At 36.8% G+C, this 144,179-nt stretch overlaps 1 protein-coding gene across 4 annotated transcripts; it reads left to right on the top strand.

Moving 5' to 3' along the window:
- Window positions 1-46,614: 46,614 nt before the first annotated feature.
- On the top strand, window positions 46,615-138,561 carry UBE3A (ubiquitin protein ligase E3A). 4 transcript variants are annotated; one of them, XM_044231993.1, is made up of 13 exons: window positions 46,615-47,173; window positions 71,374-71,437; window positions 73,590-73,709; window positions 77,020-77,064; window positions 98,369-98,676; window positions 105,319-106,565; window positions 115,748-115,892; window positions 118,853-119,058; window positions 119,719-119,883; window positions 121,436-121,591; window positions 121,686-121,759; window positions 136,582-136,725; window positions 137,715-138,561. In XM_044231993.1, the coding sequence occupies exons 3-13, from the start codon at window positions 73,690-73,692 to the stop codon at window positions 137,833-137,835; spliced, it is 2,631 nt and encodes an 876-aa protein (XP_044087928.1). In that variant the 5' UTR covers window positions 46,615-47,173; window positions 71,374-71,437; window positions 73,590-73,689; the 3' UTR covers window positions 137,836-138,561. The 4 variants fall into 4 exon arrangements, with proteins under 4 accessions (XP_044087928.1, XP_044087929.1, XP_044087931.1 ...); XM_044231994.1 differs by lacking the exon at window positions 73,590-73,709; XM_044231996.1 differs by lacking the exons at window positions 71,374-71,437; window positions 73,590-73,709.
- The last annotated feature ends 5,618 nt before the right edge of the window (window positions 138,562-144,179 follow it).

The raw sequence follows: 144,179 nt of genomic DNA, 5'->3' as shown, positions 1-144,179 counted from the left end.
GGGTTGTTGGACGGTTAGGGGGTGGGAGGGATGGAGTGTCTGGGTGATGGACTTTGGGAAGGGTATGTCCTATGGTGAGAGCTGTGAACTGTGTAAGAGTGATGAATCACAGACCTGTATCCCTGAAACAATTAATACATTATATGTAAATAAAATAAATAAAGTTCTAAATTTGTGTTTTTCTGCCTATAATGCTCTGTGGTGATGCCCTTAAGCAGGCTCCTTCCTGGCAACAATATCCTCAGCTATATAATACTGGAATCAAATCTCTGTACCTCCTACCTCCCAAACAGTGATCACTATTCTACTTGTATACTTGAAGTATTTGTTTTCTCAGATGTCCACAATTGATTTCTCAGGTGTTCAGAATGGTTTGATAACTACCTAGTTATATTTGAGGGTAAGACAAACTTAGGGTTCCCCTACTCCTCTGGCATATTAACTGCTCTCCAAGAGTTCTTTTAAAGTTGACTTTTATTGTTTCTGCCAGTGTGTTCATCGTTTGTATGGAGAGGCGGATTTATGGAGCTCTTCACTCTACCATTCCAATTGTAAGCTTTTAATTACATTTAATTAATGAGAGAATGGACCCACAGAAAGAATGCATTATACTTAATAAGCATTTGTTCAGCAGCTCATATTTCCTGGGCACTGGGCTAGGTCATGGGGATCTAAATATGGGAAAGAAATAGGACTTACTCTCAAAACCTCAACACTCACAAAGGAAATTAACACATGGATAGTAATAAGTGAACTGAGAAAGAAATTAAGACTTTCCTTAAGGATTAAAGGAGGGAGTCTAATCAGGGATTTAAGTGAAGGGGCTGACACAGCCATTTCCATCTACATTTTTTCCCAGCCAGAGAATAGCTATAGGAACATTGTGAGATATATATATGTTACTACTTGCCAAGTTTTTGTATTTTTGTTTTATTCCTCTTTATTTATACCTCTGGTAAACAAAATTCTTAAAATAAAAAAGTCTACAATATGCCTGATCAGAGCAGCAGAAAAAGACCAGTAGATTCAGAAAAAGAAATGTATTCCGCTACTAGACTTAGGGGAAACAGAAACCTCAAGAATAAATAGTAGGTGTTAGCAGCTGTAAAGATAGAAAGAGGGGAAAACAATGAGCTGGATGTCCCAGGTGTCTTCAGTAGAAAATGGTGCTTAGGAATAACACCAGAGTTTGGCCCAGAGGCATAAGGGGAAAAGGGGTTTGTTTTGTTGTTTCATAATTGAGAAGCACATGTGTCATTTTAAATTGATTTCACTTTCACAATTCAATATTGTAAAAAGGTACAGATATCTTTCTAACAATTTGACTGAAATATTTCTTCATCATCTCAAAAAGACCAGGAAAATTTTTCTCTGTACAAATTACATTAGGAGCATTGGAAAAATGTGTCAAAGCCATTTTAATTTAATAAACATCATCTGACAATAATATAAGTTCTTGGAGTCTCTTAAGATTTCCCAGAAAAAAACTGATTTCTTTCTAAATGGAAACCAGTTCCCCCAACTATGATCTTGTTCATACCTGGAGGCTGTACTTGGTTTGGTACAGTATGAACTCATTCTGTTACCAACCTGTTGAGGTCTTAACAGAAGGCTATTAAATGGAGACAGAAATGTGCAGAAAACTGACAAAGAAATGTAAATGCTACAGATAGCAAAAACTGAGGGATAAGCATAAAGCCATGAACTCAATAATCCTTAAGGCTGGTGTCTATTCTGGGATGGTGGCTTAGTCTATTTAGGCTGCTATAATAAAATATCAGAGACTGGTGTCTTATAAGCCCCAGACATTAATTTCTCACAGTTTTGGAGGTTGGGAGGTCAAGATTAGGGTACTAGCATAGTCAGCTTCTGGTGAGAGTTCTCTTTGGGGTTGCAGATGCCACCTTGTATGTTCTCACATGGTAGAAGGTAAATGATCTCTTTGGGGCTTCTTTTTTAAGGACATTAATCTCATAAATAATATGCAGAGTCCTTGTAACCTAATCATCTCCCAAAGATCCCCACTTCTTAATACCATTACATTGGGCTTTAGAGCTCAACAAATAAATTTGGTGGGGTAGGGGGCATCTTCAGATCATAGCAAGTGGAGACAGAAATAAAGATTTCTCTGAAACAGTTCCCTGTTCTCCTACTGGAAAGCACATTGCAAATATTTTTATAGGCTACTTAGGTAGTCTAATATAGACAAATACTGCCAAACCAAACTTACTGATTTTCATTTCTGTAGAGTAAAACCCCATTTGTTATATTTAACTAAATAACACAAGCTGAATTAGCGAAGTCCTTAATTTATGTAATTTTTAAAATATATATGGTTTTGTGCATTTCTAGTACCCTCCAGGTTTATCAGGATTTGCCTCTTCACTCAATTTTTCCTTTAAGCAAAATTCACTGCAGAGTAGGCTAAGTGATGCCATGGTGACAAACAATACCCCAGATCTTCATGATTCACACAAAGGATCCTGCTCATTTATATCACTCACAACAATGTGCTTTCCTAGATCTGCAGGGGCTCTTCTCTGAGCTGTCATCATTCCCACCCTGGCATGTGGGCTGATCAAACAGCCACCATCTGAAACATCATCAGTAACTGTAACAGAGGAAGGAATAAGAAGCAAAAATCCTCCTGGCTCTCAATACTGCCACATGTAAGTGACACTCATTTCTGCTTGTGTTTTGTTAGCCAGGTGAGTCACATGGGTAAGCTGAATTTCAGACAGGCTCTGGGTGTTGGAGAACAATAGTAGAGCCAGCCCACCACACATGGCTTCTTACACAGTTTATCCTGTGCCTCTCACAGGACAGCTGCACAACTACTGCCTGCTAGTCTTGGTTTGCCCTACATAGGTTTACAGTTTAGGGAAAATACAAACAAAAGACCCCACTATATTGAGATTCCCTGACATACTTGGGTGGGCAGAACCACAGAAAAATGCCACCTTGACAGGTGGCCCAGTCCAGGAAGCTTCTTTGTCACCATGGGCCTCAGACTATCTTCCTTGCCTAAGACACTAAGTAGTTCAATCTGGGGAAACCTGTTCCACTCCCTGAGGAAGAACTAAAAGGGAGTGGAAACCCCAACACCAGTAGATAAGTCAAGAAGACCTAAATCAAGGCTCTGAAATAAAACCGATTTGAAACCACAGCCTGGAAAAATAAGCCAGGACCTATCTATTGAACCTAAACAGGGTAACTGCCTGTTAAAATTAAAGTTTAAATAAGACTTGGAATCTCCTAACGCAATAGAAAAAAAGTCAAGAATAGAACAAAAAAATTACCTGCCATGTCAAGAAAAAAGAACACAAATGGAATGAGAAAAAACAATCCAATGACATTAACACTGTGATGAATAATATCTGAAATTGAATAAGTTGAAATAATCTGATAAGGATTTTAAAATAGCTGCTATAAAAATGCTTCAAAAATCATAAACAAATTTTCTTAGAGAAAATAAAAACAATTACAAAATATCATGAAAGAAATATAAATTACAAAAATAAACTCAATTAGAAATTAAAGAACTGAAAAATACAATAGCAATTAAAAAAAAAACACCTCACTGGTTGGGCTCAATAATATAATGGTGATGACAGAATGACAGAGGACAGAATCACTAAATTTGAGGATATACTTTGCACAGTTTGGACAGGTGATCTAAACAACAGAGAGAAATGACTTTAAAAAATAAACAGAGTCTAAGAGACCTAAAAGACTGAAAAAATCCAACATTTCTGTCCTTGGAGCCCTAGAAAGAGAAGAGAATGGGGTTCAATGAGTACTTGAAGAAGAAATAACTAAACACTTCCCAAATTTGATGACATACACAAACCAAAAGAAATCTGTGCCAAAGACAAATTTAAAAATTCCTGAAAGGAGCTAGAGAGAAATTATACATTACCTGTAGGAGGAAAATGTTCAAATGTCAATAGATTTCTCATCTAAAACCATGGGAACCAGAAGAAACTGACACACCATTTTCAAGAATTGAAAGGAAAATAAATCAACCATGAATATTATGATTGGGAACACTGTTCTTAAGGAATAAAAAAGAAAAAAAAGAAAGACACTTTCAGATGAAAAACAATTAAAGAATTTTTTGTCAGCGAATGTGCTGTTAAGGACTGCCAAAAGTAATTTGTCAAGTGAAAAACAATTGATAAGAGATGATATCTTGGAGCATCAGAAAAGAAGGGACAATAGAAATAACAGGAATGTGGGTACATACAATGGACTATCCTTTTCATGGGTTTCGTAAATGATGATTTGAACAAAATTGTTAATACCATCTGATATTCAAGCCAATGAAATTTAAAAGAGGAGAAAGTAAAGAGATCTAGATAGAAGCGAAATTCTACACTTAACACAAAGTAGTAAAGTGTCAATATTGGTAGACTGTAATGTCACATATTTATATTGTAATACCAAGAAAGACCATGAAATAAATAAATAGATAGATAGATAGATGACTATGCAAAGAAATTTACTCAAGAATGCTATAAATAAATCAAAGTGGAATCCGAAAAGTAGTTCAAATAACCCAAGGAAGGCAAAAAAATAGAAACAAAAGGGGGTGCCTGGGTGGCTCAGTGGGTTAAAGCCCCTGCCTTCGACTCAGGTCATGATCCCAGGGTCCTGGAATCAAGCCCCACATTGGGCTCTCTGCTTGGCGGGAAGCCTGCTTCCTCCTCTCTCTGCCTGCCTCACTGCCTGCTTATGATCTCTGTCTGTGAAATAAATAAATAAAATATTAAAAAAAAATAGAAACAAAAGAACAAGAACCAGAGGAAATAAACAGAAAACTAATAAAAAGGCAGACTTAAGTGTCAACATATAATTTACCTTCAATATAAATGGTTTAAATATAGCAATAAAAAGACATATTGGTGCATTAGATGAAAAAACATAACACTTTTAATGTTGTCTACAAAAGACTCACTTCAGTTATATCAATATAGGTAAGTTAAATGTGTAAATTGTTCAAATGTTTCATGCATATCATGAAATACATACAGCACATAACATATATGTTTTTTTTTTTCACTTAGCATAACTCTTCTGAGATCCGTTGAAGTAATTGTGTATATCCATGAATTGTTCCTTTTAATTGTTGAGTAGTATTTCATGATATGCATGAAACATTTGAACAATTTACACATTTAACTTACCTATATTGATATAACTGAAGTGAGTCTTTTGTAGACAACATTAAAAGTGTTATGTTTTTTCATCTAATGCACCAATATGTCTTTTTATTGCTATATTTAAACCATTTATATGTATGATTTCTTTTATATAACAGTTTCAAAATGATAACATTTTAGAAATGGTAAACAAGATTGCCAGTGCTTAAGGGCAAGGGTATAAATAGGAGTCGGGGAAGGTGGATATGGTTATAAAAGAGCAACATTGTGGGGAGGGGTGCACTGGTTCAATGGATGATAAAACTTTCAGTATCCTGACTGTGGTGGATAACACACAAATCTAAAATAAGATCAAATTGTATACAACTAAATACACACACATTATTTCTTATAGTTACATGTGAATCTATAATTATATCAGTAAATTTTTCAATTAAAAATAACTTAAAAATTCAGACTTGTTTTAAAACATAAATGCATGAGGGCTCCTCATGACTCAGTTGGTTAAGCGATTGCCTTCAGCTTGGGTTATGATCCTGAAGTCCCAGGATAGAGTCTTACATTGGGCTCCCTGCTCAGCAAGAAGTCTACTTCTCCCTCTGACCCTCTTCCTCCTATTCTTCGTCTCCCAAATAAATAAATAAAATCCTGGAAAAAAAAGTACAGGTACACACACACACATATTAAAACTTGCAATCTTTCCTTACTAGTGAAATAGTATTTTCCTCTCAGAAGCTTATCTCCTCTTACATTGTCCCTGTCTTCTCCCCTCAGGCATCTACAAGATTTCGAACAAAGAGAAGCACTCCAGGAAACATTTCTGGCTCAAGCATCTTGGCCCCTGCTTTTGTCCTTGATTGTTGGTAGAGTGCTGATGAGGCTCTTTGGTTCTGAGTCAGCATGAGTTGGCTCATTATGAGCCTCAGTGTTAACACCACAGCACTGACTAAGCCCAAATTTGGAAAGCCAAGAAAAAAAGAAAGAACAGAAAAAGGAAAGCCACGACAGCAGGGAGGCAGGATTGAGTAACAGGGATTTAAAGTTAATGCTTCACATGGCAACAGAGATACTTTTACAGGTCTTTCAGGGGCTGTTGTTTTCTTTCCTGGCAGCAAGAAACAACAGAAGTAATGGCAGTGCATCCAGTCACATTTCTGTGATTAATTATAACCTTCTATATCGAAAGGTAGGCAATAAAGCATATATATGTCTTTTAGGACATGAAAAAGGCACAACTTTCATCTTGGGCTACTTAAATCCTCCAGGACTCTAATAGATTAAACCATTGACTTGGTATATGTAACTACAGTGTGAGATTGTATTACTTGCAGGAGAGTGTAAGGACCTATTTAGCAAGAGGCTTTCATTGAAGTTAAACTGTCCCTGCTTCCCTACCCCCAGGGGATTCACTTAAAAACAAGTCCCAGAAAAACAAACAAACAACAACAACAAAAAAAAACAGTCGCAGAAACCAGCTTCAGGTAACAAAAGCCCAGAAAGAAGGGTGGGTCAGGCCAGATGGAGACATCCGATCAGTAGGGGGTTGCATTACTGTCTCCCTAGCTACCAAGGAGTAGGGGGGGGGGCCCGCCCTTTGGGATCCTTTTGGGCGCCCATCCCAATCAAGGTGTAATAGGCTGGTTCAAATGTCTACTAGGGTAAATTGTAACTCAATTGGTCACCTAGCATCACTGTGGAGTTTCCTGTGTGTGTTACAATCTCATTGGCCACCTGTGTGCGGCCAGGCCCGACCGCATGACCTTTGCCCTTAAAAGCTAGTCTGTGAAACAGAGAAGGGTCGCCCTCTCTTGTAAGAGGTGCGTCCCTCTGTACCCCAATGTTTATAGCAGCAATGGCCACAGTCGCCAAACTATGGAAAGAACCAAGATGCCCTTCAACGGATGAATGGATAAGGAAGATGTGGTCCATATACACTATGGAGTATTATGCCTCCATCAGAAAGGATGAATACCCAACTTTTGTAGCAACATGGACGGGACTGGAAGAGATTATGCTGAGTGAAATAAGTCAAGCATAGAGAGTCAATTATCATATGGTTTCACTTATTTGTGGAGCATAACAAATAGCATGGAGGACAAGGGGCGTTAGAGAGGAGAAGGGAATTTGGGTAAATTGGAAGGGGAGGTGAACCATGAGAGACTATGGATTCTGAAAAACAATCTGAGGGGTTTGAAGTGGGGGGGGGTGGGAGGTTGGGGTACCAGGTGGTGGGTATTATAGAGGGCACGGCTTGCATGGAGCACTGGGTGTGGTGACAAAATAATGAATAATGTTTTTCTGAAAATAAATAAATTGAAAAAAAAAAAGAGGTGCGTCCCTGAACGTTCGGTTAGATTCTTGATGCTTGGCATGAAATAAAGCTTTGCTTGACCTTCGCTTTGTATCAGTCTCGCTCCTTTAGTCATGGACCTATTATTGGGGCATAACAGAGTATTGGTATTATTAATCACCTTTATGATTTGTGTAGTTTGTTAACATTAAGAGACATTATGGATATGGGTTATTCAATCCCAAGGCCTTAATTAGTGCAACATCTTCTCCTGCAGTGCAGATATTTGCACAAGGTAAGGGAGACCTGGGCATCCCAGGGAAGCTACTACTAGAAATACGAGTTTTTCTCAGGTAGCTCTGGTTAAAACTCTTCATTGATGTAGCAAAGAATGTTAGGGTTTGAAGGTGATAGTTAAGAAAGAATTCTTCAGACATCTTTGGCACAAAAAGGCGATTTTATTAAAACACAGGGACAAGACTGTGAGCAGAAAGAGCTGTACTGGGGTCATGAGGAGAGGCCCATTATATACTTCCAAGTTGGGAGGGGGTGGTTAGGGATAATGTAAGTCTCTAAGGAAGCAAGGTTTCTGGGACCTTGAGGGGGCTAGCTATTATTTGGAAATGTCACTTATTACCATCTAATAAAATCTTAGTCATGAGACCCTTCAGATGTATATCAGTGGGCCAGGCTTGGGGGATGATTGTCAACATGTATTTCAGGGGGAAAGATAAAGGAAATTTCTAAAGGAATTTGTATATGTTGAAGTATACTTACAGGGTCATAGGTGGGGGGGCGGTGGTCAGCTAGGATTGGCCTTTGCCCTTAGCAAAGTGTCAAGATGGAGGCAGTTGAGTCCCTAGAGGAATGTCACTCTGCCTGTTTCAAACTTGTCAGTGGGCTCTAGGGAGTAAGTGAATTTAACAATTTTTCTTCTGCCTTTGCTTCCTACATCAATCATCACCCATGAGGAAGGCAAAAGCAAGGAAGAGGAAAGGGGGAACATTACTGGCTCTTGAAATGGACTTTTTCCTGCCAAGGTTATGGAAGTATTCATCTCAATGCAGAGTGTCATGTCTTTAAAACCTTCTGTGTTCTTCTGGCTTTTCTTCCCCCTTTGGCCATCACTTTCACATCCACCCAGGCCGGACTCCATGGTTAGTCATTCGAAATCATTGATTTTTTTGGAACCTTAGAATTTCTGCTTTTCCAACCTATCATCCTTTTTTGTCCAAGAATTTCTGGAGGGAAACAAAAACTATGCTGTTTTGATTCTCAAATTGTATGCTAACTATAATTCAGCCTTCAGAGGGACTGCACAGTAAGCAGCCTTTTTCAGTTAATCTCTTCTTCACCTTATTATGCATTATCTAAAATGATGGCTCCAAGTATGTGTCACCTTCTTCAAGCCCCCAGTGACACCTCTGCCCCTCCTACATTTTTATAAAATTACCTCTTCTCCAAGGTTTTTTTTAATGTATATATATTTAATTTTATTTATTTATTTGACAGAGAAAGAGTGATCACAAGTAGGCAGAAGGTGGGGGGAGCAGTCTCTCTGAGCAGAGAGCCTGATGTGGGGCTCAATCCCAGGACCCCGAGATCATGACCTGACCCAAAGGCAGAGGCTTAATCCACTGAGCCACCCAGGCGACCCCTTCCCCCAGTTTTGTAAAACTTTCCCTACTTTCTTTTCTTTCCATCTCATTTCATGTCTTCTTAGTTTTCCTCTTCTCTTGTTGCTTTCCTTTGCAGTCAACTCCATTTGGAAAACCATCTGTTGATATCCAGCATTATCAGTCTCTCTCCTTCTTCTACATTTTCCCTTTTCAGTGACCACCCACATCCCCCAGTTCCGACTCCCTTGCAGCCTCCATCCCTCACATCCCTTGATTCCATAGCCCTTGCTGATAATTTTCATCTTCTTTGCTCTGGGGAACAACTGACCCTAGCATCCCTTGTCACATCAAAGCTGTTTTTTGGCCTCAATGTGTTACTCCTCTATTATTTTATTTCTTACTGCACACCCCAAATTCATGAGCCCTCTTTAAACTTCTGTTCTGAGGAACTTCCCCTTTTCTGTGTGAATTTTCTTGGCAGATACATTACCTAGTAGAACTTCAGTACTACTTCAGGCCTGCCTCTGGAGTCCATCTCAAACTCCGGACTCTACCTTTGTTCCAGTCTCTTGTTCCTGCTTGTTTATTGGATGTCACTGTCTAAACACACTTTGGAAATGCAAGCCCTTAGTGTCCAAGTCAGAACTCACCACCTTTCCCGCCAGCTCACTCTTCTCTGTGAATCTTTTTCTGTTACCATCACTAAATCTAGTTTTGAAACAACATTTTCTGCATGTCCTTGAGGTAGCACTGGGTCTTCATTACACTGGCTCAGGCACCTGGCACAAGGCCTAACACAGAATAAAAGATGCTCACTGTATTTATGAATAACACTTTGTCCTCATCTGATCATCTGTTGAGTCTTAGAATTGGGATCAATATATCCCCAATAATTCAGATAAACTATATAAAGGATCTGAATTGAGTTGACAGTGACACTGGAAATTGCAAGGAGTAGGAAAGAGATACTAACAATTGACTTGTGTAACCTCCTCCATCTGTTCAGCATTTTGTGCGTAAAGCACATACAAGTAAGCATATAGCAAGCTACATTTATTTTTAATATTTAATTTGTTTTTTTATGGGATGGGTATTTCATTTTAATCTCACTAGTAACCCAGTAGAATATGTATTTTTATTCCTCATAAGTAAACAAAAAAATTGACATTGGAATAGATTGTGTAAATTGTCCCACAGCAGAAAAGTAGCAAATTGAAATGAAAACTAATATCAATTTGCAAGGCAAGCACATATTCTTGCCATGATGTCACACCTTCTTTCTTTCTTTCTTTCTTTCTAATTATATTCACTTAGCCACTGCATAGTACATCATTAGTTTTTTTTTTTTTAAAGATTTTATTTATTTATTTGACAGAGAGAAATCACAAGTAGATGGGGAGGCAGGCAGAGAGAGAGAGAGAGAGGGAAGCAGGCTCCCTGCTGAGCAGAGAGCCCGATGTGGGACTCGATCCCAGGACCCTGAGATCATGACCTGAGCCGAAGGCAGCGGCTTAACCCACTGAGCCACCCAGGCGCCCCACATCATTAGTTTTTGATGAAGTATTCAATGATTCATTAGTTTATTTCATACCTGGCCATTCTCCTTAACTAATTCTAAGCAAGTGATTCTCATGGGTTTCCTACTCTTGTTGTTTTTTTTTTCTAAAAATTTTATTTATTTTACAGAGAGAGACACAGTGAGAGAGGGAATACAAGAAGGGGAAGTAGGAGAGGGGGAAGCAGGCTTCCCGCTGTGTGGGGAGTCCAGTGTGGGACTTGATCCCAGGACTCTGGGATCATGACCTGAGCTGAAGCAGATGCTTAACAACCGAGCCACCCAGGCGCCCTCTAGTCTTATTATTTAACAATGGTGACCACTTTCCTCTTTTGAATAATTATATTTTTTACCTTTATTTCTTTTGCATTGCATTTCAAAACATTCTTAAATAATAAAATAAACAATGAAGTGCCCAGATTCACAATCAGAATGTCAAGAGTGTCTCATCTGCTAAGAAAGCATCTTGAAAGGCACATATAATGATTTGTTGAAGTTTTCAGTGTGTGTGTGTGTGAGAGAGAGAGAGAGAGAGAGCATTTAAGGTATTTAGGCAGACACCAGCTTTTTTTTTTAATGACTTTTTAAGTTCTCCAATCAAAATAGTTAAGTCCTACCACCATCTAATAGTTTTTAGGAATGCTAACAATGTACATTGCATACATTATTACTCACTTGAATATTTTATTGTTAGCATATTTATACCCCCCCAGAAGGAAAGTGAAATGCAGAAAAAAAAAAAGAAAGAAAGAAAGAAAGAAAAAAAGAAACCTCTATTAGACACTGCACTCAGGAGCCAAGGTGGCATGTGGAGAGTACTGAAGGGCAAAACTTTCAAAATCTTAAAACCTTCATTTATAAAGGAAACCTGGAAATCACAGCACTACACAGGAAGATGGCATCTGGTATGTACTGTAATTTTCCCTTGAGTTCATTTATTCTTCAAAAACAGACAAAACAAAAAGTTCATTTTTTAAGATTATCTTATAATCACAGAGTAATCAGCAGTACCATCTTTCTGTACAGAGGAAGAAGTTGGACATAGGCTTTTCTTCTGAGTAAAATTGTTAAAAACAAAACTCCCCAAGACCTTTCTAGCATGGGGACACAGCAACAAAAATTGCCAGGTGTATGAATTTTTTCCTGACACAACTCAGAACATCTGGAGGTGGGGAAGGTGCAGAATGCTGAGTCAAAGATTTTCTGCTAGCTCACTTATGCATCCAGGCACAGAACCTGGAAGAACCTGGAAGAAAAGGGGTTATTAGTTACCTCTGACAAAACACCTTCATTCATTCACGTTTTCTACATACCAGGAACTGGTATTGGTATAGTGATAACCTACACTAATGCAGCTCCTATCCTTCAAAGTTCATAGAGAGGGACAAGATAGATAGATGATAGATAGATATAGATGATAGATAAATAGATAGATGATAGATATATAATAGATGGATAGAAGGATATAGATATATAGATAAGATAGATACAGTTTTTTCAATGTACACTCAAGAAAAAGAACGGGAATCATAAGACAGAGAATAATAGGAGCTTTACCTTAAATCAGGTAGGGAGAGAAGGGCTCTCTCTGATATCCACATGACAAGCTATGGGGGTGAAGCAAGGGGAGAGCATTAGGTTCCAGATGGGAACAGTGCAGGGGTCCTGAGGAAGGAAAGAGTTCTGCATATCAAGAAACTATAAGAAAGCCCAGGAGTGCAGGACAGCAAATGAGACTGTAAGGAGAGGTGGTGGAATAAGACATACAGGCTTATATAGGCTGTAATAGAGGGTTAGGGTTTGGGTTAGTTGCTGGATCTTGCTTGTTTTAAGGGTAATAAGAGTATATGTGGGATGGTGGGGACAAACACTGGATTGCAGAAAAATAAAAAATGAATGAAAATGAAGAAATAGTCACCCAATTTGAGCTTATTTCTTCAGGAGACCTTAGCTATAAAAGAATACAGAGTAAAGAGATTGAGTGAGAATTCCCTTTCTAGTGGCGATAATTTGAGCATACTTACAGACCATGGGAAAAGCCAGTAATTAAAAAAAAAAAAAAAAAAAAAAAGGAAACGATGCCAAAACAAGGTCCATAGCCAGATAGCTTCCCAGGGGAGTCCTACCCGACATTTAAAGAAGAGTTAATACCTATTCTACTCAAATTATTCCAAAAAATAGAAATAGAAGGAAAGCTTCCAAGCTCATTCCATAAAGCCAGCATTACCCTGATTCTAAAACCAAAGATTCCATTAAAAAAGAGAACTACAGACCAATACCCCTGAGGAACATGAATGCAAAAATTCTCAACAAAATACTAACAAATCAAATCCAACAGCTCATTATAAGAATCGTTCACCACAATCAAGTGGATTTCCTACCCCCGCCCCCGGATGCAGGGGTGGTTTAATATTCACAAATCAACCAAGGTAATACACCACATTAATAAAAGAAAAGATAAGAACCTCATTATCTTTTCAATAGATGCAGAAAAAGCATTTGACAAAGTACAACATCCATTCAGGATAAAAAGCATCAACAAAGTAGGTTTAGAGGGAACATATCTCAACATAATAAAGACCATATATGAAAAATACACCTCTAATATCATCCTCATTTGGGAAAAATTGAGAGCATTTCCTCTTTCGTCAGGAACAAGACAGAGATGTCCAGTCTCACCACTCTTATTTAGCATAGTATTGGAAGTCCCAGTCTTAGCAATAAGGCAATAAAAAGGGGAAAAAGGCATCCAAATCTACAAAGAAGAAGTAATATTTTCACTATTTTCAGATAACATGATACTCTATATAGAAAACACAAAAGACTCCATGAAAAGAAAAAAAAATTGTTATTACTGATGCATCAATTCAGTAAAGTCGCAGGATACATGAAGTACAGAAACCTGTTGCATTTCTATACACCAATGATGAAGAGACAGAAAGAGAATTCAAGGATTCAATTCCATTTATAAACCGTAAGATCCCTAGGAATAAACCTAACCAAAAAGGTAAATGATCTGTACTCAGAAACTATAAAACCCTGATGAAAGAAATTGAAGATGACACAAGGAAATGGAGAAATATTCTATTCTCATGGGCTGAAAAAACAAATATTGTTAAAATATCTATACTACTCAAAGCAATCTACACATTTAATGCAATCCTCATCAAAATACCAACAGCATTTTTTCACAGAGCTAGAATAAAAAACCCTAAAACTTGTATGGAACCATAAAAGACCCCAAATTGCCAAAGGAATCTTGAAAAAGAAAAGCAAAGCTGTAAGTATCACAATTCTAAACCTCAAATTTATATTACAAAGCTGTAGTGATTGAGACAGTATGTTATGGGCACAGAAACAGACACATAGATCAATGGAACAGAACAGAAATTCCAGCAACAAACAAGCAACTGTAAAACTAATCTTTGACAAAGCAGAAAAGAATATCCAATGGGAAAATGAGTTTTTTCAACAAATTATGTTGGGATAATTGGACAGCAATGTTCAAAAGAGTGGAACTGGACCACTTTCTTACACCATACACAAAAATAAATTAAAAATGGATAAAGGACCTAAATGTGAGATGGAAAACCATTAAAATCTTAAATGAGAACTTAGGCAGTAACCTCTTTGACACTTGTTGTAGCAATTTCTTACTAATATGTCTCCTGAGGCAAGGGAAACAAAACCAAAAATAAACTATTTGGATTTTATCAAAATAAGAAGCTCTTGCACAACAAGGGAAACAACAAGACTTCAAGACAGCCTACAGAACAGTAGAATATATTTGCAAATGACATATCTGATAAAGGGTTAGTGTCCAAAATGTATAAAGAACTTATCAAACTCAACAACCAAAAAACCAATAATCCAATTTAAAAATGGGAGGGAGACATGAATAGATATTGTTACAAAGAATACATACAGGTGGCCATCCATCATATGAAAAGCTGGTCAACGTCACTCAACATTAGAGAAATACAAATATAAACAACAATGAAGTATCACCTCACACCTGTACTATGTTGAATAAAAGTGGAGTGAGCTGGCATTCTAATCTTGTTCCTGACTTTAGGAAGACAACTCTTAGTTTTCCCCATTAAGTAAGATGTTCACTGTGAGGATTTTTTTTAAAGACTTTGTTTATTTATTTGATAGAGACACAGTGAGAAAGGGAATACAAGCAGAGGGAGTAGGAGAGGGAAAAGCAGGCTGCCCAATGAGCAGGGAGTCCGATACAGGGCTCAATCCCAGGACCATGGGATCATGACCAGAGTCAAAGGCAGACACTTAATGACTGAGCCACCCAGGCACCCACACTGTGAGGTTTTTATGTAATGCATTTGTTATATTAAAAATTTCCTCTAGACCTACCTTGTTGAGAGTTTTATCATAAATAGATATTTTACTTTATCAAATGTTTCTTCTGCATTTATTGAAATTATCATATGTTTTCTACCATTTCTATTATATCATGTTGGTGGATTTGTGAATATTATACCACACTTGAATCATAGGAATAAATGCCATTTAATCATGTATTATTTTTTGATGTATTATTGGATTTGCTTATAGCATTCTGTTGAGGATATTTGCATCAGAGACTTTGGCCTGTGATTCTTTTATTGTGATGTCTTTATCTGGTTTTGGTATTAGGGTGATATGAACCTCAAAGAATGAATTTGGAAGTTTTCCTTCCTTTTCTATTTTTTGGAATTTTGAGAAGAATAAGTATTAACTCTTCTGTAAATGTTTGGTAGACATGGTTGGAGCTAGAGAATATTATGCTAAGCAAAATAAGTCAGAGAAAGACAAAAAACATATGAGTCCCTTCACAAGTGGAATTTAAGAAACAAAACAAAAGAACACAGAGAGGGTGGTTGGGGAGGGTGGAGAGGAAAACCAAGAAACAGACTCTTAACTACAGAGAACAAATTGCTGGTTACTGGAGGGGACATAAGTGGTGGGGGATGGATTAAATTGGTGTTGGATATTAAGGAGGGCACTTGCTGTGATGAGCACCCAGTGTTGTATGTAAGTGATAGATTAATAAATTCTACACCTGAAACTAATATTTCAGTATACAGTTTAGACTGTATCTCATTCATGGCATTTTTCTATAAAGATTTTCTTTATTTATTTGAGAGAGAGAGAGTGAGAGAGAGTATGAGAGGGGAGAAGATCAGAGGGAGAAGCAGACTCCTCATGGAGCTGGGATCCCAATGCAGGACTTGATCCCAGCACTCCAGGATCATGACCTGAGCTGAAGGCAGTCACCCAACCAACTGAGCCACCAAGGTGCACCTCATTCATGGCATTTTTAAGTTCAGCCAGAATAGATCTCATTTCTGCCCTTAGAGATTCTATATTGTCACTAATGCTTTTTTTCAAGCCAAGCTATTGACTTTACGATTGCTATCCTGAATTCTTTCTCTGACATCTTGCTTATATTCATTTCCATTCATTCTGTGGCAGAGGACTCTTTGTTCAGAGTTCTTCTTCCTAGTCATTCTGTCGAGGGATGGTTGAGTGAATGAGCAGAGGCCAAAATATCAACCACGACCCAAGCAAAATGAACCCTAGTAAAATCCAGGATGGTCCAAAGCCACTACTGAAAAAACAAAGATAAAATGAAACATACCTTGCCTGGATCATGGTTGATATAGTCACCTATATCAACTTCAACCTCAACCACCTCTCACCAAAATGATGAGGAAGAGGAACACCCAACAGAGGAAAAAATCATAGACTGTGCCCTTTGCCATAGAACTATTGGGTATGGACATAAACAATATGCCAGAAAGGGAATTCAAGCTAACAATTATCCAGGCAATGACTAGGCTGGAGAAGACCATTAGTGACAACATAGAAACTCTAAGGGTGGAAGTGAGAGCTGATCTGACAGTACTAAAAAATGCTATTAGTGAGATTCAATCTAATCTAAATACTCTAACAGCTAGGGTAAGTGAGGCAGAAGATCGAATTAGTGATCTAGAAGACAATCTGATAGAGAAGAAGGATTGGGAGGAGGACTGGAACAAACAGCTTAGAAGCCATGAAAACAGAATTAGGGAAATAAATGATATCATGAAACGTTCCAATGTCAGAGTTATTGGGATCCCTGAGGGGTGGAGAAAGAAAGAAGACTAGAAGGTAGAGTTGAAAAATCCTGGATGAAAATCTCTCCAGTTTGGGGAATAGAACAAGTGTTCATGTCCTAGTGGCAGAGGTGATACCCCCAAGATCAACAAGGCTAGAAAGACATCTAGACACTTAATTGTGAAATTCATGAATCATAATTTTAGACAAGAGGTCTTAAGGGCAGTTAGGAGGAAGAGATTCCTCATGTACACAGGGAAGACCATCAGAATAATGTCATACCTGTCCACAGAAACCCGGCAAGCCAGAAAGGGCTGGCAAGACATATTCCAGGCACTAAATGAGAAAAACATGCAGCCAAGAATATTTTATCCAGCAAGGCTGACATTCAGAATGGATGGAGAGATAAAGAGCTTCCAAGACCGGCAAGGTTTAAAAGAGTGTGTGACCACCAAGCCAGCACTACAAAAAATATTAGGGGGGGGGTTCTACAAAAGAAGAAAGAACACAAGAGTGACAGAGCAGAAATCTACAGAGACAATTTATAGAAACAAGGACTTCACAGGCAACATGGTGTCAATAAAAACTTCTCTTTCAATAATCACTCTCAATGTGAATGGCCTAAATGCTTCCATAAAAAGGTACAGGGTTGCAGACTGGATAAAATGACAGGACCTGTCCATATGCTGTCTACAAGAGACCCATTTGGAACCTGAGATACATCCAGACTGAAGGCAAAGGGATGGAGAATGGTCTTTCATGCCAATGGACCTAAAAAGAAAGCTGGAGTAGTAATTCTCATATATGATAAATTACATTTTAGGCTAAATACTGTAGTCAGAGATACAGAAGGACAGACACTACATCATTCTTAAAGGGTTTATCCATCAAGAAGATCTAACAATTGTAAATATTTGTGCCCCCAACATGGCAGCAGCCAAGTACACAAGACAACTGTTAATCAAAATGAAGAGTCATATTGATGTGAATACATTAGTTGTAGTGGATCTTAACATGCCACTTTCAGTATTAGACAGATGATTAAAGGAGAAAATCAACAAAGAAACAAGAGCTTTGAATGACACATTGAACCAGATGGACCTCATAAATATATACAGAACATTCCACCCTAAAACAACAGAATACTCATTCTCCTCAAGAGCACATGGAACTCCTACCAGAACAGACCACATACTGGGTCACAAATCAGGGCTCAACTGATAAAAGATTAAGATTATTCCTCACATATTCTCAGACCATAATGCTTTGAAAATGGAACTCAACTACAAGAAAAGGTTTGGAAGGAATTCAAACACTTTGAAACTAAAGACTATCCTGCTCAAGAATGTTTGGGTCACTTCAAAGTATAGGGATAGAGGGAATATTCCTCAACTTCATAAAAATCTATCTGTGAAAGACCCACAGCAAATATCATCCTCAATGGGAAAAAGCTGACCGCCTTCCCGTTGAGATCAGGAACACAACAAGGATGCCCACTCTCACCACTCTTGTTCAACATAGTATTAGAAGTCCTAGAAACAGCAATCAAACAACAAAGAGAAATAAAAGGTATTCAAATCAGCAGTAAAGAAGTCAATCTCTCTCTCCTCACAGATGACATGATACTTCATATGGAAAACCCAAAAGACTCCACCCACAAACTGCTAAGACTCATACAGCAATTCAGTAATGTGGCAGGATACCAGTCAATGCACAAAAATCAGTTGCTTTCTTATACACTAACAATGAAAATACAGAGAGGGAAATTAGAGAATCGATTCCATTTACTATAACACCAAAAACCATAAGATACCTGGGAATAAACCTAACCAAAGAGGTAAAGGATCTGTACTCAAGGAGCAACAGAACACTCATGAAAGAAATTGAACAACACAAAAAAAGATGGAAGACCATTCCATGCTTATGGATCAGAAAAATAAACATTGTTATAATGTCTAAACTCACTAGAGCAGTCTATACTTTCAGTGTCATTCCGATCAAAATTCCACCGACATTTTTCAGAGAGCTGGAGCAAACAATCCAAAAATATATATATAATCAGAAGAGACCGTGACTTGCTAAGGAAATGTTGAAAAAAAAGAACAAAACTGGGGGCATCACGTTGTCTGATTTAAAGCTTTTTTTTTTTTTTTAATTTATTTGACAGAAAGACACAGTGAGAGAGGGAACACAAGGACGGGGAGTGGGAGAGGGAGAAGCAGGCTTCCCACTGAGCAGGGAGCCAGACATGGGGCTCAATCCCAGGACCCTGGAATCACGACCCAAGCTTAAGGTAGACGCTTAACAACTGAGCCACCCAGGCACCCCTGATTTCAAGCTCTATTACAAAGCTGTGATCACCAATACAGCATGGTACTGGCATAAAAACAGATACATAGACCAGTGGAACAGAGTAGAGAGCCCAGATATGGACCCTCAACTCTATGGGCAAATAATTTTCGACAAAGCAGGAAAAAAGATACAGTAGAAAAAAGACAGTCTCTTCAATAAATGGTGCTGGGAAAATTGGACAGTTCTATGTAGAAGAATGAAACTCAACCATTCTCTTACACCATACACAAAGATAAACTTGAAATGGATAAAAGACCTCAACGTGAGGCAGAAATCCACCGAAATCCTAGAGGAGAGCATAGGCAGTAACCTCTTCGATATCGACCACAGCCACTTCTTTCAAGATATGTCTCCAAAAGCAAAAATGAACTTTGGGACTTCATTAAAATCAAAAGCTTCTGCACAGAAAAGGAAAGAGTTAACAAAACAGAGAGGCAACCCACGGAATGGAGAAGTTATTTGCAAATGACAGTACAGACAAAAGGCTGATATCCAGGATCTATAAAGAACTTCTCAAACTCCACACCCACACAAAAACAGATAATCATGTCAAAAAATGGACAGAAGACATGAACAGACACTTCTCCAATGAAGACATACAAATGGCTAGCAGACACATGAAAAAATGTTCATCATCACTAGCCATCAGGGAGATTCAAATTAAAACCACATTATACCAGTTAGAATGGCTAAAATTAACAAGACAGAAAACAACGTGTGTTGGATGTGATGTGGAGAAAGGGTAACCCTCTAACAGTGTTGGTGGGAATGTAAGTTGGTCCCCCCACTTTGGAAAACATTATGGACATTCCTTAATTAATTAAAAATAGAACTTCCCTGAGGGCTAATGATGATGAGCATTTTTTCATGTGTCTGATAGCCATTTGTATGTCTTGATTGGAGAAGTGTCTGTTCATATCTTCTGCCCATTTTTTGATGTGTTTGCCTTTTTCGTGTGCGTTGAGTTTGAGGAGTTCATTATAGATCCTGGATATCAACCTTTTGTCTGTGCTGTCATTTGCAAATATCTTCTCCCATTCCGTGGGTTGCCTCTTTGTTTTTTTGACTGTTTCCTTGGCTGTGCAGAAGCTTTTGATTTTGATGAAGTCCCAGAAGTTTATTTTCGCTTTTGTTTCCTTTGCCTTTGGAGACGTATCTTGAAAGAAGTTGCTGTGGCTGATATCAAAGAGATTACTGCCTATGTTCTCCTCTAGGATTTTGATGGATTCCTGTCCCACGGAACAGACACTTCTCCAATCAAGACATACAAATGGCTATCAGACACATGAAAAAATGCTCATCATCATTAGCCCTCAGGGAGATTCAAATTAAAACCACATTGAGATATCACCTTACACCAGTTAGAATAGCCAAAATTAACAAAACAGGAAACAACATGTGTTGGAGAGGATGTGGAGAAAGGGGAACCCTCTTCCACTGTTGGTGGGAATGCAAGTTGGTGCAGCCTCTTTGGAGAACAGTGTGGAGATTCCTCAAGAAATTAAAAATAGAGCTTCCCTATGACCCTGCAATTGCACTCCTGGGTATTTACCCCAAAGACACAGATGTCATGAAAAGAAGGGCCCTCTGTACCCCAATGTTTATAGCAGCAATGGCCACAGTCGCCAAACTATGGAAAGAACCAAGATGCCCTTCAACGGATGAATGGATAAGGAAGATGTGGTCCATATACACTATGGAGTATTATGCCTCCATCAGAAAGGATGAATACCCAACTTTTGTAGCAACATGGACGGGACTGGAAGAGATTATGCTGAGTGAAATAAGTCAAGAAGAGAGTCAATTATCATATGGTTTCGCTTATTTGTGGAGCATAACAAATAGCATGGAGGACAAGGGGCGTTAGAGAGTAGTAGTGAATTTGGGTAAATTGGAAGGGGAGGTGAACCATGAGAGACTATGGACTCTGAAAAACAGTCTGAGGGGTTTGAAGTGGCGGGGGGGTGGGTGGTTGGGGTACCAGGTGGTGGGTATTATAGAGGGCACAGCTTGCATGGAGCACTGGGTGTGGTGAAAAAATAATGAATAATGTTTTTCTGAAAATAAATAAATTGAAAAAAAAATAGAACTTCCCTATGACCCTGCAATTGCATTACTGTGTATTTACACCAAAGATACAGATGTAGTGAAAAGAAGGACCATTTATACTCCAATGTTCATAGCAGCAATGGTCACAATTGCCAAACTGTGGGAAGAACCAAGATGCCCTTCAACGGATGAATGGATAAGGAAGATGTGGTCCATACACACTATTGAGTTTTATGTCTCCATCAGAAATGATGAATACCCAACTTTTGTATCAACATGGACAGGACTGGAAGAGATTATGCTGAGTGAAATAAGTCAAGTAGAGAGAGTCAATTATCATACGGTTTCAGTTATTTGTGGAGCATAAGAAATAACACGGAGGACATGGGGAGATGGAGAGAAGAAGGAAGTTGGGGGAAATTGGTGGGGGAGATGAACCATGAGAGACTATGGACTCTGAAAAACAATCTGAGGGTTTTGAATGGGCGGGGGGTGAGAGGTTGGGTGATCCTGGTGGTGGGGATTATCGAGGGCACGTATTGCATGGACCACTGGGTGTGGTACCTAAACAATGAATTCTGGTACACTGAAAAGGAATTTAAAAAATAAAAAAATGGGGGGGCAAGATGGCGGGGAAGTAGGAGGAGGCGCCTTTTCAACCTGTACCCTAAAGTGAGCTGATTACCTACCAAAGAACTCCAATTACCCATGAAATCAGCCTGAGATCAGAATTATACACGTCTGGATCTCTACAGGGGCAGAAGACGCCAGTGGGCAGGTAAGGCGGAGTGGGAATGGGGAACTGATATTGGAAGATAAATAAAAGGGGGAGGGAGCCACCAGAGGCGACCGGTTGGAAAGTAATAACCCCAATATGAGCGAGAGTGCCCTGCGTCTGGGGACCAGCATTAACTTGGAGACTGGTTGAAAGCACTCCAAAAGAGCAAAGGATCATGGCGGGGCGGGGGGGGGTGGGGAATTGTGGGAATCGGGGTGGCTAGGGATAGGGGCTTAAATCCCCGGTCCCAGGACAGCATCCCCTGGAGCTGAGCCAGAGAGAGTGCGGTGGAGAAACCAGGTCTTTGTCCCTAAGCTTCCAGCGCACCTGAGAACACGTGGTGTCCAGCTCCTGTGACAGGCTGGGAGACTCACCAAAGGTCAGAACATGCAAGCCCTGCTATACAGCCTGAGATGCACGCGCCCCTCATCCTCCCCTGAGAGAGGTACACCAAGGCCCAGCCTGCGCTCTTTGACCTGCACCATTGTTTCAGAGCCTAAGACATGCGCCCCAACTCTCTCCTGAAAGAAGTGCGTGAACCCAGCCTGGTGCTTTCGGCCATGCGCCCCGTTCTCAGAGCCTGAAACGCGTGCATGACCCACAGCCTCCCCTGAAAGGTCGCGCAAGCCGGGTGCTCTTAGACCCAGAAAGACCAGGTATTCCCAGCCCGGGCCAGCAAGAAAATCTCAGTGTGCGATCGCTGCTTGGAACCTCTCTGGTAGTCTGGAGCTGCCCAGACAGCCGCTGCCGCCGTGGGTTTGGGTACAAGCAAAAGATCCTGCATCCCCAGGGACCGTGACTTGGAACCTGCTCTGCCAGCGGCCAAGGGGGAACCTATTTGGGCTCTGCAGCCAGACTTCTCTCTGAGAGGGAGGTCAGGGTGCAGTATGCTTTCCTCTAAACCTACAAAAACCATCAAAAGCGGTCAAGGTGAGAGAAAAAGAAAAGTGAACAAACATAAAAACCGCCAGAGAACAAAAGCCTGAAAAAAAAACAGTTTCCTCAGAGCCCACCCCCTTGAGGGGGACAGGAGGACTTAACTCAGGGAACATCATTGACTGAAAACCCACGTGGCAGGAAACCAACCAAGAAAGAAAAAAAAAAAAAAAAGACTACAAGAGAACAACCACCACTACTTCATAGGACAACTTTTATTTTTAACTCGTTCCCATTATTCTGGTTCTTTTTTTTTTATAGATAATTTTTTAACCTATTTACCATCACAGTGAGCTGTCCAGTACATCAAATTCGATAATAACCTTCTAACCTGAACTTTTTGATACATACACCCATGTTTTTCTTTTGTATTTCTATTTTTTGAATTTTTTCTTAATTTTACTTTAGTTTAGTCTAGTTTATTCCTTTTTATTTTCTAATATTCATATAGAGTTAAGCTTCAAAGTAATCCCCTTTCCCCAATCAATACTACCCCTATAGATAAACCAATTTTTAATCCCCCTTTATCTTAGGAAAGATGAGTCCTTTAACAAAGATATCAAGATACATCCAGGAAGAATCAAAACAACCTTCCTCGCCCACACTGAGAATTTATAACCACTCTTCCATCTTTTTCTTCCACCACTGTTTCTGTGTTCTGATAGTATATAAATACTATCCCGGTAGCATATAAATCTTACACTTGAGGTTCTTTTTGATGAGGCTCTTTCTTTATTTGCATATATATTTTTTTTCTCTTGTCATATACTTTGATCAGTTTTGTCTTTGTCTGTTTTTGTTTGTATACTTCATAAATCTTACCTTGGGGCCCATTTGGGCTGAACCTTCTCTTTCATCTTCCCTTTCTTTCCTGTCTCTCTCTATATATCCTTTTTTCTTTTTTTCCCCTTCTTTTCTTTTATCTCTCATATGGGTGGGGAATCCTGATTGCTCAGAAGTGTTCCAGAGTGCACCTTGACTGCACCATGGTCGATACATCTAACTACACCAGTTCATCTATCTCTCACCAAAATGACTAGGAGGAGGAATGCCCAACAGAAGAAAAATACAGAGGATGGACCTTCTGCAACAGAGCTAATGGCTATCAACATAGACAATATGTTGGAAAGAGAATTCAGGTTAACAATTATCCAGGCAATAGCTAGGTTGGAGAAAGCCATGGATGACCAAACAGAATTGATTAGGGCTGAGCTGAAAGCGACCTGACAGGATGTTCACAATGTTAGGGCAGAGCAAAAGCTACCAGGGCTGAAGTTCACAATGCTCTCAATGAGTTCCAATCCAATCTAAATTCTCTCAAAGCTAAGGTAACTGAGACAGAAGATAGAATTAGTGATCTGGAGAACAAACAGATAGAGAGAAAGGATCAGGAGGAAGCCTGGAACAAACAGCATAGAAACCACAAAAACAGAATAAGGGAAATAAATGATGCCATGAAACATTCCAATATCAGAAGTATTGCAATCCCTGAAGGGGAGGAGAAAGAAAGAAGATTAGAATATAATAATGGAACAAGTTTTTCATGAAAATTTTCCCAATCTTGCAAATGGAACCAGCGTTCATGTACTAGAGGCCGAATGGTCTCCACCCAAGATTATAGATTCCAGAAAAACATCAAGACACCTGATAGTCAAATTGAGGAATCATAATTGTAGGTATAATCTCTTGAAAGTCACTAGGACAAAGAGGCTCCTTACTTACAGAGGCAAGTCCATCAGAATAGCGTCAGACCTGTCCACAGAGACCTGGCAAGCCAGAAAGGGCTGGCAAGATATATTCAGGGCATTAAATGAGAAGACAATGCAGCCAAGAATACTTGATCCAGCAAGACTGACATTCAAAATGGATGGAGAGATAAAGAGTTTCCAAGACTGGCAAGACTTAAAAGACTATGCAACCACCAAGCCGACACTGCAGGAAATATTAAGGGGGGTTCTCTAAAGGAGGAAAAATCCTAAGAATAGCATTGAACAGAAATAAAGAGACAATCTACAGAAAGACTTCAAAGGTAACACGATGTCAATAAAAACGTATCTATCAATAATCACTCTCAATGTGAATGGCCTAAATGCGCCCATAAAATGGCACAGGGTTACAGATTGGATAAAACGACAGGACCCATCCATATGTTGTCTACAAGAGACCCATTTTGAACCTAAAGATACATGCAGACTGAGAGTGAAGGGATGGAGAAGCATCTTTCATGCCAATGGGCCTCAAAAGAAGGATGGGGTAGTGATTCTCATATCAGATAAATTTGATTTTAAACTAAAGACTGTAGTCAGAGATACAGAAGGACACTACATAATTTTTTTAAAAAGATTTTATTTATTTATTTGACAGAGAGAGATCACAAGTAGGCAGAGGCAGGCAGAGAAAGAGAGGAGGAAGCAGGCTCCCCACAAAGCAGAAAGCCCAATGTGGGGGCTCTATCCCAGGACCCCAGGATCATGACCTGAGCTGAAGGCAGAGGCTTCAATCCACTGAGCCACCCAGGAGCCCCAACACTACATAATTCTTAAAGGGACTATCCACTAAGTTGATCTAACAATTGTAAATATCTATGCCCCCAATATGGGAGCAGCCAATTACATAAGAAAACTGTTAATCAAGATAAAGAGTCATATTGATATGAATACATTAATAGTAGGAGATCTTAACACGCCTCTCTCAGAAATAGATCATTGAAGCAGAAAATCAATAAAGAAACAAGAGCATTGAATGACACATTGGACCAGATGGACCTCAAAAATATATACAGAACATTCCACCCTAAAACAACAGAATACTCATTCTTCTCAAGTGCACACAGAACCTTCTCCAGAATAGACCACATACTGGGTCACAAATCAGGACTCAACCGATACCAAAAGATTTAGATTATTTCCTGCATATTCTCAGATCACAATGCTTTGAAACTGGAGCTCAATCCCAAGGAAAAGTTCTGAAGGAACTCAAACATCTGGAAGCTAAAGACCACATTGCTTATGAATGCTCGGATCAACCAGGAGATCAAAGAAGAACTGAAACAATACATGGAAACCAATGAGAATGAAGACACTTCAGTCCAAAACCTATGGGATACAGCAAAGGCGGTCCTAAGGGGGTAATACATAGCCATCCAAGCCTCTCTCAAAAAAATAGAAAAATCCAGAACACAGCAGCTGTTTCTACACCTTAAAGAACTGGAGAATCAACAACAAATCAAACCAACTCTACACATAAAAAGGGAAATAACCAAGATTAGAGCAAAGATCAATGAGGTAGAAACCAGAGATACAGTAGAATGTATCAATAAAACTAGAAGCTGGTTTTTTGAAAGAATCAATAAGATCGATAAACCATTGGCCACACTAATCCAAAAGAAAAGAGAGAAAACCCAAATTCATAAAATTGTAAATGAATAGGGAGAGATCACAACGAACACCAAGGAAGTAGAAACAAATCAGAAGTTATTATCAACAGTTATATACCAATAAGCTAAGCAACCTAGATGAAATGGATGCATTCCTGGAAAACTATAAACTCCCAAAATTGAACCAGGAAGAAATTGACAACCTGAATAGACCGATATCTAGTAACAAGATTGAAGCAGTGATCAAAAACCTCCCCAAAAAACAAGAGCCAGGACCTGACGGATTCCCTGGGGAATTCTACCAACCTTTCAAAGAAGAAATAATACCTATTTTCCTGATGCTGTTTCAAAAAATTGAAGCAGAAGGAAAACTTCCAGACTCTTTCTATGAAGCCAGCACTACCCTGATCCCCAAACCAGGCAAAGATCCTACCAGAAAGAATTTCAAACCAACATCACTGATGAATATGGATGCTAAGATTCTCAACAAGATCCTAGCAAACAGGATCCAAGAGCACATTAAAAAGATTATACACCATGACCAGGTAGGATTCATCCCTGGGCTACAAGGATGGTTCAACATTTGCAAATCAATCAATGTGATAGAACAAATTAATATGAGAAGAGAAAAGAACCACATAGTCCTCTCAATTGATGCAGAAAAAGCATTTGACAAAATCTAGCATCTGTTCCTGATTAAAACGCTTTGAAGTTTAGGGATAGAGGGAACATTCCTGAACTTCATCAAATCTATCTATGAGGGGGGACAAGATGGCGGGGTAGTAGGAAGAGGCGTCTTTTCAGCTGGTACCCCAAAGTGTGCTGATTACCTACCAAAGAACTCCAATCACCCATGAAATCAGCCTGAGATCAGAATTATACACGTCTGGATCTCTACAGGGGCAGAAGACGACAGTGGGCAGGTAAAGCGGAATGGGAACTGTGGACTGATATCGAAAGATAAACCAAAGGGGTGGGAGCCACCAGTGGCGGCCGGTGGGAAAGTAATACCCCAATCCGAGCGAGAGTGCCCTGCATCTGGGGACCAGCAGTAACTCGGAGACTGGTTGAAAGCACTCCAAAAGAGCAAAGGATCCTAGGGGGAAATTGTGGGAATCGGGGCGGCTAGGAAGAGGGGCTTAAGTCCCTGGTCCCAGACGGCCTCCCCGGCGCTGAGGCAGAGAGAGTGCGGCGGAGAAACCGCTCCTGGTCCCTAAGCCGCCGGCGCGCCCCAGAGCGCGTGGGTTCCGGCTCCTGCCGCGCCGGCCTGCAGAACGCGCGCTAGCCCTACCACAAAGCTCGAGATATGCGCGCACGTCCCTCGAGTCCCCTGAATTACTGAGGCCCGGCCGGCACTCCTTGACCCGCGCCGTTGTTTCAAAGCCTAAGCCGCACGGGCGCACGAAACTCGTCCCGGGACAGAGGCGCACAAAAGCCCAGCCTGGGGCTCACGGACCCGCGCCCCGCTCTCAGTGCCCCAGACGCGCGCCCGACCCACAGCCGCCTCTGAAAAGAGGTGCGCGCAAGCCGGGCACTCCCAGCCCGGGCCCGCGGCAAAATCTCAGTGTGCGATCACTGCTTGGAACCTCTCTGGCGGTCGGGAGCTCCCAGACAGCCGCCACTGCCTCGGCTTTGGGGACGAGCAAAAGATCCTGCACCCCCAGGGTCTGCAACTTGGAACCTGCGCTGCCAGCGGCCAAGGGGGAATTTATTCAGCTTCTGCACCCAGACTGAGGCTTCTCTCTGAGACGGAGATCAGGGTGCGGTTTGATTTCTTCTAATACTACAAAAACCATCAAAGGTGGTCAAGGTGAGAGGGAAAAAAGTGAACAAGCAAAAAAACCGCCAGAGAACAAAAGCCTGAAAAAAACCAGTTTCCCCAGAGCCCACCCCCTTGAGGGGGGCGTGGAGACTGAAATCAGGAAACATCATTGACTGACAACCCACGTGGCAGGCCCCTCCCCCAAAAACAAACCGAGAAAGAAAAAAAAAAGGACTACAAGAGAACCACCACTACTTCATAGGAAAACTTGTACTGTTCACTCGTTTCCACTATTCCGGTTCATATTTTATTTTTTTTTTACACATAGGTAATTTTTTTAACCTATTTACCATCACAGTGAGCTGTACAGTACATCAAATTCCATAATACGTTTCTAACCTGAACTTTTTGATACATACACCTATGTTTTTCTTTTGCATTTTTATTTTTTTAATTCCTTTTTTTAAAAAAAATTTAGTTTAGTTTAGTCTAGTATATTCCTTTTTATTTTTATCCTCTAATATTCATATAGAGTTGACTTCAAAGAAATCCCCTTTCCCCAATCAATACTACCCCTATAGGTAAACCAATTTTTAATCCCCTTTATCTTAGGAAAGTTGAGTCCTTTAACAAAGATATCAAGATACATCCAGGAAGAATCAAAACAACCTTCCTCGCACACACTGAGAATTTATAAGAACTCTCCCATCTTCTTCCACCAGTGTTTCTGTGTTTTTTGTGTTTGTCCTGATAGCATATAAATTTTACACTTGTGGTTCTTTTTGACGAGGTTCTTTCTTTATTTGCATATATATATATTTTCTTTCTCTTGCCATATAATTGTATCAGTCTTTTTATCTCTTTTTGTTTGTCTACTTCATAAATCTTACCTTGGGGACCATCTGGGCTGAACCTTCTCTTTCATCTTCCCTTTCTTTCCTGTCTCTCTCTCTCTCTCTCTCTTTTTTCTTTTTTGTTTTTCTTTTTCTTCTTTTCCTTTTTTTCTTTTTCTTTTTCTTTTCTTTTGTCTCTCGTTTGGGTGGGGAATCCTGATTGCTCAGAAGTGTTCCAGGGTGCACCTTGACTGCACCACAGTTGATACATCCAGCTACATCTGTTCAGTCTTCTCCCACCAAAATGACTAGGAGGAGGAATGCCCAACAGAAGAAAAATACAGAGGAAGGACCTTCTGCAACAGAGCTAACGGCTATCAACATAGACAATATGTCGGAAAGAGAATTCAGGCTAACAATTATCCAGGCAATAGTTAGGTTGGAGAAAGCCATGGATGACCAAACAGAATTGATTAGGGCCGAACTGAAAGCGACCTGACAGGATGTTCACAATGTTAGGGCGGAGCTTAAAGCTACCAGGGAGGAGGTCCACAATGCTCGCAATGAGTTCCAATCTAATCTAAACTCTCTCAAAGCTAGGGTAACTGAGACAGAAGATAGAATTAGTGATCTGGAAGACAAACAGATAGAGAGAACGGATCAGGAGGAAGCCTGGAACAAAAAGCTTAGTCCCACGAAAGCAGAATCAGGGAAATAAATGATGCCATGAAGCGTTCCAACGTCAGAATTATTGGAATCCCTGAAGGGGAGGAGAAAGAAAGAAGTCTAGGGTGCCTGGGTGGCTCAGTGGGTTAAGCCGCTGCCTTCAGCTCAGGTCATGATCTCAGGGTCCTGGGATCGAGTCCCACATCGGGCTCTCTGCTCAGCGGGGAGCCTGCTTCCTCCTCTCTCTGCCTGCCTGCCTCTCTGCCTGCTTGTGATCTCTGTCTGTCAAATAAATAAATAAAATCTTTAAAAAAAAAAAAAGAAAGAAGTCTAGAAGATATTGTGGAACAAGTCCTTCATGAAAATTTTCCAAATCTCGCGAATGAAACCAGCGTTAATGTACTAGAGGCTGAACGGTCTCCACCCAAGATTATACATTCCAAAAAAACATCACGACACCTGATAGTCAAATTGAGGAATTATAATTGTAGGTATAATCTCTTGAAAGCCGCCAGGGCAAAGAGGCTCCTTACCTACAGAGGGAAGCCCATCAGAATAATGTCAGACCTGTCCACAGAGACCTGACAAGCCAGAATAGGCTGGCAAGATATATTCAGGGCACTAAATGAGAAGAACATGCAGCCAAGAATACTTTATCCAGCAAGACTGACATTCAAAATGGATGGAGAGATAAAGAGTTTCCAAGACTGGCAAGGCTTAAAAGACTATGCAACCACCAAGCCGATACTGCAGGAAATATTAAGGGGGGTTCTATAAAAGAGGAAAAATCCCAAGAATAGCATTGAACAGAAATATAGAGACAGTCTACAAAAGAAAGACTTCAAAGGTAACTCGATGGCAATAAAAACGTATCTATCAATAATCACTCTCAATGTGAATGGCCTAAATGCACCCATAAAATGGCACAGGGTTGCAGATTGGATAAAACGACAGGACCCATCCATATGCTGTCTACAAGAGACCCATTTTGAACCTAAAGATGCACGCAAACTGAAAGTGAAGGGGTGGAGAAGCATCTTTCATGCCAATGGGACTCAAAAGAAGGCTGGGGTAGCGATTCTCATATCAGATAAATTAGACTTCAAACTAAAGACTGTAATCAGAGATACAGAAGGACACTACATGATCCTTAAAGGGACTGTCCACCGAGATGATCTAACAATTGTAAATATCTATGCTCCCAATATGGGAGCAGCCAATTACTTAAGAAAACTGTTAATCAAGATAAAGAGTCATATTGATATGAATACACTAAGCGTAGGAGATCTTAACACGCCTCTTTCAGAATTAGACAGATCATCGAAGCAGAAAATCAATAAAGAAACAAGAGCATTGAATGACACATTGGACCAGATGGACCTCATAGATATATACAGAACATTCCACCCTAAAACAACAGAATACTCATTCTTCTCAAGGGCACACGGAATCTTCTCCAGAATAGACCACATACTGGGTCACAAATCAGGACTCAACCGATACCAAAAGATTTAGATTATTCCCTGCATATTCTCAGATAACAATGCTTTGATACTGGAGCTCAATCACAAGGAAAAGTTCCGAAGGAACTCAAACATCTGGAAGCTAAAGACCACCTTGCTTAAGAATGCTTGGATCAACCAGGAGATCAAATAAGAACTGAAACAATTCATGGAAACCAATGAGAATGAAGACGCTTCGGTCCAAAACCTATGGGAAAGGCGATCCTAAGGAGAAAATATATAGTCATCCAAACCTCGCTCAAAAAGATAGAAAAATCCAGAACACACCAGCTGTCTCTACACCTTAAAGAACTGGAGGATCAACAACAAATCCAACCAACTCCACACATAAGAAGGGAAATCATGAAGATTAGAGCTGAGATCAATGAGGGAGAAACCAGAGATACAGTAGAATGTATCAATGAAACTAGAAGCTGGTTTTTTGAAAGAATCAATAAGATCGATAAGCCACTGGCTACACTAATCCAAAAGAAAAGATAGAAAGCCCAAATTCATAAAATTATGAATGAAAAGGGAGGGATCACAACTAATACCAAGCAAGTAGAAACAATCATCAGAAGTTATTACGAACAGTTATATGCCAATAAGCTTAGCAACCTAGATGAAATGGATGCATTCCTGGAAAAATATAAACTACCAACATTGAACCAGGAAGAAATCGACAACCTGAATAGACCGATATCTAATAACGAGATTGAATCAGGGATCAAAAACCTCCCAAAAAACAAGAGCCCAGTACCTGATGGATTCCCTGGGGAATTCTACCAAACCTTCCAAGAAGAAATAACACCTATTCTCCTGAAGCTGTTTCAAAAAATTGAAGCAGAAGGAAAACTTCCAGACTCTTTCTATGAAGCCAGCATTACTCTGATCCCCAAACCAGGCAAGGACCCTACCAAAAAGGAGAATTTCAGACCAATATCACTGATGAATATGGATGCTAAGATTCTCAACAAGATCCTAGCCAACAGGATCCAAGAGCACATTAAAAAGATTATCCACCATGATCAGGTGGGATTCATCCCTGGGCTACAAGGATGGTTCAACATTCGCAAATCAATCAATGTGATACAACAAATTAATATGAGAAGAGAGAAGAACCACATAGTCCTCTCAATGGATGCAGAAAAAGCATTTGACAAAATCCAGCATCCGTTCCTGATTAAAACGCTTCAAAGTATAGGGATAGAGGGAACATTCCTGAACCTCATCAAATCTATCTATGAAAGACCCACAGCAAATATCATCCTCAATGGGAAAAAGCTTGCAGCCTTCCTTTTGAGATCAGGAACATGACTAGGATGCCCACCCTCACCACTCTTGTTCAACATAGTATTAGAAGTCTTAGCAACAGCAATCAGACAACAAAGAGAAATAAAATGTATCCAAATTGGCAATGAAGAAGTCAAAATCTTCGCAGATGACATGATTCTTTATATGGAAAACCCAAAAGACTCCACCCACAAACTACTGGAACTCCTACAGTAATTCAACAATGTGGCAGGATACAAAGTCAATGTCCAAACATCAGTGGCTTTCTTATACGCTAACAATGAAAAGACAGAAAGGGAAATTAGAGAATTGATTCCATTTAATTTAGCACCAAGAACCATAAGATACCTGGGAATAAACCTAACCAAAGAGGTAAAGGATCTGTATTCGAGGAACTACACAACCTCATGAAAGAAATTGAAGAAGACACTAAAAGATGGAATGCCATTCCATGCTCTTGGATCGGTAGAATAAACATTGTTAAAATGTCTATACTGCCTAGAGCAATCTATACTTTTAATGCCATTCCGATCAAAATTCCACTGGCATTCTTCAAAGAGCTGGAGCAAATAATCCAAAAATTTGTATGGAATCAGAAGAGACCCCGAAATGCTAAGGAAATGTTGAAAAACAAAAATAAAACTGGGGGTATCATGCTACCTTATTTCAAGCTTTACTACGAAGCTGTGAGCACCAAAACAGCATGGTACTGGCATAAAAACAGACACATAGACCAGTGCAACAGAGTAGAGAGCCCAGATATGGACACTCAACTCTATGAGCAAATAATCTTTGACAAAACAGGAAAAAATACACAGTGGAAAAAAGACAGTCTCTTCAATAAATGGTGCTGGGAAAACTGGACAGCTATATGTAGAAGAATGAAACTCGACAATTCTCTTAAACCATACACAAAGATAAACGCAAAATGAATAAAAGACCTCAACGTGAGACAGGAATCCATCAGAATCCTAGAGGAGAACATAGGCAGTAATGTCTTCGATATCAGCCACAGCAACTTCTTTCAAGATATGTCTCCAAAGGCAAAGGAAACAAAAGTGAAAATAAACATTGGGGACTTCATCAAAATCAAAAGCTTCTGCACAGCAAAGGAAACAGTCAAGAAAACAAAGAGGCAACCCATGGAATGGGAGAAGATATTTGCAAATGACAGTGCAGACAAAAAGTTGATATCCAGGATCTATAAAGAACTCCTCAAACTCAACCCACACAAAACAGTCAATCATATCAAAAAATGGGCAGAATATATGAACAGACACTTCTCCAATGAAGACATATAAATGGCTATCAGACACATGAAAAAATGTTCATCATCACTAGCCATCAGGGAGATTCAAATTAAAACCACATTGAGATAATACCTTAGACCACCTAGAATGGCCAAAATTAGCAAGACAGGAAACAACATGTATTGGAGAGGATGTGGAGAAAGGGGAACCCTCTTATACTGTTGGTGGGAATGCAATTTGGTGCAGCCTTTTTGGAGAACAGTGTGGAGATTCCTTAAGAAATTAAAAATAGAGCTTCCCTATGACCCTGCAATTGCACTCCTGGGTATTTACCCCAAGGATACAGATGTAGTGAATAGAAGGGCAATCTGTACCCCAGTGTTTATAGCAGCAATGGCCACGGTTTCCAAACTCTGGAAAGAACCAAGAGATCCTTCAACGGACGAATGGATAAGGAAGATGTGGTCCATATACACTATGCCCCCATGAGAAAGGACGAACACCCAACTTTTGTAGCAACATGGACGGGACTGGAAGAGATTATGCTGAGTGAATAAAGTCAAGCAGAGAGAGTCAGTTATCATACGGTTTCACTTATTTGTGGAACATAACAAACAGCATGGAGGACATGGGGAGTTAGAGAGGAGAAGGGAGTTTTGGGAAATTGGAAGGGGAGGTGAACCATGAGAGACTATGGACTCTGTAAAACATTCTGAAGGTTTTGGAGGGGCAGGAAGTGGGTGGTTGGGGTGCCAGGTGGTGAGTATTATAGAGGGCATATATTGCATGGAGCACTGGGTGTGGTGCAAAAATAATGAATACTGTTATGCTGAAAATAAATAAAAAATAAATTAAAAAAAATAAATAAAAATAAAAAATAAAAGCAAAAAAAAAAAAAAAAAAAAGAAGAAGAATGTTTGTGTCATCCAGGAAATCAAGGAAGAACTTAAACAATTCATGGAAACCAATGAGAATGAAGACACATTGGTCCAAAACCTGTGGGATACAGCAAAGCCATCCAAGTCTCCCTTCAAAAAAATTGAAAAATCCAGAATACACTAACTCTCTTTACACCTTAAGGAACTGGAAAATCAACAAGAAACTAAGCCAACCCCACGCACAGGAAGGGAAATAATTAAGATTAGAGATCAATGAATTAGAAACTACAGATAGAGTGGAACACATCAACAGAACTTGAAGTTGGTTTTTTGAAAGAATAAATAAGATTGATAAACCACTGGCCAAACCAATCCAAAAGAGAAGAGAAAGGACCGAATTTAAGAAAACAATAAATTAAAGGGGAGTGATCACAACTAACACCAAGGAAGATTGTGGAAGATTCTGGATTTTTAATGACTGATTTAATTTCTTTTCTGGTGATCAGTCTGTTCAAATTTTCTATTTCTTCCTGTTTCAGTTTTGGTAGTTTATATTTTTCTAGGAATGTATCCATTTCTTCCAGGCTCTCCAATTTGTTAGCATATAGTTTTTCATAATATTCTCTTAAAATTGTTTGTGTTTTGGGGTATTGATTATTATTTTTTCCCCTCTCATTTGTGATTTTATTTATTTGTGTCCTTTCTCTTTTCTTTTTCAGACTTCTGACCAGAAGCTTATCAATTTTGTTAATTCTTTCAAAGAACCATTTCCTGGTTTCATTGGTCTGTTATATTGTTAGATTTAGGTTCTATATCATTTATTTCTGCACCAATCTTTATTATTGTCCTTCTGCTGACTTTAGGCTTCATTTGTTGTTCTTTCTCCAGCTCCTTTATGTGAAAGTTTAGGTTATTTGAGATTTTTCTTTTTTCTTGCGATAGGCCTGTATTGCTATATATCTCCCTCTTAGGACCACTAGAGGAGTCCTGTTTTATCCAGTCTGCAGCCCTGTACCTTTTTATGGGAGCATTTAGGCCATTCACATTGAGAGTGATTATTGAAAGAGAAGTTTTTATTGACACCATGTTGCCTGTGAAGTCCTTGTTTCTATAAATTGTCTCTGTAGATTTCTGCTCTGTCACTCTTGTGTTCTTTCTTCTTTTGTAGAACCCCCCCCCTAATATTTTTTGTAGTGCTGGCTTGGTGGTCACACACTCTTTTAAACCTTGCCGGTCTTGGAAGCTCTTTATCTCTCCATCCATTCTGAATGTCAGCCTTGCTGGATAAAATATTCTTGGCTGCATGTTTTTCTCATTTAGTGCCTGGAATATGTCTTGCCAGCCCTTTCTGGCTTGCCGGGTTTCTGTGGACAGGTATGACATTATTCTGATGGTCCTCCCTGTGTACATGAGGAATCTTTTCCTCCTAACTGCCCTTAAGACCTCTTGTCTAAAATTATGATTCATGAATTTCACAATTAAGTGTCTAGATGTCTTTCTAGCCTTGTTGATCTTGGGGGTATCACCTCTGCCACTAGGACATGAACACTTGTTCTATTCCCCAAACTGGAGAGATTTTCATCCAGGATTTTTCAACTCTACCTTCTAGTCTTCTTTCTTTCTCCACCCCTCAGGGATCCCAATAACTCTGACATTGGAACGTTTCATGATATCATTTATTTCCCTAATTCTGTTTTCATGGCTTCTAAGCTGTTTGTTCCAGTCCTCCTCCCAATCCTTCTTCTCTATCAGATTGTCTTCTAGATCACTAATTCGATCTTCTGCCTCACTTACCCTAGCTGTTAGAGTATTTAGATTAGATTGGATCTCACTGATAGCATTTTTTAGTACTGTCAGATCAGCTCTCACTTCCACCCTTAGAGTTTCTATGTTGTCACTAATGGTCTTCTCCAGCCTAGCCATTGCCTGGATAATTGTTAGCTTGAATTCCCTTTCTGGCATATTGTTTATGTCCATACCCAATAGTTCTATGGCAAAGGGCACAGTCTCTGAATTTTTCCTCTGTTGGGTGTTTCTCTTCCTCATCATTTTGGTGAGAGGTGGTTGAGGGGATGTACAGGTGACTATATCAACCATGATCCAGGCAAGGTTCACCCTGGAATGTTTTGGAGTTATTGGAAGTCACCACCAAAGAGAAAGAAAGAGGGGAAAAAAAGATTAAACCCAGCCAAAGTGAGTCCCAAAATTAAGATTTATAAGGTATATAAACAAAAATGACCAAACAAAAAGAGTGACAAAGGTAAAAGAGAAAAATAAAAGAAAAACAGCCAAAATGAACCCCACATATAAGGTTTATATAGTGAAAATACAAAAATAAATACAAAAATACACCAACAGATGAATATCATGGGAAGGTGGCTATAAACCCTCAATGTGGGCAAGGAAGGTTATTTAGGTTCTTCCTGGGTGAATCCTGTTATCTTTAACCTTTAACCTTTAACAGGACTCAACTTTCCAGAGATACAGGGAAATTAAAACTGGTTTATATATCAGGATAGCATCAAATAGGGAAAAAAGTATTACCTTAAAGTTTATGTCTCTACATATTAAAAAAGGGGGGGGGTTGCCTGGGTGGCTCAGTGGGTTAAAGCCTCTGCCTTTGGCTCAGGTCATGATCCCAGGGTCGTGGGATCAAGCCCCACGTTGGACTCTCTGCTCAGCAGGGATCCTGCTTCCTCCTATCTCTCTGCCTGCCTCTCTGCCTACTTGTGATCTCTGTGTGTCAAATAAATAAATAAAATCTTAAAAAGAAAGAAAGAAAGAGAGAAAGAAAGAATAGAAAGAAAAAACCAGATGTATATGTATGAAAAAAGTTCAAGTTTAAAAGTTATTATGCAGGGGCGCCTGGGTGGCTCAGTGGGTTAGGCTGCTGCCTTCGGCTCGGGTCGTGATCCCAGGGTCCTGGGATCGAGCCCCGCGTCGGGCTCTCTGCTCAGCAGGGAGCCTGCTTCCTCCTCTCTCTCTCTGCCTGCCTCTCTGCCTGCTTGTGATCTCTCTCTGTCAAATAAATAAAATCTTTAAAAAAAAATTAAAAAGTTATTATGCAATATGTTGTATTAAACTTCTTGTTGTATTGGTAAGTAGGTTAAAAAGAAAAATAAGGGACGCCTGGGTGGCTCAGTTGGTTGAGCAGCTGCCTTTGGCTCGGGTCATAATCCCGGCGTCCTCGGGTCGAGTCCCACATCGGGCTCTTTGCTCGGCAGGGAGCCTGCTTCTCCCTCTGCCTCTGCCTGCCTCTCTGTCTGCCTGTGCTTGCTCTCTCTCCCTCTCTCTCTGACAGATAAATAAATAAAATCTTTAAAAAAAGAAAAACAAGGATCGTGCAAAGTAATTAAAAAAAAGTTGTGTCTATCAAATATACAAGTTTGGGGGCAATATTGGGAGCTTAATATATTGTTTTCCTCTACTGTTGGGGTTTTATAGTTTTATGGGGACCCTATGGTGGTTGTCTTCTTGTTCTTTTGTCTTCTGGGGAAGGGGCCTGCCTCATTGTTTCTCAGTCCGTCCTTCTTGGGCTGAGTCACCCTGCTCCCTATGTAGGGGCTTGACTCTGTTGAAACTGGTTTTCCAGGCTTTTGTTCTCTGGTTTTTGTTCTCTGGCAGCTTTTTACAGCTTTTTGGAGGTTTAGTGGAAAGCCAACTGTCTGCACCTAGACAGACCTCCACTTCAGAGATAAGCTTCAGTCTGCTCCCCTCTGGGTGGTCCAGAATATACCGACTCCCCCTCTGCAAACTCTGCTGAACACCACAACCTCCACAGGCGGTGTGTACCCCAGCCACTGTCTCAGCGGTCATCCAAGGCTCCTGCTTGTCTCTGCACCTGCATGCCACTAAAACTGCAAGCAGTTTTGGTCCCAGTGAGCTCAAACCGGGGTGACTGCCATGGCCGGGACTGCTGTTTGGGGTCCATGACCATGCTGGGTGTGCTCACACCTGGTGGAGGCACAGGTCGTGGAAGGCTGTGGGCCCTGGGACCCTGACCTGAGTCAGGGCTGTCTGTGTTCTCTCAGGCATGGGCTGGGTGCTCTCAGACCCCGTGGTCGCTCAGGTTACAGAAGGCTGGGGGCCCAGTGACTGTGGGCCGGTGCCCACACTGGGTTCTCTCAGGCTCGGGCAGGAGTGTGCCCAGCCCAAGCAGTGATGCAAGCAATGGAAAGCCATGGGCTCAGGGACCATGGACTGGAGGTACTGCCCGGCTCTTTCTGTCATGGGTTGTTGCTGGCAGTGACCGTTCTGGGACCATGGGCTTAGGCCCGTGCCTGTGACCACCTGATTCCACCTGCTGCCCCTTAAAATCTTTTGCTCTTTTTTAGTGCTTTTAACCAGTGTCCAAATTAATACTGGTCCCCAACTGATGAAGTTCTAGAACCTAGGTGAGGTTCGGTGGGCTGAGGTCTGGGGATAGGACCTGTGGGCAGGAAGAGCTGCTGCCCTGGGTTGTGAGGGATGGCAGGTTATGTACCCTTCAGTTGGGGGAAGGTGAGGGAAAGGGAGGTTTCAACGGAGTTTTCATATGCTAAAGAGGGCCTACAAGGTGCCAGGATGTCAGAGGCCTACTGGAGGCCTTGCCCTTGTGGCTTGATCAATGTGGTCTTTAGGCCAGCCATTAACATCAAGATAGTTGGGAGACTTTTTGGTGGGATGTCATAATCCTACTATCAATCGTCTTTATTAGTGAGATTTAGGACATTTGTAAGCCAAGGGAGACTCCTGCCTTGCAGGATTGTGATCTCTGCAAGTTAACTATTTATCATTTATGGCAGTCAGGGGTGCCTGAGGAATGCCACACACATTACCAAGGGGAGGGGAGCGAGTGGAGAGGGGGTGCAAGGTGCCAGCCTTTGCTTTGTCCTCAGCTAGCCTCCTGCTCCCTCATCACAATCACAGGGCACTTTCATATGGGGTATTACTTTCCAGTGGGTCACTTCTAGTGGCTCCCTTCCCCTTCTGTTTATCTTCTGATATCTGTCTGAGCATTCTCACTCTGCTTTACCCCTCCACTGGTGTCTTCTACTGCTGTAGAGATCCAGAAGTGGATAGTCTTACATCTCAGTCTGATTTCATGGGTGTTCAGAATGTTCTGGTAGATATTTAGTTCACTTTAGGGGACCAATTGAAACAGGGTCTCCTACTTTTCCACCATCTTGCCCCTCCTCCTTATTTCTCAATTTAAATCAATTAACTGACATTCTGATTTTAAAATTCCATGTCTTCAGCTTCAACAATGTTAATTTGGTTGGTGGACTACTCTAATAGGCTTCTAAACCTGCAACGATGAGGGCCATCTCTATGTGGCAAATTCATCAAATTTGGCTCATTTGTCCCTTTGTTTATTTGTGCATTTATTCATGTAGCAGGTGCTATTGGCAACCTGGGTCTTATCAATGTAGTACATGCCAGTTCTAGTTCCAATTGCCAACATTTGCTTCCCCCCCTCCTTTGGGCACTCCCCGACCAACTGGAACTACCATGTCCCTACCACAGCAAGTCAGCAGTGTGAGTAGTCACTGGGATGGTCAGTGTTCAATAACAGCTACCTCTCTCTACTGACAGGATAACTGAAGTGAATATTCTACAATTTCTCACAGAATTCGTCAGCAGAAGTAAGCACTAGTTGCCCAGAGTGGATACTTGAGAGTGATACTGCACACTTTATTGGTTGTCCTCCTTCCCTAACTAACTTCCTTCCTTCCCTATCAAAGTTTTGGGGATTACCTCCCAAAGAAAATACCTGTGCTCAATTATCTCAAATCTGCTTCTGGGGAATCCCAAATTAAGACAATTTCATCTCTTCACCCATTCATTCATTAACATTTACTGAGCATTCATCATCTTCCGGGCACGCAGTCAAGTCCTTAGCAATTTATGGTCTCTTTAATCATTATTCATTATCATCCTCTTTACAAATAAAGAAACTGATGCTTAAAGAAGGTGAGCAGCTGGTACAACATCACAAAATAAGATTGAATGCTGGAATGGAATGGTGGCAGATCAGGTTGGCTGAGGTTCTCAGATCCTGAGCTTTCAATTGAACAGTATGGAAAAGGAGGTTTCTGGTGGGGTAACAAGTTGAGAATTTTCTTCTGGTATACCGGTATCTCCCACTTTTGAAAGCTCATATTACACTACTTGGCTTTTATGAAAGACGCACATTGGCACATACCTATTTTTACTGACTGAAAGAAATCTGAAGATTTTTGCTTTCACAAAAAAAGGTGAGAAGTGAAAATTGTGTTCAGTATTTGTTTTGCAGCTAGCCATAATAGAAGCAGCACACACCCAAAGCAGTGACAGTGTCACCATCCAGCTTCTTCTTTAGGAACTACTCTCAGCATCTCAGCATCAAAGCTGCCATTGCTTTGAACTCTATGAATATGTGTTTTATCTCCATTCATTGTATGTGTCAATTAGCAAGATGTGTCCTAGGATATCAGAAAAACCTAAGAGAGGCTATTTTTTTGGATCTGGGAATGTTAAAAAAAATTTCCATGTAAATTAATGGTATTTGCTTTTTGCTTTATGTCGTTCCAATTTATAAAAGATTTCATAGGAACATTTTATTTTTGAAAAGCAGGGGAAACCTGTAATACTGTCAGGAATGGCTGATTTAAAAAGCACTTCAATGAAACATATTTGAATTTCAAATAAAAATATATCTTTATGTTCTGGGAAAGCAGCAACAAGACACACACACACACACCCCTGGATTAAATCCTACCTCTACTCAGCTGTAGGACATAGACAAGTTACTTATTCTAGGCTTAATTTCCTAGTTGGTAAAATGCACAATACCCAAAATTGTAAGAATTAATGAGATTTATTCAGACAACTAGCATTTAATGGGTGCACAAATGTTATCTGTTGGGAAATAATCTGTCATTCCAGAAAGTCTGTGTTAGGTACTAAAATACAGATGCAATTGGTATAATACTTAACCAAACTAAAAACAAAACATTTTATGTCATGAATAATATCTACGTTCTTATCTTTTAAAACCTTCCCTTTTCTGTATCATTATGATGATTTACTGTCACAAAACAAAACTAGGTTGGGAGAAGGGGGGTAGGGTTATGGACATTGGGGAGGGTATGTGCTTCTGGGTAAATTGGAAGGCGAGGTGAACCATGAGAGACTATGGACTCTGAAAAACAATCTGTGGGGTTTGAAGTGGCGGGGGGGGTGGGAGGTTGGGGTACCAGGTGGTGGGTATTATAGAGGGCACAGCTTGCATGGAGCACTGGGTGTGGTGAAAAAATAATGAATAATGTTTTTCTGAAAATAAATAAATTGGAAAAAAAAACAAACTAAAAACAAACAAAAAAGGCAAGCATTAGATAAAAAATTGCTTGAAGCAATTTCAAAGAGACCAACAGTAAATTTTATCTATTTGATAATTTTGTATTGTTACTGTCAAGCAAGAATTAAAAAGAAATATTATCAATTGAAAACTACACTCATGATTCTTCCCTAGCCAGATGTTTTCTTTTGTCAAGATATTCTGAAGAAAAAATGTATTAATTTTCAATCTATTTATTATTTCAATTTTTTATTTTAATTAATTTTTAATTAATTGTTTTTAAAGATTTTATTTATGTCAGAGGGAGAGAGCATAAGAAGGGGGAGCAGCAGACACAGCAGGCTTCCCAGGAAGAAGTAGGCTCCCAGCCCAGTGAGGAGCCCTGTGTGGGACTCGTTCCAGGACCCTGAAATCATGACCTGGGCCAAAGGCAGATTCTTAACTGGCTGAACCATCCAGGTATTTCTGCACCATTTTTAATAATTGATTTAATTTAACTAATGCACTTCCTTAGATTTAAAAAAGTATTTTGTTAGAATTCCTGTTAGAATAAATATTAAAAATAGTATTAGACATGTAAGTGCAATGTGAATGATTTCAAAGAATAAAAGATGTACCTGTCAGAGACAAAATTTCTAAGGATGGCTTCATTGATTTCATTCAAACTATTTTATTCAGAACAGTTCAGATTAGCAGCAGCAGCTGCTGGTAGTCATTGAAACTCTTTTCCACCTACTCTCCTGCTGGGCTTACCGTAGGCACAAAGAGACCAAAATGACCAAAGTCAAAGCATGATAGCACTTCCAGGTTTTTTGCTCGAATGTTTTTTTTAAATTCCAGTGAAGTTAACATACAGTGTTATATATTAGTTTCGGTTGTACAATATAGTGATTCAACAATTCCATAAATCACACTGTGCTCATCATATGTTCCCTCCTTACTACCCATCATCTATTTCACCCAACTTCCCACCAACCTACCATCTGGTAACCATCAGTTTGTTTTCTATAGTTGAGTCCTGTTTTTTGGTTTGTCCCCTTTCCCCCATTTGTTTTTTTTAAATTCCACATATGCATGAAATTGTTTGTCTTTCTCTGACTTATTTTGCTTAGCATTATACTTCCTAGCTTCATCCATGTCATTGCAAGTGGCATGATTTCATTTTATGACTGAATAATATTCCTATAGATATATAATCACCTCTTCTTTATCTGTTCATTTATCCATGGACATTGCAGCTGCTTCCATAATTTGGCTATTGTAAATAATGCTGCAATAAACATAGGGGTGCATGTATTCTTTTGAATTAGTACTTCTTTGATTTCTTCACTTGGGTATTAGGATACATAGTCAGCTTCGGTAAAAGGTGTCTAGAATAACCACACAGATTATAGTAGTTAGCCATTTCACACCAAAACTCAAGCTGATACACAGGCTCCAACTCATGAAGTCTCAGGAACCCACCTTGTTGTACCTCCAAAATAGCTCACAACCCTTTCTACATTCGGATCATCAGAAAGAAACAAAGGAAAAGAGGCATCCCATTTATTTTAGAGTATCATCTGGAAGTTGCTTACATCATTTTTGCTAATGTCCCACTGGCCAGAACCTTACTGTCATGGCCATACTTACTTTACTATAGGCAACCATATGTCCAGCTAGATAACTCCATTATCATGGATGAAGAGGAGAATGCATATTAGGGGTCAACTAGCAGTCAATCTTTACTACAGATATCCACTCCAGAGATAAAGGCATCTCCAATTCAACATTTGCAAAACCCAATTACTGCTCATTCTTCCAAAACTTGCAGTTCTTCAAATAATTCCCATCTCAGTTAATGGTGGAAAATGGAACAAATGAGTTCAATATTACATTTTTTAAAGATTTTTATTTATTTATTTGACAGAGAGAGAGATCACAAGTGGGCAGAGAGGCAGCCAGAGAGAGGGAGGAAGTAGGCTCCCTGCTGAGCAGAGAGCCCAATGCGGGGCTCGATCCCAGGACCCTGGGATCATGACCTGAGCCGAAGGCAGAGGCTTTAACCCACTGGGCCACCCAGGTGCCCCGATGAGTTCAATATTAAACATGCTGAGTTTTAAGGTGCTGTAGAACATCCAGTGCAAATTTCCAAAAAGAGTTTGAAGATATGTCTGGTCCTGAGCGAGAGCAGTGTCCAAGATTCAGACTTGATCCCTGACTGAAATGAGTGATAAAGGAAGAATATATATATATATATATATATATATATATATATATATATATATATATTTATATAGAATATATATATATATAGTACTGGGACAGACTGTATAATACAGTAGGTAAAAAGAACTGAGGATTGAGAGGAAGAACATTCTGCAAAGAAGACTTGAAGAAGAGGGCCCAAGACATAGGGAAAGAGGCTAGAGAATGCAGATGATGGAACCAAGGGAGCAATTTCCAGGAGGCAGTAGTTACCAATGTGGAAACCTGCAAAAGGGTCAGGTACAATGCAAATTGAGAAGCAACTTTTAGATTTGGCCTTTATGCGATTACAGACAGCTATATAATAAAATGGGGACAAATGTTAAATTTCAGTAGTTGAAGAGGGACTTAGAAAGAAATGACAATCCAAGTACAGATAGCTCTTCTAAATAGAAGGGACAGAGTTAGCATAGCAAGAATTTATGAACAAGAGTGGGAACGACCAAGGGACTGAGTCTCTGCCCCTCACCTGCCAGTACCCCTACACCTGCCTCCCCCCAGAAAAAAGCTGTAGGAAGGATGGCTCATACTGTAAGACAGGAGATCAGGGTGAATACAAATTTAGGTAGCTCTGTAGGAATTAACAGTGGAGGTGTAGAGGAGTTCATGAAGTGTGCAGTGCTAAACAATGGTATTGATAATACTAATATTACTATTACTAAGCCCTAACATTTACTGAGCACTTATCTTATGCCAGTCAATGTGCTAGTAATTTTTATGAGCAAACATCACAAAATTTGAAAATGGGTAAGACAAAGAGCATAGTGCGGTCTTGAACCAGGCATTACACTAATGTCAGACAAAATACCTATTAATGAACTAAAAAAGCCTATGCGTAAATTTTCCATATTCAGAGGAGGAACTGCAATCCTTCTTGGTTTTAGTAAAGACCGGAATAGTCATTCTGACATTTAAGAGCAGATTTATTGGGGTATCTGGGTGGCTCAGTGGGTTAAGCCTCTGCCTTCAGCCCAGGTCATGCTCTCAGCCTCCCAGGATGGAGCCCCACATCGAGCCTCACATCAAGCCCCACATCTGGCTCTCTGCTCAGCAGGGAGCCTGCTTCCCTCTCTCTCTCTCTCTCTGCCTACTTGCGATCCCTGTCTGTCAAATGAATAAATAAAATCTTTAAAAAAAAAAGCAGACTTATTTCTCTTCAGTCTTTCCTTTTTTTTTTTTTTTTTTTGGTACTCAGGAATTTTGATCACCAGGTTATAAAAAATTTCATTTATTCAAGCAATTTCTACTTAAGGAGAATAGTTAAAGGTATCTTCACAGACTAGACACTGAAGTAACATATTGCTTTGATAATTTTAATAAAAATCTTTGAAGATTTTCATTCTCATTTGCCTATTTTGATAATATGCACAGAAAATCCTTAAAAGATTACGATTTTAACTAGCCTCTTCTATAAAATGTAACTACAAATTATTTCCAAATGAGGATCTATAATGGGGGAAAATGAAAAAAAGAAGAGGAAGTAAGTTAAAATCAGACATGATTTAATACTGTCATTTATCATTAATTGTCCTGGGATAATTTAAATTCCGCTAGCTTATTTTTTATAGTTTTAAGTTTTTTACAGTTGCTTATAACTGGGAAGCAGTATACATAAATATATCCCTAACTTATAATGTTCTAAGAATGGCAGCTAAATACACCGCTTTGTAAGACTGTTGATTCAAAAAAAAAAAATTCTTTCAATACTAGATGAACGGGATCTCATATAGTATGTTAGGGCTTAGCAAAGTTGCAAGCCCTTAGGACTATGAATTGTTAGTGATTCCACTCTATTTGCCAGTTAAGTGTCGCAGAGCCATAAAAAAAAAATCAAACTTTTTAAATAAAATGATGACCTTGATACTAAACATGAAGATACATGATTTTAAATGGGTTCAGTTGTCATACGGGTCAAAATTAGCATCCATTCAGCTGATGTTAACCCTTATCTTAACAACCACCTACCGAATGTCAAAACTGCGAGGCGGACTTTCATCTCCTAGTAAACTAATGACATCGTACTGGAGAGGCCTGAGCAAATGACCTTGGTCCCCTGAAAGATGGCTTACACTTTCGGGGTACCTCTGCAGTATTTACAAAGGAAGCTCTGGGCGGAGAGGGGTTGGGGTCAGAGGCCTGGTATCCGGAGGCTGCAGCCTCGCAGCGGGGCAGGGAGCTATCAAAATCCCCCCGGCGGATTTTCAGAGCTAATTCGTCCCCATAAAATCGGACGCGTTTAAGTCCCAACACATTCGTCGACTTGCTTATACCAGGTGGCTCTCCAACACTCCCGGAGGCCGCAAGGGTTTTCCGGTGTGTACCCTCTTCTTTCGGAGGGGTGGCCACAGACAGCTGTGGCTCAAGAGAAACCCTGACCCTCTTCTCGATCCCAAGATGGCGGCCAACCCTGGTTGGACTCCAGGGAGCCGCGAGCCACTTCCCCTTCCCAACAGCCCCTGCGCTGCCGACGACGGCAAGCAGGAAGGGGGAGGAGACGGCAGGAGAGGGCGTGGATAACGCTGCGCCCCCCTGCGCGCATCCCGGCCCCGCCCCACGTCCCTGCGTCCTGCCCAGAGCTCTCGCCAGACCGGGCGGCGCGCGCTGCCTGCTGGGATACTCGGCCCGCCCAGCCAGTCCTCCCAGCTATCGCTGCGGCCGCGAGATCCGCGTTTTTTCCCAAGATGGTGGCGCTCGGTTCGGGGTGACTGCAGGAGACGACAGAGCTTGAATCCCCTTCGCCAGAACCTCGACACACCACCTTCCTCCCGCTCGCGCACCCCGCTGCCACTTAGCCATCTACCGGCCTGGGCGCTCGCTTTCCGCTGCCGCCTCCGACTTGCGCTTCATCTCTACGAACCCAACGATTACGGCCGCGGGCAGCTGCGCCTCTCTCGGCTCCTCCTTGGGGTCGCTCTCGGAGCAGCTCGCAGCGTAGCCCCGGCTCAGAGGGCCCCGCAGCTCCCCAGTGGGGAGAAGCGGCGGCGTAGCGGCGGCTGGCGACGAGCGCGGGGTTTTCTGCGGCCCCGGCGCCCCCTTTCCCGGCCTTAATCTCCGGAGAAGGAAGCGCGGGTCCCGCATGAGCCCCGGCGGTGGAGGCAGCGAAAGGGAACGAGGCGGTGGCGGGCGGAGGCGGCGAGCGAGGGCGACCGCGACCAGTGAGGCAGCCGCTGCTGCGAGGGCCACAGCCCAGGCGCGGGGGCGACAACAGGTCAGTGTGGCGGAGGACCGGGCCTGGGCCGGGGAGGCTGGGCGGCATTTCCCTTCGTTCTCTCTGTTGCCCAAACCACCCTCCGGGGCTGGCTCTGGCTAAGCTAGGGACGCTCCCAAACCGCGCCACCGCGAGTGTTTGGGGGCGCGTGGTTTGGAGGGGTCGGTGCCAGAAGTAGGCCTCTGGAAGCAGCGGCTGCTGCTACCGTAACTGTCAGCCCTGGCTGAGGGCCGGAGGGAGGGTTTTGTGCCTAAGGGGACGCCAGCGGGCCCGGGGCGGGGCGTGTAGGGCGTCGAGAGTTGGCCCTCCTTGGAGCGAAGCTCACGGAGCAGGCCTGGGCCCCAGGCAGCGTAGGGCTGCCCTTTTCTTTCCAAGGGGAGCTCTTTTTTCGAGGTTTGGGCCCTTTTGGTGAAAAATGTTTAGATGTGTGCTTTGGAGGTGGGCTGGTGGTGAGGGAGGGCGGATGAAGTGGGAAATCAAGCCCAAGGGTTATGTTCACAGATTATCGATTATCGGGATTTTCACATTAAATGTGAGGTATCGGGTTTGCCAGAGATTCTGTTAAATGCAAACCTGCAAACAGTTGGCTTTTTTTTTTTTTTTATTTTCCCTTTTCAGTTGAGAAAATGAAAAGGACTCTTTCTTCGTCATGGCGTGGAGGTTTTGTTGGTAAAGTCAGAATTGAATGTGGCAAATGCTTTAGTCCATAAAATTGTTAGGAATAATTTTAACATAGACACTGAGCTTAGAATTCTTCAAAGATAATTTAGTCTCTGAATTTTTAAAAACGGCCAATTGGCATACTAAAATAGAAGCGTTACTAAATCTGTCTCGGATTATATTTATTAAGTGCTAGAGTACTTTGGAAAATGTAAACGAATAGCAGTATGGGATTTACAGTCTAGTTTTATCCTCCATAAATCATGAGGTGGTATAGATATGACCCATAATTTTGAAGAATTCCACTGCCTGTAATATTGAAAGAAGCAGGAAATTATTCCAGAATATTCTTCGGGGGAGGGTAGGGGCCTTGAAATGGAAATGACCTAAAGTTTGGAAGTATAACTGTTAAAAAGTCACCTGTCAAAGTCACAGTAGATACACAATAAATCTTGAGTGAATTAGACAAGAGGGATGAGAAGTGTTTATTTCATAATCTCTAATGAGTATTCTTATTTAGATTACTGGGTAAACCAGGTACAAAAGTTTAGAATTTAGGAAGATAATAAAATTTTTGTCGTGGTATGTATAGTTGAAATAATTTTAGAATTAGATCTTATAAATCTGAGTTATCACATTTGTAATAAAATGAATAAAATAAAATGTAATATAATGTATTAGTGATGGTCCTGATAAGCCCAAAGAATGACCCAGAAGCTCTTTAAAGGAACTGATAATAATGACAACAAAAGAAACAGATTCAAGAAATAATGACCCTCTCTTTATACAAAATTAGACCTGGAAACTAAGTCTTATATCAATATTTATTAACTAGCCTTAGTATGCTAAGTATTATGTACACTATTGTCTGGACATTGCCTAGTTCCTGAGGAGTTTAACTTTACACAGAGATACAATAACGGTGTTCTGATTTATCTTTAGAGGTTTTGTAAACTGTTTTTATTTTACCTCTTAAACTGTACATTTTTTTTCTTGACTTAAAAAATACCTTAAGTATATTTGTTAGAAGTGTGAGGCAGACGCATTCTCATTCCACTTGTTAAGTTCATTTAATAAGATTTATTGGGTACTTAACAGTGTCTTGAGTATTTAACCTTTAATCATTTGTATTTCTTAAACTTCAGATCATTTTATAAATGATCCTTTTGCTGTCCCTGCCAAAAACAAAACAAAAACAAAAGCACCCCCCCATCAGAAATAATTTGCTGTTTCAAATAAGCAGTCAGTGAGATAATCTAAAACTATGGATCATATGTAAATTTTTCAACCCAAGCACTTGAAATATTTATAAATGTTTATTTTCTTAAATGGTTATTCGTTATGTTCTTATCACGTTGCACATTTTTGCTTAGACCCAAACTTGTATTGGTCAAAACGTTAGAGACATTTCATTAAATGCACATAGAGCTGCTAAAAAGTTAGTTTTTTGATTTTTACGAGTGAACACAAGTTTTCTCTTCAGGATAATTCAGGATAACAGAGTTTTGGCCGGTTTTGACTCTCTTCTCACTGTAGATGTAAAGATAAATTCAAAAACCTTACAGTATGTGCAGTTCACTGTACTTTTAATTCTGGGCTCACCTTAGTTGTCTGATCTTGGCAAGTTGCTTAGTCTTGGTGAGCTGCAGTTTTGTCATATGTTAAAAGGGAATGGTGAAACTAAGTAGAGTTGTTTTGAGGAATAGTTTATAAAATGTTGAACACATAGGCCCTTAATAAGTTAATCCTTTGAAGTCTTCCTTCTCTGTTATTTTTGTTGTTGTTCTCAAAGCATCTTACATAGGGTGGACTCTAGCATGTTATCCTTTACATTGTTTCATTCTCACTAGCTGGGAACTCACTCTTTAAGGGGAGGGACTCCTGGTGTTTACTAGAAAGTGTGTTGCCAGCATATGGATGAATTAGTTATCAGTAGTCAACTAACATTTATTCGGTATCTACTGTGACTGTGAGCTGGGTTATATGCAGGAGCTACAAAGTCAGGTATCATGTCTATATTTTGGAAGCTTACAGTCTAGTGACTTTCTCCATGTAGCACCATTTTTTGTGAAATCCTGTCCCATAATGGAGCCTCATTCTTCTGAGCTCTTCTAGTCTTAGGGCAGTTCTCTGGACTCAACACTTCCAGTCGCAGCTTCTAGTCTAAAGAATATTGTTTTTACCCCTTTATACAACTGTTTGGCATATTTGAGATAGTTTTTCTTTTTCTGTTAAGATTTTATTTATTTATTTGACAGAGATCACAAGTACACAGAGAGGCAGGCAGAGAGAGAGGGGGGAAGCAGGCTACCCCCTGAGCAGAGAGCCCAATGTGGGGCTCAATTCCAGGACCCTGGGATCATGACCTGAGCCACCCAGGCACCCCTTGTGAGATAGTTTATATCTCTACCTTGGTCCTACTCCGTAATCCAAAACCTGGCACATTGTGTGTGTGTGTGTATGTGTGAATGGCTATGTATTTAAAAAAAAAAAAGAAAGAAAGAAAGATAAAGAAAGAAAGAAATTAATTTACCTTGTCAGTTGCCTTTAAGTACTTTGGTATTTTTCTTTGGTGTTTATCATTCTTTCTTCTGGTTCTAGGTTTATAGAAGTTTCAAGCCTCAGTAGGACTATTCTTGAGGCCAGTCACTCCATTTATTTTATACATGAAGAAATTGAAGTGCAAAGTTTAAAATGATTTTCTGAAAGTCACCTGGTGATAGAGCTAGAACTGCAGTCTGAGTCTCTGGACTAGAGTTCAGGACTCTTTGCTTTCAGTGGTGCATGTTCTGTCCTACCTGTTGAGAGGAGTAATTTGCTTCTATTTGAATCTTTTCTACATTATTATTAGAAGGCAGACTTCACAAGATGCCATCATTGGGCCTTTTCTGAGCATAACAGTGCAGGAAGTGGGGCTTTTTCTTCTAATAAAGGAAGTCAAGTAAAATTACAGTAAGTAGTAATGGTATTAATCTACAAACATATCCTATGTCCAGAACAGATGTTTAAAATACTTAAAGATGCTATATAATTTTTTAAATGAAATAACTAATTAATAAATAGATGATAAATTTCTTTGCCAACTTTAATTTTTATTTACCCTCAGAAATGTTACCTGTAGTGTGCTTTGATCTAAGTTATCATTAATAAGTAACACCATTATGGATAATGAATCAAAATGAACTTTGTAAGTTTAAGGCCAATCTGAGAATGAAATAAAGTTAATACCTTTTTTTTGAATATTGCTGTTTGCAAATAAGATTTGGTTGACAGTTGTTTCTGTTTGATGCTAAGCTTCGTGACTGTGAACTCCCTAAAATTATATATAAATTTTAAGTTTCAGAGTCTCAACAGGTTCAGTGAACAAAAGCTACCAAGAACCACTGATGTGGAGGAAGAAGCACTAACTTTGGTGTCAGAAGATGCATGGGTTCATCCTTCCAATGTAGCTTCCTAGCTGGTCATGAGCAGGTCATTAACCTTTCAAAGCCTTTGTTCTGTTAACGTCTGTTAAATGAAGGTGGTACTTGCTTTGTCTCTTTCAAAGGATTGTTTTTTCAGATGTGATGATTCTCAAAAAAGTAGAATAATACTGTATAAAGTGGCCTTATATGTGACTTAGTGACTTGCCCAAGAAAACAAGTTGGTTAGTAATAAGCTGGTGATTGGAACATTGGTATATTTTCATGCTTTTCTCTATAAACATTTTTAACCCTTTCATACTTTCAGAAGTATTATTTTGGGAAATACTTAGTATGTGAGTTTATTTTAAATTTGTTAACTACCTTTGAAATAAATAGTAAGATCTTAATAATTACTGATGCACTATTCAGTATTACTAATCCTAAGTCAAAAAAATGCCTTCTGTAATTTGCTTTACCTTTTTTTTTTTTTTTTAAGATTTTATTTATTTGAGAGAGTGCTAGAGAGAAAGCAGTAGAGAGGGGAGGGTCATTCAGAGGGAGAAGCAGACTCCTTACTGAGGAGAGATCCTGTCACAGGACTCAATTCCAGGACTCCAGGATCATGACCTAAGGTGAAGGCAGACATTGAACCTGCTGAGCCACCTAGACGCCCTAATTTGCTTTACTTTTGACCTCTCCTGTTAATTTGAATTAAGGTGAATCATAAGGTTGACCTGAAAGTAAAAGAGGTTTTAGAGACATAGATTCTTAGTGGATAAGATTATTCCAAAAGTTCCATCCTAGGAAGTCTTCTGGAATCTATCAAGATAGCACATGTGGATCATAGAAAAGAATCCTATGTAAGACTTTATTAAAGTCAACATCTATGCCACAAATAAAAAGCATGGAAATTGCATTTGAGCCCTGAACACTTGATTAAGTAGGATAAAATATTCCTTAAATGAAACTCTTGGCTGGCCAATGTAGAGCTTAATGTGGTGACTCTTAACAGTTAAGTGTGTTATAGAAGTTGACCTTCTGTACCCTTCGGGGTTAGTTGAGGTTAGTCAAGCATAGATCCTTTTATATTACAGAAATAAAACAAGAAAAATTTTTTTAACCTGTCTCTTTGTGGTGTGCAGGCTTGTAATTCTTTGTTCTTAATGTGATGACATTTTTCTCTTTGTATCAAAAGGGATACCTTATCCATTTCAAGCTTCTATTATAATAGATTTCTATTCTTGGATGTGAGAAGGTAGTCTTAGAATTGCTTTTTGTGGCTGTAATCACTATCCTAACCTGTTTACTTTCATATTCTTCATAATGCAGAATAAATTCTGAATTTCTCTCTAAATTATATACTCAGTACAGAAAATAATGTAAGAATCATGTATCTAGAATTCAGTATAGACAAATGTCAAATTTTGTCACTTCCTTACAGTCTTTAGCTCCATCTTTAAAACTGGTGTTATTTTCTTCTGAGATGATCATTTCTAGCACTGCAGCTACCACTGTGGGAATTTCTTCATACTGCCAACAAATACTTCCTTTCTTTTATCAGATGTAAAGCATAATCCTCTTGGGAAGGGAAAAGATGAAATGCCAGCAATGTTTTCTGTATAAAGCTTATGGGTCATAGGGAGAAATACAGGTATTTCCAGCTTATTAATTAGTTTAGTATTTTTTCTTAAGAATTCTATTTATTGTGCTGCTGTGTGTGTGTATGTGCCAATACTGATAACCTCATAGTGTACCATACATAAGAATGTTAAGTATTTGCCTTTGTTAAATATAAAGTTTTTGTTTGGGGGAAAAATACATGTCTTTTGAGCATCTATTGTATATGACACATATACTGATCGATAAATCCCATTTCACACAAAAAGTAATTGGGTAAAAATTTTCTTTTCTAGTTTTCTGAAATGGGCTGACAATGTATCGTATTGCATGTTAGTGATAAAAACTATGCTGTTTAAGATATTCTAAATTTAGAGCTTCGATGGAATGAAAAGTGTCTCTGATTACTTCAGCTGTTTCATTCATACTCAATTTCTTACACATTTTGCTATGTCTGTGACATATTGCTATATATGGAATGATTATGTCCTTTCAGAATTCATATGATTGAATTGTAACACCCATTGTAATGGTATTAGGAATTGTGGCCTTCCTGAGGTGGTTAGATCATGAGAGTAGAGTCCTCATGAATGAAATTAGTGCCTTATTAAAGATTTGCAGAGTTCCCTTGACTCTTCTGCCATATGAGGACTTAGCCAGAAGACAGCTGTCTGTGAACTAGGAGGCTGGTTCTTGCCAGACACTGAATCTGCCAGCACCTTAATACTGGGCTTCCTAGATTCCAAGAATCTGAAAAATAAGTTTCTGTTTATAAGCCACCCAGTCTGTGGTATTTTCTTTTAGCAGCCAGAAATGGACTAGGACACATTAAAATGTTTTAAGAATAGAGAGGCAAAATAGAAAATTAAATGGATAAAGTTTGGTAGCTAAGGTAGTGATACACTGTGCTTGACAGAATAGAAGTGCTTAAAAGTTGTCTGTATGTAGTGTTGAAATGAGAACACTTTAGGAGAATGTATTAGAAAAACCAAGCTAACTTGAGACTTTTAAACACATAAAACTAGATTCCTGCATTTCATATTATTGTATATTTCATTAATTATTGCCCAGCGAACTTTATTTCTAATTATTTTAAAAATGAAAAAGTAAAGTTTTTTGGTGTCAGTAACTCATTAGGGAGTCAATTTATTACCTCTAAAATTCCTCTTTTATCTTTTGGGCTAAATGAAAGGCAAAGAGGGATGAACTTAAAAATAGTTGGATCTCAACTGGAAAATAGGTAAGTTACCTCAACTGAAATTAAATCCTTTCTTTCCTCCTGAATTGAAGATTCTGTGAGAACACTTGCTGTGTGTCTCATTTTTTTTTTTTTTTTTTCACATGCAGTTTTATGTATTTGTAAGTGCTTGATGAATGTAACTGCTTTCCATTCAGGACTGTCTGTTGTGAGCTGATGAGTAAGAATCATCAGGAACAAAATCCTCTAAGCTTCAGAACTTTTAACGGATTTTAAGTAGATACAGGAGTAGGGATCAGCCTGGACAATGGGCCAAAGACATCTGTACTACAGCCCCACTTTATTGCCTCTCTGTGTGCTGAATTTGATGAGGCTTTTCTAGGAAGGGTGTGTTCGTGTTCTCCGTATTTCTAGCTGACATCAGATTTTGAGAAATTGAGGCTGATCACTATGGTCTACAAGTTTCTCTTAAGTGATCAAGATTTAATTCCCGTAGGTGCTGTTTTAGACAAGTAGCATATGTTTAAAACTGTCAAGACTACAGTAATACTTATTTTATATTCTTACTCTGATATCTTTTCTTTAAAAAGTACGTGGATTGAATTAGATGATCTCCAAGGTAATTTTCAGTTTAGGTATTATATATTCATTTTTTTTCTTTTTGAATATATGTATGTATCTTAATTATAAGATAGTTAAAACATACCATAAATAATACAGCAAATATACACCATCCAGAACTGTAAATTCTGCCACTTTTGATTCTTCGGGAAGTAAATGCTGTTAACCCTCTGTAAGGCAATAACTATCCTGAGGTTCTTGAGTATACATCATATTCTTGTTTATAATTTTACTGTATGCTTGTAGAAGTATCCATAAGTGACAAGTGTTTTGTGTTTCAAATTCTTACAAAATGGTACTGTATTCTATATAATCTTTCATCAGAGTCCTTTTAAAAAAAAGCATTTTTTTGAAATAAGTGTATTTATTCAATTTGCTATATCGTACTCCATTTATAAAATGTATATATTTCACTATTGATGGATATTTTTAGTTATTTCTTTTTTGTTGTCATAAATAATGCTGAAATGATTGCTTTTACACATTTTTTGGTATTGGTGTTTAAGAAGATTCATGAAAATGAATTGCCTGAGAATAGGTTGTGAATAACTTTGACCTTAGTAAATATTTCTAAATTCTTCTTTAAAGTCATTATGCCAGGATGCCTGGGTGGCTCAGTCGGTTAACCCAGTGCCGTGGGCTCAGGTCATGATCCCAGGGTTTTGGGATTGAGTCCCACATCTGGCTCCTTGCTCAGCGGGGAGCCTACTTCTTTCTCTCCCTTTGCCTACCACTCTGCCTGCCTGTGCTGTCTCTCTCTGACGAATAAATAAATTAGAAAAAAAAAAAACCTTTAAAATCATCATGCCAGTGTATACTTCATATTTGCACTTTGCTTTCCAGTGTCCTTGCCCTCATTTGGAATTGTCCTATTTTAAAATTTTTGCAGAGTTGAAAAGGATGTGAAATGATACCTTTTTTTATATACCTCATTTTAATTTACATTAAATGGTGTAAATGGTGGGTAAATGGACATGAATTTTATTATTTCTGGCGTCTTTTAAATGTTTCGTAAATTATTGTTTATAAAGAATGAGACATTAGTATGTAGTATTTATGTTGTAAAGGACCTAGACCATCATCTCCTCCAACCTTTTTATTTTATAGTGCAGCCATGAAAGTTATCAGAATAAGAAAAAAATACTGCTGGTTGCCTATTATGGTATTCTCTTTTGGGATATAGAATCTCAAGTTTCAGTGTTGAAATCATGAACCTTTTCCTTTATGATTTGTATTTTTTGTTCAAGAAATTCTTTTTTTTTTTTTTTAAATATTTTTTATTTACTTATTTGACAGAGAGAGAGAGAGATCACAAATAGGCAGAGAGGCAGGCAGAGAGAGAGAGGAGGAAGCAGGCTCCCTGCTGAGGAGGGAGCCTGATGCGGGACTCGATCCCAGGACCCTGAGATCATGACCTGAGCCGAAGGCAGCGGCTTAACCCACTGAGCCACCCAGGCGCCCAAGAAATTCTCTTTTATATTGTCTGCTAATAGGTTTATGGTTTTTTTTGTTTGTTTGTTTGTTTTTTGCATTTAGGTCCATGTGGGAGGGAGTTGGGAATCAGATTTTTTTTTTTTTATGATAAGCAAGTTGTCCCAACATTAAGTATTGAATTCTTCCCCCATTATTTTATTTTATTTTTTGCATGTCATCTGTATCATCTGCTATGTGCTTGGGTTTGATTTTAATTTCTTTCTTTTCTCTCTTCTCTTTCTTATTTTTTTAATTTTTGTCTTTTTTTTTTTTTTTTTTTTAACACCAGTACTACATTGTTTTATTTTAAATAGTTAAGTTTTGAAATCTGGGAATACAGGCCTCCCCTTTATTAATGTTCAGAACTATCTTGTTCTTAGACTTTTATTCTTTCATAATAATTTAAAACCAGTTTATCACATTCCTTTGGGGATATTATTTGGAACTGCATTGAATATATAAATTGAGAATTACCTTGTTATTTATTTGAATCTTCAGTATTTTGTGGTTTTCTTCATAAATGCCTTTTACGCATATGTTATTGAATTTATTAGTTATTTGGTTAATTTTTGCATTGTAAATAGCATCTTTTTTATTCCATTTGATTATTACTGGTATTGATTTTGTGTCCATCAATTTGGGTGAACTCCATCATTTCTAATAGTTTATAATTCTTTTGGATTATTGTGAACAAATAACAATTCTGTCTTTTCAAGTGATCTTTTAAAAATAGAATTCTGGGGCACCTGGGTGGCTCAGTGGGTTAAGCCTCGGCCTTCAGCTCAGGTCATGATATCAGGGTTTTGGGATTGAGCCCCACATCAGGCTCTCTCTGCTCAGCAGGGAGCCTGCTTCCCCCTCTCTCTGTGCCTGCCTCTCTGCCTGTTTGTGATCTCTCTTTCTCAAATAAATAAAGTCTTTAAGAAAGAATAAAAATAGAATTCTGACCTTGTAATTTTCTATTTAAAATTCTTCTCTGGCTTTCTACTGCTTTCAGAGTAAAACTCAGAAGTCTTTATTAGTTTACAAAGTCTGACATGATCTAGATTCTGTACTTCCTCAGCCTTACCTTTCTCCATACTCCTCGCTAAACAGAACCATCTAACAGTACTGGCCTTTTCAGTTTTTTGAGATGTCTAACCTTTCTGTGCCAGACCCTTTGCCAGTGTGTTTCAGTTTGCTTGGAGCACAGTTAGACAACAAATTTCACCCATTCACGGGCCTCAGGGAATATTGCTAAATAAGCTGAAATATTACTTAGGGAAGCCTCCCTGAGAATCTCTTTGTACTCATTGATTTTAGTGCTTCTTTGTATTATGGTGTTAATGAATCTTGCTTTTCCTGAGTAAGTAAGTAATTTCAACTGCAATTAAATAATTTCTTCACTTCCTGAGTGAAGTATATGTAAAAGGCATTTTATGAATCTTTTCTTATGAAAAGTAAATAGTTGTCCCTGTCTCTTTTATTAAAGATTTTTTAAAAGTAGTCTGTGCACCCAACAATTGAGGCTCACACAACCTCAAAATCAAGAGTCTCATGTTCCACCTTACTGAGCCACCTAGGCACCCTCTCTCTTTTTTAATGTGCAATTTCAAGCATTTGTGAGTGCTAGGTAAATGAGTGAATGTTCATGTACTGATTGATTCAGAAATACTATTCCAGTTGGTAACTGGTCAAAAGAATATCTTTAGGCTATTTTAAGTATTTTACTAGACATTCATAGAAAATTAAGTGCCCTCAATTTTTATTATTTAAGTCCTTCAAATATGGCTGGTGTTCAGAGCAACAGTTTTCTTTTAACGAGAGGCAGTCTAGTTGACTTAAAATTAAATGTGCTAAATTTTCTTAAAAGGATTTTGAAGTTAAATTAGAAGCCAGTCTTTTGTTATCCTTAAATCAAATTTTATGAGTTTATATACTACATTTGATACACAGATGAAATATATTAAACCTGAAAATATGTGTTTATGATTATTTCAAGGAAAACCCACCTACCTTTAGTTATTTTAGTATCTTCTACTATACATCTTTTGTGTGTGTATAACACAGGCTGAAAGCTAGCATAATTCTAGGTTTAGTTTTAGGTTAAGCACTGTATAAGATAGAACTCTGTTGAACTATAGTGCAAAAAGAACCCAGGGGAAAATTTCACAATAGTCAGTCCTTGGGACTATGTGGCACTTTTGCTTCTGTTTTCAGATCATTGGGTTGTTGACCAGAATGAGTGGTTTATCATTAAAGCCAGGAAATTGAAATAAATCTGGTAATTTAGAATTTCTAAAGGATCTCTGTAGATGATACTTGATCTGCACTTAGGTAAGATACTCCCAGTGCCACTAAGCCATGTAATAAAACACTTAAGTAAAGCTGCCTTATTGGGAGAAAATAGCATTTTAATATTGGCCAGTCAGGAGTGTACTTTCCGTAGTTATTCAGGTAGGTAAATAAGCATAATTTATTTAATTTCTGAACTGTTCACAGGGCCCAGAGGGAGGGGCAGGCCAACTGTCATTTCAGAGAGTTCATTTCTTTTCAGTGATAATGATCCTAGAGTTACTTTCCTATATGTAACTGATTGTGTATAACCTAGATTTGTAGCACAGTTTCAGTTTTAACTACTAGAGTATTCCCATAAATCATAAAACCAAGAATTCCAATATTTTCATATTTCCAGAGAACCTCTTGTATGTCCTGGTTGGTCCCCCCCCCGGCCTTAAATATTGGTATGTAGAATTATTTTTGAGTGAGGAAATAAACATAGAATTGTGTATTTTTAAGTACAAAAATAAATGAAAGTTTGCTTTTTCTTAATTAATTCTAAAACGTAACAGTTGTTAAATGTAGGTGTAGAAAAACAGAATATTGCCTGGCAAATACAAAGTAAGTATATCTGTAACTACAGATACATGCAGCTTTTTTCCTTTTTTGCGAAGTTAAAAAAAAAAAAAGCATATAGTTTTTATAGTTCTGACTTTATTGAGATGTAATACACATACCATAAAATTCACCCTTTTAAAGCATGCGATTCATTTTTAGTATATTTGTATTTGGTATATTTGGGGTTTTGTATTCACTGCCGCTAATTTTAGAACATTTTCATCCCATAGAGAAACTCTGTACCTGTTAGTAGTCATTCTCTATTTTTTTGTTCTCCAGCCTTTGACAGCCACTAATCTGCTTGCTTTCTATATGGATTTGCTAGACATTTCATATACATGGAATCATAAAATAAGTGCTCTTTTGTGTATGACTTCTTTTACGTGGTATTGTATTTCAGGGTTTACTTGTAGCATGTAACAGCATTTTTTTATGGCTGAATAATAATACACTATTAATATGTGCACTGTTTATTCAGTCATCAGTTGCTAACTATTTGGGTTGTTCCATTTTTTAATTTTGAATTATGTTTCTGTGAACATTCACATACAAGCTTTTGTATGGACATATATAGTCATCTCTCAGGTATATCTGGGAGTAAAACTGCTGGATCGTAAGTAATCTATCTGTGTTTAACATTTTGAGGAACTGCCAGGATCCTCCAAAGTGGCTGCACCCTTTTATAGTTTTCAGCAATGTATGTGTTTTTGATAGCTCTACTTCTGTGCCAAAGTTGATTATCTCTTTATTTTAGTAATTTATATGGGTGTTAAGATATCTCTTTGGGTTTTGATTTGCATTTGCTTAATGATTAATGATGATTACATCTTATGTGCTGATTGGCTGTCTTGGAGAAGGTCTACTCAAATCCTTTGCTGTATTTTAATTGGGTCTTCTTTTTCTTATTCGGTTTTATGTATTCTTTATACATTCTACTTATAAAAGTCTTATCAGAAAGATGATTTCCACGTAGTTCTCCGCATTCTATAGGGTTGTCTTTTCACTTTCATGATTGTTTCCTTGAAGCAGCCAGGTTTTAATTTTTGGTGAAGTCCAATTTATGTATTTTTCTTTTGTTGCCTTTGGTGGTGGTGTTTAAGAAACCATTGCATAATCTAAGGTCATGAAGGTTTATGCCCGTTTTCTTCTAATAATTTTGTAGTTTTAATTCTACTTTGAGGTCTGTCATCTGTTTTTGAGTTAATTTTTGCATATAGTGTGATTTAGGTTTAGATCCAGATTGCATTTGGCATGTTTTTAGATATGGCATACAAATAGCTACCTTTTATTTTTTCCCACCTGGATAGCCAATTCTCTAGACCACTTGAGGGATACTTTCCTGTTTTAAAATGCCACCTTTTAATTTTATTCAAATATTATTTATTATAGAGAGAGGGAGTACATGTGTGCATGAGCAGGGGAGGGTCAGAGAGGGAGAGAGAATCTCAAGCAGACTCTGATGAATGCACGGCCCAACTTGGGGCTCAATCCCATGACCCTGAGATCATGACCTAAACCGAAACCAAGAGTTGGACGCTTAACCAACTGAGTCACACAGGTGCCCCAAAGTGCCACCTTTTTATATATTAAGTTTTCATAAACTAATAAAACAAAGTTTTTGAAGTAAAACCTATATCCTCTAAAGTATACCCCTTTTTAAGTGTACAGTTTGATGTGTTTTGATGCATATACTGTAACAACTACCACAGTTAAGATGTAGAACATTTGAATTACTCTGAAAAAATGTTCCTTTGTAGTCATTCCTCCCCTTTGGGCCTGGGCAACCAATGATCTACTTATTAGTTTTGCCTCTTCTAGAATTGATATCATAAGTTATATACTCTTATGATTGATATAAAAAGTTATATACTCTTCGTTTAGCTTTGTTCCTTTAGCTTGAATTTGAGATTTCTTCCATTTTGTTTTTATTACTTTTTTTAAAAATACAGTATGGCTGTACTATAGTTTGCTTTTCATTTTTTGGTGAACATTTAGATTTTTTTCTGGGATTAGCCTGTTGTGAATAAAGGTACTCTTTGCACGTGTCTTTGAACATATTTTCATCTTTCCAGGGTACACACCTTGAGATGTAATTACTGGGTCACATGAAAGGTTTATTTCAAGTATATAAGGCATTCTTTTCCAGATAGTTAAACAATTTTGCATTCCCACCAGCAATGTGTGGAAGTTCCAGATCTTTCAAATCCTTGTCAGCATTTGATAGACATTGTAGACATTTTGATGGGTGTATGGTGGTATCCCATTGCAATTTCTTTTTCTTTAACTATAGTAAAATACGTATAAAACCCATTATTTTAACTTTTTTTTAAGTGTACAGTTCAGTGGCATAAAGTACATTCATGTTGTATAGCCATCATTCTTACTTACCTCTGAACTTTTTCATAGTCCTAAACTCAAATTCTGTACCTTTTAAATAGTAACACTCTCCCACCCCTGTTTTCTTCCTCCTCCCTCCAGCCTCTAGTGACTACTGTTCTACTTTCTGTCTCTAAAAATTTGACTCTGCCAGGTACTTATGTAAGTGTAATCATACAGTAGTTGTCCTTTGCTTCTGGTTTGTTTCACTTAACCTGATAGCCTCAAGGTTCACTCATGTTAACAGCTTATATCTGAATTTTCTTTTTTCCTTCCTTCATTAATTTATGTGAGAAGAGAGCACTCACACCCACAGATGAGCAGGGGGAAGGGTAGAGGAAGAGGAGAGAAGCAGACTCCAAAGCTGGGCTTGATCTCTATCTCACAATCCTGAGATCATGACCTGAGGGAAATGAAGAGTCTAATCCTCAAGTGACTGTGTTGTCCATGTGCCCCTCCTTTTTAAGGCTGAATAGTATTTCATTGTATGTAAAAATATCACATTTGTTTAACCATTCATTCACTGAACACTTGAGTTCAGTTGTTGCTGCTGCTTTTTAGCTATTATGAATAGGCTGCTGTGAACATGGGTGTACAGATAATCTCTTCAAGTCCTTGCTTTCAGTTCTTGCATGTTTAATTCTTGGGAATATACCTAGAAATAGTATTCCTGGGTCATTTGGTAATTTTGGAGGGGTGAATCAACATAACCATGTTGTACCCATGGTACAACAGTAGCATGGCTGTACCCATTTTACATTCCTACCAGCAATCACAAGGTTCCAGTTGTTCCACATCTTTGCTAACACTTGTTATTTTGTTATTTTTTAAAAATAATTTTCATACTAAAGGTTGTGAAGAATCATGGTTATATTTCCCTGATGAAGAATGATACTGAGAAGTTTTCATGTGTTATTAGCCATGTATATATCTTTTTTGAGTATCCATATAATTTGCTCATTCTTTTCAGGATACAAATTTTTTTATTAGATGTATGTATTTCTTCTGTGTCATTACTGATTTTTTTGGTTAATTATTTTATTAATTACCAAGAGAGGAGTATTGAAATCTTCAGCTGCAATTGAGAGCTTGCTATCTTTTCTTTCAGGTTTTGTCCATTTTCGCCTCATATATTTTAAAGCTGTAGATACTAGGTTCAGTCACATTTAGGTCTCTTAGATCTCTCTGATGGATTGATTCTGTATTGTTACATCTCTGTGGTTCTCTGGTAATGTTCCTGGTCCTAAAGTCTACTTTGTCTGGTATTAGTATAACCACTCCTCCTTTATTATGCTTCATGTTGGAATATTACATCTTTTCAAACTTACCTGTCATTATGTATATAATGTCTTTCTTTTAGACAATGCATAGTTGCATCTTTTGGGTTGATTTTTATAATTTCTTGCTTTCTGAGTGTTCAGTCAATTTGCATTTGTTATAATTGACTATATGGTTGGGTTTCAGATTACCAAGTTACTATTCCCATCTCTCTTCTTTCTCCCCTTTCCTGTTTTCTTTTGGAATGAGCATTTTTATAGAAGTTTGTTTGATCTTTGCTATTAGCTTATACCTTATTCTTCCTCTGCCCCCAGTGGTTGTACTAGTACTTACAATATCCCTTGGTTTATATCAGTCTACTTTCAGAAATATACCTCTAAGAGTATATTGTGAGAATTCTCATACAGTATAAATTTGTAGTCTTATATTTTACTTATACATAAGGTATAAACTCCATAGTCTTATTTTTAATTATTTCTTTTAAATGGCTGATTGTTTTGTAAAGACATTTAAAAACCAAGAAATTATCAAACCAAGTTATTAAACGAAGTTTTTAAGCCAAATTCATCAACATTTTTTATATTTATGCTCGTATTTACCATTTTCATTTTCCTTTGTGTAGATTCGTATAGATTTCTTTATGTATTTTTTTTTGAAGATTTTACTCATTTATTCCACAGAGACACGGTGAGAGAGGGAACATAAGCAGGGGCAGTGAGAGAGGGAACATAAGCAGGGGCAGTGAAAGAGGGAGAAGCAGGCTTCCCTCAGAGCACGGAGCCCAGTGTGGGGAGGGGGGGATGCAGGGGATGTGGGGGATGAGGGGCTCGATCCCAGGACCCTGGGATCATCCTCTGAGCAGAAGGCAAATGCTTAATGACTGAGCCACCCAGGCTCCCCTAGAAATTTTTGAAGTGCAGATCTTTTGGCCAAAAAACTTTAAGGTTTTATTTGCATGAAAATGCCTCTATTTCTCTTTTATTGTTTTATTAGGAAAAATACTCAAATTCACACAGGTGTGAAATAATTATAGAATGGAATTCCTCAGTTAACATTTTGCTTTGTGTCATATATGTCCATCTATTTGTTTTATTTTTTGATGCTTTTCAAAGTAACTTGCAGTTATTAGTATTCCTCATCCTTAACTTCAGCATGTATATTGTCAGCTGAAACTTAGTAACTTATTATTAACCAAGTTTAGTTTATTGAATTTAACTGACTTTAGTATATTGTTACTTATTTCTGTGTAACAAATCACCCTTAAATATCAGAATTTAGTTTGCTTATGAACCTGTGCTTTGTGCAGAGACTAGAAAGCATAGTTTGTCTTGGCTTCAGGCATGTCAGAGTGCCTTGATAATTGATGTAACTTGATAATTGGAGGCTGGAATTATCTGGAGATTGATGCTGGCTATTAGGACTTCAGCTAGAGTTGAGGTCTAGAACACTTACATACTGCCTTTATATGTATGTGCTTGCTTGGCTTACTTGCCAAGTGGCTGACTTACTCAATATGGCATTGAATGGCATTTTTATGTCCTAGCATTAAGTCATAGAGCACCATACTCTCTTGACTGAAAGAATCCTAGAGGCCCCTCATACAAAGGAAAAAGGACATAGACCTCACCACCTGATGGAGAATGCCAGTGTTGATCTTGTAAGAAAGGCATGTGTGATTATATTGTGGTAGCAATCTTTGGAAAGTAAAATCTGCCACATACACCATTCCATGAGTTTTGACAAATGTGTACACCTTTGTAGCACTTAAGTCCTATAGAACCTAAGTTATAGAACCTGTACCCATTCCTGGTCAGTTCCTGTCTCCACATCACTTCTCCAAATCAACCATCATTCTCATCACTTTCATCCTAGATTAGTTTACCTTGGACTAGAATTTGTATGAGGTTTCTTCTATTCAGCATAATATTTTTGAGATTCATCCATGTTATTGCATGTATAAGTTGTTTGTAATGTCATTCTTTTACTGTTTTCAGTTCTTAGCTGTTAACGGATAAAGCTAAAGTAAACAATTATTTGAAAGTTTTTGTGGATATATATGGTATCTTTTCTCTTGGATAAATGCCTAGGAAGGTGATTTTTGGGTTATAGTGTAGACCAGATCTTTTCTCCAGATTGGTTTGTTTTGTTTTTACACTCCTGCCAACAATATATGAGATTTCCAGTTGCCTAACATCTTTATCAACATTTAGGGCTCTTAGTTATTTTGATGTAGCCATTCTGGTAGATGTATAGGTGTTTCTCTTCATATTTTGGAGGGTATTTTCACTTGATATATAATTCTAGATTGATCTGTTTTTCTTTCAGCCATTTCTTTCTTTTTTTTTTGAAGATTCTATTTATATATTTTTAAAAGATTTTACTTATTTTAGAGAGTGTGCATGAGCATAAGCAGGGGAAGGAACAGAAGACGAGGAAGAGGGAGGTTCTGGGAATGAATCTCAAGCAGACTCTGCGCCAAGCACAGAACCCAGTGCAGGGCTTGATCGCTTGACCCCAAGATCGTGACTTGAGTCAACCAAGAGTCTGATGCTTAACTAACTGAGGCATCCAGGTGCCCCATTTTAGCCTTTGTTTCTGATGAGAAGTCTGTGGTCATACTTCTCTTCCTTCTGCTGTACTTAAAGTCTTTTCTCTCTGCCCCCTTTTGAGATTTTCTGTTTATCACTGGTTTCCTTTGTGATTATCCTGCTTAGGTTTTATGGTTTCATCAAATTTGGAATAAGTGTCAACCATTATTTCTTCTACGTATTTTTTAAATCATTTACCTTCCTCTTACACGGTCTTTTTTCTGGGACTCCAGTTACGGGTGTGTTAAATCATCCGATCTTGTTCTTAGGTCATTAACGTATTTTTTCTGGTCTTTTTGTCTCTCGGTGCTTGAGATTGCTTTGTTTTCTGTTTCATTGTTTCTTTTTTTCTTCCTGTAGTGTCATTGTACATTGTATTTCTGAAACTTCCACTTGATTTATATTTGTATTTTCCGTTTCTTACATAGTCTTTGAATTTTTGAGGATATTTTTAATAGTATTTGAAAGCCCTCATGTGCTGGTACCATCAGTTCATTCATTTCAGGGTCCATTGATTGGTTTTTCTCTTGGTTCTGCGTTATATTTCCTTGTTGCATATTTAGTAATTTCTTATTGGATACTACACATAATGGTCTGTTATTGAGTAACTAGATTTTGTTGTTTTTTTTTAGAGTATTAAACTTTGTTTTGGCAACCAACTAAGTAACTTGCTGGTCACTTTGATCCCTCAAAGCTATATTAGGGTGTCTTTATTTAAAGCGAGTAGCTACTCTCAAGTCATGGCCCTTCTCCACAAAATATCCCCAGTGTCAGTCTTCATTCTGGTTAGGGGGATTTTAGGCATTTTCCAGTCCTGTATGAGCACTGGGAATTGAACTCACTGCTCCTCTTTTTCTAGCTTCAAGGAATCTTTTACCTTACAGCTTAGGAGCAGAATCAAAGGACTGCCAAGTGGCAGATTTCTGGAGCCTTTTCTCTGCATAGCTGCCCTCCTCTCATTCTGTTCTACAGATTCGATCATTCAGCCTCTGGAACTCTTGAGTTCTTGGTTTTCATTTTAGTGATACTGTTGTTCTCTGATTAGATTTTCCCTTCATTGGCTACAGATTAGAAAGTGCCTCCAGACAGAAATCTAAGCACTGTGGGGCCCACTTTATTTCTGTTCGTTCACTAATGGATCACAGTCCTTCATTTCCTGTTACCAGATCTGAAAACAGCTGTTTCATATGTTGTCCTTTTTTTTTTTTTTTTTTTTTTGACAAAAAGCAACTGTTAACACACTTCTTCATCTTTCTCTGGGCTTACCTTCTGTTCCACTTAACCTGTTTATTTAATACTCCTAACTTCCCTTTAAAAATAAACCTTTAAAGTATAATATACATAAGAATGCGCATAAAACGTACACAGAGTTTGTCAAACTTTCACACACTGAGCCCATGTTTATCCCCAGTCAGATCAAGAAATAACTGCCCCAGCAACTCTGAAGCCCCTTATACTCTTTGTTATTACCTCTGTTCTCCCAGAGGAACCTCTATCCTGACTTCGAATAGCATAGATTAGATTTTCCTGTTTTTATGCTTTATATAACTAGAATCCATCATTTTAAATTGTTTCTGGCGTCTCTCACTTAACATATTTATGACATTCGTCCACATTGTTGGTTGTAGTCATTGAGTTTATGATAGTTGCTGAATAGTATTCTGTTTTAGGATTACACCACAGTTTATTCGTTTTGCTGTTGATGGGCAGATATTTAGTTACTTTTGATTTGGGACTACTTAGAATATTGCTCTTCTAAACATTCCACTAAATATGTACTCATTTCTGTTTGATGTATACTTAGAAGTGGAAGTTTTCAGTTTTAGAGTATGCATGCATCTAGTTTTAGTAAATACTCTCAGGTTTTTGAGAGTTGTACTGATTTTAATTATTTAATATTTCATGGTTTAATCCCTGGCAGAACAAGTTTCTTGGGGAAAAGAGACATTATACTTCCATTAGAAAGTCAAACTTTCTTGGTTATTGTGGTATGCTTGGTCTTCAGACTTTTGATTAAATTGGCATTGGATTAAATTTGTGTTAATTGGGGGGAAAAATCATACTCTTGTTTGTTTATACATGAATTCTATCTGGAACTAGCCCAAAATCTTTTGTCAGGATCCTGATTCTTTTTTGTTATTGTTGATTTTGTAGAGGGAAGTTGTGGTGTCAGGAGAACAGTCTCTCCATTACTATGAGAGTAAAAATATGGGTAAGATGAGCCATACCATGAACCAGGTTATAACTAGAAGCACTGATAAATGTATACAGATAGCTATAATACAAGGTAGAAAATAACAAATGATAGGATTGAAATTTATTTGTATTGTATTAGTAACATATAATAAGATCCAAAAGACTTTGATTATTTACAGAAGAGCTTTGAGAACTCTGTGAGATACAGCCTTTAGAATGAATGGAGTTTTTAATAGGGTATGGTAGATTGTTGGGGGATGGAATTTAGTTAGCAAAGGATAGGGAAGTATTTCTGAGTGAAGTGACCTAAGAAACAAAACAGCTGAAGTCAGAAGTTCCAGAGGCCAGCATGTAATAACCAGTAATTCAGGGATGGGACCAGATCATCAAGTACGTTGTAATAATGTTTTGTATTGGGCAGTAAGACTTGTATGAGTGGGTAGAGATCAGTGACAAGGACCTCATATGATATGTGGAGTTTGGAATTTATCCTGTAGGCATTGAGGAAGCATAGACTATTTTGAGCTTGACAGTGATAGGAACAAAGTCAGGAAGATAATTCTAGTAGACGAAGTAAGGGATAAAGGCAAATGGGAAACCAGATGAAGTAATGAGGGTCTGTACTTTTTTGGTATGCATGGAGGAAAATAAAAGGAAGCAGGAGATATTTCAAAGGTAAAATTTATAGAATTTGATTATAAATTAAAAGCATGGTACAATGGAATGAGCATGGTCTTTAGAATCATACAACTTGTGTTTGAATCATAACCTTTATTTACTAGTTAAATGACCTAAATATAAATAAAGCAAGTCACCTAAGAGAAAACTCTCCTCTCTGTGAGCATCTCCAAGCATTAAAAGTATAAAAATGAATGATGCAGAGTCTGGACTGGCAAGTTTTGGCCAAATTGTGTATAGTTTGATCTGAAATGTTTGGGAAATCGGGTTTTATTCTGAGAGCAACCAAAAGGCAACAAAGGAAGAATTGGGGGTAGTGTTGTAATATGTGGGATTTCTGAGATAGAATTGGTAGCACTGGGAGAGCAATTTGTTTTACTGAGAAAGAGGGGCCTTCTGTTTAGAACGTGACTCAGAATTTTCCAATTTGGGCAAATGGACTGATAGAGCCATTATTACCTCACAAGTTTTTCTTAATATGTGTGATAAATCTTGATCATGCCTCAGAGCTTAGTTTATATGTCACTTCATGAAAAAATGCCTTTCCTGTTTTCCTGGATTAACTAAGAACTCTATATACACTTACCATATCCTTACCGTTTCTCCCTCACAACACTAAATTACGCATTGCAATTGCGTAATTTATTGTGGCTTTTATTTGTGCCCATTTTGCTTATTATATGAGGACAAGAGACTATGTTTGATGTCTTAACTGTGTTTTTATCCACTTCACTGACACTCAAAATCTATTATAATTTTTTAATTGTGATATAATTGATGTAGGACATTGTATTAGTTTCAGCTACTAGACATTTTTTGAATGATTGAATAAGAATTTGAAGGTTAACAGGTAGCAACCTGCATAGTGGTTAGGCTAAACAAAAATGAGAGGGAGAAAATAAAGAATGGTGGCAACCAATTTTTTTCAGCCTCTAACCAGAAGAACAGCAAGATGAGGCACATTTAAGGTGGTGTGACTTTTGGAAGATAATGGAGTTTGATTTTAGATGGTAATGATACATCAGGTGTATGTGGTAATTGAGAGTAGTAGGCTTATAACTTAAGAGATAAAGGCTTAAAGATACAGAGTTAAGGATCCTAAGTATAGAGGTGCTACAGAAGTGGATGGAATTGCACAGATGAAAAGGGACCTAGTGCAAGAAACTTGAGTGACCAAGACTGAGAGCTAGGAAGATGAACCAACAGACCTAGTTGCTATCACAGGTAAAAGAGTGTATTATGGAAGTGAGAGGAGGTGAGGAACTATTAGCGGTGTGAAAAGCTACAGAAATAAAGTAGGATTAGGGGCCACAGGATTTAGAATACTGAGGAGTGATTAACTTCTATAAGAAAAATGTCAGTAGATGGAAGGTTTTGTATATCAGAGGTTGAGCTAATCCTTTTCAGGTCTTTTAGCAGTTAAGGGAAACAAAATAAGGACCTGGTACTCAGAAGGGTTAATGGAGTTGAGGGGTTTATGTGGGGAATACTATATGAAAGCAGTATTAAACATTTAGCCTAACTCCAGAATAGATGAGAATAGCCTTTGGTCATTTGTGAAATTTATAAATGTGGAAAAATTAAGAGTTTCAACAGGTTAGCTTTACCTATAAATTTAAGACATAACCACAGCGCAAAGGAGAAGGGAACTACTGAGGGAACACAACAAAAAAGTGATAGAGAAGATAGACTGTGAAATTAAGTTTTGACCTAGGTTTAGAAGGAGATGAAGGAAATAAGCTATTGGAGAGGAGATGAAGCACTTACCAGATGTAGTAATAATAATACAGAGAAGTGTGTGTGTGGGGGGGGGCATGTGTGTATATATATATATATGGAGAGTGAGAGTTGGAAAATGGATCATTTTAAGAATAATGAAAATGTTAGAGGGGCAGATGAATGTAGACCAATAAAGGCATTTCTTACTAGATTTTATTTCTTATTCTTTGATTATCGTTAGACTGAGCCCTCTATTGGAGAGGGACTCAGATACAAATAAAATAATGGCACTGGGTCTGGTATTAGGGTGCTCATAGTAAATTTTCAAAGAGACTTCCCAAGATTTCTGGTTCTTACAGCTTGTCTTACTTATCCTGTATTATTCTAAATTTGGTATATTTCCTTATGATTATGTGTTCCTGTTCTTCTAATGCAAGGTTTCTCAAATTGAGATCTGTGTATTGCCTGCACTGTATGTTAAAAATGCAAATTCGTGTACCCCCAGTTTATGCATTGAATCACAGTCTTTGAAAGTAGAGATCAAGTATCCACTTTTTCACAGATTTTCCCCGCTGATTCTATTATTGAATAGATTGAAACTTGGTCCTCTAAGATCTTAAAACTTGGTTAATTAGGGGGAAAAAGTATATATATATATATATATATATATATATATACACACACACACACACACACACATATATGTGTATATATATATATTGAGCATTTTCTGCCATCAACCTGTAGGGCACTGGGTGGGTTTCTTAATCTTTGAGAGTTGGTTTTTCCATATATGATAAAAGGAAATGCATTAAAATATTGCAGTTCTTGTCCACTGAGAAATGCTCTGATCATAAACAAATGAGTTAAGAATTTACAGTGATTATTTGGGTGCATGCTTCAAGCTCAGAATTTGGTTTTTGGTGCATTAAGTTTTGATTTAAGAAATAGTCATTGCTGCCATGTGTTGAGCTCCTGTTATGTGTGGGGAAGCATTGTCTTACATACTTTGAAAACATTTTGTCTAAAACTCACAAGGACCTGACACCTGAGACTCAGAAACTAAAGGACCTGCCCCAGAGCTGCTAATCCAGGAGATAGTGGACAGGTGCCTGTAAAATGCACCTAACATAGCAGATGCTCAGCATAGAGAATTTAAATAAGCTAAATTGTTTCAGGTATCTGAAAGAATTAGAGGCATACAGACAAACAGTTTTCATACATTTTCAGCCCTTTTGGAGGGAGGGAAGAGTAAAGAAATGGCAAGCTCTAAGCTCTGTGGATGAATATGGGAAACATGGCTCTGTCAGCTGAGAGCACTGAGGCAGCAGGGCCTGTCTAACCACCCTTGCTTGTATCCAAGCAACAACATTAGGGACTCTGTTCCTGTGTTTTGGGATATTTGTAAATACTAACAAAATGAATTTCCTTTTAATGAATTTTGGGGAAATTTTTCTTTTGAGTTTACTCAGTTGTTTATGTGAAAAGAATTGAGTGAGGTGTTTTATATTTTAGGTTAAAAATCTGTAAGAACCTGATTTTAGAATTCACCAGCTCTTCAGAAGTTTGGCGAAATATGGTATGTTTCTGTTTTTATTTTTTGGAATTCAAAATTGCATGTATATCTTAATGTCATAGTTAGAATAATGGCAAACATTTTCAGCATATTTGGGCACTTGCCATTTTTAAAGCATTATGAGAGGTACTAAATCACTGTGCTACCACGTAGACCATAAGGGATATAAGTGGAATTCTGAAAGAAATCAGAAAAGGTTAGTGTGTCATGAGAAGTGAAATCTTACACATGAGGAGATTGGATGGGGCAGGTTTGGCTATATGAATTAATAATAGTTTCCATTTGTTGAGCTCTATGTGCCAGGCACTGTTGTGAGTAGTTTATATGTTCGTTTGTTCATCCTCAGGACAGCCCTCTGAAAAAGACACTATTACAGTCTTAGTTCTTCCTGTAAATGAAACGAGGCTCAGAATGGTTAAGAAACTTGCCCAAGAGTTGCCATCTAGTAAGTGACCAAATAGGAACTTGAATCCAGATTGGCTCTGAAGCTTGTTTGTGCTCTGTTGAACACCGGACCTCATAAAAAGGGAGACTTGTAGAGATAACTTGACTCAGTAATTTTCAAAAAACATGTTGCTTTTCAACGAATTAATTTACTTCAGTTGATTAGTTAAGAGATATTTTAACTTGATTATTTTTATATGACAGATAAGAAAGTTAGACTTCTTTGAGTCCTCTAAATCTACATACACATTTAGTCTTACGAGAGAGAACCCAAGAGGGAATGTTGTTCATTTCAGGAATGCCATTTCCTCTTCCTCATGTGGCCTCAGTAATATCCTAGGCTCTTATTGGGGGACATGTAGCTATGATAGGGAAATTGTATTATTTCTTCCAAGGATTAGGAGTCCCATTTATTGAAGTCACCTAAAGTTAATTATATATACTAAGGCCAGCCTTCACCCTTATTTGAATTCGAAGCCCAAGTGTATAGGCTGCTGCAGAGGTCTGGGCCTGAGCACTGATATTTCAGCTCTTCTCTTGGTATTCTCAGGTACCTTACTATTTTATATTGAGTTCTGGGTCCATGCTGGTAACTACCTTCTATAGTTGTCTCTTGTCACTTTGAAGGTGTTAACTGTCAAGGGTATTTGTTTCTTCCTCTTAATTTTCTCATTTTCCTTAGTTCACTTTTCAGATTTGGCCTGGATAAACAGTTGGTAGGGAAATAATTAAGGGGGAAAACTAGCTGCACAAAACGAGTTCTCCATACTGGAATATTTCAGATGTGTATCTTTGCCAGAACTATATATAACATTAGGATGCCTGATGAACCATGACACTCAAGAAAGTTCAGCTAAGGCCAGGTAAGGGAATCAAAAGATCCTAGATTGAGGGAGGAGGACATATTTTTATATTTTGCCAATCTCTTTCATGAAATTAAGTACTAGTGGATTTGTGGCTGAGAAAGAATAGAACAGATTTTCATGAAATACCCAAGAGGTTTGAGCTAATGTTAGATTACCTTACTTAAATATAGAATAAGTAGGACTAGACTCTCTCTCTCTCTCTCTCTCTCTCTCTCTCTGTGTGTGTGTGTGTGTGTGTGTGTGTAATTATCTGTTAAGCATTTGGCTACCTGGAAAACCCTGTCTCATTTAAACAATTGCTGTAATAGTGGGATCTCAATCCACATTATGATTCTTTGTTCAATTACATGTATATAACATATGAAACTCTTGTATTGTAAGACCAAGAAATTCTAACCCTTGATAGGAAGTCAGTAGACCTGAGATTTAATCTTAACTTCAACACTAATTCTAAAGTCTTGGGCAAGTCAATTAATCACTCTAAGTCTTCTTAATTTGTTTTTTGTTTGTTTTCTTAAATTCTTACTGTAGTATCTGCCCTAGTTAGGTAGAGCCAAAGTTGTCAGGAGACTCCAGCAAGATACTGTTGACCAAAGTGCTTTGTAAACTGTTAACACTCCATAAAAGTACAAGAGATTATCACCACATTTTCTCAAGAGAAGAAATCCTTTAAGGGGAAAAAAAATAATGCTGAAAAATAGTCCTTAAAAACATTTCTGTAATAATTACTCTTCTGATGAATGTTGCATTGACACTTAATTTGAAGCTTTGGAGATTATTTTTTGAACAGTGGATTGGATTTATATATTAAAGTGTTCTAACTAAAGATTTGTTTAATTTATTAGAGTTATTAAACCTACGCTCAGATCAAGTTAGCAGCTAGACTGGTGTGACAACCTGTTTTTAATCAGTGACTCAAAGCTGTGATCACCCTGATGTCACCGAATGGCCACAGCTTGTAAAAGGTAATTTTGAATGTTATTTTACAGCCTTTAAAAGGCTGTTACTGTAAAGTAAAATACATGCTATAAAAAATGAAGAGAATGTATAGTTGGCAGGAATGATGTGAATACCTAAGTTTTAATGTTCCTCTCCATTAAATATCTTTCCTAAAATATATTATGCCCCCCCCCGGCCCCCAATCTATGTGCATAAGTAAACAGGAAAGTATTTCTTAAAGATTTCAAGTTTTTTAGTAAACATGTTATTATGAACATTATAAAAACTGTGAAAAAATTCTCAATGCACATTTTATGTGGTGTGAGTTTTAACTAAAATGTTTCTCTAGGAATTTTGAAACTTTAGTAAAACTGGTATAATTTACTTTCCTAAAGAGTTAACAGTGGAGGTTAAGGAGTGGCTTATAGGCTAGACAGGCTGCACCAGTTATTGGAAATGAGCCTCCATATGACTGTTCAGGCTCATCGTGCAGTATTTAGATTTGGAGGCATTTTGTGATCACTTTTCTGTGATCTTAATCAAGACTTAAAATAGAGACTTCCAAGATTTATTTTTTATTTTCTAATGTTACTTATTATTTGTTTTGAAATTTCTTTTCTCGTTTGTTAGTCTGACAAACTTTAGGCTAACCTAAGTCAGTACTTTCTGGTTCCTCCCCACCCCCCGATTATGTCCTGAATTTGGTAAAGTTACAGCATGTACTAGATCCTTACTTCCCAAAACTGGACAGTAATGAGACTTTTTAGTGGCCAGGGTAAAGCTTGGAAACAAATGCTAGATGTTAGGTGATTTCATAGTTTTGAAAATGAATGCTAATTTTAGGATATATTTTGGTAAGTTATTTATGGTATTATAGAAATATAAGCAGAATGACTAGAAATTTATTCAGACATGTACTGTTATTACTGCAAGAAAAGTATTTCTGTTAATTCTTTGTATATTCACTTTTCTTTTAATAAAAACAGTTTGTGTTTTGAGTAGAAAACAACTTGGGCTAATAACCATGTCTATGAGACCCAGGATAGACCTGTTTTAGGGTAGTACTTCCATTCTTACTCTTTTGTTCTCCTGTTAGACTGAATTGCTTATCACTTGGTTTGACAAATAAATAGTTTTTGTAGCTCTCTTGAGTATATGTTAATATTAAGTGATAATCCACTATTTTATAATTTGGTGACAGTTTGATGCTAATGTTTACATATTCTCTCGTTTAGGGAACAGAAATCGGAAAACAGTGTAGTTACCATTTGATGATGTATTTAACTTCTGTCCCATTTCTCAAAACTTTGTAGTAGTTATATATTGTGCTTCTAAGACTCCGATTTGTTTTCCTTCTGCTTGTGTCTTACCTTTTTGCAGTAGTATTTTAATTTTCCTGTCATTGTGTCCTCATTTTTTCCCTCTCTCTTTCTCTTTCCCTGTTAATTTTTAAAGTTTTGCCGCCTGCGTGTTTGAAAGCTTCTAATCTGCCTCTCTTCCCTTAGTGCCAGCAGGTTTATTTTTTGTTTTGCAAGCCTGCTCTGCCTCCTTACAGTATGACATCTGATGCTGGAGGGTCGCACTTTCAAAAATGAGTCAGCTGGTACATGGGGTTATCATCAGTTTTTAGCTCTTCTGTCTGAGACATACAAACAAGTTTGGAAGCAATCTTGGGGTACTTACCCACAAGGCTGGTGGAGACCAGGTGTGTCACAAAGGTGATTTGCTTGCTCCCTGGGGGAGAGGGTGGAGTGAAATTTTTGCATTTGTGTCAGTGCCAAGTCACTGCCACCTCCAGCATGCCCCAATTTTTAGTTCTAATATAACTGTGCAAAATTGAAAATGTAGAGATACTTCAAAGAGGATCTAAAATACCAAAATATTTGAGCTGCTGGAGTCTTGTCTTTTTTTTTTTTTTTCCTTTCTTTTTTTTCTTTTTTCTTTTTCTTTTTTTTTTTGCATTCTTGTCCTTGGACTCTGAGTGAACTGCAGTGAGGGGTAATTTTGAAAGTCTAATAAGTAAGATTTTTAAAAGCTAAAAAATGTGGAAAACAGTTTGTTTCCTTTTCTTTTTCTTTTCTTTTTTTTTTCTTTTTTCTTTTTTTTTTTTGCTGGTGGCTCTGATTCTAAGATTCTTTTGTTAAAGTTGTTCACAATGTGAAATCTCAAGTCAGTGATAAATTTACAGATAGGTTGTAATGTCATTTGAAAAATTTAGTTTTTGATCTCTAAAAAAATTTTCTGAGAATTTGAGTTAGCAATCAATATTATGTTGATTTAACTTAGTATATATTGACTGATGCTGTTTATAAAACTGAATAGGGTAAGAGGAATTTATTTTTTTAACTGCATGGTAGGAATAGGCAAAATTCATTCATACCCCAAAATGAAAATAAGACTTTTTAATGTCTTAGAATTTTGACTATTTCTATGCAAGTTAGTAACAGTATATTGAAAAAGAATAGAAAACAACTGGCAACTTTTTATAATTGAAATCAGTTTATAGTTATCCATAGTAAAATTTTAATACGCCAGCTTGGTATACTTTTGATAGGTATTGCATCTTGCCAGTATATTTTCAGGGAAGGTTAATTTCATTGTTGAACTAACATAATCATGATTAGAATGGTAAATCTGACTTAAAAGTGTCTCAGAATTCACTAGGCCTATTAGATTAAATTATTTAGAGCAGAAGTTAGCAAACTTTTTCTCAATGGGCCAGATAATGAATAAATACTTTAGGCTTTGTGGGGCATATAGCTCTGTTGGAGTTTCTCAACTCTGCTCTTGTAGTATCAAAGCAGCCATAGATAATATATGTAAATGAATGAGTTGTGGCTCTGTTCTAATAATACTACAAAAATAGGTGCCTGACCCAGGCCTTAGTGTGTTGTCCCAGGAAATCGTATGCTGACCCCTGACCTATGTATAGTTTGGGACTATGAATACCAGTGAATACTTTTAATATTTTGGATAACTAATAGTTGGCTGCAGAAAGTTTCATAGTTGTATGTTTTTATTATAAATATTTGACTTTGTGAATAATTATGATTTATTATACATTTTACTCCTTTGTATGTTGGTATCTAAATGTAGTGTTTACAGTTTCCTTTCCTTAAAAAAATGCACTGACTTTTTTATTAGTCCAGCTTTTATAATAAACGTGTTGAATGGCAATCTGATTTGATCACTTTTTTCTTCTGTTGAAATCTTTAGTTACTTTTGAAACTGTTGACGATTAAATCTTGTTTTCAAAATTGTCTACTAATATAACATGTCTGCCCCTTTTTGGAATACGGAATATTTTGCTTAATTTTCCTCAATTGCATTTTACAGATCACCAGGAGAACCTCAGTCTGACGACATCGAAGCTAGCCGAATGTAAGTGTAACTTGGTTGTGGCTGTGGTGTCTTCTGAGTTACCCTAGATTGCTTTAAAGGTATTAAATTATTTGAAAATAATTTCTAGTTATAAAAGAGTAATATATTAAAAAATAAATTGGGAGAGAAGAGTGTACCTATTTTTCCTACCAAATAAATACCTCTCAACTTTGGTACTGTGTCACCAGATTTCTACTTTTAGATAGATAGTTGTAGACTCCTGGATTGTAATGTGTTTTTGGTTACCTAGCAGTTGTGGGGAAATAGGGGAAGGAGTTCGGGTTAACAATCATTTATTAAACACTCCTTATTCAGCTGGTGATATGTTGTGGATACAAAGATGTGTAATAATTAGTTCCTAACCAGCAGAATTTTATAGTCTACTCAGTTTGAAAGAAGCAAATCTTTAGTCCTTGTGGTAGAAGGATACCATTATGCAACAGGAACATAAAGGATTAAAGGAGTACTGGTTACCTAGGTATACAGTAGGAACCTAATCCATGTGGTAGTGGAGTAGGTACCAGGGTAGGCCAAATTACATCTTGAAGTGTAACTGGGAATTAGGTAGCAGAAACCATTGGCAGGGTTATTCAAAGCAGAAGTGTGGGTGAAGTTATATAGCAGCATAGTGAGCATAGGGAACAGTAGGCAGTTGAAGATTTTTGCATCATAAACTGAAAGGCCCCAAAATGAGGAAGGTAAGACTTGATGGAAGGGCTAGAGCTTTGCCTGCTATGTAGAAGACCTAGGCCTATTTCCTAGGTATTTGGGAGTCAGTAAAGAATTTGCTAAGGAAAGGGTAGTAAACCTTGTTAGACATAAAATTTTAATAGTTTTGGCAGCAGAGAAACAGTATTGAAGAGAAGTGTGTGGTGGTAGGGTAACCAGGGCTTTAGCAGTTCAGTCAGTGAAAGCCTTAAAAAGACACTTGACATAATAGAAATTAAAGATAACATTCTCTCTGGCTGTAAGAAAAATATTTAGAAAGTGAAATAGATAAGACTTCAGAGTTGGTTATAAGAATTTAAGAAGTTTAAAGTAATGGGAAGGTAGTAATTATTGAAGTAAGGTTTTTGAGGTAGAAAGGGTTAGAATGAAGAATATAGGTATAGGGATTGCTCTTGAATAAGGGCAAAGACCCCATCTTGTTAAACTAGAAGGAGGTAAAGTTGGATATGTGATGTTAACTGTGTTTGTAGGTGAGAATGGGGAAGACAGGGTCATTTTTACCTGAAGTATTTTCTCAGTAAATTTGTTTAGGTCTGCTACACCACTGTTTCTGTCTCCTCTGAGATGATACTAGATACTTCTTATAAAGGAGGTTCAATTGTTGAGTAAGTTTAGAAACTAGTTAAACAGATTTCTTTACTGAAAATAATGGAAATATACTTTAAAGTGCTGTTATACATTGTGAATCTCCAGGAAGCAATTTTAAGAAGTATTTCTCAAATTTGTGTGTCTATGTAACCTTTTGTTCCCCCAAACTTTTTTTTCGGTAAAATACATGAAACAAAGTTGACCAACTTTATTTTTTAAGATTTTTTATTTATTTATTTATTAATTTATTTGACAGAGAGAGAGAGAGATCACAAGTAGGCAGAGAGGCAGGCAGGCAGAGAGAGAGAGGGGGAAGCAGGCTCTCCGCTGAGCAGAGAGCCCGATGTGGGGCTCGATTCCAGGACCCTGAGATCATGACCTGAGCCGAAGGCAGCGGCTTAACTCACTGAGCCACCCAGTTGCCCCCCAACTTTATTTTTAACTGTGTAATTCTCTTACGTTCATGCTGTTGTGCAACCACTGCCACCATCATCTCTAACAACTCTTCATTGTGTAATACTGACACTATATCCTTTAAACAATAACTCCCAATACGCCCTTCTCCCCATCCTCTGGTAACCATCATTCTACTTCCTAGGCCTATGATTTTGACCGTTATATCTCATGCACCTGGAATCATTTTTATCTGTCTTTTTGTGATGGCTTATTTCACCTAGCCTAATTTCCTCAAGTTCACCCACATTGTTGCATGTCAGAATTTTCTTCCTTTTTATTGCTAAATAATACTCTGTGTGTGTGTGTGTGTGTGTGTGTGTGTGTGTGTATGGCATTGTGTTTATCCTTTCACCCATTGATGGACACTTGGGTTACTTTCATGTTTTTGCAGTCATGAATAATGCTCCCATGAACATGGGTGTACCCTTTGAGACCCTGCTTTCATTTCTTTGGGTATATACCCACAAGTGGGATTGCTGGATCATGTGGTGATTCTTTTTTTAATTTTTTGAGGAACTTCTATACTATTTTCTATAGTGACTGTACCATTTTATGTTCCAACCAAGGGTTATAATTTTTCCACATTTTTGTCAGTACTTTTAATCATCTGTTTTTGATAGTTGCCATCCTAATGAAGTTATTTTTTAATTGTAGCTTTGTGGCCATGTAACTTCTTAAGAAATATGTTTTAATAGTATTTGTGGAACACAGAGTTTGATTAGGGAACTTGAGGAACCTGTGAAAATTTGGAAGAGTGTGGGGGAAATGAGTGAAGTAGAAGACCACGTAATATTGACTCTCATATGCTACTGAGTGGCCATTTGAAGATACTCGGAATTTCAAGACTTTTCTTTAATAGCCAGAAAAGAGGCATGGAATTTTAAGGTTGGGTGCTAGCAAAACAGATAGAATAACTAATGGCATGTGTGTAGATTGTTAACACTGAAGTAGTTGAATTTATGTCATTGGTGATGGCCATAATGGGTAAGTTATAAAAAGCCAAATAAGTCAAATAAATAGTTCAGTGTAAATGAAATTTTTTAGAACGACGTAGATGATGATGATCAAGGGTTGGGTGTTCAATATGCCTTTGGTAGTGACTGGCTGACATAGAGAGGAGGTGAAACTTTTTGAAGAAAGTCAAGTATTTTGGGCGTGAGGGGAGCTCAAGTGTTGGGATAGATCATGAACATAGACATTGCAGTCAGCATGACCGTGATGTAACTGGGGGCAAAATGGAGCCTTTAGTGTAATGGGTATAAATTACCAGAAGAGAGGGTAAAGGTATTAGGTAGATAACATGACTTCCGATGTGTAAGTTGTGTTTGTGTTATTTTTTATTTTGTTTAGATGGACATTGTTTCAAATGCAAGGAATTAGAAGAGGAATAGTGGACTTAGTTTTAGTTGTCTATGAAAAAGTTCACAGAAAAGGGAAACAAGATAAGCAGTGTCTTTTGGAGTAATCCAGACTTTAGTGAAAGCTAAGAGGTTGGGAATTACATAAAACAGTTGAAGATTAGGGACAACCTGTATTATAAGTGTTTTTCTAAAGATCTTAGTAGAGTTAAGTTGGTGGGACAAATCAGTAGTAAAGAATAGGAAAGGGTAGGTGAAGCTTGGTACTCGTAGTAAAAATCAAGGATAGCAAGAATCTGAGGCATGATAGGATATTGTCACAAGATTCCAGATGAAGCTCTGGTATTAAGTTCTGGTTGAGTTCAGCAAAAAACTTGACCATGTTAAGGTAGAATAGCAGGAAATTAGACTTACCACAGTGTCTTGATAACGGTGTGTAACGTTCCAGACATAATCTCTGTATTATAGCTCTAAGTCTTCATGTCTGCCCCCATTTCTCAAATTCCTATACCTGTGGAAACCATACCAGGCAGTAGTTTCTAGGTGAATAGGTCAGTGTTTATTCTACCAGAATTTTGTGAGTCTTGATTTACAGAATAGATAATGAAGGATTCTTGGTTTTACCTATGAATTAGTTATGATTTTTGATTAATGGCAACATCTTATATTTATTGAAGTATGATGTTTTGGGCACTTGGGAGACACGTTTGCATTTGGCATGTTTTAACTAGGGAGCATCTTGGGTGAATTTTAAAGGGTAATTATATAAAATTAAAGACTATATGTATTTGTCTTTAGAAATTCTTAGTGTTGTCTATTCTCTAGGGTGCAGAAAAACAGTAAAAATTTTCAACATTTGTATGCCATTCTATAGTCTAACCTAGAAATAGAACTAACGCAATAATCCAGATCTTTTTTTTTTTTTAAAGATTTTATGTATTTGACAGAGATCACAAGAAGACAGAGAGGCAGGCAGAGAGAGAGGAAGGGAAGCTGACTCCCTGCTGGACAGAGAGCCCAATGTGGGGCTCGATCCCAGGACTCTGGGATTATGACCTGAGCCAAAGGCAGAGGCTTTAACCCACTGAGCCACCCAGGCACCCCAATCCAGATCTTTTTATTGTGTGTATATTCTCTCTGTATGGTTTAAACTTCTATATTAGTGACATCTTTTTGCACATATTAATTTAGATTCTTTAATTTTTTAAAATGATTTCAAAGGAGTTTCTAATAACTTCAGATTTCTTATCCTTTGGTATTTACTCTCCACGCCTGTATTTAATGCTTAGGTTGTTTTCCGGTGTATAACAAAGACAGTAAATTGAACAAGGGTAGAAGTATCAATTGACTTAGGGTTCAGTATATGTCAAGGCTGTTTAAATAAATACTTAGTTTTCTATAAATGTTGGTATGACCTAAGACCCAGACTCTAGGTAAGAGCATTATCAGCTCTCATATTTTTACCTCCAACTCCGACTTACCTTCTAAATTGTACACTCATATATCCAATAATTGAATGTCTGATTTTCAAACTTAACAAGTCCAAAATAGCTCTTCATTTTTATCCTCTCAAATCTACTTGTCTTGTTATTTTGCCATCTTAGTTGGTAGCAACTCTTTTTTTTCTTCCAGTTTATCCAAAACTTTAGAAGCGTCTTGATTTCTATTCGTCTCACTCAAATTATCAGCAGGTCATGTTGACTCCACCTTGAAAATACCATAATTCAACCCCTTGTCTTTTTATATTATTTCCACCTCTGTCACTCTTATTAAAGCCATCAGCTCTTGTCAGAATGCAGTTGTTTTGCAGCAGTCTTGCTGCTTCCATCCTTGCTCCTTTCACTGTATTTTCTATGTAGCTGCCAGAGTGATTTTTTAAAAAGATGTATTTATTTATTCTAGAGAAGGAGAGAGGACCTGAGTGGGAGAGGCAGAGGGAGAGAGAATCTGAAGCAGACTCCATGCTGAGCGTGGGAGCCTCACACAGGGCTCTATCCCACAACCCTGTGATCATGACCTGAGCAGAAACCAAGAGTTGGTTGCTTAAGTGACTGCACCACGTAGTCCTCCCCACAGTGAACTTTTTAAAACTAAAGTTAGACCATGTTATATATGCTCAAAACCTTGCAAGGGCTTCCCATCTTAGAATAAAATCTGAGGATCTGCAAGGCCCTGGATGAGCTTCCTTGCTTTTGTGTGGCCTTTCCATTTCTCTTTCTCATCTTTGCACTGGCTTTATGTCTTGTCCTTATGCTTTCGTGTTCTTAAAACTTGTGCCGTTTGTTTGTGACCCTTCTCTGATATCCACATGGCTTCCTTTTCGTTGCCTCAGAGCGCTCTGCTTAAATGATGCCTTATCAGAGAGGCCTTCGTTGACCAGCTTTATCCAAGAATGGTCGTGTTCTGTGTTCTCTATTAGCCTTACCCTGTTAGATTTATCATCATGGGATTTAATGTCACTTGACTTGTTGCATATTGATTTCTTTGTTGTCAGGTTCGTTTAATTCTAGGGTGGAAGTCTAATGAGAGTGCCTGGTCTACAATAGGTAATAAATACTTAATATATGAAAGTGAAATTACTAAATTAATGCAAAATGTTTATTTCTGCCTTTTTAATTCCCTTATAGAAATGTAGGAAGAATTTTCTGACATCAGTTTATGTGTAAATAAGTAATAAATATGTAAACAGCCCATAGAACTTGTGTAGTAGCACCTGATTTTCAGTTGTGGAAGTTTCTTTTGATATATCTTCAAGTTCAGAGTTTCTTTCTTTAGTTTCTAGTTTATTATTAAGCTCATCAAAGATTTCTGTTACAGTGTTCTGTTACAGTTGTTACAGAACTCCAGCTTTTTTGGTTTGGGTCTTTGGTTTTTCTTTGCTTACATTGTTCAGCTGTTCTTTCATGCTGTTTATCTATTAGATCCTTTCATATCAATCACAGGTGTTTTAAGTTTTTGGTGTAATAATTCCAACATCTCTGCTATATTTAGTTCTCATGCTTGCTATCTTTACAGACAGTGGGTTTTTTTTTTGCCTAAAGGCAGAATTAGGCCTCATAGTTTTTCTTGATAGCTGGTATGACTTCCCAGGTAAAAAGAATTGCTATAAGTAAGCCTTTAGTAATATGGTGGTGAGGTATAGGGGAAAGGAAGCATTCTATAGTCCTGTTTCAGTCTCAGTCTTCTGGTGAGCCTGCCTGTGTCTCAGGATTGTGAACTTCACAAATATTTCTCATTTTTTTTTTTTTTCCCTCCTCTCTTAAGTGGGCAGGATGACTAGAGTGGGCTAGAATTGAATGTTTCTCTTACACAGGTCAGCTAGGGTCTGAGAATACCTGACAGATTAGGCTTGGGTTAACTAGTTTCTTCTGAAGCCAGGCCTTAAGCGCTCTGGTGTATCTCTTAACGGTTCCTTTTTCACTCCTCTGCTAGAAGCATGAGGGGATTTTTCTCCAACATTTGCTCTGAGAATGTGGTCGAGCTTCTTGATGTAAATAGCACAAAATTCAGGGGGATTTGCTGGGACTAGGCCCCCTAGAGTTTTTAACAGTTAAGACTTTTCTGTGCTGAACCTGCAGAAATTTGTGCATGAAGTTTAGGTTTTCCTGTCCCATCACAGGTTCCTCTGGCAGTTTCCTGCTCTCTGCTTCAGTAAGCCATGACTCCCTGTATTTGCCTTTCTCTCTAGTCTTTGGAGCAACAGTCTGTTCTGTATTCTTGTCTCTCTCAATAGAAGAAAATTTATTCATTTTTTAGTCTGTTCAGCTTTTTATCTGTTACTAGATTGGAGTAGCAGCTTCCTAGCTCTTCTGTGTGTAACTGAGAAGTCAGAAATTGAGATACAGCTTGGATGCTTTTATTTTCTGTATGAAATGGGAGGAAAATATTTCTGTATGACTGCCACTTGAGGTATACTTAGTATGTATAATAGTGTTTATGGATTAAATAACATCTTGAAGTACATTCTGAAGTAAAAGATACAAATTTCTTGAATCGAATGGAGATCTTTTTTCATGATCCTTTCATAGACTCTAATGTCTTGTTCTTTGCATATTTTTTTTATACTTCTGATATACTTATGAAACCAGGGAGGTTTTTTAAAAAAATACTTACTTTTGTTCCACTTTGTTTTAAATTCCAGTATAATTAACATACAGTGTTAGGTCAGTTTCAGATGCAGTATAGTGATTTCAGTAGTTCTTCGCATTATTTAGTGCTCATCACAGTAAATATATGCTTATAATCCTCTTTACCTGTTTCTTCTCTCTCCCCCTTCTTGGTTACCATCCCTTCTGGTAACCATCAGTTTGCATCTCTGTAGTTAAGAGTCTGTTTCTTGGTTTATGTCTTTCTTTGTTTCGTTTTCTTAAATTGTGCATATGAGTGAAATCGTACAATGTTTGTTTCTCTCTGACTGACTTACTGCACTTAGCATTATACCCTTTAGATCCATCCATGTTGTTGCACATGGCAAGATTTCATTTTTTTATGGCTGATACTCCATTGTGTGTGTGTGTGTGTGTGTAGATACTAGATGTATAGATACACACACTCCACATCTTTATCCATTCATCTGTTGATAGACACTTGATTGCTTCCATATCCTGGCTATTGTAAATAATGCTGTAGTAAACGTAGGGTGCAAATATCTTTCTGAATTAATGTTAAATACCCAGTAGTGGAATTACTGTATCATATGATAATCCTATTTTAAATTTTCTGAGGAAACTCCATACTGTTTTCCATGAGTGGTTGCACAGTTTGCATTCCAACCAACAGTGCACAAGGGTTCCTTATTCTGAAACTGGGAGGCGTTACGGTTAAATACTATAAAAAGGTAGGGTTAATTGACACTGTTACCTAGATAATATCAGAAGAGAAATTGAAGGATTTTTATTAAAGTTTCATGATTTGCTAGGTTCTGAAAATATAACTGTAAAGAAGTTATTTGGTCGTGTCTCAGAGAGCTTACCATTTAAATAATAGGCAGTTATAATGAGGTGTGCTGAGAGTAGGTACAGGTTGCTGTGGGAGCAGAGAAGGGATATGTAATCATCTAGGAAACGATATCTAAGCTGAGTCTTTGAGAATAACTTGATATAAACAGAGATCATAGTATTCTAGGCAAGAAGAAAACTTTTGAGACCTGGAGCCAATGAAGACAGCAGGAACACATCCTTTGAACTGTAGAAGTTCAGTATCGCTGCAATGTAGATTTAGGAGATGGGGGAAGGGTGCCAAAAAAATAAATGTAGCTGGAAGAGAAAGCCTTGATCAGATAGTGAAAGGCCTGGACACTACTGAAAAGTCCTGGGTTTTCTGATAGATGTAGGAGGTAGTGAAAAATGTCAGGCATAGAAGTCACCTGAGTCCTAGTCTGTTTACTTTTCTACCAAATGAAGCATCATATAAGCTTATATACATTCTCTTTTATCTTTTTTTTTTTTTTTTTGAGGATGGGCGATGGGGAGAGGGAGATAATCTTAAGCAGGCTTCACACCCAGTGTGGAGCCTGCAGGCTGGATCTCACAACCCTGAGATCATGACTTGAGTTGAGATAAAGAGTCAGACGCTTAACCAACTGAGTTACTGGGGCAACCCTATACGTTCTTATTTAAATAGAGGGTATCAAGCTTCTTTTTCCTGGTAGAGATGGATGAGTAGATGGACTGCATCTGGCTGAGTCTTCTCAAAAAGTACAATGAGCAAAACCTGGCCATTTTTGTTGAAATACTCTAATAAAAGGGTTTTTAGAATCAATGTGAAGTATGCATTTTATTTATTATATCTTAATGTGTCTGTAAAAAGGTTTTAGGAAACATTAATGGAAATGGTGTACTTTTATTATATAGAACTTACTAGCTATAAATGGGATTCGAAGCTAAAAGAGGTCAATGAAAAGAAAAAGAATGCCATTACCCCTAAGTTATTTAAAAGCAGGACTTTCTGATTTACTAGGTCCTTTTTTGGCTTCTCCATTCTCTTTCTTAGGATAATTATTAGTATTAAAGGATAAACATAACAAAAACCATTCACCGTAGGCTAATGAATGTTCATGGTTTTTGTTATTTCAGTTATTTCAGTTGTAGTACTACCTTCTACCCAGTTACCAACAACAGAAACCTAGGCATTTAGCTCTTTCCACACTTTTTGGCCCTACAAACAACATCTTTTAAATATTACCTTGCAGTAGTTTTCTTCTGTCCATTCCTGCTGCGACTACTTCTTTCTCTGGTCTTTTACGGTAGTCATCACCTAACTAGATTGCCTGTTTCCACTTTTGCCAGCTTTGGTTCCAGTTTACAAAATGTAGTTAATCATAAAAGCAGATTTGACTTAGTCACTTACTTTCTTAAATCCTTTTGTGACTTGTATTGCAGGTGTTCGTATTCAATGGTTTATGAATGGTATATGAATCTTCTAAACTTTTGCAAGGTGGAGTACATGTGCATTTTATGGGGAGAAAGTCGTCTTTATTGATTACTCCTCTGCTGACTAAAATCAGAATTCCTTATTTCTTACAGAGTAAGAATGTGGCTCCTCCCTGCCATTTCATATTTTTGAGTCCTTTTTTTGAACTTTTATACTGTTGAACCTAAGTTATCATAAGCTGTTCTCAGGCCCCTGCCTTTACTCCCTCATTTCCTTACCAGAAACATTCTATTTTTTTGTGTGTCATCAGCTGCTAGTCATCCTTATCTTGGCTAAGTTGCCTTTCTTTAAATTGCCATACCTCTATATTTCCTATGTTATTAAAGTCATCTGGCTTTTACCTCCTTAAACAGTAAGTTTCTTAAAGAAAGCGCCCATATGAAGGTAATCAGAGGACCTGGAATAGTATTAGATTCTCAATCAGAGTTTGAACTATACTGAAGGAGACATTTGGAAGCCATCAGGTATTACCTTGAAAGAAGATGAAACAGCCCAGAGAGAATTTAAAAGAGAAAGTCTCTCATGGCTGGTCCCTGGAGAGTATAAACATTTCCAGATTAGAAAGGGAAATCTGAAGAACAACCAGAGAGAAAGGAGGAAATCAGGAAATGGTGTCCGGAAAGCACACAGTAAATTTCCAGAAGGTCTACATTTCTCAGCAAGGTTAAACAAAATAAGGAGTGAAAAGTGATGATTCGGCGCGCTTGGGTGGCTCAGTGGATTGAGCCGCTGCCTTTGGCTCAGGTCATGATCTCGGGGTCCTGGGATCGAGCCCCACATCAGGCTCTCTGCTCGGCGGGGAGCCTGCTTCCCCCTCTCTCTCTGCCTACTTGTGATCTCTCTCTTTGTCAAATAAATAAATAAAATCTTCAAAAAAAAAAAAAAAGTGATGACTCAGCAAGAATGGTTTCTGCATCACTAGATAGAGAGGCTAGGTTATAGATGCAGCAAGCCTTGACCTGTTTGTTTCCCACACAGTGTTATCTTGTTCTCCACTGATGCTTCTGGACTATTGTTATTCTCTCAGCATGAAAATTCCTGCTCCTTTAAAGCTACAATGTGTATATCTCCTCTGTCTTTATTATTTGGTGACCTCCTAGTCACTTCACAGCCTTTGAGGAACTCATACTTTAATCCCAGGTCCCTGAAGTCTTTGTTTATATGCTTAACTTGGAACTCTCTAGCATCTTATTTCCCCAACCATTTTATCTTCAAAAATCTTGACCTCTGCTTTGCTGCATCTTCCTATTCCCTTGGGCATGCTAATGTTTATTGTTAAATGTTAATTAAAACGCCCATTTCAGGTTGTTGTCTTTTTATGCTTTCTTTCTTACTTTCTCTCATCCCATTTGTTTTTCCTTATCTTTGAGTTATAGCCTTCTGGTTCTTCTGCTTCCTGGCATAGAATGTTCAGACCCAGGAGATTGAATAGATCATATTCTGTATGTTCCCTTTTCACTCTGTTGGTTATTTCCTTTGCTGTACAGAAGTTAAATTCATTGTAGTCCTGTTTGTCTATTTTTTGCTTTTATTGTGTATGCTTTTGGTGTTATATTGAAGAATGTATTGCCAAATCCAGTATCATGAAGCTGTTTCTCTGCGTTTATTTTGGGAGTTTTATAATGTCAGGTTTTATGTTTAGGTCTTTAATCCATTTTGAGTTAACTTTTTTTTTTTCATGTAGTATGGGATGTAAGGGTCCAACTTTATTCTTTTGCATATGGATCTCCATTTGTGGGAGAGACTCTCCTTTTCCCATTGTATAGCTTTGGCACCTGTGACAAAGCTCATTTAACTATATATTATGTAAGGGTTTATTTCTTGCTTCTCTGATGTGTTCCATTGGTCTGTGTGTCTTTATCTTTATGCCAGTACCATACTGTTTTGATTTCTGTAGCTTTGTAAGATGTTTTGAAATCAAGAAGTATGAAATCGGCTTTTTTTTTTTTTAACCTCAAGATTGTTTTTGCTCTTTGGGTTCCATTGAGATTCCATATCCAGGAATTTTAGATCTTTTTATTATTAAAAAATGCTGTTGAGATTTCAGAGGAATTAAATTGAATATGTAGATTGCTTTGGGTAGTATGGACATTTTAATAGTATCAAATTTTACAGTCCATGAACATAGGATCCTTTACATTCGTGTCTTTAGTTTCTTTCAGCAGTATTTTGTAGTTCTCATCGTACAGTAGTCTCCCCTTATTTGTGGTTTCAGTTACCCATAGTCAGCTGCGGTCTGGAAGCAGATGATTCTTCTTAAAATACTATCAGAATAGTAGCCTAACACTACATCACAATGCTTATGTCATTCATCTCACTTCATTTCGTCGTGTAGGTTATTTTACCATTTTCACATCATTACAGGAAGAAAGGGGAGTATAATAAGATATTTGTAGAGAGAGACAGACCACATTCATGTAACTTTTATTATATTGTTGTAATTGTTCTATTTCATTATTATTACTGTTAGTCTCTTAACCATGGCTAATTTATAAATTAAATTTTATCATAAGTAAGTATGTACAGGAAAAGAAACATACATAGGGTTTGGCACTCTTGTGGTTTCAGGCATTCATCAGGGCCTTGGAATGTATCCCCCAATGGATAAGGAGGACTGTAATACAAATCTTCCACCTCTTGGGTTAAATTTATTAGTAAAGTATTTTATTCTCTTTGATGCTGTTGTAAATGAAAATATTTTTTAAATTTCCTTTTGTTCATTATTTAGAGAAGCACAGCTGGTTTTTGCATTGGTTGACTTTTGTATCTTACAGTTTTACTAAATTTGGTTTATTAGTTCTAATAGGTTTTTTTTTGTGGGGTCTTTAGGATTTTCTACATATAAGATCATGTCATCCACGAGCAGAGATAATTTTGTTTCTTCCTTTCCAGCGTGGATGCCTTTATTTATTTTTCTTGCCTGATTGCTCTGGCTAGGATTTCCAGTAGTGTTTTAAAAAGGGTTGGTGAGAGCTGGCATCCCTGCCTATAGTTCTGATTTTAGAAGGAAAGCTTTCAGTTTTAAACCATTAGGTGTAATCTTAGTTTTTATATATGGCATTTATTATGTTGAGGCAATTTCCTTCCTTGTCTAGTAATGTTTAGGAATTATTACTATGTTAAAAGTGTTTATTATAGTAAAAATACTGATTTATAATTAAAATTTTTCCCTGAAAATTATATTTTGTTCTCTAGTAAGTGGTTTATTGGTTGGATGTGGTAATAATGACTTCACAATCATAGATTCAGTCTTGAAATAATCTAATATTTTGTGCAATTCCATTTTAACAGACCCAACTTGAAACCTACCATAACTGTGTCACGGATGTCTTATGTCATCCATTTCTAAGAGGTGTAGTATATTTAGAATACCATTGTTCACTCTTCCAAAATTTTTATGTTAAACGCAACTTTGAGGGAGGGGATGGAATGTTTACAAAGGCAACATCCCAGAAGGAGCAAAGAGATAAACTTACTTTGAGAAACCACTTGGTAAGTGGTTGTTAGCTTTGCAGACATTATATAAGCCTTTTATCTTTGGCTTCTTATCTCCTCACATCTTTATTTAACTTCATATTCAATTAAAGTCACTCTGCTCTGACTGTTTTTTATTTAATCCTTGCCTTTTTAATTATTCTGTACCTTATTTATTTTTTTTTAAGATTTTATTTATTTATTTGACAGAAATCACAAGTAGGCAGAGAGGCAAGCAGAGTGGGGGCGGGGGGAAGCAGGCTCCCTGCTGAACAGAGAGCCTGATCCAGGAACCCTGGGATCATGACCTGAGCCGAAGGCAGAGGCTTAACCCACTGAACCACCCAGGCACCCCACATTAATTTTTATGATGCGTGTCACAGTTACTATTTCTTTAATGTTCTGTCATTTTTGGCTTTAACTCTAATTTCAATCTTGTTTGCTCGTTGTTCACTAACACATCTTCACTTTAGGGCAATAGCAATTTTTTTTTTTTTTTAAAGATTTTATTTATTTATTTGACAGAGAGAGATTACAAGTAGGCAGAGAGGCAGGCAGAGAGAGAGAGGAGGAAGCAGGCTCCCTGCTGAGCAGAGAGCCCGATGCGGGACTCGATCCCAGGACCTTGAGATCATGACCTGAGCCGAAGGCAGCGGCCCAACCCACTGAGCAACCCAGGCACCTGGGCAATAGCAATTTTTGTGGCTTCATCTTCATTCTTACATTCATTACGTATTTTCTGACTGTTAAGTTTAAGATCTATTTGCAACTTTCATCTTTTACATTGTTGGCAGCCATTTCAGTGGTTCTAACTCCAATGGCTTGCCATTGGTATAGGAATATTTAACATACTTTCCTAGTATTTGTCTCCATGAAGGTAAATTAAGTTGCTATGCATAGTTACTGCCAGCTTATTAATTTTATTTGTATTAGTATTGTAGGCATTTTTTTTGTTTTGTTTGTTGAATACTGGATTGATTCAAAAATTAGATTTAAAGTCAGAAAACACAGTATTAGTGCCGTTGATAACATGTTGATTTTCCTTTTTCATCCACCAGTGGCTGAAACCATTTCTTTTGGCTCTTGACTGCTCTGAAAAGTTATAGTATGGTGACAGTATTTTCTCCCTGTATTTTATTTTGAAAAATGAACAAACATGCAGCAAAGTTAAAAGGTTTTTGCAATTGACAAAATAAGCTTATCTAGATTTTACTAATAATGTATTATCACATATCCTTTTGTCTATCAGTGTATTATTCCATCTCCTCCCCCCCCCCATGCATTTCAAATTGCTGACGTCAGTGTCCTTCCCTCTCAGGTGAAACTATTTTTTAAAGATTTCTGTCAACTTTTCTAGAGTAACTTTGGCCTACCACATGTAATTTTATTTGTAGAACTGTCTAACAAATTGAGCCTTACAAATAAAATAAGTAAATAGAAAGTGTTGTCTGTTTTAAGTGCATATTTTCACTTGTCTACTTTAACTTGAGAGCTTTCTCACTGGACTATCTCACATGCCCTCCCATCATTATTGACTCAATAAGAAAAGTATGAGACGTGAGGAAATTATAGCAAGTAAGCCATATTTTTAACTTTTTGAGGAACCTCCATATTGTTTTCCACAGTGGCTGTGCCAGTTTGCATTCCCACCAGCAGTGCAAGAGGGGTTCCCCTTTCTCCACATTCTTGCTAACAACTTGTTCTTTGTGTTGATTTTAGTCATTCTGAAACAGGTGATGCCTTATTGTAGTTTTGATTTGTACTGCCATGATGGTGAGTAATGTTGAACATCTTTTCATCTGTCTGTTGGCCATATGGACGTCTTTGGAAATACCTGTTCATGTCTTCTGCCCATTTTCAAATTGGATTATTGTTTTTTGGGGGGGATGTTAAGTTCTTTATATATTTTGCCTACTAACCCTTTATCACATCTGTCACTTGCAAATATCTTCTCCCATTCTGTGGGTTGCCTTTTAGTTTTGTTGGTTATTTCCTTTTCTTTGCAGTTGTTTTTTATCTTGATGAAGTCCAGTAGTTCATTTTTGCTTTTGTTTCTTCTGTTGCCTCAAAGAGACGTATCTAGAAAGAAGTTGCTGTAGCCAGTGTCAAAGAGGTTACTGTGTATGTTCTTCTCTAGGATTTTTGTGGTTTAAGTTGCACTGCTAGGTATTTACCCAAAGAATACAAAAACACTAATTCAGAGGGATACATGCACTTCAGTGTTTATAGTAGCATTATCTATAATAGCCATATTATGAGAACAGCCCAAGTGTCCAATAACTGATGGATGGATAAAGAAGATTCGGTATATATACACAATAGAATGTTACTCAGCCATAAAAACAGAATAAAATCTTGCCGTTCGCAGCACCATGAATGGAGCTCGAGAGTGTTATGCTAAGGGAAATAAGTCAGAAAGACAGATACCATATAGTTTCACTGATAGGTGGAATTTAAGAAACAAAACCAACAAACATGAGGGGGAAAAGAGTGAAAAACCAAGAAACAGACTATAGAGAACAAACTATAGCACAACTATAGAGAACAAATTGAGAGGAGATGAGTGGGGAGATCAGTTAAATAGGTGATGGGAATTAAGGACTGTACTTGTCACAAGCACTGAGTGTTGTGTGGAAGTGTTGAATCACTGTATTGTACATCCAAAACTAATACATACTGTCTGTTAACTAACTGGAATTTAAATACAAACTTTCTATTTTTTTTTTTTTTTTTTTTCCTCTTCTCTTGTAATTTTGATTGAGTGGCAGATAAGGTGTCCCTAAAGGGATCTGGTTAGGGAAGGAGTCTCTTCATTTCTTTCCTTTTTTCTGTATTGTTTTGTTCTTTTTCTTTTTTTCTCTTGTTCTCCTTTTTCTTTCTTTTTCTCTGCTTTAATCATAGGTAGGGAAAAGTACACATTTTGCTATATTGATTTGCAGAGGAGAAAGTGAGCAGGCCATGTGCTTAGATGGAAATGTCACAGAAAGTAAAGAACACAGACTCTAAATTAAGAGATGGGAAATTTTTTCTGTAAAGGGCCAGGTGGGATTTATTTTAGGATTTGCAAACCATACAGTCTCTTCAAACTACTCAACTCTGCTGTTGTAATGCGAAAACAACCATAGACAATAATTAAATTAATGATCTTGGTTATGTTTTAATAAGAATTTTGGTCACTGAAATTTGATCTTCATATAATTTCTGCATATCACAAAATATTTTTTTCTGATTTTGTCAACCATTTAGAATTATGAAAACCATTTTTATCTTGGGGGCTGTAAAAACCAGCTGCAGGCTAGATTTGGCCCATAAGCTAAGATTTGGTGACTCCTACTCTATAGGGATTAACCCTGTACAACTTACTTATCTATAAAAATGTCATTTATCTACACATCCCCAGCATAGAGGCCTTCTATGTGCTCTAAATTAGATGGGGATACAGAATTGTACAGAGATAATTCAGGGTATCATTGGTTGAGTAAAGAAGAAAAAATGTTTAATATGATTGATTCTGCTGATAACGAAGTTCTGGCCTGGCCTCTTTTCAGTCCTGTCTCACCTGTGTAGCTTCTGTTTCTAGGTCTTGGGCAGAGAAGTGGACTGAATAGAGGGGCCTGCTTTCTTCTGTCTGGTATTAAATCTCCCCTTAGTGGTATTAAAACCCAGGTTTGAGTTAAGCCCGGGCTCAAATCTCTTAGTAGATTTGTAACTTGTTACATAACTGCTCTGAGCATCAGCACAATGATGGTTTATATAGCTAATTCATAAACTTAGATCTTAGTAATAATCATAACAATAGTAGCAGCGAACTCATTGTGGTGCTTACTAGATGCCAGGCAGTGTTCTTACTGTTCTATATACATTAACTCATTTAATTCTTTCACACCCATGATAATTGTTATGTGTACCATCACTTTAATGATGAGGAATCTGAGACACAGAAATGTTAAGTAACTCATTTACAGTTACATAGTTATAAGTGGCAGAGCCAACATGTAAAGTTGGGGAGCCTGACTTCAGAGTGCAAGCTCTTAACTGCTAGGGCTTATAGCCTTTCCGGTTCTCAAGAAATTACAGATACATTAACTTTACAGAATATTGTGGTATTTTTTCCTTAAAAATTTTGGTATACTTATGAAGTAGTGGGTATGCATAAATATGAGGTTCGAATTTTTAATTTTTCAGGGTTTTGCTTTTTTTTCGAGTACATATTATTTATGGGGATTTTTTTTTTTTCTATAGGAGTTTTTAGTACTGCTATTTTTAAGGATTATTTTGAAATCAGTCACTTTCTGTGAGACAATGTAGTGGAAATGACTTAGACTCCAGAGCCAAAAGACCCCTGACTCCTGTTCTTGTCCTGATTCTGCATTTTCCTTCATGTTATCTTGAGTACATGATTTTATTTCAGTTCTGTCTCCTTTGGCTGTGAACTGAAGGTAATCCTCATCATGGGATTCAAATGATATAACCTACGCCAGAGTGCATAGTATGTTACCAGACACTCATCAATCACTAGTACTGTGTTTCCCTATCTCTTATGTAGAATAACCTGAACTTTAGAACTGAAAGGTAGGAAAACTGAGGCTCAGAGAATTACTTGTTTAGGATCTTACAGGTTTTTAGAGGCAGAAGGAGCTGTCACGTAACTCAGATCTGCTGATTTCTCAGTCTTGTCCTATTTTTGCTGTTCATACTCCTTTATGGATTACACACAGAAGCATTAGGTAATATTACTGGGTTTTGGGGAGATTTTTCTTAGAGGACAAAACGTGCTATTCTTATTAAGAAAATAACTAGTATTTGGTATTTTGAATTTTAATAATTAATCATTAAAAACTCATACAGACAATTTAGTAAGCTTTGAGGCTATTCAAATCATGTATTTGTATATATATCAAACTAGTATTTGGTATTTTGAATTTTGATAATCATTAAAGTCATATGGACAATTTAGTAAGTCTTGAGGCTATTCAAGTCAAAATGCTAATACATTTTTCCATATTTTTTTAGACTTTTTAAGACATTACAATTTTAAGATTTTGATATATGTTCATAATTTTCCTACAAAGTAGAAATACATTCCATTTACATTTTCTTAGGGAAAGCTACTGTATTTCTGGAGAAGATGGTATTATTAATCTCCCATTCTTTAAATGATAAGCAACATATGGTATATATAAATCTTCTAGGTTCTGTATTTCTCTTTCTTTACATGTTGTTACTGTACTCTTTTGCATGGTGATATATCTGGAATAATCCTTAATTTTCAGAAATTGGATTGTTTGTAGGTACGTGTAATAAAATAGGTGATGCCCATGCAGTTTTTAAGTGTGTTTTGTAGGTTTTTTTTCTCTCTCTTTGCATGCATGGGTTTGCATGGAACATTTGAAAAATAGAAGCATCAGAATGAATTGAGTGTTTTTGAATTACAGTTGACCCTTGAACAACATAGGTTTGAATTGTGCGGGTATGCATATATACCCGCGCAATTATATATTTCATACACACACACACACACACAGACACACACACAGACACACACACATATATTTTACATGTTGATAAATCCGGACAGTACTATAAATGTATTTTGTCTTCCTTAAGATTTTATAAATATTTTCTTTTCTCTAGCTCACTTTAATGTAAGAATATAGTATATATTACATATAACGTATGAAAGTGTTAATTGCCTTTTTATATTATTGGTGAGGCTTCTGGTCAGTGGTAGGGTATTTGAAGTTAAGTTATAGGGGAAATCTAAGGTTATATGCAGATTTCAACTGTGCAAGAGGGTTGCACCCCTGGATGCCAACATTGTTCAAGGGTTAATTGTGCTAGTCTTTGTCACTTACCTTGATAGTTTAGAGACAGAGTTCTACTTTTGAGACAAAAGTCTTATCTACTGCTGATTTGCCTTCTTGTTCAGTTTCTCATGATTAACAGGATACAGCTCACAATTAACAAGATGTGAACTCTATCGCCATTTGCCATTTAGTCTTACATGTTAGTAAGATAATTGTGGATCATTAAGAGAGTCATGTAAATTTTTTTTAATAGTTTCAATTTTTTGTAGTTTTTATTCTCGTGCATGTGAATTTCAGACCAAAAGGAATAGCTATGAATTATGTTTCTTTGGATCCAGTAGATTACTTTTTTAAAGTTACGGTAATCTCACATTATCAGACAATAGAAGCATAGATCTTAGAGTTGAATAAACCATAGAGATAGATATTGTAGCTTCGCTTCTTGCTTGATGAAATAATCTCTTCAGTATCTTTGCAAGCTCTGCTAGAACAGCCAGTTAAGAATGTGAATCTACATATTTTAGGTTCACAATGTAGTAGTGAAACAAGACTTTGCCCTAAGGGAACTTAAAATATTCCATGTTCCTATGACGTGGGATTAATGAGCAAGTTCAGTGACATGTTTTAGGTTCAGCTTTATATGCTCAGAATCATTTTCTTGTAGTATAACACAGCTTTGAATATTTCATTTATAAGTTTATTTTTTTATATCTCTCATGGTAGATAATTTGAGGGGGAAAAAAAGTTTCCAGTTAGAAGTTCTATGTTAACTATAAATCAAGTATTTATAAACTATTAAAACAAAATAGTAATTACATAAAGGGAAGTTGGATTGATACTTTTAACTAGACTCTCATTTTCTTAATGTTATTTTTTTAAAATGATTAAATACTAAAAGTCTTGGCCATAAACCTTGTGACTTTCATTTGTTCTGCCGAATAATTGAAGCACATACACCATCAAACAAGTTTTTTTCTCCCTTTTTTAAAACCAAAGAAAAGCACATTTGATCTCAGCAATGATTTTGATGAACCTGCTAGAATTGATTGTTGGGAGCCAGCAAACCCCAGGTTCCTCCCACCACACTCACCTGCTCATTCATACTCACCACACAGAGATCCCCCCAAATTGAGTTGATTGGCACTGTTTGCCATTCTCTTGGTTGGCTATGAAATCCATCCTCTTTTCCTGCTGCCCCAAGCAGCATCCTCTGTTTGTTCAGGGCTTTTGTATATGTGCTGCCGAAGCGAGCACTGTTCAGGGCTTTTGTTAATACTGAACAAAGCATTGGGCTTTCAGAACCCAAAAAAGAAGACAGGTCTCTTTTTTACCATCGTTAAGACCATTCTTTTTTTTCCCCCTTTTTGAAAAATGGTCAATAAAATACCTTTTGCAGAACTCCCCCCAGAGAACCAGGGAATCCTTTCTACTCTCAGCTGTTCCGAGTCATGTGGCCCTCCATGCCAACCTGCTACCCTACTCCTGCCTCAGCCCTTTTATATAATAGGACAGATGTTGAACAAGGACTTTCCTTCCACAGAAGGAAGGAAAATTTGTGTCTTAAGTAGGCTGACAAGTTAACACTGTTTTAGAGTCAAAAGAGGGTTGGACTGAGTTAGGAAGCAGACTTAGCGTAGAATTGCGTGCCTGCCATGGAGGGATGGATCTTTAAGGGCTTGTTTGTTCCTGCCTTGAATGTTCCACAAACATCAAACTTTAACTACTACCATGTGCAGGAACTCATGGTCACAGACTCCATGTCTCTGGGAAGCTCCAGAACTCAGTTTGGTACCTGGTTTTCATTCATCTTGCTAGGCTTCCTGTCTGGATTTGCCTGAAGAGTTTGGATAAAGCATGGCAGGTTAGGTAGTCCTCCCTGTCCTTCCTGTTCTAGCCCAAAGCATTTCCTACCTATTTTCTACAGTCCCAGAACATAAAACCATTATTGAGGCAGGCAGGGAGCTGGGCTTTATGGCAAGAGGAGGGCCTTTGCTACACTGCTGTCAGCTATGGGGAGTCCCAGGTAAAGGCCTTCGACAGCTGGAATTAGAGCTGTCACAGACAACATGGCCACCTCTGGGTCTTTATGCATGAAGATTTTGTAAAAGTTTTTATTAAAAAGTGTGTGTATATATATTCATATATATATGTATATATATATGAAGAGATGACCTAGATTATTTTCCTCTTTTTCTGAAGCTACTTTCTTAAAAAGAATAAATAAAATGTTTATAGAATTTCTGCTAAAAAAAAAAAGTTATCTTAGGCAGTATTAGACATTTCACTAGTTAAAAGTTGTATATAAACTGTGAATCTCCATGTTCTTCACCTCATCTTAATATGCAGATTTATTACTTTATTGCTTGACTAACTTGCCTTGCTTTAAGGTCCCTTGAGCTTTTTACATGGGAGCTATACTAATCTTAATCACTGTGCTTATTGTTTGAATGTTTGCTACAGGAAGCGAGCAGCTGCAAAGCATCTAATAGAACGCTACTACCACCAGTTAACTGAGGGCTGTGGAAATGAGGCCTGCACGAATGAGTTTTGTGCTTCCTGTCCAACTTTTCTTCGTATGGATAACAATGCAGCAGCTATTAAAGCCCTCGAGCTTTATAAGATTAATGCAAAACTCTGTGATCCTCATCCCTCCAAGAAAGGAGCCAGCTCAGCTTACCTTGAAAACTCGAAAGGTGCCCCTAACAATTCCTGCTCTGACATAAAAATGAACAAGAAGGAAGGACAAGGAGCAAGAGATGATTTTAGAGGTAAGATGTTCTATTTTTAATTGAGAGTTTTTGACTGAAACCTGGATTGGAGATTTAAATAAAATGTGTGACAGTTTTGTTTGTTTTGTCTAATTGTGTGGACGTTAGGACATGATAGTACAGTGGTATTTATTTACCACTCTGTTACTTACTGCGATAAAGGACAGAACTAATAATTGAAGTAACGGTTTAAGAACATTTTTAGTGTTAATGGTCCCTGATTAAAAGCAGATTATATTCCAAAAGTTCCTTTGTTAATGGATTCCTTTGTTAATGGAAGTTTTTGAACATTTTCACTAGGAAAAATATATTAAGTGGTAATCTCCTAAACTAGACCACAAAATCTAACTAAATTATCGAATAGCTGAACTGAATATGTGGAATGAGTTGTGGAAACCTAGAACTGTGAGGTGAAAGAAACAGAAGTGTTGGCATCTTTTCCATTTCTGAGGGCAAAGCAAAATTTTATAGACGTTGAGAAATAATTCAGTTTTTCTTTCTAATATTCTTCCCATATCCTGCTCAGATTCTTCTAGGCATTTGGCACACTCATGCTGCCAAGAATTGTCACCACCTACCAGTGGCAGTCTTCACCCAAGCCCTTGTTTTCTAAATGATCCTGCATTTCAGGATCATTTTTTAAAAATTTAAAAAAAAATTTTTTTAAATCTTTAAATCCAAGCTTTCTTTTCCTCAGTTACAAATCAGTGTTAGTAACAAGGTAATTGAATTTCTGAATAATTTTATAGGGCTCAGCCCTACCAGAGGTAATTATATTTTAAAAGAGGAAGGTTTTTGTTGAAGACGTGTATAAGTTGAAGAACAGCTCCGAAGTTTTCAGTAGCATGATTTAAATGCAGGTTTAATTTAATTGGTGACATGGAATTTTCTTGTATTTTTTATTTTAACCTCACAGTAAAAGGTGTTTTCATAACTTGGTAACTTTACACAGCTTCAGAAGGTGTGCTTGTTACATGATTTAGCTCATACACTATAGATAAGTAGGTTAATGTTATCAGTATGTGTAACAGGGAAGTTGCAGCGAGTCCATTATACACATTTCTCCAGCAAGTGTGCATCACAGAGTAATAGTTACTAAATGTAGAATGCACTGGTGCAGTTAAATGCAGTCTGCATTAGGGGATTATAGTACAGGGTGGATGGACACATCTTTTTGCTATGTGCTTCATCATAGGTGCTTATTGAGTAGTTATTCCGAGTCTTTGTTTCTTATTTTTACTCAAGTCTGTGTAATTTAGCAGTTCCTTGTACTTTATTCCAGTATGCTACTCTATCCTCCTACTCCCTTTTTTCTGTTAACTTCCTACTTACTGTAGTATTTTTTTCTACGAGGAATTAAAAATGCATTAACTACACTAGTACTTTCATTTTTATTGTTAATTATATTTGTTGGTTCTCTTTACAAAATTCCATATGTATTGTTTAGTGTGCCCCAAATTCTGTTTTTGCATAAAAATTTTAAGTGTAAAATTTTGTAGATTATTTTCAGGAACATACATATATTACAAAATACATAGATATCCCATATAGGAATGTTTCTTCATTAAATATTTTCTCAGTAGAACATCTCTTTTTATTGATAAACATTGTGAATATTTGTATCTAATGTTTTTTAAACTAATTTATGTCTGAAAAATTCAGTTTAATATTTTAAACAAAACACTATCTAGGGAAAGTATTGTTAAATTTTATATGCAATTAGTAGAATGTCAGAATCACTTGAAGGTATTCTGAACAACATGTCAGCAAAGGGTGTCTGGGTCTAGAGTGTTGCTGTCCCTTAAGATACAGCATGTGATTCATGAAAAATAACTTTTTGTTATTAAGTTTATGATTTGGTGATTTAGGAAACAGTGTTTTATGTCCAACAAGACCGTTACTTTATAATAGTTATTTACTCTACTTTGGTTACATTTTAGGAAATGGGGGGGTTTTCATTTTCTTGTAAGAAGGTGTTACAATTTTTTTCCAGTTAAAATAATGGGAAATAAGCTCCCAGTTAGCAATTTTACACTTTTTGGAAAGAGATTACTGATGTTTAGCTGAAGATGTCCTCTGAAAGTAGAGCAGTCCTATGAAACTTTCATGAGCCAAAATGGCATACACAGCGAAGAAGCAATTATCATTAATTTATACAGAAAATATTTGAGGTTCCCTTATCCAAAAAATAGCCTCTCTCAGGTTTTTCTGATACCTTAGGACACATCTTGCTAATGGATGTACAAAATGAATTGAGATAAACACAGACGCCCACAGACACAGTTCAAAGCTATGGTGACTATGGACTCTGAAAAACAATCTGAGGGGTTTGAAGTGGCCAGGGGTGGGGGGGTGGGAGGGTGGAGTACCAGGTGGTGGGTATTATAGAGGGCACGGCTTTCATGGAGCACTGGGTGTGGTGACAAAATAATGAATAGTGTTTTTCTGAAAATAAATAAATTGAAAAAAAAAAAAAAAAGCTATGGTGACTTGAGGCTGAGATGCCGAGTGTAATTCCTGGGGAAGGGCATTGTTAGTGCTGCTCTTGCTCCTCAGGGTATGTTCTGCCTCTGTAATGGCTTCTAGTAAAACAAACACTAAACGTGTTTTTGCTTTTTAACTTTCTTACTATAAGTGAAGTTGCCTAGTGGGATTTTTCAAAAAGCAGGGGTATCTACATATCGTAATAGAACAGATCTAAAGATTAACTCTTAAAGAGTTAAAAAAGCCCATAAAAGAAACTACAGGTGTTGACAGTCTGGTAGCAGGGGCCGAAGATCAGATTCATGGTGTGGTAAACTGTTATTTTTGTGGTTGAACTTTTATAGTTGTTCACTTAATGATCATTTGTATGTATTTTGTCTTTTTGAAACAAATATTGAAAGAGGTAGAAATTTTATTGAGAAATTTTATATGTTGTACAGTACATGTATGTGAGTCCGTTTGTCACAATGAAGATTGAATTACCTCTGTGCCTCTAAAATTATCCTGTGCTTCATTTAAGTATTTGTTGACAGGCCTGCCACTTCCTTGGTATATTTAGACTTTTATTATAGTGTACTAGATTTTACAAATGTAATCTCCATAAAATTAATAGACAAAATATATCATTTTTTCTCTTTCCTGTAAAATAATGTATCTGAATAGTTTTATTCAAAATGTGGAGACTATTTGGGGTGCTCCATTCTTATTTCCTCCATAATTTGATGGGTGTTTTTTTATTGGCTTGTATAGTACTGCCTTATGGAAAATGGTCTTGGAAATATTAGTAAATGTTGCTTTTTACTTTTTAATTTGAAGGACAGTATTTTATAATTTGTAGAGACATGTATAGCTTATGCTTAAATAATTTGAAGATGTTATTAGCTTATTTGATATATTAATAAAAAATTAGGAGATTCTGTTGCACTCAGAATATGTTAATCATGTTTGACCCCGTTTATCCGGAAAAGAAACCTTCAAAAGTGCATCAGTGGACTTCCATTTAGGTAATTGGCAGACCTGTGCCACATGTCATCCCCCAGGTACAAATGAGGATTACAATACTAGTGTTTAGTTTTTATAGTTTCTGTTATATGATTGCATGTCAGAGAAGAGGGGTGAGTAGATTTGGAGTTTGCCAGCCTACAGTGTCTGTCCCAGGTACATTAGAGAGTTAGAGGAAGACCAGAGTTTCATACGATCACCTTTTAGATACTGAATGATTAATAATTCTAATTTGGAGTTATAAATAATCTCAGTATAAAATATAAGTTGCCATATTCATGTGAACTAAACTAGGATAACTCAGGACACAGAACTTTTGGGGTACTATCCAGCATTGAATGTAGACATCTTTATATCAGTTGAAAATTATGTCCTTTGGTCGATCATTAATGGTTTCATATCCTTTTAGTAATTGGTTAGCTTAGCTGTCGACCAACATTTGAATACTTTGAGCAATAGCAGGTATGTGTGATAGTCCTTAGGGATCACAAAAAGCACACATGTACATATAAGTAACATGGAACTTTAAAAGTGTTGTTAATTATCTTTGCTCAGAGCATTCATTCTTCCTTTAGCTTTTAGAATAGGTTTTACAGTTGATTTGTAAAATGAAATTCAATTATCTGATGTTTAAAGGATATTTTTACTTTTTTATTAATGAGGTTGTTTGACTATAGGGTCAGAATGTTTTTATTTCTATATTTTCTTGTGAAATGTAATCATTTATGTTCTTATTTGAATATTAAAACAGTTTATTTTATCCCCAGTTGCCTGATATTCATGCAAGTCATAAGAGAAAAATAGTGTTGTTGAGTTATATTTCTTAGCTTTGGTAAGGTGAGATTTTGTGATTATTTAGCTTATCTCAGATTATAAGTGAGAAAATGAAAGGTGGGTTTTTTTTTTTTTGGTTTGTTTTTCTTTTGAGAATAGATCATGAGAGTGAGTACATCAGAGCTAAGCTAATTTTAACTTTTAAAATGTTGGGTTTTTTCCTCCTTTTTTTAAATTGAAACTCATGGTAAGTACCAGGGAGTTTATCATTTGAGGTATTGAATCTGTGAGTTGTCAATTGTATGATGTCTCCAAGCATTGAGATTTATTACTCTTGGAGTTGGAATGTTTTATATGGTTTTCCTCTTCAATCACTGTATTCAGTGCTTTCTATGAAAGAGTTAAATATTAATGAAAGTTCATATGAAACTGATGAAATTAAATTAACATTTGAGTAAAAGATGACAACTTGGAGTTTTAGAAAACAGCATGTTAAAATTCTTTTTTGTGTGTGTAAGTAAGCAAAGCATAAGAGGAACACACATGGAGTTTTCCTTTTTTGTTCTAATGTGTTTCATTCAGTGGCATTCCCTTTTGGGAGTGGAATGCTTATGCATTCCATAATTTCCAAACTTAACTCTTCATTCCTTTCAAGAGGATGTATGTATAGATTTATATTTTGTTGGTGAAGAGAATTGGAGCCGTATGTTTATCTGGTTTTTGTTTAAAAGGGTATTCCCTGGCAAATATAAAAAGAACAAATATAAAAGTACTTAAAAAAGTGATAATGGAGGTCTAAGCTACTATTTAAAGACAGATGTGAGAGGGAAGTAAAATGCATACCAGCAAACTGCTATAGACTCTTTCATCCCTGTAGTAGTCCCTCCTTCCAGAGATTTTTATCTCAAAAATCCTTGAAATGTTCTTTTCATTCTTGTTTCTTCTGTGATTTCATTGGAATTTCAACTTGTTAACATTAGTATAACTCTGAAAATGTGTAATAAATTGATATTTGGTCTAGCCTTTCATTGCCTCCTGTCATTTTTGCCTCTTACAAAGGGTGGTTTCTTGATCATGCGGTTTTCATGGATGTGATAGAAAAACATAATAAAATTCCCTTGGATTTGAGTAATACAGACTGCAAAAATAATGGTAATGATGGTAATGCAGTCTGTGAAAAAACCAATCAGCTCATCTTACCTATAAAATTTTTAGCACCAGAAAAGTACCAAGAAGGATTAAGCATAATTTAGACAGTCTGCTGGTATTTTAAAGACTTTAACGGCAAGGTGGGGAAAGGTGAAAAGCTTCTTTCTGTATTAGTAAAGATCAATAGACTGCAATATTAAGTATATACCAGAAAGAGCACTAGCTTATTAAACAAGTGGAAATTTATTTCTAGGTCCTCCAATAGCCATGATATTCTAGGTTGGCAAAGTTCCACATCACATAATCATTCAGAAATGCTGCTGTAGTGTCATTGTAAATCTTCAGCACATGGCTTCCCAAGCATCCTGGGAACATCATCTCATTTAGCCAGAAGGAAAAGCCTTGGCCTGAAAGAAGCACTTAACCTCAAAAACCTGGAAAAGCTGGGAGATATGATCTAAATCTGCCCAGAAAGGAGAGGAAAAAGATTTTGGTGACTACATAGTAATCTGTTTTCACTTGTCTTCTTCTAAGTTGCCTTCCACCACTCAATTTTTTATTACTCTTGTCACTATTTCCTGTTTCTTCCAACCTGATTCCTGGCTACAGATGGCATTGTTTGTCAGCTTGAGATCTTCTGAGAAATGGTGTAGTAATTTTTCTCAATCACCCTTGGAATGACCACGCTGGGAAAAACTGAAAAGACTCAGAAGGAACCAGTTTGATTTTAAGATACATAAAAGTAAGACAAAGGCTGTTTCCCAAAGAGGATGCTCAAAGAACCTTTCTTGACTTTTCCTCAGTCTTTTGGGAAGAGTGAAATAAGAAAGAAACCTCTCAGAAGAATGTGTTTCTGCTCTAAAATAAGGTTGTAAGAGGTGTATTGTGATGAATCAAATCAACACATGATTGTCTTGGTTCATATTTACATGTTAAAGCTGCATGTTAATTTCCACTGTGATTGTGAAAGAGTTTGAGCTCATTAAAAGCTACATATTATTGAAAGAATGTACAAAGAATGGGTGAGGTTGTTGGCTCTTATAGTAGTTCACTGACAAAAATAAGTAAATCTGTTTTGTTTGTTGAGTCTAAGTATTAGAAATGTTTTAAAAGAGTTGTAAGTCATAAATGGTATTGAGTACAAAATGGCTGTTTTACTTTGCACTAGAACTTAAGACAAACTAAACATACTTATAAAAATAAATGTTCTCCTTTTTTTCTCTGATTTTTTAGATGTGACTTACCTAACAGAAGAGACGGTATATGAAATTCTTGAATTATGTAGAGAGAGAGAGGATTATTCCCCTTTAATCCGTGTTATTGGAAGAGTTTTTTCTAGTGCTGAGGCATTGGTACAGAGCTTTCGGAAAGTCAAACAACACACCAAGGAAGAACTGAAATCTCTTCAAGGAAAGGATGAAGACAAGGATGAAGATGAAAAGGAAAAAGCTGCATGTTCTGCTGCTGCTATGGAAGAAGATTCAGAAGCATCTTCTTCAAGGATAACTGATAGTTCACAAGGCGATAACAACTTACAAAAATTAGGCCCTGATGATGTGTCTGTGGATATTGAGGCCATTAGAAGGGTCTACACCAGATTACTCTCTAATGAAAAAATAGAAACTGCTTTTCTCAATGCACTTGTATATTTGTCACCTAATGTGGAATGTGACTTGACGTATCACAATGTATACTCTCGAGATCCTAATTATCTGAATTTATTCATTATTGTAATGGAGAATAGAAATCTCCACAGTCCTGAATATCTGGAAATGGCTTTGCCTTTATTTTGCAAAGCAATGAGTAAGCTACCCCTCGCAGCCCAAGGAAAATTGGTTAGACTGTGGTCTAAATACAGTGCAGACCAGATTCGTAGAATGATGGAAACATTTCAGCAACTTATTACTTACAAAGTCATAAGCAATGAATTTAACAGTCGAAATCTAGTGAATGATGATGATGCTATTGTTGCTGCTTCAAAGTGCTTGAAAATGGTTTACTATGCAAATGTAGTGGGTGGGGAAGTGGACACAAATCATAATGAAGAAGATGATGAAGAGCCCATCCCTGAGTCCAGTGAATTGACACTTCAGGAGCTTTTGGGAGAGGAAAGAAGAAACAAGAAAGGTCCTCGAGTGGACCCCCTGGAAACTGAACTTGGTGTTAAAACTCTGGATTGTCGAAAACCACTTATCCCTTTTGAAGAGTTTATTAATGAACCACTGAATGATGTTCTAGAAATGGATAAAGATTATACTTTTTTCAAAGTAGAAACAGAGAACAAATTCTCTTTCATGACATGTCCCTTTATATTGAATGCTGTCACAAAGAATTTGGGATTATATTATGACAATAGAATTCGCATGTACAGTGAACGAAGAATCACTGTTCTCTACAGCTTAGTTCAAGGACAGCAGTTGAATCCGTATTTGAGACTCAAAGTCAGACGTGACCATATCATAGATGATGCACTTGTCCGGGTAAGTTGGGCTTATGCTTAAAAATTAGTACTAGAATAAATACCTAATATTGGGGAGATTGTAATACAGTTCAGTGCATTCACTTGATAGTGACTGTTTGGAAAAAAATACGGCATTATATCGTATAGGAATATATGGATGTTGTTGTATTATAAGTTGTAAATATTATTCTTTTGTTGTTCCTGTCCAAATTTATGAATGTGTCCCACAAAGTATTGGTTGTCTTGAATAATGATCACTCTTTATTTGAAAATGAATAGATTTTCCAAATATTGACAAATAACTCCAAAAATTTCTTCTCTGTTCAGAAGACAAGTGGATGTTGGGAAAGGACCAAAGCACAGGAACAAGGGGAATATGGAGATACCCAGTAATACGTATGAATGTCAAATCTTAACTGGGAAGAGTGAAACAATAAAATCATACCATAAAATAATAAGTGGTATCCAGAAATTCCATGATGTAAAATTTAGAGTTATCTTGAAGGTGAAGTGATCTGGGCAGTTTGGTACATTCTGCTAGTAAGAGTTCCTGCTGGATCACTTAGAATGCCTCGTATAGCACTGCCTTATTGTGATATTTTCTTACCACTTATGTATCTTTGAGTTGGTTGAAACTCCAGGAATCTTGAAATTAATGGTGCTTTTTATCATCAACCCAATCCAGGGAGATTGAGCTGGGAGAATATAAGGAACTCAAATACCCACCTTCCAAACCTTTTAACTTCCTGTTTCTCCAGATTGCCTTTTGTTAATTTCTTGCCTCCACAAAAAGTAAGAATTTTAGTGCCCCCATTTAAGAATGCAGGCCTGGGCAGAAGACAGAAACCAGTTGCCAATCAAGTACCAAAATTTTCATTTGTCCTAGGGTGCTTTATCACAGATTATTTGTGTGTGTGTGTGTGTGTGTGTGTGTGTGTGTGTGTGCTTTAAAAGTTTTACTTTTAAGTAATCTCTACACCCAACATAGGGTTAGAAGTCAAAACGCCAAGATGAAGAGTCTCATGCTGTACCAGCCAGGGGCCACCCCCTTTACCACAGAGTTTTATTTATGATATTACATACACCCATCATTACTAGTTTTGTTTTGTTTTTAAACAACTTAAAGTAAAATTTGATGTCAGGTAAAATTAAGGTACAGTCAACCTTCTGTACTAATAAAAGATAAGAATGCAAGACACAACTAGGAAATAGTGATACTTATTTTAAAGTATATTTTAGTTTTAGGATGGATTTGTCTAAATCTGAGTATTCATAAAACTGTAAACCAATGGAAAAAGTTGTTTGATATATCAGAAATTTGAAAGTTGCAGAGATTGTGTGCCTCTTCTGTTTGTTAACTGGTTTTTAAAAACACCAAATATATTTCTGGTGTTGAGAGATTCTGCCTTAGGCAACTCAAGCAGTTTTTCAACAGAGGCAGAAAGGCATTAGTTGTTTGGAGAAATTATCATTGCTTGCTTTCTGGTGTTTTTATTTTACTCTTGTAGTTTTGAGCTACATAAATAACTCATATAATCATCAGGCAGCCAGCAGCTTTTATGTAGGTCGGCAGAATGATGGGGTATCATATAAGGACGTTGGGTGATGTTTTGTGGAAAGTACATTGAGGTCTGTCTTTGAATTTCGATTGTTAGAGCAGAACTGTAAATCCTAAGACCATGCATTTTATATTTGGCTTCTTGGGTTGGGATCCTTTCATCTATTTCCAGTAAAAGCTATGCCTTGCCTAATTTAAAAAATAACAATGAAACTACTCTTTATAAGATTAACTCACAGTTAGAAATAAAGAGAATTGTTTACCTTCCTTACCTGCCGTCAGCTAAGAAATCTACCCAACCCTATTTTCCTTCCCCTGCCTCGTTTCCCACCACCACCCCCTCTTAGTAAAGCAAGGCTAAGAACTTAGAAACGTTTAAGTACTTGTTGTATATTTCTTTTATCATCTAGAATTTTGAGGAAACATTTTGGTTTATAAGGTCTTTTTTAAAAGAGGGTTTTAAGAGTAGAACTCTGAACTTCTTAATTATACTGTTATTTTTTTAAGTGAATTCTTAATTCTGTCAAACCTGAATATTACAATTTGACCAATTTTAAATCAGGATTCACTAGATAATATCTGTACATGAATATTGCAAGTCCACAAAAGCAGTTTGCCTCAGAAATCTTGTGTGTGAGGCACTTTGCTAATCATTAGAGATGTAAAGATGAATTAGGACCACTGAGAATCTTCTTAGTGCTAATGCTCATACTAAATGCTCATACTAAACAAATTTTACTCTTCTTTCCTTTTTTCTTTTTTTTTTAAGTAACAATGTGAAAATGTTAGGGGAAAAAAAATCACAGTAGGCCTTTGAGTTAGTAAAATTAAGACTTTTTTTTTTTTTTTAAATATTTGACAGAAATCACAAGTAGACAGAGAGGCAGGCAGAGAGAGGGGAAAGCAGGCTCCCTGCTGAGCAGAGCCTGATGCGGGGCTGGATCCCAAGACCCTGAGATCATGACCTGAGCTGAAGGCAGAGGCTTTAACACACTGAGCCACCCAGGCGCCCTGAGACTCCTTATTTTTAAAAAAAATATTCATAGTGGTGTGATTATGATAAAGTCTAGTATTTTAATAACAAAAAGTAGTTTTAGGTCATCCTCTCAGTTGAACTCTCAAAAGTACTGATGGATGGATCTTATTCCTCAGGATCTACTTTGCTTTTTTATTATTCTTACTCTTCTGTAACAATTTGACAAAAAAAAAAAAAAAACCCAAAAACAAAAGCAAAAAAACTTATTGACTACTTTTTATGACCAGCTAATTTGAACTACAGAGTGGGATTGGGAAGAGAAGAGGAAATGAGAAACTTGCGGAGCTCAGTATTAATATTTGAATAATTAAGGTTACAGAATCGTAGACTTTTAAGAGCTAAAAGGAGCCTTGGAGTTCCATCTACTCATTCATCTACAAATGAGGCCCAGAAAATAATGACTACATATATGACACACTTGAGTATGTTTTCTGTTAGGTCTTATTTTTTAGTTACTAATCGTAAGACTGGCTGGCATAGTGGAAAGGGAGGAGTAGTACCTTCCGTTAATAATTACAGTTTTTTTTTTTTTTAAAGAAAACTGTGTTTCTCACTTTCATGTACTATGTAATTCAAACCACACTAGCCAATTATTTTCTAACTGGAGTTTTCAGAGGAACTGGGTTTTTGTTTGTTTTAAAGATTTACTTATTTATGAGAGAGAGAGAGCATGAGTGGGTCAGGCAGAGGTGAAGGGAAAGAGAATCTCAAGTGGACTCCATGCAGAGCCCAATGCAGGGCTTGAGATCATGACTTGAGCCCAGACTAAGAGTTGGATCCACAACCAGCTCTGCCACCCAGGCGCCCCTAGGGGAACTGTCTTTGATGACAGCTGTACCCAGGAGCCCCTTGAGGAACTATTTTTGATGACAGCTGCACCCAGGTGCCCCTAGAGGAGTTGTCTTTGATGACAGCTGAAGAATTAGTGTATTGAAACTTAGATACTGTTGATTGTAGGACACACGGTTATTTTCTTACCACTTTCAGTAGTAGGAAAATATGCTGCCAGTTGTCTTGAGATGCTACCAGTTTTATGGTATATCCTGATTTCAGAGATGTTAAAATGTGGAAAAAAATGAATTTTAGAATCAGTGAAGTATGGTAAAATATAAGTTGCCTTTTCACAAGTAGGTGTCTCAGAATCATTTAAGGACACTTCACATTATTGGAATATTTCTCCCTGGACTTCTTTTCACTCTATGTTGTTGTTATTTCTTAGAAAATAATACAGTGATACTTATGAGCTCACTTGAATTAACAATCCAGACCATGACAAGGCTTTTACTATATTTTACTAATAACATTTATCTATTTGTGTATTCTTTAAAAGTAGATAATTTGTCATTTTTCTTAGACAAAGCATTTCCAAAGGAAAAGAGTCTGAACATTTATTTTCATTATTTTTTATTTTAAGAGATTATGTTAGTAGAGGCTGGAGTATCATGGAAGACAATATTGCCATCTGTGACATACCCCAAACTGTCTTCACATCTGAACAGGAAATATGTTTAAAAAAAAAAAAAAATCCAAGGTTCTACCATCTAGAGATTCAGACTGGGAGTTCCTTGTAGAGCCTAGGAATTATATTTCTGGTAGTGCCCCCAGATACTCTGATAAAGCCATACTGCAAACCAGTATTTGGGAAAGATGGCTCTTCGTATAGTTTATAGATAACGTATTTATTGAGGCCATATTTATATACAATTATACATTTAGAAAACTGGCAGTCTTTGAGAGGATGATGAAAATAGCAGGTTTAGAGTAAGGATTGACGTTGGTGTGTGACTTGGTTCAGATTAGTCAGGGAATCCTAGAATTCTCTGTAGGGATCTAAAGACTGAAAGGAATGGCTGAAATGGAGAACTCTATAGGAGAGTCCGAAATAGGGACTAGAACTGATCAAAGTGATAGACACAAATAAATAACCCCACTACCAATTGGTTCTGCTCAATCCCTTCTAAAAAAATCATTTTTTTTCTAGGCTCTAACAGTGCTATCTGTCCTAGTCCCCACCATTTTCCTCGTTAGATACTCTTGGTTATTATTGAAATAAAACTCGATTTTTTAATTTAATAATTGACCGATAGTTTTTTTTTTCCAATTTATTTATTTTCAGAAAAACAGTAGGACTGATAGTTCTTTAAGAATAAGATTATCCTGTGCTGCTCTGAGTATGATTAATTGTATCTTATACATTCACTGTATTGTGCTCAATGCAGTGATCATTATTGTTTCTTATAATTTATTCTAAATGAAATGAAGAACTTCATGCATAATTTAATGTTCTCAAAGGAGATTAAGAGAATTAAGTAGATCTACTTAGATTCTCGGGATCCTGTAATATGAAACTTGTCAAACTCCTTAGCTTTATATGCGAGAAAAAAGAAATTCTGGCCTACAGAAATTAATGGCAGAATTGGAAGTAGAAGTCAGGGTTCCTGGTCTCAAAAGCAGATGTAATTATATGATATGACTGTTGCCAAACATCTAAACTTTATGCGTAAGATATAAAAAACTTTCCTTCATCTGTTTTAGAGAATTGAAAAAAAATAAATATATTTGGATAATCTAAAGATACTATTGTAGCCAGTATCTTAAAGGTAAACAAAGTGTTTAACCATAGAATCTAGAAAGTTGAATGAAGTTGCTTCAGCCAGCCATTCTTAGATCTAGATCCTAGGTTTTCTTAAGTATTAGGGAGGTCTATTTTATGTGACTACTACTACTACTACTTAAATATCTTTACCATTAAGGTATTTTTTTCAATTATGGATAAAGATGACTTTATCATGAGTAATAGCCCAGAATACTGTAAGATTTTAAAGGATGGGGTTTTCCTTTTGACTCTTGTAAATCTGGCAAATATGATATTTTTATTATTAAGATGTCATCCTACCTAGGTATTCTGGGAATGCTTTGATACCAGATCAATTTTTTAAAAATGATCTCTCCAGGATTTCATCATCATGGCCAATTAAAAGTTCAGAAATTGAAAATCGTTTTATCCAACAATTGATGAAATCAAGAGTCTTAGTAAGAAGAGGAAGTCCTATAAGGAAGAGGTAGATGTCATTATGTCCAGTCTATTTTTGTTTATTTTTCCCCCCAAATCTGTCTTTTGCCAGTCTCCATATTAAATTAATATACCCTTCTTTAAGAAATTTTATATATAAAAACACAGGTCTGTATACTAAGTGATTTCCGTTCAGGGATGCATACAAATTCTCCTTTTCAGAATAAATGTTCACTGACATAGTCTTTTAAGTTTCCACATATCCTACTGCATTCAGGACAGCTTTTGATTGTCACAATTCTGTTTTAAATGGTATGTATATATTACAGAAAGTGATAACACCTTTACTGTTCAATTCAATAGGTCAGAAGTGGTTGTTTTAAGAAAAATAAAATATATGCAGTGTGTTACTTCATAATGGCCTTTGTCAAAATGATAACTGGTAAATTTTATGTTACAATTAAAAGTAAAAATTGTTATTTAAAGGTAGGCTACCCATGTATACATAAATGATAAAAGGATTCCAGAACCCCTTAATATATACCTGATAATGATAATCTAATATAGATAATAATGGGAAATTTTTGCCTGCAGAGTTCATTTGCCACCTGTTTTTCAAAACATTATTTTTACATATTTGCATTTAACATCCTGATTCTAAAATAGATGTTTATTCTTTTAAAAATGCTTAAAAATATAGAAAAGCACAAGGAAGAAAATAAGTTACTTGGTAGTCATTGCAGAGAACAGGAAGTCATAGTATTTAAGAACTTGCTGCCTCAATTCAAGCTCTGTCCTACCATTTACTAATACTGGAAGCAAGTTATTGAACCTCTTATTACTTTGGGGTCTTCATCTGTAAAATGAGCTTGAAATTACTGGCCACATAAGGTTGTGAAAGTGAAGTGAATTGGTGTATGTGAAGTGCTTAGAATAGTCCCCTGGTATTAAGTGCTATATATTGTTGTGTTATTTTTACTGGAATATTTTTTCTGTCATGTCTGGTTTGTTCATTTTTCAGGCAAGCCTGAAAAAATTTTCCATACAAGTTAAAGTAACAGTAGCAACAAAAACTAGTGCTATAAGGCATTGTTGTACAGGGAATTCATCTGTTTCACATGTTATTTATTTCTTCTTAAAATAGTGTTCTCATTTCAAAGACGAAACTAAAAAAGATAAAGCTATATGTTTACAATTACAATTATAGAACATGACGTTAAATTATTTTGGCACTCTGGAGACGGACAGATAGTAATATTTAATATTAAGAATGAAGATAAATTTGTTTCAATGTCATATTAAGTGTCTCTGGTGGAGCTAAGACTGCAGCACATGGTCTCAGAATTCTGTAAAAACAACATCAAATCCTTTAAAAGATACAGTCACATTGATAATGGAGTCTGCTCTCATTTATGAATATTACTGAGGAAGAACTATAGGAAGCATAATTTAAATATCAGATAATTTTTTTCACCTTGGAATGCATTATACTTTTGATATAAGCAGGTTTGTCTTTGTGTTATAAGGGCATATATAAACATTGACTTATATTCCTTTAACACCTAGGCAGGTGGGAACTGGAAGAAGGAAACTAGGAATGCGTTCCATGGCAATATGGGATGTTGGCGTGATGGGTAAACCACATTGGAGCTGATAATTCTAATTTAGTTCTCAGCATTCTTTATTTTCTGTGGCTTGAAACAGGTTTCCAACTGGAACTATTTTTCCCCAAGGTTATTTTCAAAACTTGGGACAAGGCTATAACACCAAATTTTGTGAATCTTTTGTTCAGAAATCAAAGTTGTTTTAAAAGGTTGCAACATGATATGTTTCCTTAATATTGCCCATTCTAGAACTCTTTGCTATATATTTTTATTAAGCCTTCACATCTTTCAGTATGAAGAGTACTATTCCTTTTTTTTCTTTGCAGATGAGGAAACTGAGGCTTACCTGAGTCGCTTGCTAAAATTTAAATTTTAAGTTAAGCGATAGTTGGAACTAGTACAGAGTATTCTGTCTCAGTCTCCACTACACTCTGTCTCAAAAATAAGTTACCCTAGTATAACTTTGCATAAAAATGATTTTGTAAATATTAAAGATCACTGTTGTGCAGCACATTACTTGAAGCTAAAGATCCAAAATTCACAGAATTATAGAATCCAAAAGTTGAAGGTATCTAAGAGATCATTTAAGCCTTTGTTCTTAAAATGTTTTTGACTGAGTCCCAAGTAAGGTATTTTGCATAGCATTAGGTGTACACGTGCATATCTGTCTCTACATGTAATTGAAATAGAAATTTCAGAGAACAGTAGATGCCATTACTATGTGGAATATGTTCTGAGTTTTTCCTCCCATTGTTGGTTTTATACTGCTAAATGAACAGACTAGGCTACTCACTAGGGAGTTTCAATTGGCTGTTTGAAAAACATTGATTGAGGACAACTGGCGTGATTTAGGACTAGGAAATTTTATTTTATTTTTTATAGACATGCTAGAATGTTCAAACTAGTGCTGTTACCTAAAGTCATTACTTTAGGACTGTAGTAAAGTTACTTTGTTGATGTTTGAATTACTCAAAACCATTTTTAAAATTCTAGTTGGAATAGTTGCAGTTACTTGAACACCCTTATTAAATATTCTGTTTTGGCAAATTTAAAAATATTTTAACAGCCAAACGGCATTTAAAGTCAGTGTAGCAAATAAGACGGGTGAACAGTCAGGCAAGCTGTTGGTAAATCTCAGATACATTAAAAAAAATGCAGTATAATTTCACATTAGAATCTAGTATGGATTTTCACATTAATTTCTTAATGACTGAGATCAGTTACTATGTATATTATTCTGTAAATTCAAAGAAGTATCTGGTAAGGATTTATAGTTAAAAAATGCTAGATACTAAGGTTTGATATCTTCTTAGTAAGAAATAAGGAGTAAGGATATGAGCAAGCGTATGTCTCATCTGCTTCCAAAAAAAAGTGTATATATGAGATGTGCTGTGATCAACTAAGAAGTGGCAATTTATACTAAGTACTATAAGAGACCATAAATTGTTTCCCTATTTATTCAGGGTGTTTTTTTCTCTTAATTGAAATTGTTTTCTTAGTTTCTGTTCTATTAAACATAAAGAACTATTAGTCAACAAATTTGAAGCCAAACTTTTATACTCCATTGTTTTTGTTGAAATTATTTAGTTTGAGTAGTCTCATATGTATTTGGCTGTCAAGACTTCTTTTCACTTCCTAACCTTACAACCCAGGTTTGTTATACAGAAGTAACAAAAAAAAACTTTTTTAATTTTCTAGTTTATGTTAATTTCATAACAAATCCGTAGTTAGAAAGTAACCTTTTATAGATCTATGCTGGTTTCTTTACTGTCCTATTTTTTTCTAATATCTGTGAGACTGAATCTTGGCCTTTACTGGCTTTTTACCAGTTTGCTTCCTGTTTCCATTTAAAACGGACCAAAAGTCAGTATTTTTTATTTGCTCCATAGCCCTACTCCTGGTTTTTATTTTTTGCTTCTCCTTATTTTTATTTTGCTTTCATTCTTAAACTGGCAGTCATATTCTTTTACTTTATCTTTTCACTCATTAGCTAGAGATGATCGCTATGGAAAATCCTGCAGACTTGAAGAAACAGTTGTATGTGGAATTTGAAGGAGAACAAGGAGTTGATGAGGGAGGTGTTTCCAAAGAATTTTTTCAGCTGGTTGTGGAGGAAATCTTCAATCCAGATATTGGTAAATATCTCAGTGATGTGATCATGATGTCATATCTTTTGAATTAAAGGTTTATTTACGAGGGTTTATAAATATTCTCAGTTACAAAGAACAGTAATAGGTTTTGATATGGATTTCCTAGAGTCACGGTTAATGACTGAACTTGTGGGTTTGTGGTACTGATTTGTATCACTCATTTACTCAAGTTCTTATTTAGATTACTTAGCCAAATACTTTACTACAGGACATTATCTCATAGTTAAATAAACTGAAAACACTTTAGAATGGTACATTAGAACAACTGGAAGATTTCTTGCTCTTTTAATTCTAAACATTTGTCAAACTCACAGCATTTCTGAAATAAGAATGTCAAACAGTGGTCTGAAGAATATTGAGACTGTCTCACAGGTTTATCATGCTCAAAGTTTGGAAACCCTGACTGGTATCAAATTAGTTAGGTTTTATTTGCTACAGGATTTCATGGGGCGTAATATTACATTGTTTTCCCAAACTCTTTAAACTCCAGAACTCTTTCCCACCCCACATTTGCCTCCCAGAAATCTTTTTTATTGAACAGTTTGGGAAAAATTGATCTGTATATGTCAGTCTGAAAGTGAAGGATTTGAGTTTTACTGATAAAAGTGGGTAAAGTAGAGCTGGTAAAAGACTGCAGCTCTTGGATTGTATTCTTAACTGTGTAGTTCTGAACTGTATAGTATAGGACTGTGTAGTTCTGTAATACAACCACTAACTTGGTTACTAGGTTTGCTTATTTTTAAAACTGAATGCATGACAGTTACAGGAAAAGAATTCCATTAAATGTACTGTCAGAGTTGTGAAGAATGTGACATAGAATAATGCATATATCATTTCCATTAAGCTTTGAAAATTGAGCTTGTTGATTCTCAGTATGTAAATTGAATTGACTTTTCTGTTCTTAGTTGGTAATATATATACATACTTGTAAGTGGAAGTAGACATTTGTGTTCATGACATATTTACAGTTAAGACTACTTTAGCTAACGTTTATTAATCAGAAGCCTATGTAATTTCCACATAATTTGCTCAAAGTAAATCAAGACACCTAAAACCATGCCTTTTTTGTGGAAGAAAATTAATTTGTGATCTTCTTAGGTTTGGTAAACCTTAGCTCTGGGTTCCTTTGTGTTTCGACTTGTTAAACATCAGCTGTAAAGCATGCTAACATTATATGCAGAAATACTTTCAAGAGAAAAACACAATATTTAATAGTTCCACTTGATAGTAAGGTAATTGAAATGATAGTAGTTAAAACTATCAGAAATGAATATTTTAGAAGAGCCACTTTTTATGGTGCATTTCTTCCAGGGACTGGCAAAAATATGCCCAAGATGGAATCACTTTGAACCTTAAAATTATAATCTTTCATAACACAGATGAGAGTAATGGCCTCTATAATTTATATTCTGATTCATTTGTAGTTTATTGCTCTTGAGACCAAGGACATACATTTGTGATATTTCATCAAATTTATTTATTAACTGTAATTATTTTTTACTGTTCTTGATTAAAAAAAGTTTGGATCTAAACTGAAATTCAGGTGAGAATTGGATAATTTTCACTTTTATTTCATGAACATTAATGTCATTGCAAAAATATCCTAGCTTACTTTATACTTTGATGATCCAGGGAACATTTTACAGTTCCTTTTGTATTGAACTTAAACTAATATAAAAATAAAAAAACTTTTAAAACGTTTAAAAATCATATAAATGAATGTATTTATGTGTCATACTGATTTCTCAAGTTTGTGCTTTTGGATGTTGCCCCTTTTTTCAGAACTAAGTTTTTTTTGTTTGTTGTTTTTTTGGGGGGGTTTTGTTTTGTTCTTTTAAATTTCTTAAGATTTTATTTGACAGAGAAACGGAGAGCAAGGAAGTACAAGCAAGGGGAGTGTGAGAGGGGGAAGCAAGCTCCCTGCCGAGTAGAGAACCCTGTGTGGGGCTTGATCCCAGGACTCTGGGATCATGACCTGAGCCTAAGGCAGTCTCTTAATGGACTGAGCCATGCGGGCGCCTCTCAGACCTAATTCTTAAGATATTTTCATTCAGTTGCACAGTAGCAATTGAAAGACATTTTAGCAAAGTGAGAAAAGTCATAAATTCATAAAATACCATGTAACCTTTTGCTTAGATACTCTTTGTCTAAAGGGAAGAAGATAATTCTGCTTTAGTAATGGTATTCAGATAGGTAAAATGAAACATTCCTAGTTTTTAAAATGAATGATACAAAAAGATTTCTAAGCTTGGGTTTTGAATCACGAAGACCATGTAAAATTGAAATAAGACTATGAATGCAAACTACTTTTGTTTTATTTATTGGCTCACAATTAATGTGTGTATTAAATAGCTTTGGGTTTTGGATATAGTCTAAGTTCATCAAACTTATTTAAGCTTCTATACGTGGCTTCATCTGACTTTGTTTGAAAGGTGCTAAAAAAACCTCATGGGATCATTGCACTTTTCAAAAAACAAAAACTTCTTTGATGAAATTCAAAACTATATTTTGAAATCAGCACATGTAGATTAAAAATGTTTTAATAAAGCTTTTTTTTTTCCTTTTGGTTTTACATTTATATTCAACTATTCAGTGGATAAAATATCAATACAAATTAAGTTATTGTTTGTATTAGTAGACAATTCGTAATCTATTAGTAGACAATTAGAGAACTTTAATGAACATTTTCCCTACCTTCTTGGAAAATGCAGCCAGAATTTCTTACTGTTTTGTTTCCATGGCTTCTTAAAATGACATAATACCATTTGCCACAATTTATAACAATAATGGATGAGCTTTGGTCTTTCAAGTGTTAATGTAATAGAGAAAAAACTTTGTACACTTACTACATATAAGTTTGTGTAATTATTTTATATTTATATTTGTATTCATCAGTCTTTAATAAAATATAAAAGTAATGTATTTTTTAAAATTATTTTTTATAGGTATGTTCACATATGATGAATCTACAAAATTATTTTGGTTTAATCCATCCTCTTTTGAAACTGAGGGTCAGTTCACTCTGATTGGCATAGTGCTGGGTCTGGCTATTTACAATAACTGTATACTGGATGTACATTTTCCCATGGTTGTCTACAGGAAGCTAATGGGGAAAAAAGGAACTTTTCGTGACCTAGGAGATTCTCACCCTGTAAGTCTGTAATTTTTTATTTTATGTTCAGATTTTATTTAAAAGCAAAACTAAAGTTTAATTTATGTTAAAAAATTAGTTTTCGTTTGAAATCATTTTTATTAATATTTATACCTAGTGAGATAAAGTCATTTTAATCTGTTGAAGTACCATGAACACTTAAAAATTCAAAGGGGAAATATAACTGTCAGCAGGCAAGTTTTGTAGGATTGATTCTGTAGGAAAGAGTTTTGTTCTAACATGTCATTTAGGATTTGGGGTTTTAGGTCTTTTTTGTTTTTTGTTTTTTAATGAAGCCACATGAGATTGCCAGGTGAAATCAGAGTTGCTCTGGAGAGGGGGTTTGGTGGCTACAGTTAGTATATCTGTTTCTGTCTCTACCCCCTCCCTTACTGTGAGAAACCTCTGAGGTTCTCTCATAGAGTATAGTGTAAAATCCATTGCTAAATTGATGCTCTGGTTTTCTCAGCAGAGAATTAGATCAGTGTCTGTCAGTCTTTCTGTATCATAAACTATTTGGGGGACAGAGAAAATGCTTTCTGTACTTTAGTTCTGTCAGGTTTTTTGTTTTTATTTATTTATTTTTTTCTTCCCTAGAAGAAGGATACAACTTATTTTATAGTACTGTGGTAACCCTAATTTTTCATTTCTGGTTGTTAGGTCCTATATCAGAGTTTAAAAGATTTATTGGAATATGAAGGAAATGTGGAAGATGACATGATGATCACTTTCCAGATATCTCAGACAGACCTCTTTGGTAATCCCATGATGTATGATCTAAAGGAAAATGGTGATAAAATTCCAATTACGAATGAAAACAGGAAGGTAATAAGTGTTTTAATACCATCATTGTCTTTGTCTCTTTATTAACAGAGTTTTAAAGCATATGTGCTTGTAATTTTTAAAGAGGTAGCAAATACTTCATACAAAAACTCAAGAAATCAAGTAATCAACTTCCTGTAAATGAAATAGCTCATTTCCTAAATCTTGAATATAAGCTGGTATGAGAGCCTGTAGTTGGGCACTAAAGCCCTTTCTAAGAGAGAGGGCAGGAGTAGGAGATAGTGAATGAAATAGTATGGCTGTAAAAAAAGCAAGAAATAGTGTGTTTCTGATACTAGACTCCACATGGGAGAGGGAACAGGGACATCATGATTAAGATCCTTCTCTCCCAACAAGTGATCATTATCTTCAGTTTATACACATATATATGTGACTTAAATATGCTAGTGAAAAGTGTTGAATCAGATAGGTTTTTTGTATCCATTCGGAAATTGGGAATAATCCAGAACATGACAGGAAAATTAAGATAATAAATAGTAAGCCTTAAAAAAATTGTTTGTAACAGCATAATTTTTGATAAAATATTCTCCAAGTTAGGATACAAAGTGCATTTACCTTTTATGATTTGATACAGTAGCTTATGTATCAAGTAAAACACCAGCATTTTTGCTGAACTGGATACAGTAGGCCCCTTCTCAAATATTGTAGCATAGACAGCATGAGGCTTCCTGGTTTGCTCAAATCAGGTACATTGCATTGTTAGCTTTTATAAATAGATGTATACAATTTAAATGTCTCTGTGTTTGCACACCTGGTTGAGGGATTTCAAAATTGTACTGAGGTCCAGCTTTTATATTCAGTCTTGCTTAATATAATACCAAAATTGAAACTTATATGTATATTTAGTTTATGTACATGGCCTTTTTATAGTTCAGTATTGGCTATTGCAGAGAGCTGTGAAATTGTTAAAGTTGCAGGCATACCTTATTTTACTGTACTTTATTGCACTTTGCAGATCTTGCTTTTTTTTTTTTTTCCCATAAATTAGAAGGTTTATGGCAACCCTGTCTTGAGCAAGTCTGTCAGCACCATTTTCAAACAGCATTTGCTCACTCTGAGTCTCTGTGTCACACTTGGGTAATTCAGACTTTTCAAACTTTTTCGTCATTGTTACATTTGTTATGATTTGTGCTCAGTGATTATGACTCAAACCTCAAATGATGCTTAGCATTTTTTGCAATGTATTTTTAAAATTAAGGAATGTACATTTTTTAAGGTATTCTGCATTACAAACTTAATAAACTACAGTATAACATAATCATAACTTTTAAATGCACTGGGAAGCCAAAAAATTCATTTGACTTAACTTTATTGCAATACTCACTTCATCGCAGTGGACCGAAACCAGATCCACAATATCTCTGAGGTATACCTGTATTTTCCTTTGTTATGTGTAAGGTTTGAATCTTTAAAAATATTCTTGATTATTGTTCTTCGGGAAAATAAAAACAAAAGGATATGCAGCCCAGTATCTTGTTGTGTTTTATTTGTATAGCATATTATAAGAAGTTTTTGTGGTTAATGTTTTCTGCAGGAATTTGTCAATCTCTATTCTGACTACATTCTCAATAAATCAGTAGAAAAACAATTCAAAGCCTTTCGGAGAGGTTTTCATATGGTGACCAATGAGTCTCCCTTAAAGTATTTATTCAGACCAGAGGAAATTGAATTGCTTATATGTGGAAGCCGGGTAAGAAAGCAAAGTGTCTACAAAAATATCCAATTGATTTATTCTTTATAATGGTATGGTATATATATTAAGACATATTTTCTTGAATTTTCAGAATCTAGATTTCCAAGCACTAGAAGAAACTACGGAATATGACGGTGGCTATACTAGGGACTCTGTTCTGATTAGGTGAGGTGCTTAATTCTTAAAAGAAAGATTTAACTTGTCAATGGGGTGTGTAGTTAATGCATTAGAATTTCATTTCTCTAGGTATTACTTACCAAGTAAGCAAACTCACAAATTCTCAATCTGTAATATTAGAAATGTATTTGTAATACAGTCACCAGTGTATGGTTTATTTCTCGAATGAAGTGTTTTATGTAAGTCATATGTTTTCTTCTGCATTTGGGATATAAATTACCTAATATTCCTAGTGATTCTGATTGACATGTGCTTACTGCTGGTTAGAAAATGAGAAAATAGAGCTACCTACCATCTCTGAATAATTCCCCTTTCTTTTGAATTCTGTGTTTGTGAGATGTTATTCTCCACCCTATATGAAACACTTTTTGTGTGAAATGTTACTTTACTTAATCGTTACAATCACATGCCAAGATGCATTTTAGTATGTATTTTACCCCTGAAGAAACTGAGCCTCAGATTTTCTCAGCAAGAGGGAGAGATTCCCTATATTTTCTGCTTTCAAATGCCCTTCCTACCGTACTGTCTCCTTTTCTGTACTACACAATTCAGTCTTAAAAGACATAGGTTTCTTCCTGCCTTGTAGAGATTGGTAAAAGGGGACAAAGATGCTTTTTTGATGCCCCCTAGTGGGATAAGGTGGAAGAAATGCAAACATTCAGTTCCTGGAGGTTGTCGCTGAAGGTTTTTTTATTTCTAGAAGGTAATTTTATTTGAAGTTAGATATTTGAGTGAAGGTAATTTTATTTCTAGCGTAGATTCTTACTTGATAACGTATCTTAAGATCACATGTGAAGTGTGATTTGAAAGGCAAGTGAAAAGAGTTTTAGTAGCTTCCAGATCATTCACCATTTAATGGTATTCTAAAAATCTTTTTAAACAAAATTCAAACTTATTTTGTCAACATATATATGAAAATATTAATTCATTAAATAGGATCTACAACTAGTAGGAAGTTGAAGACTTGGAATAGTTATTATAATACGTGGAAGAAATTGGCAATATTGGTATCTTGGTTGGTATTTATTTCATTTAAATTAGTCAGGATTCATTGAAGTGAAATGAATAAAAAAACTTTGAAACTATTTAATACATTTCAACTAAAAATTAGTAGTATGACATTGGTATAATATAAAATACCAATAGAAATATTTCAGTTTTTAATATTAAAAATAAAATTCTAGTACAACTTAACACAAATAAGGTTAATGAAAATGAATTATTCAAAAAGTAACTATATGTAAAATGTGAACATTTAAAAGTCTAGCATTAATAAAAATAAAGTGTGAAAATGTTGACTCTCAAGCAGGTTTTTGTGTATATGTTTTCCAGTTGCTGATAAAGCTCTCCCTGATTTCATTTGACTACTGAGAGACTTAGAAGTATCTTTTTCAGTGGTCCTCCTTAGTGTTTTTGGATTAGTGTTTTTGGGTGAGAGGCAGGGACTACAGTTTCTTTTTAGTTGATAGTTTCTGTTTAAAAGGCTTGGTCAAATTCACATTTGATTATCGTCACTTCACAGTTAATGCGATTAATTTCATTTTATTTTTCAGTACTGCGTCAGCCTTTTATTTCTAGATAAGCCTAACATAGCTTTGGCCTTTTAGTTTACAAATATGTTGCTCTGTTTATTTTACTAACATTTTGTTAAGGTTTTTTGGTCTGTATTCATGAGGAATATTGACCTGTAATTTCCTTTTTTTTTTTTTAATACACATCAGGTTTTTGCTACCCTTACATAATGAGTTGAAAGGAGTACTGTTCCTCATTTTCAGAAATACTTGTATAAGATTGGTATTTTTTTCTCTTAAATATTTGCTCAAATTCACCAGTGACACTATCTGGGCCTGGACATTTCTTTGTTGGAAGGTATTTTGTTTTGGGGTTTTTTTTAAGAATTTTATTTTGAAAAAACTATAGATTTGTTGGACTTTTCTTTTATAATACAGGTTGGAGGGGCACCTGGGTGCCTCAGTCGGTTAAGTGTTTGCCTTCGGCTCAGGTCATGAACCCAGAGTCCTGGGATCAAGCCCCACATTGGGCTCTCTTCTTGGCAGGGAGCCTGCTTCCCCCTCTCCCTCTGTGCCTGACCACCTCTCTGTCAAATAAATAAAATCTTGGAAAAAAATAATAAAGTACGGGTTGGTACCCTGTACCCTTCATCCACTTTCCCACAATGGTAACCTTTTTTGCATTACTGTAGCACAGTATCAAATTCAGAAAATTGGTACTGGTTCACTCTATAGACCATAGTCAGATTTCATCAGTTTTTCACGCACTTATTTTTTTGTATTTGTGTTTCTGTGTATTTCCATCACATTACATAGATTTGCATAACCAATATTATAATGATTGTGTACAACTCTTTCATCACCAGAAGGGTTCCTTTTGTATTTTTTTAGGTGTGCTCATATTCTTCCAGCATGATTGTCTTGAGATCCATCAACTTTGTTACATGTATCAATAGCTCATTCCTTTTTTTGCTGCATAGTATTTTGTGACATAGATGGACCATATTCAGTTTAACCTTTCAGCTGTTAAAGGACACTTGGATGTTGTCAGTATTTGGCTGTTAGAAATAAAGCTACTAAACATTTAAGCAAAGATTTTTGTGAGAACCTGTTTTCATTTCTCTGGTACAAACGCTCAGGAGTGCAGTCCTAGGTCATATGATAAGTACATGTTTAGTTTTTTAAGAAACTGCTGAACTGTTTTCCAGAGTTGCTGCACCGTTTTACATTTCCCTGGGGAATATACGAGTGATTCAATTTCTCCATATCATTGCTAGCCTTTGGTTGTGTCAAAATTGTTAGCTTTATCCATTCTGCTAGGTATGTTGTAATGTCTTATTGTGTGGTAATTTGAATTATGCTTGATGTCAGCGATGAGGAATATCTTTTTGTGTACTTACTTGCCATCGGTATATTGTTTTTGGTGAACTGTTTTTTATTTAATTGTTGAACTTTGAGTTCTTCATATATTCTAGTCCTTTTTGAGGTGGGTGGCTTGCAAATACATTCTCCTACTCTTGTGGCTAATCTTTCCATCTTAACAGAATCTTTTGCATGGCAGAGATTTTTAATTTTGTTGAGCTTTGATTTTTCCTTTTGTGGGTCATGTTTTTAGTTAAGTCAGATATAAAACTCTGGGCCAGCCTCAGGTCCTGAAGATACATTCCCCCCCCCCCCCCCGCTCCTCCTTCTCTCTCTTTTCCTAAAAATTGTATAGTTTTACATTTTAGATTGAAGTCTTGGTCTATTTTGAGTTGATTTTTATATAATATATGAAATTCAAGTCAAGATTCACTTTTTTGCCTGTGAATATCCACTTGTTGCCATATAATTTGTTGAAAAGGCTGTCCTTCCTTTACTGAATTATTTTTGCATCTTTGTCAAAAATCAGTTTATAATGTTTGTGTGAATCTTTTTCTGAAATCCCTGTTGTCTTCCCTTGATGTGTGTGCCTATCCATCCCTCTGCCAGTACTGCACTGTCAGTACAGGTAAATGGTAAGCATTAACATCAGATAGAATGCTTATTCCTGTTTTAAATGAAAGATTTCTTGCCTTTTCCATATTTTAGCTACTCTTTGCTTTAACATATAAATTTCGTATTCACTTTGTCTATGCCTACAGAAAATCTTGATAGAATTTTGATAGGAATTACACTAAGATCAAATTGGGGAGAATTAACATTTTTATTATGTTGATTCTTCCAATCTGTGAATACAGTATAGCTCCCCATTTATTTAGGTCTTTTTAAAATTCCTTTCTTCAGCATTGTAATTTTCAGCACATAGATTCTGTAGATGTTTTGTTTGATTTATACCTAAGTATGTGATATCCTTTGTGGTGATTGTAAATGGTATTGTATTTTTATTTTATTTTAATGGCTTGTATTTTTAATGTTGGTTTTCACATGTTGTTAGTATATAGAAATGTGTGTTTTGTTTTGTTTTGTTTTATAATATGTTGACCATTTATCTTTTGGCCTTGCTGAACTCCCCTTTAAAAGGTTTTTTGTTTTGTTTTGTTTTGTTTTTTGAGACATCTTGGAGTTTTCTGTATAGACAGTTATGTATTCTGTAAATAAGGATAGTTACGCTTCTTTTTAAATTTGTATGCCTTTTATTTATTTTTTTTCCCTGCCTTATTATGCTGGCTAGAACTTTTACCACTGTGCTAAATAAGAGTAGTAAAAGCAAAAGCCTTGACTTGTTTCCGAATTTAGGAGAAAGCATTTATCTTTATTAAGCTTGACATTAGTGTAGTTAGTGCTCTCTCTACAGATTCAAGGAGGTTCTCCTATATACCTTGTTTGTTAAGTTTTATTGTGAATAGGCTTTTAGTTTTTGTCAGATGCTTTTTCAGCATCTATTGATAAAAGCATGATTTTCCTTTTTCTTTTATTTTTTTTTAAAGATTTTATTTATTTATTTGAGAGAGATCACAAGCAGGCAGAGAGGCAGGCAGATAGGAGGAAGCAGGCTCCCTGCTGAGCAGAGAGCCCCATGCGGGGCTCAATCCCAGGACTTTGAGTTCATGACCTGAGCCGAAGGCAGGGGCTTAACCCGCTGAGCCACCCAGGCGCCCCGCGTGATTTTTCTTTATCCTCTATTTGATATGGCACATTGCATTAATGGATTTTCCATTATTGAACCGGTGTTACATATCTGAGTCATTTCCATTTAGTTCATTGTCAAATGACTTGGTAATTGGTTAATGATTTTTGTGTCTAAGTTGATGAAAGATACTGGTCTGTAGTTTCTGTCTTTTTTTTAATGTTGTCTTGGTCTGGTTTTAACATCAAGGTTAATTCTGGCCTCATAAAGAATTAGGAAGTGTTCCGTTTTCCAGGAGAGCTTACGTTAAAATGGTACTAATTATTTCTTCCTCTCTTTTTTTTTTAAGATTTTATTTATTTATTTGACAGATCACAAGTAGGCAGAGAGGCAGGCAGAGAGAGAGAGGGGGAAGCAGGCTCCCTGCTGAGCAGAGAGCCTGATGTGGGGCTCCATCCTAGGACCCTGAGATTCTGACCTGAGCTGAAGGCAGAGGCTAAAACCACTGAGCTGCCCAGGCACCCCGGTACAAATTATTCTTGTTTCGTGGAGTTCTCCCAAGAAACCATCTGGGCCTAGAATTTACTTTTTGTAGAGGATATTAGTTTCAAATTCAACTTCTTCAGTGTCTATAAGATTATTAAAATTATCTTTCATATTTGGTGGGCGGTGGCAATTTGTGTTGTTCAAGGAGTTGATCCACTTTATTAAGGTAGTCAAATTTATTTGTGCAGAGTTCATAATATTCCATTTTTATCTGTTTGATGTCTGCAGATCTGAACTATCATACCCTTTTTTATTCCTCATAGTGGTAATTTGTGGAGTTTTTTTCCCTTTTTTAAACTTGTTAGTCTTGCTTGAGAGGTTTGTTGAAATTATTGATTATATTGAAAAGCCAGCTTTTTATTTCTCTGTTCTTTTCCTGTTTTTAATTTCATTGATTTCTGCTCTTTATTAGTTACTTCCTTACTTTGGTTTATTTGCTTTTCTTAGTCTAGGTTACTGAGGATAGAAATTGATTGATTTGAGAACTTTCCTTTTTCCTAATGTAACCATTTAGTGCTTTAAATATTATTTTCATCCTTGCTTTAGCTATATCCCATATTTTTATATGTTTCATTTTCATTTTTTTCATGTGTATGTATTTTTTAAGATTTATTTTGAGACTTTCTCTTTGTAATTTAAACAAAATATATTGTTGAATTTCCAGGGTTTTTGGCTATCTTCCTCCTCTCTGTTACCGATTTCTGGTTTGACTCTTTATAATAGAGAACTTCTTCCTGACTCCTCTAATACTTTTGAATTTGTGTATTCTGTGTTGGTGAGTGGAATGCTCTATAAATGTTGATTTAGGTTCTGGTTGTTGATGACTTTGCAGATGACTGATTTGTATTTCTATGAGTTGCTCAGAGAGAGGGGTGTTGAGTCCATAATGGTGGATGTGTCCATTTCTCCTTTCAGCTCTATCAGTTTTTTACTTTATTTTGAAAATGTTTTGATTGGTACATAGACTTTGAGCCTCAGTATGTCTTTTTGGTGAGTTGATCCTTTATAATTATGTGATGTGCCTCTCTTGTCTCTGCTGATTTTTTTTCCTCCAAAATCTACTCATCTCATCTGTTAATTTTCTTTAACGCTTTTTTTAAATTAAACTTTTTATTGTGGAAATAATTATAGATTGGCATACAGTTGTAACCATTTTTCCCTCAGTGGCAAATTTTTATAAAATATTAGTACAGTATCACAAGTAGGATGCAGTTAAGATACAGAAAAATTCAATCACTACAAGAATTTCTACTCTTGTTGCTCTTTTATAGGCAGTCACACCTATATATCTATACCTTTACACTATCCCTAACCCCACTCTATTCCCTTATCCCTGATAACCATCCATCTTTTCTGTATTTCTTTAATTTTGTCATTTCAAGGATGTTGTATAAAGTGAATCACATATAATAATATGTCACCTTTTGGGATTGGCTTTTTTGAATCAGCCTTGACAGTTACCCACATTTTTTTCCCACAAATCAATAGTTTGTTTCTGTTTATTGATGAGTAGTATTTATTCCTTGATATGGATTCATCAGTCTTTTTAATTATTTGCCTATTAAAGACTTCATGGTTGTTCCTAGTTTGGAGCTATTATGAATAAAATTGCTATGAATAATCATGTGTGGTTTTTTAGGTAAACACAAGATTTCATTTCTCTGATAAATGGCAGGAGTGCACTTGATTGTTTTTTACTGTTGAATTTGAAAGTTCTTTGCATAGTCTAGATACACTACTTTTATCTTTCCTCTAATAAATTACTTTTTCATATATGTAAAAAATGAGCTGAGCATATTTCTGTAGGTCTCTCCTGATATTTATCTCCTCCTTTTATCTCTGTCAGGTTTTGCTTCATGTATTTTGAGGCTCTGTCATTTAGTATTACCTTTTTTTTCTTTGTCTTTTTTTCTTTTTTGTACGTACCCATTTGGAGTCATTATTTCTTTTTATTATTATGTAAGGTCCCTCCTTACGATTTGTAATTTTCTTTGCTCTGAATCTAATATGAATACACCATTCTTGTTTTGTTTTGTTTTAATGTTTGCCTGGTATCTTTTTCTTTTTTACTTTCAACCAATCTGTTGCTGAATTTGAAATGAATTTAGAAACAATTTATGGTTTTTTTTTTTAATCATCCACTTTGTCATTCTGCCTTATAATTAATATATTTAGACAGTTCATATTTAAGGTAATTATTGATAGGTTAGGGTTTATGTCTACCACTTTATATTTTCTGTTTCTCTATGATTGCTTGTTTCTATCTTTTTGCCTTCCATGGGTTATTTAATTACTCATATTTTTTTTTTTTTTTGGACACACTTTGATTTATTTTTAGTTTTTTTTGGGTTGTATTGTTCAGTATAGTATTCTTCCTGGTTGTTCTGTACATATGTGAGAGTGGATCACTCTTCCAGTGAAGTATGGAAACCTTCCATTTAGATTTCTTTTTTTTTTTTCTCTTTTTTGTTTTTTAAGGGTTTTATTTATTTATTTTTTAAGATTTTATGTATTTATTTGACAGAGATCATAAGTAGGCAGAGAGGCAGGCGGGGCGGGGGAAGCAGGCTCCTCGCTGAGCAGAGAGCCCGATGGCGGAGCTCTATCCCAGGACCCTGGGATTATGACCTGAGCCGAAGGCAGAGGCTTTAACCCACTGAGCATCCAGGCGCCCCAGATTTTATTTATTTATTTGAGAGTGAGCAAACATGAGAGGGGAGAGGGTCAGAAGGAGCACAGACTCCCCACTGAGCAGGTAGCCTGATGCAGGACTCGATCCCGGGACTCTGGGACCATGACCTGAGCCAAAGGCAGTTGCTTAACCAGCTGAGCTGCCCAGGCACCCCCCCCCATTTTTATTTCTTTCCCCACTTTTAAATATTGTCTTGAATATTAATGCTGTTATGATTTTTGTATCAGTCATCACATAGGATTTACAAAATTGATGAGAATGGTAGTATGTCGTATATACCTGTTTCTGCTATTTCCATTCTTTTTTCCATTTGCTTTAAGAGTCCCATCTTTTATTACTCCTTTTAGTCATTCTTAAAAAAGACAGGTCTGGTAATGACAAATTCTTTTAGTTTTCCTTTATCTGGTGGTATCTTTATTTTCCCTATATTGCTGAAGAGTAGTTTTGTTTATGCCATTTGGGGTTTGTTCAGCTTCTTGAATTTGTGGGTGTGTTTTTTGCCCAGCATGAAAGTTTTTGGCCATTATTTCTTCAAATACTTTTTCAGTCCACTCTCTTTTCTTTCTTTCTGTGGCTCTAGTACCAATGTCTAGTCATTTGTCATTGTTCCACAGGTACCTGAGATTCTGGTTTGTTTTTGTTTTTTTTGTTTTGTTTTGTTTTCCAGTTTTCTCTCTTGTTCACTTTTTTATCCTCTATTTTTCTATCCTCTATTACTGAGCCCATCCAGTATTTTTCTCTTACCCTGTGTTTTTCAAGTCCATAATTTATGTTTGGCTTTTTTTTTTTTTTTTTTAATTATAACTTCTCTTTCTTTCTTGGGATTTCCTATTTCATTTGTGAAAACAATAGAACTTAAAATTGTAGAATCATTTTTATGATGACTACATTAGAATCCTTGTCAAATAATTCTAGCATCTTATTTTTTTTAAAGATTTTATTTGTTTATTTGAGAGAGAGAGCACAGAGGAAGAGGGAGAAGCAGACTCTGCCTGAGCAGAGAGCCCGATGTGGGGTCTCAATCCCAGGACTCTGAGATCATGAACTGAGCCGAAGGCAGATGCTTAACCGGCTGAGCCACCCAGGCACCCCAGTTCCAACATCTTACTCATCCCAGTGTTGACACCACTTGATTTTCTTTCCTTCGTATTGTAGTTTTGGATTGTGTCTGTTAGGAGATCTGGGTTCTGTTTGCACTTTCTTACTTTAGCAAGCAGTCATCCTGTTCATAATATTCAAGTGTAGCATGCAGGTGCTGGCATACTTTTTGCGGGTTGTAGTTCCAGTGACAAATTTAGTTTTCAGAGCTTTTGTGCCATTGTTCTGCTCTGCTTTATTTATCTCATTCCATGAGGGCTCCCTGTGGTCCATGATGATGTTGCTTTAGGGAGGTGAAATTAACAGCTTCCCCAGGCTGAGTTGCACATGTATCAAGCCCATAGGGCTGGAAAGCTCTTCCTGGGCTTTATGTGTATTATAGCAGGATCCCCCTTGCTGGTGCTTGTGGCCATTCAGTGTCTGTGGACTAGGAGGGACTCTGAGGCTCCACAAGAAGGGGACCACTTCCCAGGCCAGCACCTCTGTGGCAGAAATCCCCTGCCAACTCTGTCTCTGGGTTGAGAAGGAGACTCTCAGGCATGGCTTCTTTGCTTGATTCAATTTAAGTTTTTTATCTTCTGTTTCTGTTATATTATCATTGTGCTTATTTATCTTATGGTTCCTCTAGATTAATTTTTGCTTCCTCAATTTGACATGACTTATTTTTATTTCCAGCTATTCCCTAGTTCTGTCATACCTTACAGAATCTTTTTTCATTAATTCTGAAATTTTTCTGAAATTTTGTCGGAAATTTTTTTCTAACTTAGTTGTCCTTTCATAGCCTCTACTGTTATTTAAAAATTTTTAGCTTCATTTGAAATTTGTTTACAATTTTCATGTGTTTTATTGGCAGATGTTGATGTACTCTTACTCTCTATAGAGATATCATTCCTATGTGTACATACACCTATCATTCCTCTCTAGTAACTCTTAGTGTTTGTGATCTTTTCTGGTGTGCTTTTTAAGTGAGCTGAGTTTTCTCATATTTGGAAGAGGGAGAGATAGGCCAGGGCAGATTCTTCATGCTTCAGCTCTATGCATTGTATTTTTGCAAAATGATTTGAGTTTTTCTTGGCCTTTTTATTCTTGATTTGGTGAATTTGGACCTTATTTTCAGCAGTTTCTCCTCAGTTTCAGAAAGGAATTATGGTGTTCAAGGGCTTTAAGGGCTCAGAGCTTCTGTTGTATACTGTATCATGATCTCCTGCATTTGCCTACAAATTGTGTAACTCTCTTTTAGCTGTCCTCTCAAATTGTCCTGCGCTTTGCAGTGGATTGGTAGTTTTGAGGTTCCCTTGCTCCCAGGGCTGTAAGAAACCCAGTTGCCTTCCTTTTGCATCCTCACCCACTGACATGGATACCAACCAGTTATTCCAGCTGTCAGTGTGTGTTCTGTTCATTTACATGGAAGGATTTGTGGGGGGATATCTTGTCATCTAGTTTTGAAGGTGTTATCTATAGGTCTTCCATTTTCCCATCCAATTAGCTCTGGTTTTACGGGAGGGGGTAGGAAGATTGAAAAGAAAAGCAAAAACAAAATAACTGTCACTGCTACCATCATCTTTCCCAAACCTCTTAATCTGTATTTCTTCTGATTTTCATATCTATTAGTATCCTTATCTGAATCCATTGTTTCCCTGGGGCTTGCAAAATGGTGATTTGGAAAAAAAAATTGCTTCTGTTAATTCTACATATATACCTGGTGTTCTTTTTCCTCATCGGTAGTTGTTACTTGATTACTGTGTAAAACAGTTTTACTGAAGGCACAATAAAAGGTAATTAAATATTTAAGAGTAAGGAGTTACTGTAATAATTTGAGTAGTAACAGTTGAGTTTGGAGTTCAGTTGGTTTTGTTTTTTGTTTTGTTTTTTGCCTCTTTCTGGATACTGTTTTGAACTCTTAGATTTTTATATATTGAACGTGTTTGACCGTCATTATTCTTAGGGTTGTTCATACTGCTTAGTCTTGGTATGCTTCTAACATCACTTCATTTTACATTTTGAAATTTTTTTTTTTTTTTAAAGATTTTTTATTTATTTGACAGACAGAGATCACAAGCAGGCAGAGAGGCAGGCAGAGAGTGAGGAGGAGGCAGGCTCCCTGCTGAGCAGAGAGCCTGATGCGGGGCTCGATCCCAGGATACTGAGATCATGACCTGAGCCGAAGGCAGCGGCTTAACCCACTGAGCCACCCAGGTGCCCCTACATTTTGAAATTTTTAGCTCACCTGGAGTTAACTCTAGGAGTTAACTCTAGGCCTGAAATAAGCCATTTTTAGAAGAAAATCTTGGGGAATAGGGTCTTTAAAAGTCAGTTTAGGGCACAAGGTGTTACCTTTGTTATTAAACGTTAGTGCATGCAGACTTTTTCTAGGGGACAGAGGAGGAATTTTCAGTGTATCCTGGAAATTGCCCCATGTCAAGGTAGAGATACCGTCTATGTTCTTTCGTATGGCTAACTACTGTTACTGTGTGAAAGCAGTATAGATTTTTAATATTCCTGGACATAGTGTTTATTTCCAGCATTTTGCTATGAGAAGTAATGTCACAGTGAATCATACCTGGATTATTCCATAGATATGTGTTCCAGATATATACATTTTTTCTTGTTCTTTTGTGTTCTCTATGTCCCTGCTAGAAATTTTGGTCATTCCTTTGGTCACTATAGAAGTTAACCTTCTGTTTCCAAATTTATTTTGCATATTTCTTGAGTATATTCGATTATTGTCATTTCTTTTTCAGATTTGTTCATTTCTGAGTTTTGTATTTCTGATTAATGGTGTTCTTTTTGATCTGCTGTTGCATTTTCTCTTCATGTTGGAATATGGGATTTTCCATTTTTCATGACTCAATTTTTCAAGTATACTTTTTTCTGCTAGACAATTTAGCTTATTTATTTGCTGAACTTGTTTCATAATTATTTGGATTTTGGAATTCTGTTTCTCCCATTTTGTTTCTATTGGTTGAGGTTTTCCTGGACCTGCTATTAATAGATCTCATGGTACAGTGGGGAGAAATTTGAGTGGCATTAGTGGTTTCTTCATTGAATGGGTCCCTCTTTTGTTACTGTGGTAACAACAGTTTCTTTAATATATGGCTATGCGGCCTAGCACCTTCTGATTCTTCAGCTCCATCTTGTTTAAGGCCTGAATCTTTCATTAGCTGCTTCCATTCCATTATAGCCAGAAGCTACTTTCAGGAGACACCTCTGCCTCCCAGGGTACTCCCCATCACTTCCAGGCATCATGCTTATCTGTCATTTTTTTAAAATTAACATATAATGTATTATTTGCTTCAGGGGTACAGGTCTATGAATCATCATCAGTCTTAACACAGTTCACAGCACTCAACATAGCTCATACCCTCCCCAATGTCCATAACCCAGCCACTCTGTCCCTCACCCCCTCACCCCCTAGCAACCCTCAGTTTGTTTCCTGAGATTGAGTCTGTTACGGTTTATCTCCCTCCCTGGTCCCATCTTGTTTCATTTTTTCCCCTCCCTACCCACCACAACCCCCCACCCTGCCTCTCAGATTACTCATATCAGAGATATCATGATAATTGTCTTTCTCTGGTTGACTTATTTCATTTAGCATAATACCCTCTAATTCCATCCACGTTGTTGCAAATGGCAGGGATTCGGGTGGTTTTTTTTAATGACTGTATAGTATTCCATTGTATATATATTTATGCACACCACTTCTTCTTTATCCATTCATCTGTTGATGGACATCTAGTTTCTTTCCATAGTTTGGCAATGGACATTGCTGCTATAAACATTTGGGTGCACGTGCCCCTTCAGATCAGTGCATTTGTATCTTCAGGGTAAATACCCAATCGTGCGATTGCGGAGTTGTAGGGTAGCTCTATTTTCAACTTATTGAGGAACCTCAATAAGGAGGAACCTCCATAGTGTTCTCCATATTGGCTGCACCAGTTTGCATTCCCACCAACAGTATAGGAGGGTTCCCCTTTCTCTGCTTCCTTGCCAACATCTGTCGTTTCCTGACTTGTTAATTTTAGCCATTCTGACTGGTGTGAGGTGGTATCTCACTGTGGTTTTGATTCTACCTGTCACTTCTAACCTGGTACTTTTCCAGGGCCCGCCCTTTTAGCCACCCCATTGCTCTTACCTTTCTTTAGCAGTTCACTCTTGAGGTGAGGGTTTGCCCAGAGTGAAGTCTAACCCATACTATTCTGCACACCCCTGTCTTCTGTATTGCTCTTGTAGGACTGTGATAGTTTAGGCTCAGGTGTTCATTCTTCCAACTTACATGTCACTTGGGAGTTTGCTCTTCTGTTTTCTTAGTTTTAATCTAAACTTAGGTTATGTGTGTTTTTATCAGATTTCCTTTTTTGATCTGCATAGGTTTTAGGAGATGTGAATGGGATGTGATCCATGAACCTATCACTTAGGGAGAAATGCAGAAGTTTTTTCCTTCATTTTCAGTTTTCTAAATAGTTGCATTCCTAATTCAGAATTTTAATATAGAACATAACACTTACAGGAAGAAAAGAATTTCATTCAGTAAGTGTTTTCATTGTCTAAACTGGTAGTAACCCCAGTTTTTAAATTCTAATTTTAAATTCTAGAGAGAACCAAATAAATAAATAAATAATGTAGACAGACTCGTCAGGGTACCCTTCTATCTGCCTTTTCAGGTGTGGGTGGTTCAGTTAGGCTTCAGAGCACTCCTACAGTGCTCTGATAAGAAGGCTCGATGACTACCCATTTGCAGGGGAGCTGTTCTGCCCTGACAGAGAGCTCTGGGCCATAGGAGACTTTCTTCTTGTCAGCCACCCAATAGGAATGATCTAGACTGTGGAATGATTCTAATTCTTCCTGAAAATGCACCTGCAAGTTCCCAGTGTCTAATTTCTTGTTGTTATGATGTAGTTCTTTATTGTGTTCTCCAGGTGAATGGGAGGTTTGCAGGAACTGAGGAGGGTGTTAGACTATCAGGGTAGAGAAGTGGGAGGACATTGAAGGAGAACCAAGAAGTCTATTAAGCTGCTAACCCTGTCAGAAGTATTGGCATTATACCAATAAAAATGCCCACAGTTTAGTAATAGAAATTGTATACTGAAATACAAGGATATCAAAAACTAGAATTATAATTACACATGTAGGAAGTGTGACATTCTCTGCCAAGATTCTGGAAAGAGCTTTTCAAATAAATGTTAAAATGTATTTTTTTCCTGAAATTTTTTGAGCTGAGAATTAGTGCATATTATTAAATTTATGGATACCTCATTATTCATACACGTATGCCAAGATTGCTCTTAATGAACTTCATTTTGTCTTTAGAGTGACTATAACAAGCATCATTATAACAACATGACTTTTATCACATAGATTTTAGGAATGTCAGGGACTAAATCATTGCATATAGCAGAAATACCAGAATTATCCCCATCCCTACTTCCACAGCCCACAAAATCAAAAGTGTTCTGGTTTAAATAAAAAATTGTGCCTTTGTATTACTACTACTACATGTGTGTCTGTGTGTATGTGTATGGGTTTTTATTTTATCCTTAATTGGTATCACCTCCCTCCCCCAATCTCGTATTTTCGACTTACAGGATTTGCGTTTTGGTTTTGTCTCTTATTCCTGATAATATTATATGAAGTATACCATAGTTTACATAATTATTTCCTGTTATAGGACACTTCAGTTTACCAGTTATTACTGTTCTAGATAATGTAGCCATGAACTATGCCTTTAAGTGTTTCCGTAAGATAAATTTGCATCAGTAATTGTAGATCCTTGATCACCAGGAATGAATGTTTAGGGTTTCTGATACTAACTTCCAGGTTATCTCCATAATATAGTTTTAATAAGTCATAAACTTACATTAGTACTAATTATAAATGAGGACCAAACTAAAATCAGTATTCTACCTTTTCTCATTAGGGAGTTCTGGGAAATCGTTCATTCATTTACAGATGAGCAGAAAAGACTTTTCTTGCAGTTTACAACAGGTACAGACAGAGCACCTGTGGGTGGACTGGGAAAATTAAAGATGATTATAGCCAAAAATGGCCCAGACACAGAAAGGTAATTATTAAATTGTGACTGTATACCTAGAACCTTAAATTCCATGTCACAGATATGGGAACTGTCCGGGAGCTTCTGAGCACTTCTAAAAGTTTTATGTGGAACTCTCCAAATCACATGAACTGGTAATTCAGAGAATATTTTGCTGCTTTTGTTTGAAGTAATTTTCAAAACACTGGCCTAGTTCAAAGCCATTAAAGGGCTCATTTGATTTTGAATTTTGCAAAGTGATATGATTCATTCAGTTTTTCAGAATTTTTAAAATTGAAAGCAGTATTATGTAATCTATTTAAGAATGGTTAAATTGAGTCTCAAAATTGTTCAGCACTAGATTTCATAATCTTAACATTAGAATCAAGTTTCATAATCTTGTTCTTTCTTCATTGTATAAGTTAATGTTTTTGTGAGTAAGGATCTTACATGAACAGTAGCATATTTAAGGGTTTAAATATATAGAAACATTTCTATTAGTATTCCACATTATTTGATGCATAATGGCTTTAATGTAACTTTACGTATATTTGTTATTAAGTCACTTATATGCTCACAGTTGCCAAGAATTTTCTAACTGGCATTAAAGAACATAGACTTTGAAATCTTAAAAGCCAGGTTTGAGTATTATCTTCATCCTAGAGTAAATTAATTTCTCAGTGATGTCAGCTCTGTAGTGGGGTTAATGATAGTTTCATTGTGAGAAGATAAATGAGATCTAACAGTTAAACAATATGTGTTATGTCATAATGACTCAGTGGATACAATATGTTATCATTAGTCATCAGCATATCATTAGGATTGAATAATAAGATAAAAACAAATTGATGTTTGGTAGTTGCGTAGGAAAAACAAAAAGTTTATGAGTTGCATTAATGGGTACCCTGCATTGCAAACCATCTCAACTATACATACCATCTAAAAGTAGGGGTTTTTTTTAGTGCTGAGCATATTCTCCATGATTTATTTTCCTATTTTCCCCTATTCTCTCTGTTTAGGTTACCTACATCTCATACTTGCTTTAATGTCCTTTTACTGCCGGAATATTCAAGCAAAGAAAAACTTAAAGAAAGATTGCTGAAGGCCATCACTTATGCCAAAGGATTTGGCATGCTGTAAAAAAAAAAAAAAAGAAGAAGAAGAAGAAGAATAAAAAGAAAAGAAAAATTTTAAATTTTAATAATTATAACAAGAGGGATGAATTTGGTGGTGATAATGTCCCAGTACAAAAAGGCTGTAAGATAGTGAACCACAGTAGTCACCTTATGTCTGTGCCTCCCTTCTTTATTGGGGATATGTGGGCTGGAACAGCAGATTTCAGCTACTTATGAACAAATCCTTTATTATTATTATTATTTTATTTTATTTTTTTTTGCGTGAAAGTGTTACTTATTCTTTCACTTGTATGTACAGAGAGGTTTTTCTGAATATTTATTTTAAGGGTTAAATCACTTTTGCTTGTGTTTATTACTGCTTGAGGTTGAGCCTTTTTGAGTATTTAAAAAATATATACCAACAAAACTACTCTCCCAAGGAAAATATTGCCACCATTTGTAGACTGTGTAACCTTCAACTATGTGCTATTTTCGTCCCTGTATCTAACTCAAATCAGGAACTGTGTTGTTGTTTTGTTTTGTTTTTTTTTTTTAAACAATTTGCTTTGAAACTTGAAGTCTTGAAAACAGTGTGATGCAATTGCTGCTGTTCTAGTCCCCAAAGAGTTTTCTGTGCAAAATCTTGAAATCAATAAAGATGGAAGGGAGAACTTGGAATGTTTTAACTGCAGCCCTCAGAACTTTACTTTAGTAACAGCACAACAAATTAAAAACAACTCATGCCACAGTATGTCGTCTTCATGTGTCTTGCAATGAACTGTTTCAGTAGCCAATCCTCTTTCTTAGTATATGAAAGGACAGGGATTATCTTGTTGTTGTTGTTGTTGTTGTTGTTGTTGTTGTTATTGTTACTGTTACTGTTGTTGTTTTAAGTTTACTGGGGAAAAGTGCATTTGGCCAAAAGAAATGGTAGTCAAGCCTGTTGCAAGAAAGCTAGGAAGTTTGTTGTTTATTATAAACGCAAAGCATGTGAAAGTGCACTTAAATTTTTTATTAATTACTTATTACCTGCATTTTAAATAGACAATCCAAAGTCTTCCCTTCATGTTGCCATCATCTTGTCTAATCAGCCATTTTATCAAGGCACATGATCAGTGTTGCAACATAATAGAAAGGATGGCTATTGTGCCTTGTTTCACTTAATCATACGTTAAGCAGACCTGGAATGAATGGAACTATTACTCTTAAGTCCTATTTACATTGTATATCCCCAAAGATTAAGTTATACTTCAGAAAGTAAGTGTTAAATATTACTTCCATGTGGAAAAGTACAAATAGGTTTAAATTACTGGACGTTCAGAAGTAAGTAGTTTCCCCTTTCTAGTCTTCTGTGTCTGTGATGTTAATTTCTTTTATTACAATATAAATAAAAGGATTATGTATTTTTAACTAAGGAGAGATATGGATATATCCTTTTACTACAAGCTATATACAGCTAATGTGCTGAGCTTGTGCTTTGATGATTGTTTTAACAGACAGATTAGATCAACCTGATGATTTGTTTGAAATTGGCAGGAAAAATACAGCTTTTCAAATCACGGGAGGGGAGAAAGGATATCTTTCAGGATTATTTTAATTATTTTAGTAATTGAGACAGATCTGTTGTGTACCATAATGCTAAATAAAACAGTGACATTTTTCATCATAATTTAGAGGAAAAAGAAAACAGTGCTTTCATCTTGTGATAAGGTAACTTTTTTTGTTGTTGTTTTCTGGGCCAGCCTTTAGAACACTGTTAAGGTATGTACACTACCTTGATGCAAGGGACTCTCATGATACTATAGTCATCTTAAAGAGCGTCTCATCCATGTGCTTGTGTATAATGAAAGAAGGAGAGAAATCAAATACTCTGGGGGCATTTTATATAATAAATTCGTGAAGAAATGTGTGTTCTTCAGTTCTCAAGTTCTATTATCACAGTATTGAAGTTCTATAATTGTATTAACCTTTCTGTATGAAGTTTGTGAATGGTAATTGAGTATAGGTTATCAGATATAGAATTCACATCAAATAGACTTTTAACAAACAGTTCAAAATAAACCTACCCTTAAAAATATTTTAAGAGAAAAAGTCATTGGTTGTCCATACTAGCCGCTCTCACTTGCTTAGTAATTATCCTGGGCATGTTACCACTTCTCTTACCATTGCCTCCTGTCACTACTGTTTAGTGGAATGCCATTGAACAGTATCTCAAGGAAGAGGAAAACAGAACTTTTGACTATAATGATTAATTTGTCTACCCAAATTTCTTATGAAAGTACTTTTTTGCCTGAACACTTACATATTTTGGTTATCTGTGAATCAGCCAACAGTCTGCAGGAAGCTGTGGGGATAACATGAACCATAAACTAAAATAATTAGCTTTTCAAATGAAGTAGAAACTTTATCTTACAGTTTTATTATTTTAGAAAATTTCAAACATGCAACATAAAAATACAACCTGCTATCAAACTTTTCTGGAGCCTGGCAGCTTCAGTAAATGAGTTGGATTTCCTCACCCTATACTATTGTTCCAAGTTGTGGTTAATTGTGTGATAAAATACAACTACTTCCCTAGCTTTATTTTGGGATGCATACCTGTGTAGGAAGAGAAATATCCAAAAAACAAACAAAACCTTAAAAATGAGGCTTCAAACTGAACTTGCTGATACTCATTCATTGTGACTTAGTAACACCACTCTCTGTTCCCCTAAGAACACAATGGCTGGGATTTCAGGCCCCATTTTTGTTTTTGTTTTTGTTTTTTTCCTCTAGAATTTCATAACGGTCTCTCAAGAAGAATTGTTTTCTTAAGGCTACATTATTTGTAGTCTTGATCCCCTTACCTTCTCTCTCTCATATGTATACATATAATTTTTTTTTAATTTTTTAACCAAAGAATTAAAGAACAAACTTCTGTTTGCTCCCTCTTGTGTTCTCTGTGTTACTAGTCTATCAAGAATTTACTGGGGAAGACTGTTAACAACTTGAAAGTCCCAAGGCTTTTCCCCCTTCCCTGTTCAGATCCAGTAAGTTGGCATTTGTTAAACACTGCAAGATTTTGATGGAAATGTCTCACTGAGACATTAGCAGACATTTAGAGAAATGCTGCTAATCCATTTCTGTGCCACTGAAAATGCTTTCCCAAACAAAACAACCTTCCCAACTGCCTGTATGAACTGTTTAACCTTGCCAATACCTTGGAATTGATTTTGCTGCTACTCTGGTCCTTTTCAGTTGAATGTTTATCATCCAGATCTTGGATGAATAGTATAATTCTACTTAAAGTTCTTGTCTAGTTCTCTTCTAGTCAACCTCAACCACTCCTGAAGATTCTTATCTTAAATTTATATTTTTTTCTCAGACTCTATCCCCAGGATAATTTTTCTGGTACCTCAAAGCTAATACCAGAACTGCTTCATCTTGCATCTCTACCTACTGTTAATTAAAAGGATCACTTTCAACCCAGTCATTGAAACCCCTCATCCCTCAGCTCTCACAGCTTTTATCAATTCCTTTCCCCTCCAGTCTCCCCAGTTCATCGTACTTCCTTTCAGGTTCTGGTCCATTGAATCACCTGGTTGCTTTCAGTAGCTTCCCAAATAACCCCCCTGACTGTAACCTCTTCCAGTCTTCTTCATTTTGCTAAAACAATTTTGCTAATTTAAATATCCTTTGCTTCAAAATTTGCTCCTGTTTGAATATTCTTCAAGCTTGGCGTACAAGGCCCTCCATAAACTGGGTCCCACGTGCTTTTCCAATTTTACCATCTGTTACAGGCAATTTCCCTGAAGCACAACATCTTCATTTGTGCTTAATTCATATTTCTCAAGTTCCCTTCAAAATGAAAATTTAAAAACACTTTACCCATAAAAACTTCATGGACCATCAAAATGGGCTTCCAAGTGCTTGTGGGACCTCACAGTAACCCATACTTAACATGGTAGTTCAGCTCATTGGGGCACATTCCTTATTTAAACAACGAGGAGTACGTGAGATTTTCTCCTCCCAGCCCCATAACCATGACCCAGGATGTGAGCAGATTATGGCAGAGATAGTGTTTTTTTAATCTTTCTACCAGCTTGTCACCACTTGAATGATTGAAAACGGCCCAGCATGCAATAGGGTGTTCAATGAAGCTTCCTGTTTTTATCACTAAAGGTGACCTCTTGTCTCCCCACACTTGTCCCCCGCAAAAAGTTTTTTTTAATTAAATATTTAAATATTTGTGGCTAAAGGACTTGCTTTGTGAGGAAGTGGCTCCCCTGGAACAATGACTGTTCCAACTCATGGAAAGACAGAGGGAAAGAATGAAAAGGACAAATGTCTTTGAGAGCAAGATTGTGTGACTTCCCCAGCCCTACCCTTTGGATGTGCTCTCACAACCAGGAACCTCTGTGCAGACATGTCTGTGACCACACTCCTCTCCCATAGGGGCAGGCATCTTATACAACCCCACTGTTGCCAGACCTTCATATCTATCAAAGAACAATTCTCTGCCAAACACTGCTTTTTGTACTAAATGAAGCACCACAATGAATGAATGCATCATAAGCCTTACTACGAATCAATCCTCAAATCAGGATTCTTAGGTTCATTTGAACAGAACCTGGAGTAATTATCCTAGCTGTCTTCTGGTCTTTAGAAAACCATAGAAAATACAATAAGCATGTGTCTGGTAAATGGTACACAGGTGTTGAGGGTGCCACCTTCAGTGTCAGATGACTAGGTCTCAGTCCGGGCCCTGCCCTTGCCTCAGCTTGGATTATCATATCCAAGCCCACCTCATTGCTGATTATTAGGATTCAATGAATTTGAGATATAGATGCTAGAAAACCCGGTGCAAGACAGAAACTGCAATAGGTTCTCTCAATATTTGCCAATTAAAAGGAGTCCATTGAGAAGTTAGAGATAGGATTGCTTTTGCAGGAGTTGACCCTCCCTCATCTACCTCAAAGTGGGGAGGAGTACGTCTCTCGTTTTTGTGTAAGATAAAATCCATGTAACAAAATTCACTCTTTTTTGCAGTGTACAATTAATGGCTTTTAGAATATTTACGAAATTGTGCAATCATTGCCGTTAAATACACAGCATTTTTATCACTGTAATAAAAAAAAAAAAACTGTACCTATTAGGAATGACTGTTTATTCTCCCCTCAATAATATCCCCAAAGCTCCCCTACAATACACACCAAAGTCCTTGGTAATCACTAATCTTTTCTGTCTATAGAGTCCCTTATTTGGGACATTTCATATCAATGGAATCGTGCAATATGTGGCCTTTTGTATCTGACTTTTCACTTAGAACAATGTTTTCAAGGTGCATCTATGTTGTAGCATGTATCAGTACTTCAGTTCTTTTTACAGCTGAATAATATTTCATTGTATGGATATACCATATTTTTGTTCACTCGTTTGATGGATGTTTGCATTACTTCTGTTTGTTGGCTATTATAAATACTATTGCTGTGAACATTTGTGTACAGGTTTCTATGTGGCTATAAGTTTTTATTTCTCTTGGTTATGTACATAGGAGTGAAATTGCTGGGTCACATGCCTACTCCGTTCAAGGAACTATCAAACTTTCCCAAAGTGGTTGTACTATTTGACATTTCCATCAACAGTGTGAGAGTTCCAATTTCTCTGCATCCTGGCCAACATATATTACTGACATTTTTATTCTAGCCATCCTTTTGGGAGTGAAGTATTTCATGGTTTTGATTTGCATTTCCCTAATGACTAATAAGGTTGAGCATCTTTTCGTGAGTTTTTGGCCATTTGTTCATCTTTAGAGAAATGTCTATTCATATCCTTTGCCCATTTTTTAATTGGGTACTTTTTATTACTGAATTCTTTATTCTGGATGTAAGTTCCTTACCAGATAAATTACTTGCAATTATTTTCTCTCATTCTCTGGATAGTATTTTCACTTTTTGGATAATGCTCTTTGAAGCACCAAAGTTTTCAGTTTGGGGGATGTCCAAATTCTGTATGTGTGTGTGTGTGTGAGACAGAGAGAGAGAGAGAGAGATTTGTGCTTTTGGTGTCAAAAAAAAAAAAGAAAAGAAAAAAACCTGCTGCAATCATACCTGTTTTCTTTTAAGTGCCTTACAGTTTAGGTCTTTGATCCATTTTTGCATATTGTGCATTGTAGGAGTCCAGCTTCATTCTTTGGCAGATGGATCTCCAGTTGTCCAGGTGCAGTTGTTGAAAAGACTTGTTCCCCTATGAGTGGTCCTGGCACTTAATGAGAAGTAATTGCCTGTAAATATTAGACTTTATTTTCAGAATTGCAATTTTATTCTATTGATCAATATGTCTATCCTTATGCCAGTACCACACTGTCTTGATTATCATAGCTTAATTAAT

This window comes from Neovison vison, chromosome 13 (assembly GCF_020171115.1).
Source record: "Neovison vison isolate M4711 chromosome 13, ASM_NN_V1, whole genome shotgun sequence".
Classification (NCBI taxonomy): Eukaryota; Metazoa; Chordata; class Mammalia; order Carnivora; family Mustelidae; genus Neogale; species Neogale vison.
The sequence above is the reverse complement of the archived record's forward strand: the minus strand, read 5'-3'. Positions and strand labels throughout refer to the sequence as shown.

Excerpts from the sequence above, each read along its gene's own strand:
- UBE3A (XM_044231993.1), top strand. The coding sequence starts at position 73,690 with ATGGCCACAGCTTGTAAAAG. Across the intron at positions 119,059-119,718 it reads ACCTAGGAGATTCTCACCCT|GTCCTATATCAGAGTTTAAA; the intron begins GTAAGTCTGTAA and ends TCTGGTTGTTAG. Across the intron at positions 136,726-137,714 it reads AATGGCCCAGACACAGAAAG|GTTACCTACATCTCATACTT; the intron begins GTAATTATTAAA and ends CTCTCTGTTTAG.